We start from the raw sequence: 144179 nt of genomic DNA on the forward strand, positions 1-144179 counted from the left end.
TGTTATTGATGGTGCAAATTTTAGAATAGAAAGAATAATCAAATAAAGGAATTTATGAAATGATTTGATAGCAGTAGCTAAGTTCCAACTTAAGTAATGATTAGGACAAAGTAGGGTAGCTCAATACATAATATTTCTTCAAGAAGTGGTTAAAAAAATGATATCTTTATCATTTTCTAAAAATTTATCTTAAAATGTTAGTAAAATAGGGTTAGTTGTGGATAGTCATTTTTTTACTAAATATAATAACAAAACCTAGCTAAATTAATGCAAAATCAAGCTAAAATTCAAAGAAAAAAAATTGTTGATTCTATGAGTCTAATCCCATTTTGATTATGACAAAACCAATGTTTCTCACCTATCCACTGAGTCTCTTGAACAGGTTCATCCTAAGCATGCATTGTTGGTGGGAACTCAAGCAAGCCATACAAACTATGAAGATCAAGGTTCATTTATGGCTTCTGAAGAATCGAAAGAATGATAACCTATTTTCTATTGTATTTTCATTCATTTTTAATTGGTTTGTAATATAATATGGTTTGTAATAAACTGCATCACATGCATGGTAGGACTAAATGATCAAGACCATAGAGTGACCTTAGGGTTCGGTCGACCGACGCCGAATTTTTTCGGTGTCCTCAAAATACCTTAGAAATATGCTAGGTCCTTGCACAACACTTAGGAAAGTCCCCATTATCACATATATTATTTGGGGAATCTTATGTTTTGAAATTGGGCTTAATATGCAAAATCTTGTGACTTTGGGCTACCGAACTTGGCAATGTATTTTGCCTCCGTCAACCGAATGTTGGATCAGTCAAAAAGTTGACCTAAGTTCGGCAAACCAAACAAAAATGAACGTATCTTCCTCGGTTAACCGAAAGTCTATTCTGACTTTTCCCAACAACTCGGGCGCCTGAACTCTTACGTTCAAAATACCCTCAGGTGATTGAATTGACAAGTTCGGGCTACCGAACTTGAGACCGAGTGACCGAACCTCAGACATAATGAAAATCGCCTTTTGTTCAACAAACCAACCCTTTTCTTAGGCACTTGAATGTTTAAAAAACACTTTTCTTCATGTGTCTATTCGGTCGATCAAACCAAGGGTCAGGCACCCAAATCTCTCGGGTTGCTTTATTTTTACTGCGGCAATTAAGGTTAATTGGGGTTAAGATTCAAATTAAACATTTCTAATTTTCCCCATTGTGTCCCAACGGTTACTTTTTAAGTCCCACCTATATATAGCACTTCATTTGGCTTAATTAGTAACAAGATTAGTAAAAGTGAGTAAGATTTTTTCTCTTGAAATTTTCATACTCTTTTGCTATATTCTTTTCATTTCAAGCTCGTATTTTGAAATCTCTCATTCATACTTTCTTATAAACATATTTTTGAAAGTGAGAGTAAGTGTTAGTTGTTCCCATCTCTTGCAAATCAATTGCAAGATTGAAGGGAAGTGATTGTGGTTAGTGCATACACTCTTACATATCATTTCCTTGGCAAATACTCTCACATAAGCATACGATTTCGAAAATCCATTTTGAGAGTTATTGCTTATTTGATCTTTCCCATAGTATTTTATTTCATAAATATTCAATGGGGAAGTTCTTAATTTTTGCTTGCTAGTCTTGACACTCATATTGCAAGACTTGAAAGTTTGCATATAATCTTTGATATTGTTTTTGCAAGTTTCAATCCAAAATATCTATTGTGCTTTACATTTAGAATATCTTTGAGATATTTGATTTGGATTGTGTTAAACGTCCTTTGATTATTTGTGTGTTGAATATCTTATCTTGAATCAAAGGTTGAACTCTCACATGTACATACACTCACACATCTTAGAGAGTTTACATATTGGATATCACGTGAACATTAAATCCATATCATCTATGAGTGCATATTTATCTGAACTTTATTGTAGTACATATATGCTTGTGTAGAAGCGCTTAAAATTGTACGTGAAATTTCATATTCATTGATTGTATTTCAGGCGTGACCTGAGGGGGCAGTAATCCAGCCCAGAAGGATTGTTTGTAAAGGTTGAGGTTAGCCCTGTGCTAATTGACCTAGTTATATTTAGGTGCCGCTCCACCCATTAGGTGAGCTCATAGTGTAATCCTTGTGCTGATGAGTCAAGACGGGGACGTAGGCTGGATTGGCCGAACCCCGATATCATATTCGGTGTCACTTTTACATTTCCTGCATTATATTCTGCTTTGTGCTCAATTTAATTTCTTTACTGAATATACTGCATATCTGATTGACACTACATTGCATCTGGTTGAGAAATACTAAAATTGTGGTGCATGTACTGAAAATTGTTTAATATATCGTATCTACAATTTCATATATACTTGGACTGCTCCTAGGTTGCATTATATTATTGATAGATTAGTTTAACCTAGGAATAAATTTTTAAATCTCCAATTCACCCCCCCTTCTTGGGATTGCACCAAAGCTAACAAAAATATTGCAGCATAGGGTAGTTGGCCAACCACTTATTGGTAGTTGACTAGCCCTACTTCCTTTCTCAAGTTTTGGCACCACCCAATAGTGGTCGATTGGGCTAATGAATTTTCAAAATTTTGAGTTGTTTTTGTTTGATTACTGATGGATCTGGGCATGCCAAGTGTCCTGAAAATTGCTAGGTGTCAGACAACGACTGGTAGTCGGTAGTTGTTGATTGGTGATTGTTAGTTTGAATTTGAATTATTGAAATTCAAATTCAAGTGGTTTCTTCTCTCCCTCTCTTGGGTGGTTTATAAAGAAACCCCTTTGGGGAAATTTTGAGGCATGCCTAGGTTAGGATAAGGGAGAGATTTGCTGAGATATGCAATAGGAATTCGAAGGGTCTCTAAAGGTTTGAGAAAAAGTTTGTGTTTTGGAGTTTGAAGAGAACTTCATCTTGGTTCTTCTTGTTTGTGAAATATTTGGGGTGTGTGGGTATTCTGGAGTGTATCCTCACTCGATCTACACTTTTTGTAACAACATAATGTGAATTCATTCATTCATTATTATATTTTGCGTGTCTTTTGGTTTTTGTTTGAAATCATGAATATGGTAATGTTGATGGTTTAAATGGTTGTTCTTGTATGAAAGTTTGAGTTTAATGAGGAAAGATGTCATCTAGGATGTGTCTTGTGTGAAATCATAGTTTAATTTATGAAAAAAATTGCATTAGACTTCATCAGAATTGCATTTTTCATGGAAGGGACATGCAGATAGTCGACCGACCCCCTGTGTATTTATTATAGTTTAATTGATGAAAAAATTGCATTAGATATCATCATAATTGCATTTTTCATGGAAGAGACATGCAGATGGTCAACTGACCCCTTGTGGATTTAAAAAGTAGCCACTGGCTACAAGTCAACAGTTAATCGACCTTTATAGGTTGGTAATTTGCTTGTTTAGAGGTTGATTATTTAGCCACTTCCTTTGGATTTTCTTGGATATTTTTTTTGGGTAATATTTATGGGTATAAATACTCTTTGGAGTATATGGTTGAATTTGAATGCTAATCTTATGATATGGTTTCATGTTGTTTCCATAAAAACTAAGATTTCATCTTAAAAAAAAATTTCAAAAGATTTCATGTGTCTTCAAGTTTTAAATCAAAATCCTAGAGTAAATGCCCTTGATGTGCCTTTTGGGCATCCTTCAAAGTCTTCAAGTTTTCTAAAAATCAAGTTTTTGTGCTTTACTTAAACTTAATTTTAAATCTTTATTTTCTACAGAATTCATTGGAAAGATAGAGTTTTAAAGTAAAAACGAAGAATTTTCTAATTAAAACTTCAAGTGTATTCAAGTGGTTTCAAGGATTCCGTCAAAATGTTTTCTAAACTCAAATTTGAAAATGTTTTGATGAACTATAGATGACTTGATTCCTCTTTAAAGGATTTGTAGACAATCTAGACATAAAGATTTAGACATAACAACCAAAAAACATAAAGTTCTTTTCCTTTCTTTTCCCTTTTTTTTTTTTTTTTCCATTTCATTTCTTTTCTTGTGCATGAATGCACGTTTTATTTTGAAATGGTGTAAAGCAATAGATTTTTTGTTAGCCTTAGTGGCTAAAGTATCCCAATTTAGTTAGTTTTGATGATAACAACCCATTAGTGACCCTTAGGTTAACTTATCTATATAATCAAGTTCAGTACAGGTAAATAGGACATTACCAAGGCAAGTATAAGGATCATACGAACCATTGATGAAGCAATGAGCAAAAGTCATGTCCAAAGTCTAAACTTGGAATACCCAAAGCACAACCAACCGGAGCTTATATGAATACTTGTTTGTGTTTACATGTATGTTGGGTTGTGTGTGAGGTAGGAAATGTCTTGTAACTCTTGTGCATGTGATGTGTGTAAGAATATCCACCAATTCCAAGAGAATACCTTGCAAGAGCTGAGAAAATGCACGTGCATATAGTTTATGTTAGTATAGAACATTAAAACTAAATTTTCACATGCATACCGAGTCATGCTAGTGTATAAGATGTCCAAACAAGCTTTCAAACTTGGTTTCTTAAAAAAGACATCTTATAATTAGTTTGAACCTCATTAGGACACACTTAAATTATCATAAGAATCAATATATCTTATTTACACTTATCCTAGCATGGGCTACTTCATTTAGAGACTTATTAGTGTGAAAAATAGGGGATTAGTTGACTAATGGGTTGCATTCGTTGACTAAAAATTCCAGTAGCCTAAGTTGAGGATCTACCTAGGCGAGTCGTCGACAAATGGGAGCGATTCATCAACTACTGAGGCTGACTTGTCAACGAACATGATTGGCTCATCGACAAAAAATTTTAGTAGCTAAATAATGTCTTTCAGATCAAATGACTCGTCGATGAAATAGGGCGACCCGTTGACGACTAAGGGAGACTCGTCGACGAATCCATGGAATTGGTCGACGATTAACAGCGAGCAGACTTGTAATAAATGAGCTTGAAATGACTATTTTTTGCCTTTTCTTGCATCAATAAATGCCCAATGGCTAGCTCATCCTCTTGCTCATAAATACTAGCCATTTGAATTTAGTAAGAACTTTGATTGAATATTGGTTATTGATCAAATTAGTTAGTGCATTCATTCTCGGTTTATTGTTGCTCAAAGCTCTCTTGCTCTTCATTCTTGTTATACATCACTTGTTGAAAGAGAGTAGTTTGAGGTTTTATTTGTATTATTAGCTCAAGAAGGATCATCTCTTGTGATCTCTACATTTGCTTTTGACTCATTGTGGATTTGAAGGTTCTTGGTGAGCCACTTGTGAGGAGGTTCTTGGTGAACTCCTTGGTTTTAGCTTTTGGTGAGCAGTTGGGTTTGGTACCCGATTTGTGCAGGTTTCTTCGTCTTGAAAGGAGATTGTTTAGTGGATTTAGCAATACTTGAGTTGGTCTTAAGGCATGGACGTAGGCTGGGTGTCGAACCATGTTAATATCTTGATGTCAAGCTTTTCCTTCTCTCTCTCTTTTATTTTATTTGCTTGTGATTATTTACCTTGAAATTTATTGTGATAAAATTCACTTGTATCTTGCCAAGGTATTTTGTTTTTGTATAAAAATTTATTATCCATGAAAAATGTCTATTCACCCCCCCTCTAGACGCACTCTTGGGTCGCCAATTGGTATTAGAGCTAGTTGCTTAACTTTCGGAGTAATTTCTAGAGTGCAAAGATCAAATGGTGGATGCGATTGAGGCACCTCTCACCCAGGGTCAATCTGTTGATCATCCACCAAAATTCAGTTGGGGCAACTACCCGGTATGGAAAAATAGGCCATTTTCATCCAATCTTACGATCTTAAAATGTGGCGAGTTATCACAAAGGGAGACTACAAATTCAAAGATGACAAGGGCGTACCTAAACACTTTGAGGAATTTTCAGACAACGAATCGAGGTTAGTTCAACTTAATTTCATGACTAAGAACTTCCTTTATTGTGCTATGGGTGATGAAGAATACAACTGCATTTGTGGATGTGACACCACAAACGAAATTTGGGACAAGCTTTAGGTAACGAATGAAGGTACGTCACAAGTTAAGAAATTTAAAATTTATATGTTAGTTAAAGAATATGAAATGTTTAAAATAGAAGAAGAGGAATCAATTACTTCCATGTTTACCCATTTAACATATATAAAAAATGGTTTAAAAGCACTTGGTACGGATTATTCCATGGAAGATGATGTGCAAAAAGTCCTTCATTCATTATCGGAATCATGGCATGCAAAGTCAGCGACCATTGAAGAAGCAAAAAATTTCTCAAAAGTCACACTTAATGAGCTCATCGGATCACTCATGACTTATGAGATAAAAAAAAATAAAAATAAAAAATAAAAAAGTGCAACAATCGAAGCTGAAACGCCCAAAAGACACCGGGGATCGCCTTAAAGGCAACAAGTGAAAAGGAAGTAGTGGAGGAAGAAGAGAGTGACAATGAAGATGAAGTGGCTCTCCTTATAAGAAGATTTAGAAAATTCTTATTGGACAAGAGGCCTGGTAAGCAAAAGGAAAAAGGAGAATCGACCATGAGGTGCTATAATTGCAAGAAAACCGGTCATAGGATGGCTGATTGTCCACAATTAAAAAACAAAGGCAACAATCATCAAGAAGATAAAAAAAAGTACAAAGCCATGAATGCAACTAGATGGGACAAACTCAACGGGCTTTCCACCGATGGAGAAAATGAAGAGGAAGTTACAAAATTCTATTTCATGTCAGATGAGCAATATGAGGTGAGTTCTGATGATGAATACTTTCCTTCTTATGATGAATTGAAAGAAAATTGCAAAAAACTTTATGATGAGTTAATTGTAACTAAAAGAAAAATAGACATCTTGAAGAAGCACACTCAAAACGCAAGCAAAAAGAAATATGTTTGTGTTCTACTTTAAAGAAGAAAATGCATCTCTTAAAATGAAAAATGAAGAGCTTAAAGACTCTCAAAATGATCATGAATTTATTCAAAAGGAAGTTGAAGATTTGAAAAATCAAATTGGTGAGACTCTTAAAGAAAACATGAATTTGAAAAAGAAAATTGAGGATCAAAGTAACATCATTCCTAAGTTTACCAATGGAAAGGAAAATTTTGATAAATTACTTGGACTTCAAAGAATTGGAATTTTCAAAAAAGGTTTAGGTTTGGGTTTATCCTTATCTAAATCCATTGGTTTTGCAAATCTTTGTGTCAAGAGAAGTTCTTTACCAAGTAAAAACACAGCACCTAAACCAAACCCTTTGCATGTAAATAAAATTTGTTTGTACTGTGAGAGAAAGGGTCATGTACGCTGCACTTGTCCTTTTAGAGGAAATAGAGGAAAAGAAAAGAAGTATGCATGGGTGATCAAGAACACTAACCCTCTAGGACCCAAGAAAAAATGGGTACAAAACAAATCACCTAACTCCATTTGCAGGTTTGCTTAAAGACCTCTTCGATGAAGAACAAGTGGTTCCTTGACAGCAGTTGTTCAAGGAACATGACAGGAGACACCGAAAAATTCGTCTCTCTCACCTACAAGAAAGAAGGGTTCATGACTTTCAGGGAAAACACCAAGGGTATAATCATCGGTAAAGGTAAAATAGGTAACACATCTCTTTTAATTGATAATGTTGCACTTGTTAACACACTTAAGTACAACTTGTTAAGTATCAGTTAGTTATGTGATAAGGGACTCAATGTTATATTTCAGTTGACTCAATGCCTGATAAATGATTTGAATGGAAATACCATCTTAGTCGGACAACGTGAATCTAATATCTATACTATTGAGTTTGATGACATTAAATCTTATGATATTAGATGTTTGACTGCAACAAATGAAACTAGTTGGTTATGGCATAAGAGGCTTGGTCACGCTAGCATGGATTTATTGCATAGATGATCTTCTAAGGATCTGGTTAATGGCTTACCAAAGGATAACTATGTCAAGGATAAAATTTGTGATGCATGTTAGTATGGAAAACAAATCAAGTCACCATTCAAAACCAAAAAGATAGTTTGCACTGTTGACTTTTTGAGTCCGATCCCTATTTTGATGCTGACAAACCACTTGTATCTTATGTGTGTATTGAGTGCTTGAACATGTTATAATTTAACACTCACATATGGGGTCTGTAGATCGAAGTTAGACGGAACTCAAAGAACACATCATCTAGCATATTCCATGAAGATGGAAGAGCAAAATAAGAAGAAGAAGAAGACATGTTTTTAATTTGTATATGCATTTTAGTTTTTATATTTTGGTTTATAATAATGCATACATCTTGCATGATATGATTTGAATGCTCAGACAGAACCGTAGACTGACCGTAGGGAATCAGATGATCATAGACAAACCCTAGGGACCAACACTTTTCACACGAAAACCTTTTCTTAATAACTAATTGGTTAGGGTCAAAATTAGGACTAAAATGAATTTGACAAAGACTTTGATCAACCTTTGGTTGACCTACATTACATTTTTAGGCTTAATTAAGAAGCCTCAGACAACTGAACCCTTCCAGTTTAAAACTGCTTGATCGACCGAACAAAGTCAAAAGTCGTACTTTAACATGGTTCGGTCAACCGACCGTTTTTTAACGTAGTGCCCTTAATCGACTGACCGTGCACTTTTGGTCTGACTTCTGTCCCTCGACTGACCAACATTGTAGGTCAAAAAGGCTCCGGGCGACCGACCCAGAAGAACCGGAAGAGTGGCCTTAAGATCGGGTGACCAAACCTACAAAGGCTTGGAAAATCGCCTTTCTCATCCAAGCAGTTATTCCCATAGCCAACCGAACCTAATTCAAAACTCAAAATAGCTATGTGTGTTCAGTCGACTGAACCTGTAGGTCAGTCAACTGAACCTATCGGGTTGGAAATTTTTTAAGCGCTAAAAAGTAATTAATTTCATAATTAAACATTTCCATAATATCAAGAGTGTCCCTAACGGTCATATTTTTCCTAAACTCTATATATACTCTCTCTATAACTCAGATTAGTAACTTTGATTAATGTTAAAATCCTCTCAAAATATTTTGTTAATTAAAGTTCCCTCAAACTATTTTTCATTGCAAAAATCTTTCCTTGGGGCAAATTTTTTATATACTCTCTCCAACTCTCTTTCCTTTCATTATTTTCAAAATTATTTTGAAAGAGAGCATATTTGTTTAGCATTTTTTTTTTTAAATTTTCATAGCACTTACTCTCACTTGCTCATATATCTTAGAAAATCATTTTGAGCGTAAGCTTTGAATTTCTTTCATTTGTTTTGTTGATAACAATTCTTGGCGAAAAGTTTTGAAAGATTTAAGCACACATTTTTTTTTTCACTCTTATTTCCTTGTGCTTGGAAAAGTATTCTTGCATTTATGCTTTGATAGATAATTTTTTTTTTGTCTTGTAAGAATCATTGGAAAACCCAAAACCCTAGGTTCTCTGGTTGTGCTATGAAAAATATTTTTGGGAGAATATTTTAATTAGGGTCCAAATCTTTAAAGTACTTTATCATATACATCTTTTTCAAAGATTATGAAAATATTTTGAGAAAAATACCCTTACTTTATTGAGCATATTTTCATATCATACTAAAGTGCATTGAGTTTCAACATGTACATCCCTGCTTTTATTTAGAAGCATTTTCATATGTACAAAAACTATTTTTATGTACTGGTTGGGTTCAGCCCGTTAATTGAATTGGGGAGTCTCTACCTCATAAGAGAGATCGGTTCGGTTCAACCCAAAAATTGAGTTGGGGTGTCTCCGGCCCGTAAGGGAGACCAGTTCGCCTCAGTTTGGTAATTGAGTTGAGGTATTCCTCGCTCCATAAGGAGAGGTGGTATGGTTATGGCTTAACGTTGTAGTTGAGCTGGAGTTTACCTTGCCCCGTAAGGAAAGGTTGTAAACGGTTTCTGCTCCACCTATAAGTAAGCAGGGTTACTGGAATCCTTGGAGGCTATGCCCAAGGCAAGGACGTAGGCTAGTTTGGCCGAACCTCGATAACAAATATCGTGCATCTCTCTTTCTCTCCTAATCTCATTTAATTTCTGCACTTTAAATTCAACATGTGTATGCTTGGTCATTTATGGTTATGACTAATTGCATGCACACATTTATTTTAAATGAGATACATGTGTATGTCTGCACACATTACTTATTCATTTTTACATACACGGCCATGATCAAAATGGGATATGATATGTGGTGAATTAGTGTAAATCTTTAAATTAGTCAAAAAGCTTTTAAAACCCAATTCACCCCCCTCTTGGGATCACACCAATTCTAACTTCCACAACTAGACTCGTGGATTTAATAAATCTTGATTTATTTGGGCCTAATGACATTGCAAGCATTGGTGGAAAATTGTATGCTTTTGTGATTGTTGATGATTTCTCTAGATTTTCTTGGGGTATCTTTCTTGCAAACAAAAGTGACACTTGCATTCAAAACAAAAAAGGTGTGCCCATTGTTCACATTAGGAGTGATAGGGGAAGAGAATTTAGAAACAGAGAATTAGAAGATTTTTGTAATGAAAATGGTTATCCACACAACTTCTTCGCACAAAAAACTCCACAGCAAAATAGAGTAGTTGAAAGAAAGAATCGAATACTCTAGGAAATGGCTAGAACAATGCTAAATGAGCATAGTCTTCCAAAATACTTTTGGATTGAAGCCGTAAGCATAACATGCTATGTTAGCATTTCTATAATCATCAGATCCAAAATAGGAAAAACTCCCTATGAATTATGGAAAGGTAGGAAACCAAATATTTCACACTTTAAGGTCTTTGGATGTAAATTGTTGGTCTAACATGGCTTTCGAATCTTATTTTGATGATAACAAATAAAGGTAAATTTAACTTGTTGTGGTTTAAGTGATGATGTTTTAGGAAACAAAGTATATGAAGCTCAAAAGTTCAAGTATTATGAGTTTAAGATCACAAGTTTCATTAAAAGTTCGTACTTCAAACAACAAGTGATCAAAAGGAAGCTTAAAGGGTTAAAGAAAGACAAACCTTATGAAAGCTTAAAGGATATTGAAGCTCAAGACAAAATGGACTCAAAGCAAAGATATACATGAAGACTTAAAGTGTAGAAAAGTTTAAAATCTTAAGGAAGTCTTGTGTAAGTACTTCAACTAAATATCAAAATGAATGCTTTGAAACTCATTAGGGTTAATTATAGACTTAGAGACTTTATTTTGAAAACTTTGAAAAGTATCTTTCAAAAGCATTAAAACAAGTTGGCAAGAGTTTTTGGAAACAAAGTTTTAAAAACTATGTTTTAACTACTCAGGCTACTGATAATTTTGTTGAATTAAATTTGGAAGATAGTATAGGATCAGGCAAATGACCCTTATGAGTTCAGGCGACTGACCCTGTTATGACCTTGAAAATACACAGATTTTCAAAGATCAGGCGACTGACCCCGATGAGTTCAGGCGACTGACCTTCGTAACAACTAGTTTAAAATAGTGTTTTAAAAGGTTCCAAATTGTGTTGCTTGTGCCCCCAAACTTTGTCAAACCTTGGAAAACACTCGAAGTAACTTGGGCAACACGGAAAGATGACTTTTTAAGCCTATAAGTACATGATTCCTCAAATCAAATTGAATACCAAGAATTGAAAATATGGTTTCAAGCCTATATTTCTCATACTTTCTTAAAGCCTTTTTGCACACATCTACTTGCTGAGATTTTCTGATAATTACTGAATTATTGTTCACCGATCTCTGAGCATAACTTCCGAGTTTTGAATAAATCCAAGAAAGATTCGGGTGATATACTCTTTGAGCTTCAACTTTATTCTTCATTGATATTTACATTGAAGTATTAATTAGCTATGCTCTATCTTGTACTAATATGCTCTGTTTGAGAGTAATTTTTGTACCCAAGAAATTGTTCTTGTTTTCTTGTTAACTTGATGGTTCAGGGTTGTTGAATCGTTGTACCGAGTGTGGGGTATCACTTGGAGTGCAGCACACCAACCTATTGAAGGAATGTTGTAACAGTTTACTCTGCCCGTAAAGGAGTGTTGTAGTGGATTCCTTAGGTGGTGTGCCTAAGGCGAGGACGTAGGCGGGTATAGCCGAACCTCGTAAAAACTCAGTCTCACTCTTTTTCCCTAAACTCTCTTTAATTTTCTGCACATATGTCAACTGTGTGGATTGAATGCTAAGTTGCTGAAAATTAATTTTTTTCTTGGAATTTGCGAAAACTAAAGAGGGAGTATGTTGGTTAATCAATATATTGTAGAAACCATAAGGGAGTACATTGATTGATTAATACCCAAGACTCATTAAATTTGATAGCAATTTATTTAATTTCTGAGTTTTTGGATGCTTGGTTGGAATCTTTATTTCTTTTCATCAAACTTATTTTGTTGAGTGAGTTGAAATATGTTATATTTGGTGTATTCCCAGGAGGGGGGGGGGTGAATTGGGTATTTAAAAATTTATCTTTTAGGTCTAATTAACTAGCAGCAATATTACGCAAACCTAGGGTCTTTCTATTATAGTCATAAACCCAATCAACACATGTACAACATATAATGAATTAAACATAAAACATACATGTGCTAAAAATGAAAGTGCGGGAAATAAATTGCAAAAATATAAAGTACAAGCATGATATGTTATCGGGGTTCGGCTAATACTGCCTACGTCCCCGCCTTGGCTACACCAACACAAGGATTCCACTATGACTCACTTAAATGGGTGGAGCGGCACCGATTACAATTAGGTCAATTCAAGGAGCTGACCTTAACCAACATGCCTTACCAAGATAGCGCACCTAGCTTTCCTAATCAGGTCTAAGCCAGTCGGGGACTATTCAACAAGGCTAGTCTCCCTCTTTAGGCCCGTGCCTGAAATACAAAAAATGTGTCTAAAATATTGTGTACATGAAAATGCTTCTTACACTAAGCAGATTATGTACCACTAAGCACAGTATAATCAATGCACCTTAAGTATTTATGAACTATAAGTTCAGTGCTCTACGTGTGCAATCAACACTCAATATTATGGATAATCTCAAATATGCACAAGAGTGTATAAATAAGGTTTTCTTTGAAACACAATATAAAATATCTCAATGCAAGCTTAGGGTTTCAAAGATGCTAATCAGAGTATTCAAACAACCTCAAAAATATTTTCTCAAATGTATCTAGCACAAGAGTTGTTTGAAATTTAGTTCTGTAAAATATTTTTGCACACAAAAGAACAAACCCAAATGAAATGAGTATATGCAATGATACAAATAGCAATATAAAAGTAATAAAACTCACTTAGACTAGTAGAAGAAAATAGGATTTAGAATTTTTTAGAGAATTTTGACTTAATCCTATTTGCTAATCTTGCCTTAATTTTACAAATGAAGAGATATATGTAGGCAAAGGCAAAATTATGATCGTTGGGGATACCAAGCGTATTATTAATTTTTTTAAAAAATTATTAAGAAAATTAACCCTATTTACTTAATTTTAACCCCAGTAAAAATTAATTTAACTCGAGAGATACGGGTGCCCGACTCAAGGTTCGGTTGCCCGAATAGTCTCAACCAAAAAAGTGCTTTTTCGAAGTTCGGGTACCCAAGTCTGGGATCGGTTGGCTGAAAAAAAGATAAAATGTTTATGTCTGCGATTCGGGTGCCCGAAGCTAAGTTCGGTAGCCCAAACTTGTCAATTCGGTCGCCTGAGGCATATTTGAACGTAATGTTTGGGCGCCTGGGTTGGTGAAAAGGTGTCAGGTTAGGGATTCGGTCGCCCGTGGACGATGCAGTCAAATATGTTCGGGCGCCCGAATCCAAGTCAACATGTTGACTTGTCCATGGTTTGGATGCTCGCGGCGTTTTGAACGCCACAGGTTCGGGCACCTGACCTCTCTCAAGATTTTCAATTAAGTCCAATTTTTGTTTCAATTAATTTCCCTAATATTATAAGTGATATTGGGGACTGTTAGTGCATTTGTTTAGGGACTTAAGGTCATTCTATCCTACTAGAAAAATCTGGTGTCGGTTGACCGAAGGGTGTTCCCTAAGGTCTCTCTAAGGTCTTGAGCTTATAAGTTCCTACATGCATGCAATGCAGATTATTACAGACCTTTGCCCTATGTTACTATTATAGACCCGAATAAGGCAATAATATAAAGTACAATAATGAGAGAGCTTCAGAGTCTTTGTTTTCTTCAAGTTTACATGTGCTATCAATTGATTTCACCAATATGAACCTGCACACAAACTTGGAAAACATTAAATACTAAGAGTATTTGTCATTATCAAAATTGGGACTGACCCATAGGGTCAACAAAATATTCAAAAGGCTGAAATCTTGGAAGCACTACATTTAATTGATCAACTTGTGGATTGTGATTGGCTTATTAATTGAGTACTGAAAATCAAAATAGTCTTGTGTGATTGCTAAACTTACATTAAGTTGGGAATTTATAAAAAGTGTTCAAAGAAACTTTTAAAACCCAATTCACCCTCCCTCTTGGGACTACACCTTACTTTTCGTAAATGTTTCATTTTAAATGATAGAGACCATTTGGCAAAATTTGATCCAAAATCTGATGATGGGAATTTCTTTAGGTACACTATGAACAATAGAGCTTATAGAGTATTTTACAAAAGAACCCAAACTGTTCAGGAGTCAACACACGTAGTTTTTGATGAATCAAACCCTTTTGCACCCAAAGCAATAGTTGATTTAGAAGAAAGTGATCAAGTAACTACTATTAGAATCAAAAAGGAACTTGAGCAACTTAGAATAAATGATGAGCAAGAAGAAAGTTCCAAAGATAACAAAATTGATCATCAAGAGTCATAACCTTAGGAAGAAATCGTTAAACCAGATGAAGCAAATTAGGAACACCCTCAAGCCTGGAAATTTGTCAAAAATCATTCAACTGATCTTATCATAGGAAGCCCGTCTAAGGGAGTCAGTACTAGATCACACCTAAGAAGTGGATGCAATCACATAACCTTCGTGTCTTAAACTAAGCCTAAAAATTTTGAAAAGGCTAAAAATGATGGAAATTGGATCGTGGCTATGCAATAAGAGCTAAATCAATTTGAAAGAAACAAAGTATGGGAGTTTGTTCCTAAACCCAAGAACACATCAATTATTAGCACAAAATGAGTGTTTAGGAATAAGAAAGACGAAAACGGTATCATAGTTAGAAATAAAGCAAGACTAGTTGCACAAGGGTATAACCAACAAAAAGGTATTGAATATGATGAAACTTATGCCCTTGTAGCAAGACTAGAAGCAATTAGAATGTTACTTACCTTCGCTTGTTACAAAGACTTCAAGTTGTTTCAAATGGATGTTAAAAGTGCCTTTCTTAATGGTTACATCAACAAAGAAGTATCAAACAACCCACCCCCCCTAGGATTTGAGGGTCATGCACACCTTGAATACGTATTTAAACTCTCAAAAGCTCTTTATGGACTTAAGCAAGCACTGAGAGCATGGTATGGACCATTGAGTTAGTTTCTCTTGGAAGATGGTTTCACAAAAGGACAATTTGATACTACCTTTTTCGTGAAACAAAAAGGAGATGATATGCTTATTGTGCAAATCTATGTAGAAGATATCATTTTTGGCACCACAAATGAAATCATGTGTAAATAGATTGGTTGGTCTATGCAAGAGACCTTTGAAATGAGTATGATGGGTGAATTGACATTCTTCCTTGTCTTGCAAATCAAACAAATGAAAAATGGAATATCTATTAATCAAGCTAAGTACGTAAAGGACATGCTCAAGAAGTTTGGTCTAGAAATCAGAAAAAAAAAAAAAAATCAACTCCAATGAGCATGGCAATAAAGCTTGATAGTGATGAAAATGGCAAAAAAGGTTGACTAGAATTTGTAAAGTAGACTGCCAATCATTCCTATATATAGCAGGAAAGCTTGCGTGCTAGGTTCCAATCATGTCCCAATGAATCACACCTCAATGCTGTAAAAAGGATTTTCAAGTATCTAGCAGGAACACATGACTTATGACTTTTTTATCCTAAGAATGCTCCATTTGACCTTAGCTGCTATTCAGATGTTAACTATGGGGGATACAAAACCGATAGAAAAGGCACTAGTGGTACGTGTCACTTTCTGGGACACTCGTTTCATGGTTTTGTAGGAAGCAAACCTCAGTTACACTCTCAACCATAGAAACCGAATACATTGTCATTGGTAGTTCATTGAGCTTAGGCTCTGTATATGAAATAGCAACTCGAGGACTTTAAAATTTTAGTAAAAGGAGCCTCAATTCACTGTGACAACACCAGCACTATCAGTGTCTCAAAAAACCAGTGCCTACATTCTATGACCAAACTCATTGGGATCCGACACTATTTTATTTGAGACCACATGTAGAAGGGGGATATTGAATTAGTGTTCTTTAACATAGAAAATCAATTGGCCGATATATTGGCAAAATCCCTTAATGAGGAGAGATTTAGAAAAATTAAACATGAAATGGGTATGTGCACTCCCAAGGATTTGCATTAAAAACACCCCAATCATCTATGGTATTTGTTGGCTTTAAATTGAAATTTCATTACTACAGCTTAGCTGCGCTTGTTGACGAATGAGAGGCATTCGTCACCGATGGAGGGCCTAAGCACTCATCGATGAGTCCTGTCAAGATATTTCAAAAACCAACATGTAAAACACCTTCATTTCAAGTGCTAAATCGAGAACCTCTCTAGTTTTTTCCTCCTCTCGGTCCCTAAACATCAAATCTCACATTCCTCTAATTTTCTAAGCCTTGAACAACCACAATGGCGTCAAGATAAAAGTGAAAGGCCAAAACTTCTTCATGAAATTCTAATCTTGGAAAGGGGTCTTCATAAAACCCTCCTCTTGAACACGTTTGGAAGGCTTCAGCTGAGGGAAGGGTTTGGTTCATCTCACCAGAGGCTTAGTTTTGCTAGAACGATGATATATCTAAACGGAGCATCATTTTTGGTAAGATTGTTCCAATAAAGTTCCTTGAAGATAATTTTTGTGTTCTTCTAGACAAGATAAGGGCTATTGGTTGGGAAACTTTGCTAACATTAAATGGGTCTGTTTATATTGATCTAGTTAGAGGGTTTTATGCAAATTTTGTGCCGTCATCATCAGGATGCACGAACTACTCCACTATGAGAGGAAAAATAATTTTATTAAATAAGAGAACATTTTCTGAAGTACTATCATGTCAGCAATACCCTATTCAGAACCTTCCTAAGGCCACGTGGCCTACTGATTATCCATGGTTTAACTCACATGAGGCACTTAAACTAGTAACATGAAACCCCAATATCTTGGAAATTGCCAAACCAAAATCAAAAGAGTTGATTGTGGAATTTAGAGTCCTGCATCACATAATCACCCATAATATCCCGCTAAGATAGGGTGGGCAAGATACGGTGACGCTTGGAGATATTTTTGCCATGTTCTGTTTATGGCATGGACACAGGATTTATTTGCCCTCTGTCATCATCTAACACATGGAAGAAAATTTGAAATGTCGAAAAGGGTGCCTACCATTTGCTCGAATGCTCATGAAATTCTTTCCACACTTTGACATTCTTAGACCTAGTATACCAAGTTCAACACGTACAAAGGACGACATATATATCGAGGCAACCCTACATTGTATGCATTTTGTTTGGGACGATCGTGCATTGATCTGGAGGAAACCTGACTAGCAAGTTGGGGGGCCTGTAGACGAGGTGGAGGAAGCTATGGAGGAAGAAGCAGCTGCTGGAGAACAACATTTCCATGAGATTCACATGGATGCTCCTGAGGTTGGGGCATATTTAGCAAATCCCATCTTACAGCGCTTGAATAGGCTTGAGCTAGGAATGATGGCGCATATGGATGCTTTGGAGGAAAGCACACACACACGCTTTGACTCCATGCAACAAGCACAAGAGGCTCAAATGACCCATGTTAACTCTAGTCTCACACTTATTCTTGAACACCTTCACTGCAACCAGTAGGATTCCTCCTTTCTTTTTGATAAAGGCAAAAATGGGATAAAAAATTTGTTTTGATGTTGTTCATTGCCTTTTACTGATTGACACTTGACACTTGGTTTTGATATATGTTGTTTCTTTTTTATATATGACTACGTTAAATGAATGATTATGTTGTTGTAATGATTGTTGAGCATAGTACATGGTCTTGGAAACAACAATTTTTGAGATGAATATGTGTTTGTTGGATGAGACAACTATACTATTATATATTTATTCATGACATATGCTTACATTGCTTAACTCTTATATCCTAGTATAGTTTGAGTACTACTGACTGATCTTACAAGATCATGGCTTTGAAGTTCTTCACTGCCATATAGTTAATATAACTGATTTTTATTGTTAACATGTTGGTTCTACTGTTTATATAGTTAACAACTATTGGACATTATGCTTGTGTTGGACATATTGATTGTCATTTGGGAAATAATGTTGATTTAATGGGTATTCTGAACTTTCTGAAATTATGCATGATCATGAAACTCAAGGTTGAATATTCTACCATGTGTAAATTGCATACAGTAAGGGAGAGGAATGCTTTGTTAATTTTAATATATATATATATATATATATATATATATATATATGCATATTTTGAGGGGGTGCTTTTTAGGAAAAATCTTACAAAGAACACCAATGGTTTGCCATCATCAAAAAGGGGGAGAATGTTAGCCTTAGTGGCTAAAGTATCCCAATTCTGTTAGTTTTGATGATAACAATCCATTAGTGACCCTCAGGTTAACTTATCTATATACTCAAGTTTAGTACAAGTAAACAGGACATTACCAAAGCAAGCATAAGGATCAGATGAACCATTGATGAAGCAATGAGCACATGTCATGGCCAAAGTATAAACCTGGAATACCCAAAGCACAACCAACCGAAGCTACTAAAGCTGAACCTGTGAAGCACTAAGCTGATTTCCTAACCTCCTATGAAGTAGGGCCTATGCTAACCAAACATTTCCCACCAACTCATACCCCATTTGCTTTATTGTGGTGGAGGAGAAAATATCCGTGGTATTGTGTCTTACCAGTAATGACTGCCCCTTTGTGACTTCCAATTTTACAAAAATTCTATTAAGAATTCCTTCGTATGACATTATGATCCTATGCGCAATGGTCTTCATAAACATCCAATTTATGATCAAGCTGGGCAAATCAACCTTCTTTCCCATCATTAAACACCACATTATGAAACAATCCAAGTAGGAGACATATACCTTAGATCCACTCTTAGGCAAGATGTTGTATGAAATTAGATGATGGATTATCTTAGCCTCAGGGGTAAATGATTTGTATTTTTGTGGGTGGTTGAGGTTTACAATGGGGTATTCCATGACCCTGTTAACAAAGGCTTCAACTATGAAGCCTTGCTCATTTATCCATGAAAACTTGGGGTCAGGACAGGTAAAATCATCTTTCTCAATTTCAAAGGTTTTTTCTATAAACTCAGCATTAAACCTATAAGGGTGCTCTAGAACTTTAGTATAATACCCAATTTCATCTGAATGTAAATTCACATAGAATAAGTGAACAAGGTTCGGGTATACTCCCCTAGGTTGAAAGGATATAAATTGGTACTAACCTAGGAATATGAACATTTCTAGTATATTTTTGAAGTAAAGCTCCATAAAAGAAAGGTCTAGGACCTCACCAATAATCACTTCTTTGGACCAAAAGTTCATTTTACCGTATCCTTTCATTTGGGGAGATAAACCATTTCCTCAAAGATTCTCCTACCTCTTGAACCGATTTCCATTTCTCCACTCTAGGCATGGTGAGATATGGATTTTAAATGGACTGATTTAGGGGGAGAGAAAGCAAGGGTTTGAGAGAGAGTGTTGAAAATGTGGAAATGAGGGGTTTTGTGTGAGAGAAGGATTGAAAAATGAAGCAAATCGTGCATGCAAAATATTTATACCCTGACGATTCAGTCTGTTGGCCTAACAAGGCTTAATCTCATTTTGATGAAAACAAATTAAGATTACTTACACATGTTTGTTTAAGTTTAAGTTTCAGGGCTTAACTATTTTTGTGAAATCATGTGAGCATACTTGAAGAGCTTGAATGATATTTAAAATTAAAGCTATGAATATTGAAGGATATAAAGTTTCAAGTCATGTGGGACATGAAGTTCATTGAAGCAGTGAAAAATGCTCAGAAGAATCTTGGAAGCTTCATAACATGAAGACTTAGGAACTTAGATAGATTTATCGTGTGAAAGTCTCATGTAAGTACTTCAAATTAAAATATTGATGATTGAAGATCCTAGGATATATCATGGACTCAAAGACTTGTTTTACACATGGAAAATATTTTTTCTAAGTCCAAATTACGTTTTCCAAGTTATGAATTTAAGTTTGAAACCAAAACATTGAAAAACAAAGCGTGGCTGAATAGTCAGGCAACTGAAGTGCTACTGACTTTGAAAATAAGCAAATAGAATAGGGATAGGTGACTGACCTATCGGGACTAGTTGATTGACTCAATATTGAATTTTAAAACACGCTAATTTTAAAGGAGCACAGGTGACTGACCCAATGGCACAGTCGACTAATGTCTACGTTTAAACCGTTAACAACGTTGATATTGTTTCCAAAATTTGCATGATTGGTTTCCAAATTCAGAGAAAACTTGAGGGAAATTTTTTGAAACCCTAGTGCACTATTTATACATAATATTATCGCACATTAGGGTACAAAACGGAATGAAACAGCACACATTCAACTAAAACTTTTTGGTTATATTGCTGAAATACTCTTCTGAAGAGGCTGCTATGTTCTTGCTAAAAAACTTATGAAAATCTGATTTGTTCTTTTGAAACTCACACTATGTAATCATATTTCTAGTGATATACTTTTGAGCTTCAACTTCTATATTGATTTATTTGATGTATTGTGATTCTAACGTGTACTAATTTTCTATATTGAGGAGTATTCTTTTGTACAAGCAATCTTGGTTTGTTTATGTTGTTTTTGATGATTTAGGTATTTTTAATTGTTGCCTAGAGAAAAGATTATTCTCGTTAGATAGGTGAACTCCACATTCAACAGAGAGAGGCTTACTTCACCTGGTAATAGAGTGGAAAGGAAATCCTCAAAATAGGTTGCTTGAGGCAAGGACGTAGGCTGTGGTCAAACCTTGTAAAAATCCAGCGTTTAACTCTTCTTCCCTTACTCTTTTAATTTTTGTGTGTGTATGATTTTTCCCCACTTAGAAGCAAAGTTAGAATTCAAAAAAACTAAGTAAACTTAGTTCATTTTAAGCACTCAGGTGTCCAAGTTGGGCATATGAGGTCCAAACCAAGTGTGGTCAATCTCAACATGTTTGTGACAATTAGTTCGATGTGCTGGAGCTGATGGTGCTAAAAATCTCCATGCTAATTGAAAATTATGATCTTAGAGGTAAACTTAGTAAACTTAGTTTAATTTAACCATTCAAGTGTCTAATTTAGGCATATATGGTTCAAACTGAGTTAGGTCAGTCTCAACATGTCCGTCACATCGAACTAGACGTGTCAGATCTAACGGTGCCCAAAACTCCTCCTCGGAAGCTTTTTTCCCACTTAGAAGTAAAGTTAGAATACAAACAAACTTAGTAAACTTAGTTTATTTTAACCACTTAGGTGTCCAAGACGGGGATTTGAGGTCTAAACCAAGTGCGGTCAATCTCGACACATCCGTTACATTGACCTGGATATGCCGGAGCTAACGGTGCCCAAAAAATCCTCCCCAGGAGCTTTTTCCTCACTTAGAAGTAAAGTTAGAATACAAACATAGCTATTAAACTTAGTTCATTTTAAGCACCGAGGTGTCCAATTCGGGCATACGAGGTCCAAACTGAATTACGTCAGACTCGACACATCCTTCACATCAAACTAGATGTGCTGGATCTAACGGTGCCCAAAAACTCCTCCCCGGGAGCTTTTTCCCTACTTAGAAGTAAGGTTAGAATACAAACAATGTTGATCTTATAGGTCACGCCCGGTTTTGATAAGGACAAATACTTGTTGGATTTGATGGGTGTTTGAGGATATCTGTAGGTATATAGTTGGCATATCAATATGATGGCACAAGAAGTTGAAGTTAAAGGCACCTGAAGACTTTATTAGTGTTGTATTTAAATGCTTTATTCATTATGGGTCTGTAATAGTAAGTAGGGTCTGGCTTGTAATAATCATACGCATCACCTATATGATTTGATAAGTAAGGTCAAAATTAAAAAGACCTCGAATGACCATAGGACACTCACACATGCACATATATGTATGGCTAAATGAATAGGGTGATCACATAAGTAAAAAGAACCGAAATGCACTAAATATGCATGTTTGATCGACCGTACTGCTCAAGTACAACTCCACTCAGTCGACTTAACTAGGATCGGGTCAATAGTTTGACCACAGCCCAGTCGATCGAGCCATGACCAGTATATTCCTCCCAATCGACTGAACTCCCTTAGAGTCAACAAATTGACCATACGGTCGATCGAGCCTAAAATGCATGCCAACCATCTGGTCGACCGAGTTCCCACGTGTGATAACTCAACCGTTTGGTCGACCAAACTAGTTAGTTCAAAAGGTTCCCGATCGACCGAGCTACGCAAAAAAGAAAAATCACCTTGGAATCTCCATGTCCGGTTAACCGAACTTGTAGTTCAATTTATTCCCGATCGACGAAACTTGCACAAACTTGATCAATCGAACTTCCTTCGGTTGACCGGTGCTCTCGGGTTGCCCCATTATTTTTATCATGGTTAAAATATTTAAACGGGGTTAATTGTATTACAATGTATTAAATTTAAACACGGGCCTGAAGAGGGAGACTAGCCTTGTTTCCCAGTTTGGAAAGTTAGGTGTGCCATCCTTGTAAGGCGTGTTGGTTGAGGTCAGCCCCTTGAATTGACCTAAGTGTAATCGGTGCCGCTCCACCCATTAAGTGAGCCATTAGTGGAATCCTCGGGCTTGCGAGCTAGAGGCGGGGACGTAGGCACAGTTGGCTAAACCCCAATAACATTTCATGCGTGTTTTTTATATTTCCGCAATTTACATTTCTACACGTGTATGTTATGGTTTGAATGAAGCGCATGATTTAATTTACGTTTCTTATATCTATCTGCGCATTTGGGATTATATAGAAAGACCCTATGTTGTCAAATCATACTGACTTCTGACTTAACTTAGGAGAAAAGTTTAAAATTCCAATTTGCCCCCCTCTTAGGGATACACCAATTCTAACAAACATAGTAAATTTAGTTCATTTTAAGCACTCGGGTATCTAAGTTGGGCATACGAAGTCCAACCGAGTGGGGTCAGTCCCAACATGTCCGTGACATTGACTTGGATGTGCTAGAGCTGACGGTGCCTAAAAACAGCTCCCCGAGAGTTTTTTTCGCACTTAGAAGTAAAGTAAAAATACAAACAAACTTAACAAACATATTTAGTCGATTACATCACTCAGGTGTCCAAGTCGGGCATATGAGTTTGAAACCGAGTGTGGTGAATTCTGACTGATAAACTTAACTATTTAAAATTGTATCATTTTTTTAGTTATGTCTGAATGTCTGATCTTTTTTCTATCAAATCATTTATACTTATAGTACGTATACATATATGTTCAAAAATCGTATAGTGTAGGGTTTGCGACTGTCACAACATTAGGATGATGCCAGACACTACAGTTAGATGCAACTTTTGACTTTTTCTGTATTTTTTTTTATCTGAATAGAATGAATTTTTGTGTTTTAATTTGAAGTTGTATAATGTATTTGTATTTGAATTTGAATTTTGAATAATTTATAAATTTTTTAGTAATTCGGGTTTAATATTATGTATGCTAAAATGTAATTACAAGATTTTACAGGACTTAATGAATGAAATAAAATAATTATTAATTTTAAATTATTTGTGATGGTTCTGAAACCGTCACTAATAGTTAATATTTTAAAATAATTGTGACGGTTTTAAAATCGTCACTAATACTCCATTATTAGTGATAGTTGGAGATTCCGTCACTAAAATCCTAAAATCGTCACTAAAAAGTTTATATTTTCTCGGCTCAAAATCATTACTAATAGTCTATTATTAGTGATGATTTTAAAACCTTCACTAATAGTCAATTATTAAAGACGATTTTAAAACCGTCACTAATGCTCATTGGAGCAGTTATTAGTAACGGTTTTTGAATCGTCACTAATAATTGACTATTAGTGACAATTTTGAGCTGAGATAATGTAGAATTTATAGTGAGGGTTTTAGGATTTCAGTGACAGAATAAAGTCGTCACTAGTACTCCATTATTAGTGACGGTTTTAAAATTCGTCACTAATAAATAGTAGTAACTGCAGATATAGTGAAAAATTTAAAACCGTCACTAATATTGATAGAATCATGATTGATACTATTAGTGACGGCTTTTTGGTTATTAGTAACAGTTTTAAACCATCACTAATAACCTTATTTTTTGTAGCGTAATTCTGCAGCAGTCTTTTTCTCCAAGAACGACAAATATTCTAATGGCGCTAAGCACATGGAGTTCAAATATTTGGCCGTTAAGGAGGAAGTTTAGATACAAATAGTGTTTATAAAACACATTAAGACTGAGCTCATGACCGTAGATCCGTTGACTAAAGGGTTAGCACCAAAGACATTTAAGGAACATATTGATTGTAAGGGCCTTTGTTGCAATTCCTGAGGTATGTTTGTGGATCTTTATGTTTTTCTTTATATAACATCTATAGAGATATCACCAATTGTGTTTCTAATATTTTTCCTATTTAACATCAATTATGTAATTATGAAAATGGATTATTGATGACAGGAATCGTCTTTGACAAAGACATTATAGGGACATTACAGTTACTTCCTGTTATGGATTTATAATTAAGTGATTTGTTAGCATTGTAGTGCATGGAAGGGAAGATGTCACTTTATTGATATTTACCGCCATGACTCATGTTGGTAAGTTATTTAATTATGATATTATTGTAATTTCACTAAAGTGTGAATAAGCTAATATTATACGCATATTATGTTTACCTTGTCAATCCAAATAAGTATCATTCATATGGTTCAAGTGGGAGAATATTAAAATATATCCCATATGAAAGTGTAAAACGGACATTATTTGGAATTAATGAAATCAGGTGGTTATTGGCTTTGGAAAAGAGATGCGCGGTTACTTAATCAATGAGAAATAATAGGGAAAGTTATTTTTCTATTTACCTACTTTTATAGGGAGTAGGATAACTGTTTATTTAAAAAATGTAGAAATTATTCTCTCTCTAACCACAACTTCCTTTTCATCATATTTTTGCATAGGTTCTAGTGAAACAAAGAAAAGGGGTTAAGTGAGAAAAATAATTTCTACAAGCTTTCTTTAAGAAGGAGATTTCATTATGGCTAATTTCAGTTTGTGAAACTTTTATTTCTGCTTAAAAGATGATTATGTCATGATAATTGAAGATTCCTATTTCGATAAATTAAATTTTACATATTCTTCACATGTATAAATTTTGAATTTTTTTTTGAGTGGGACATGTCTGTAGTAGCTTCCGAAAGATTAGTGCAAAGATATTAAGAAGGAATGATAAATATTTCATTTATTAATCTTGAGAAGTTGCTATTTTTTTTTTCTGTTATTATTGATTTATATGAAAATGTTGATGAACACTCAAATTACATCAAGGGACTGTTAGGAATTAACAACAAATTCTCGAAACCTATGAGAAACAAAATAGAGAAAGAATACACGCCAAAGAAAAATCAATCACACGTACAAGATAATATTTACGTGGTTCAGCAATTTTTCCTATGTCCACAGAGTTGCAAGGATTTCACTGTAATCAGGAAAAAAAATACAGAGAGTGCGGCAGTACAATACTCTCTCTCTCTCGCTCTCTCGCGAAGTGTGACGGCTAATCAACCTTAGTCACCATAACGACGGTTTTATATCTTGCGCGCAGCAATGGGCTACAAAACAGGCCCAAGCCTTCACTCCATTGACTAAACCTTAGGATAGAAATTTCTCATTAAAGAAATGTTCGGTCATCATCCAGATCAAACGCAACTAGGCTCCACAAAGCCCAATAGGGACATATATAATTCAGGTTCCCAAATGCCATTTTACACATCATCTTCATTACTTTTCCCTATTTTCCTTTTCTTTGGGTTATATACCTAGTTCTGCATAGAGTGGAAAAAAGGGGGGGGGGGGGGAAGGGGTGAATATATCGATATTTAACACACTAGATGTGAAAAAATTTTAAAGTCTGTTGTCAGTCGACCGAAGGGTAACCCCAAGGTCTTTCTAAGGTCATTTGCACTATGAGCTTACGTTTTATGACCATGCATGTGGGGTGTGTGATTATTACATACAAAAAATAACTAATTACTATTATAGACCAATTACAAACTGAATATATATTACAATTGAAAACATGAATTGGTCTTTAAACTTTATTTGCTTTACGTGCACCTTGATCTTGACAATTGAGGTTCCTGCACATAATCTCAAATACCCATTAGATATTATGAGTATTTGTCATAATCAAAATCGGGCGTGACCTATAAGGTCAACATTCATAATCTTAAATTTTGGTATGGTTGAATTCGAACAAAATGCAATCAAATATTATATTTAATTTTTTTTTAAATCATAGAAATACAAATATAAGACTTAAAATCAAATTCCAAAATATTAAAATAATTGTGCTTTGAAACATGATTTTAAATTTCAAATTTGAATTCGTACGAATTTAGATGAAGCTTAGTAGATTATTTTTGTCTGAGAGTACTATTTTAAACTTTGAATTTTGATTTGCTTACATTTAGATAAAATCTAATGTAATTTTATCTAATTCTAAATTTAAACTTTAATTTTCTAAACATAAAATATAGGAAATACTTAAATAGCCTCCCCATGCTTTGGCTGTGCATGCTTTGGGTTACTGGCCTATACCTAGTGCCATTGTTCATACCTTCTTTATTCAAGATCATGAATAATACAATTTTAATGGTTTTTCTTGCATTGAGACAGTAAGTAGGAGGAGCCTTCTTTTACATACTTACACTAAGTTTATGTGAAAAAAATAAAATAAAATTGGACGTTTCTGTGGCCAATACCAACATGACTTGTGTCCTATGTTATATCAATTTGAGGGCGGGGTTCATATAGGGTACCAATTGTATGTCTTGGGGTTTTTTATTATATGAATGGTGAGACATTCATGCTTAGTCTAATCCTACCCTTAATTTAACTAATATTGGTATAAATTGGGAATCTTTCTTTGTCAATTGATGATGCCAAGAAATGGTGTGAGGTGCAATGAACTTTTAATTATATAAGTTGAATGGTACCAATAAAATGGTGCTTGCCAATTTATAGCTTCACAACAAACATCAATATCAACGGTTGATTATAATTAATCATACCACTACCTTAATAAGATATAAGATTTCTGCTAGATGTTTTAATCATGTAGTTTTAATAATGTACACTAACAGGTTTAGTGATTTATACAAGCAATTTTAAATATGTATGCCAACGGTTTGAAAGATGTATACATGCGGTTTTGATGACTTATACTAGAGATTTCTTTACTTTTAGCCTTGGTCTTCTTTTTTTTTTGGGTATGTCCCGGGTGTCCACCTACCGTCAACGACGTCCGTTTTATGGTCCGTCGCACCGGCCAGTGACTAATCCCACGCCCTGTAGCATGGCCCCACACACCACAGAGGGGTAAATTTCAGGCGCCCAGCCGCAGGATTCGAACCCGGGATGCCAGGATTAGGCTCACCTCGTGAAAGGAAATCCCGGAGCCCGCCCTGCCAACTGAGCTCAGCCCTGGGGGCAGCCCTGGTCTTCTTGAGTATATGATGGAATGACCCTTAAATCTTTCACCAAAAGTTCTCAAAACTACTGGTATAACTACCCTTTAAAAGGTTTTAGTGACAAATTTATGCCAACTGTTGTTTCATTTATACGATTAGCTATTAAAAGGTTTATAAGCTTTTACCAATGATTTTAATTACTGGTAAAATTTGAATTTCTTGTAGTGATTAGAACTACACAAATTATCTCAAGATCCCCTTATAATTATTCATAATTATTCTTAAATGTCGTTATAATTTTTAACAAACTTTTGTAATAAATATAAAATATTAAAAAATAAAATATTTTCTAATTATTAATTATTTTTTTAAAAGATTATATATATATATATATATATATATATATATATTCATAGAGCCCACATCAATATAATAGTAAGGTAAATTGTAAACATTTGTAATTTATTTTTACTATTTGTTATTCTATTTACTCATCAATTTGATTACTTAATATGCTATCTTTATCGAAACTTTTACAAATATAATATCGCTAATCAAACACTATACTTTTTTTGGTTTCTATTTTTAAAAAAATAGTGAAACCAAAAAAAGTAGTACTATATTTACCGTCCAAATATTACACTTTGACTTTTACACTATTTATTTATTTATTTATTTTGGATAATTTAGGGACTCCAGTTACGATCACGTACCACTTTGGACATTATGGTATAACACCAAACTCAGGAGTTGAAATCTGTCATTTCATTGATGAATATCTAGTAATTTATTGGATTAAACTCTAAAAGATGAATCGTACCCATAATTTTAGGATCATCAAAGTTACAACTCGCCCACAGAAGAAGAGATCATATATGACCTCGGAGAAATTGTAAGAGGAAGAGAATCTGCTTTAGCTTGTAACATATTATTCTTAAAGATTTCTAGGGGCATCTGCTGGTGGAGGGAGAGATCATATATGACCTCAGAGGAGAGATTGGATTCCTGAGGATTAATATTATATGCTGACCTAATTAATTAATCAATGCCACCAAAGCCATCCAGCGCCTGTTCTCACACGTATATAAAACACAAATTTAGTTGATCCAAAAGAAAAAGGACATAACTATTCATCACATGATTATTGAACAATATCATGGCAGAATTTGCGACGACTTCTCACTTATGACGCAGTAGAGCATTACAACACGAAACTAGATAGAAAAGGAAAGGCAAAACACATGCTGTTGTCCACCTCGCCGCTGACTCTCCCATGACACTTGTCCCCAACGAATAGCTCTGTCACATGCATGACCATATAACCTTTGGTCTTTCACTCTCATCTATTCAAAAATCAAATTAATCATGTGTTATTATTCTTCTAGATAAAGAATTAAAATAATAATAATAAAATAACAAAATGGTGTGCGGAATACTAAATTATTTAAACCTAACTACCTCCTTATTATATATAACGCACGTTTTTCATTACACTTACATTGAAAGTATTTTCAGAATGTGATATTTACATGTAATAATTTTAACTACAATCAAGACGACTTCTTATATAATGAATATATTAGTTTGATCTTTTATTTCAAAAAAGAAATTTTGAAAATAGATCGGATGAAAAGAAAATGAATAAACTTATTGTTAAAATTGTTTGACTTTCTATGCAAAAAAAAAAAAAAAAAGTTGGTGGGAAAAAAATGGTTCAAAGTGTGTAAAACAATTATAAAGTTCCTGGAATTATTTGGAATAAATATATCTTCTTAAAAAATATAATGATTGTATATGAAAATATTCAAGGAATATCTTTTAAAAATATGAATGTACATCAATAATTTTGTAATTAAAAAAAATCTAAGAATACTCATTGAGCATAACATTTGTTGAAAAAAAAAAAAAAAACCTTGCGACCTTAAAAAAAATAATAAAAGATAGTAATTTTTTAAGGCTTAATTTTCTGTCCTTGTTACTTAAAAAAAATGATGAAAATGAGTTAATTGAGATTGTTGCAAATATTATTTGATCTGTATGTGAAAATAAAATTTATTAGAATGAAAAAAAATAAATTATGAATGTTTGGTTAAAAATAAAGTTGTAAAGTGCTTGATGCTGAATTTGGGAGCATGGATTTTTAGACCTTAAATTTGGTTTTTTGGTTAAATTTGGAAAAATTTCAATTCAATTTTGTATTACATTTTATTCAAATCTAATACAAAAATCTAAATCTAAAGGCTATCCAAACATAGGGTGAAAGTATTTGAAATGACTAAAATAGATATATATTTTAGAAAATGTGATTAATGCATTGATAATTTTGTCAAATTTGAAAAAAAAAAATTATAAAATAGAATAATTTGTAAAAAAGCCTAACTTTTACTTCTTAAAAGTTTCAAGTCCAAAGATTTCAAATAGATGTGTCAGATTGGTTGTAGGGGGGCACAATCAGTTGGAGGTCCGCTATTCCTTCTACATGTCTAGGCATGGGAGCGGATGCCCTTCATTCCTCCCATTAGACTTGGCCTACCATATCTTCCTGTCAATGTCAGTAGTGAACCGTACCCACTTGTCGCCAGGTTAGTATGTGTTTTACTTTTCATACATTGAAAAATTTAAGTATCTTTTTGTATTGTTAAATAACGATAAGCTTTAATTAACTTTATGTGAATATAATATATTACAGTTGGAAGCTTCATTTCTTGCTTCGTATGTCCCTATGCATACTTTATGGTCATACCGATATGACATTGATATGATGCGTGAGCATCAGGTTTACATCTTTATTATCATTGAAATTGTAAAATGTCATAACTTAATATTCAGTATTGTTCTTACATATATTGTTTGTAAGAAGTTTATATTGATGTCGTACATAGCTGATATCTACGCAGGACTACCGTGTATTTGCTTTAGTGGAGTACAAGTTTGGCTTGTTCAAACTCCCTTAATATGCTTTCAGATTATGGAGTGGAACCTGCTGGACCAAGTCCTACAGCAGTTTGGGCTGAGGTAGCAGATCCCCCATCCACCTCAGACAGGGTATAACCTAAATGATCATTATGGGGATCTACACGAGACTATGACCAATGCAGGAATTATCATATTGAAAGGCGTACGCACTACAGTCATACCCTCTAGACATGGCAACGACGACTTAACTATGTTGTACACATATTGACTGAGATCCTACTCCCAAGGCCTACACCTCTATGGGTAGAAGATGGATCAATATAGTTAGTGGTTGTTGCGATGTCTCGGGAGCGAGGTGCCCCAGGGAGGCAAAAGGATTTAAAATAATTCAATTTCCTTAATCAAATCTTGATGTCATACACAGTTGATATCTACGCAATACTGCCGCGTATCGGCTTTAATGGAGTACAAGTTTGGCTTATTCAAACTCTCTTGATCTTCTTTAATTTCAGATTATGGAGTGGAACCTACGAGACCAAGTCCCGTGGAAATTTGGGCTGAGGCAACAGATTCCCCGTCCACCTTAGACAAGGTAAGTATATGTATATATAAGGATACTTATGGTTTATATTAGTATAAAATTAACATATTTTTATAATAAATATTTGTTATCCTTTAAAATTTTTTCAAATAGTTATATGTATATGTGTACCTATTTAATATATTGGTGAATATAATATATTATAAGTAGCAAGCTTCATTTCTTGCTGCACATGTCTCGATGCATACCTTACAATCATATCAATATGACATTGATATGATGCGTGACGATTAGGTAATACCTCTTATTATCATTGGAATCGTAAAATGTTATTACTTAATATTCAGTATTGTTCTTACATATATTGTTTGATAACAGTTTATATTGATGTCGTACACAACAGATTTCTATGCAAGACCATCGCGTATTTGCTTTAGTGGAGTACAAGTTTGGCTTTTTCAAACTCCCTTGCTCTGCTTTCAAATTATGGAGTGGAACCTGCAGGACCAAGTCCTGCAGAAATTTAGGCTAAGGCAGTAGATCTCTCATCCACCTCAGACAGGGTATGATCCAAACGATCATTATGGGGATTTACACGACTTTGACTAGCACGGGAATTATAATACCTAAAGGCTTGGATTCTACAATCATACCCTTCAAACATGCAAACGACGACTGAACTATGTTGTACACATACTATGTAAGAATCTGACCCGAGATAAGTGTATTAAATAAATAAAAAAAGAGAAAGGAAATTAAAAAGGTATAAATAAGAGAGGCTCGTCAATGAGGCTTCTTTTATCGTCGATGAAGTCTCTTGTGCAACTTGGCGATGAGATTTAGTAGCCCGTTGACGAGAAGATACCGAGGAATTTTGGGAAATCATGAAATCTCAAGCTTGTCGATGAGTCTACCTTGGCGTCGACTAACTTCCTTCTGCGGCCCGTCAACGAGGATGTCGTCTCGTCAATGAGTCTAGCTGAGTCAACTAAGTTATAAATATCTAAATCACTAGCTTAATGAAGAAGAAACCAAAATCCTCTCTCTTTCTCTAGAACTCGAACACTCTTTGTCTCTCTCTAGGATTTCGAGCCATCTGTTGTAGAAATCAACGATCCAACGTTGCTACGTGGATCAAGAGGAGAATCTCTTCGAGGAGAGCGAATCAGATCTTTGTTTTGAAGATTTTCGGGTTTTGACCCAAAGTCGAGGTAAGGCTTTGAATCTGTTTTCGTTTTAGTAGATAGGTAGGGAATAGGATTTTAAGGAAGTATTGTTCTTTGTTGTTTAAGTTTTGCGAACTCGGTTCATAGTTTTGGAGTCGTAGAGTTCATGTTTTGGTTTTTGGGAAAGGTAAGGGAATTCTGTTTATATCAGTTATTTTTGAAATCGGAATCGGTAAACATGTAGTTTGCGATTGTATGCATGATTTGGCTACTTATTTGGGAAAAACTATTGGGTCAAAATACGAGATTTTCAGGTTACTTTTTTGGAAAAATTTGGGGGTTTCGAGTATCATCTCTATTTTTGTTGGAAAATTGTATGTTGTATAAAACTGTGATATTGAGATGACCGTAGCTATATTTGTATTAAACTGTATTCTTGAACTGAAAATGATATGATTTGTTGTATACCAAATAAGTGCAGAATGAACTGTTGTATGCAAAATGTTTCAGGTGTGTGAAAACAGCCGTGATGGTTAAATACCATAAGCTGAGAGGTATAAGAACATGAGTTCCAAAATTGTTCCAATTTTTGTGAAAATTTGCCACATCTCGAGTAAATATCATGGGCAAACGTCATGTATCTGCTAAATACCATGGGCGAGAGTGTCCAACTCTATATCTGAGGGTGTGAAATATCACCTGTTTGTTCTAGTTGGTCACCGATAGGTGTGAGTTGACACCGTATTAGCAACGATATCGTTGTGGGGCTTTGGATAATGCCAAGTTATTGGGTGCTCGTATTAGCAATGATATCACTGCGGGGCTTTGGCTAATGCTAGGTTATTGGGTGTTCCATGTAATGTAGTTGGTTTTGGCCAAAGAGTGTGACGACACTGACCATATGTTTTGTATCGTATGTGTTGGAACTGGATTGAGAAAATACTAGAACTGTATCATGTTATGTTTTATGTCGAAATAACACTTGCATGCTACATACTGATATAACATGTTTCTTCCTTACTGAAAGGTGTCTCACCCCAATTATACAAATATTTTTTTCAAGTCTTTTGAGTAGACGTCACTAGCCTCCTAGCATAATGGGAGCGTGGTTGGTGGTTAGCTACGTATAGTTCTTTGTGTAAGTACGAATTTTGTAACTGAGTTGTCATTGTTGGGCTTTGTAGACAGCCGGGGTAGGTACTATATTTTGGAGCGTAGACTCTAGTTATGTATAGACTCTGGTATGGTACATTATATGTATTAGAAAGACCATTTCCGCTGCGTATGTGATGTGTATGTATGCGTATGTGAATGTATATAGGGTATACATGTACCCCATATGGTCGAACCCTCATTCAATGTAGTATCATGTATGTTTTAATTGATACAGAAACATGTTAGGTTACTAAATTCACACCTGGGGCCCATCCGTGGGTTCGGGGTGTGACTGCTTGGTATCAGAGCTAACCAGGTTATTAGGTCTTGTGGACTTGGTTAGGTGTGAATATATATACATACCAGAGTATAAGATGTAGGAAATGGGTAGAGCAGGTCTAGGGTTGTCTTGTAGCTAGATGGGGACTCACTAGCGGTATTCTGTGTTTTTCTTAGAATGACGATTTTAGTAAAATCATGGTAAACCATTGATGGTTTCATGTCGGTGTGGTAGGACAGACCTGGACCCATGAGAGTTGTAGTTAACTAAATTAGCTTTCAATGATTGCGTTAACTGTGTATGATATAGGAATTCTAACCGATTCCTATCTTACTTTCAGAATGGAGCCCAAGGATAACAACTTGGATAGTGGTTCCGAGGGGACTGTGAGTGACAAGTCTCCTTCTGTGCCTCGGGGGTTCGGCGAGGCAGGTCATGCTGGAGATCGAGCGAAGTGTTAGGAGATGTGAACATTCGTTTACTGCTATGAGTTGTACAATAGAGAGGTTCACCCGAATACACTCTCCGACATTTACGGGAGGACCCGATCCGATAGTAGCAGAAAATTAGGTGAAAAAGATAGAGAAGATATTGGAAGTTCTGCACTGCACTGACCAACAGAAGGTTCTCTATTCTACCTTTCAGTTGACATGAGAAGCTGAAAGATGGTGGACGGTCATGAGTCTGTTTGATAAGTAGAGAGTTGGTTCACCTGGTATGACATGGAGCCGCTTCAAGGAGGTATTTTTTGAGAGGTACTTCCCAGTTTCCACTCGTGATGCAAAGGCTGATGAATTTTTGAGCTTGACTCAAGGAACCCTGACGGTGTTGAGATATGCTGCTAGATATATTGAGCTATCTCGTTTCGCGTCGTGTTTGATCTCGAACGAGTATGAGAAGACTCAGAGGTTCGAGAAGGGTCTAAGGAAGGACATCCGCAGGCTTGTTAGTATGTTGCAGATTCGAGAGTTCTCTGTTCTGGTGGATAAAGCCACCATAGTTGAGGCTAACCTATAGGGGGATGAGGTGGTACAAGAAAAGAAGAAGAGGCCAGTATCTTCTAGTTCTCAGACTAGTTCTTGGCACGGACCATGGAAGAAGAAGAACTATGATTCGGGTTATCGCCAGAATATCGAACGGCAAGGTTCTCTGGGGGATCCATCTTTCGCACAATGCACCAAGTGTCATAAATGACATGATGATGAATGTTGGTCGTACGTGGGTAACTACTACAACTGTGGCAAACTAGGCCACATGTCCCAAAACTATCCTACATAGATGAGCAGTGCGCCTGTATCGAGCTAGAACCGGGGAAGAAATCAGGTGCCTCGAGAAAACTATTAGGCAAACACGACTTCGACGAGGGTGTACTCTTTTACTCCAGTAGATGCAGAACATGCTGGAAACGTTGTGACAGGTACCATGTTATTGCTTTCGAATAGAGTTGTTGTTTTATTTGATTCGAGAGCAACCTAATATTTTATATCTGCAAGTTTTTTGAAACTGTGAGGTTGAAACCCAAGTGATGGATGAGTGGTTATCTGTGGCTACACCGATTGGGAGTGTGACGATCTGTAGTAAGATGTTAGGAAACTACCTAGTGGTTATTCAGGGAAGGCTGCTACTGGTGAACTTAGTGGTGTGCGACATGTGTGGATTTGACGTCATACTGCGGATGGATTGGTTATTCTCTAGTTATGTGGTGATTAATTGTCATAGGAAGGTAGTAGTGTTCAGACCTTCTAAGGAGCAGGAGTATGAGTTCGTGGGATCATGTGTGCGTTCGACGCCATAGATTCTATCAGCTATATAGGCGAGAAGGTTACTTTTGGACGGTTGTCAGGGGTACCTAGCTTGTATGAAGGAACCACCATGGGATGATTTGAAACTTGAAGATATCTGAGTGGTTAACAAATTTTTGGTTGCATTCCCAAAAGACTTACCCGGTTTACCACCTAATTATGAGGTGGAGTTCGCTATTGGATTGTTGCCAGGAAAGGCATTGATTTCTAAAGCTCCATACCGGATGGCTCCATCTGAACTTAGAGAATTGAAGGAGCAGTTGCAGGAATTACTGAATAAGGGCTTTATCAGACCCAGTGTTTTGCCTCAGGGAGCTCCAGTATTGTTTGTGAGGAAGAAAGATGGGTTGATGTGAATGTGCATTGATTACCACGAGATCAACAAGGTAGCAGTGAAGAACCGATACCCGTTGCCTCATATAGATGATCTATTTGACCAGCTGCAGGGAACGCAGGTCTTTTTGAAGATCAATCTATGGTCAGCGTATCATTAGGTGAGAGTTAGGACAGAGGATGTTGCAAAGACTGCTTTCCGAACCCGATATGGTCACTACGAGTTTGTGGTCATGCCTTTTGGGTTGACTAACGCGTCGGCAGTATTTATGGACCTAATGACAGGGTTTTCCATGAATACCTAGATAAGTTTGTAGTAGTGTTTATCGACGATATTTTGGTATATTCTAAGAGTTCGGAAGAGCATGAAAACCATCTGAGGTTGGTGCTTCAAGTTCTACGGGAGAAGAAGTATTATGCCAAGCTAAAGAAATGTGAGTTTTAGTTGAAGAAGATCGCGTTTCTAGGTCATGTCATGTCGAAGGGTGGTATCTCAGTTAATCCTAGTAAGATAGAAGCAGTGGTTGACTAGGTGAAACCGAAGAGCGTGCAAGATGTTCAAAGTTTCCTAGAATTGGCTAGGTATTACCAGCTGTTCGTGGAGGGATTCTCTAAGTTATCTAGCCCTCTAATACGGTTGATGAGGAAGGGTGTGAGATTTGAATGGACCAACGAGTGTGAGAAGAGTTTCCAGGAGTTGAAATACTGACTAGTCACTGCTCCTCTTTTAACCATCCCATCTGGGGATGGTGGTTTTGTGATTTACAGTGACGCATTGCTAAAGGGTTTGGGATGTGTGCTGATGCAATATAGGAAAGTAATCACTTATGCTTCTCGGAAACTCAAGGAGTACGAGAAGAATTACCCCACGCATGATCTGGAGTTGGCGGTAGTAGTATATGCGTTGAAGATTTGGAGACACTACTTATATGGTGAGCAGTGTGAGATCTTTACAGACCACAAAAGCCTTAAATACTTTTTCACATAGAAGGAGTTGAACATGAGGCAGAGAAGGTAGCTGGAACTGATCAAGGACTACGATTGTACCATTAGCTATCATGTGGGGAAAGCTAATGTGGTAGCTGATGCGTTGAGTCGGAAGTCAGAGCACGCGTCAGTATTTGCAGTAGTTGGTCAGCATCATATCAAATGGGATTTGGAGAGTCTTGGTGTGGAGTTGGTGGATGGTAATCATTAGGCTTTCATTGCTAGCTTGGATCTAGCCAACGTTATTTGAGAGGATTAAAGTCGCGCATGCAAGTAATGTGGAGTTAGTTGAGATCGTGGAGAAAGTGCAGCAATGGTTGGCTGCATATTTTAACATCTCTGAGGGAGGTGTATTGTGATTTGGAAACAGACTATGCGTTCCAAACGACGAGTGGATAAGGAGGATGATTCTGGAGGAGGCGCATCGTTTTTTTTATACGGTACATCCTAGTAGTACGAAGAAGTATCGGAATTTGTGCGAGTCTTTCTGGTGGAGTGGCATGAAAAGAGAGATTTCTCGATTTGTAGAACAATGCCTAACATGTCAGTAGGTAAAGGTTGAACATCAAAGGCCAGCAGGGCCGTTGCAGCCATTGAGCATCCGGGAGTGGAAATGTGAGCATATCTCCATGGACTTTGTCACTGAGTTACCACCAGCAGTTCACAGGAAGAATGCAATATAGGTAATCGTGCATAGGTTGACTAAATCTGCTCACTTTGTACTGATGAAGATTAATCACTCCTTGAGTAGGCTAGTAGATCTATACGTGTAGGAGATAGTCAAAATGCATGGGGTACTAGTGTTCATAGTTTCAGATCGAGACTCGAGGTTCACTTCTCGATTTTGGAAGAGCTTACTGGAAGCACTGGGGACGAAACTTACTTTTAGTACAACGTTCCATCCCTAGACTGATGGACAGTCAGAGAGGACGATACAAATTTTGGAGGATATGTTACGAGCTTGTGTATTAGACTTCATTGGTTGTTGGATTCAGTTTCTACCATTAGTGGAGTTTGCTTATAACAACAGCTTCCAAGCTAGTATTGGTATGGCACCGTTCGAAGCATTGTATGGTCGGAGATGCAAGTCTCCTTTGTATTGGGATGAGGTCAGTGAACGTCATATATTGGGTCCCAAACTCGTACAATAGGCTTCTGAGAAGGTCAGATTGATCAGAGATAGGATTAAATCAGCTCAGAGTCGGCAGAAGAGTTATGCGGATGTTCATCGTTGTGAGTTGGAATTCGAGGTAGGGGGTAAGATATTCCTGAGGATCGTTCCAATGAAAGGAGTGATGAGGTTCGGGAAGAAGGGCAAGTTAAGCCTGAGGCATATTGGACCATTTAAGGTACTGAAACGAGTGGGTCTGGTGGCCTACAGGATTGCACTGCCTCTAGCGCTCTCTCTGATCCACGATGTGTTCCACTTATCCATATTAAGAAGGTATGTGCCAGATCCATCACATATGATTAGTTAAGAATCCTTAGAGATTGGGGATTTTTTGGTGTATGAGGAGATGCCCATTCAGATTCTGGACCAGAAAGTTCAGAAGTTGTGTACCAAGGAGATACCGTTAGTGAAGGTACTGTGGCGGAATCATACGATTGAGGAAGTTTCTTGGGAATTAGAGATGGAAATACGCCAGAAATATCCGTAGTTGTTCTGAGTAGTAGCTTTGGTAGCAGGATCGGTATGGATATATATGTAATATTCTCTTATCGTAGTAATGGAGTGTAGTTAGTCTCTGGGAGAGTTTTGTATTGTGAGCTCCCAAGATGGTATGTATGTAACCATGACATTCCTCCACCATAAGTGAGGGTATGTATGTATTTGGGATGGGGTTGCTATATGGGTGGCCTCCGGCTCTTTCTAGAATTAGGTATGCGTTTGGGTATGTTGTTGAGTTGGTAAATGAGATATTACAAATTTTGAGGACGAAATTTGTGTAAGGACGGGAGGTTGTAAGAACCCGACCTGAGATAAGTTTATTAAATAAATAAGAAAAGAGAAGAAAATTTAAATAGGTAAAAATCAGCAGGGCTCGTCGACAAAGCTTCTTTTCTTGTCAACGAAATCTCTTATGCAGCTTGGCGACTAGATTGGAATCGGTAAACATGTAGTTTATGATTGTATGTATGATTTGGCTACTTATTTGGGAAAATCTATCGGATGAAAATACGGGATTTTCGGGTTACTTTTTTGGGAAAATTTGGAGGTTTCAATTATCATCTCTATTTCTGTTGGAAAATCATATGTTGTATAAAACTGTGATATTGAGATGACCGTTCCAATATTTGTATTAAACTGTATTCTCAAACTGAAAATGATATGATTTGTTGTATACCAAATAAGTGTGGAATGAACTGTTGTATGTAAAATGTTCCAGGTGTGTGAAAACAGCCATGACGACTAAATTCCGTAAGCTAAGAGGTATAGGAACATAAGTTCCCAAATTGTTCCAATTTTTGTGAAATTTGCCACGTCTCAGCTAAATATCGTGGGCAAACGCCATGTCTCAGCTAAATATCATGGGCGAGAGTGTTTGACTCTATATATGAGGGTGTGAAATATCATCTGTTTGTTCTGGTTGGTCACCGATGGGTGTGATTTGACACCGTATTAGCAATGATATCACTAGGAGGTTTTGGATAATGTCAGGTTATCGGGTGCTTATATTAGCAATGATATCACTGTGGGGCTTCGACTAATGCCAAGTCATCGGGTGCTCCATGTAATGCGGCCAGCTTCGGCCGAAGAGTGTGACGACACTGACCGTATGTTTTGTATCGTATATACTGGAACTGGATTGTGAAAATACTGAAACTGTATCGTGTTATGTTTTATGTCGAAATAACACTTGTATTCCACACACTAATATAACATGTTTCTTTCTTACTGAGAGGTGTCTCACCTTGATTATACAAATATTTTTTTGAGGTCCTTCGAGTAGCTGTCACTAGCATCCTAACGTAACGGGAGCGTGGTTGTCGATTAGCTGTGTATAGTACTTGTATAAGTATAAATTTTGTAACTAGGTTGTCATTGTTGGGTTTTGTATACACCCGGGGTACGTACTATACTTTGGAGCATAGACTCTAGTTATGTGTAGACTCTGGTATGGTACATTGTATGAATTAGAAAGTGTATTTCCACTGCGTATGTGATGTGTATGTGAATGTGTATACGGTATATGTGTGCCCCATAGGGTCAAACCCTCATTCAGTGTAGTATCATGTATGTTTTAATTGATATAGAGACAGGTTAGGTTACTAAATTCACACTTAGGGCCCATCCGCGGGTTCGGGGCGTGACATACTGACTAAGATTTCACTCCTTAGGCCTACACCTGTATCGATGGAGGATGGATATAGTTAGTGGTATCCATCCATCAATGTTCATTGCATCAGCAAGACTGTCAATCTACATATGACAGTGGTGAGTGAATAAATTAATCGATGCTTATAGTAAGTATATAACTATTTTCAATAACTCATTAATATTTTTATAACATTTTGTTATAGGAGCATATGATGAGGGGAAATTCAATTATCTGACTACGTACTGACATATTTGGCTAGACTAATGGGAACGACTTGTATGCAGTTTGTGGCAGATGAAGCTTGCTGGTCAGTTCACAAGGCTGCCCTTATCGATGATGATGGTGCACATAATGTCACATCAAACGATGATGCTACAGCTGATGAGTAGGCGCCGCATAGGAGACGTTGTGTTGGAGCTAATCGAAGCCATGCATGGGGGGTCATGCTTTAAGTAATAGGGGAGCACTGGCCCAATCACCATAGTGCACGCACGGGTTTGATGATTATACAATACCATCAGGGCAGCAGTTGATACCTACACATACATCCCCTTGGCTTGTTGAGGCTTCTTCTTCCCATATACCATATACCTTCATACACGCATCTTAAGATCCATATAAGGCATCCAGAAATACACTGTATATGTTAGATCCACCATAGTCCAATCCATCCTACCCACCCCAATTTACTAGTGGCATCATCGAGCAATACCAACATTTCCAAATTTCATCACCGATCCCATTCAATCTATTCAGTGATATGTTGGAGCATGATGCTAGCTTGCTGCAACAAATCCAACAAATATCACATGTTAATAGGGATGCACATTAATCTGGGTGATGGCGACATGTGCAAGGTATCTCTACAAAGCAACATCAATCACATCAATGACTGCAGAGGTAAAGGAGACCGCGACACTGTAGGACTTGATTGTACTTTTTTGGTGCATTTAATGTATATTTTTTCAGGGCCTTATAGTATATTTATATGTTCTTTTTCTTTACAATATGCATGTATACTGATTTAATTATTATTTTCAATTAATCAATAAAAAGATCATATCTTACCTTCTTTATATGGAGAAATCATGCAAGTAAATTATTATTATTAATATTTATTATTGTTGTTGTTCTTATTCTTATTATTATTATTATAGTATACATGAGAAGGAAAATGCAAATGTACTAATTTTCTTTAGTAAATTATTCTTTAGAAAACAAATGTAGTGCCCATACAATGTTGAATTCAAAATAGACCTTTCTAAGAACATGACATTTTACTTGAGTGCATTTACCTTAGGTGTTTTGTCCACTATATACCTTTTGGATCTACTTTATGTTTTTCTGTAAATGCCATTTTTATGAAATTTTAACCTACTTTCATACTTAGCTTACATTGCAAAAAACTGTCACTAATAATATAAAATTCTCACTAATACTTATTAGTGACAATTTAGTGAGTATTAGTGACAGTTCTAAATTAGTCGCAAAATCTACAATTACTAATACTTATTAGTGAAAAATTTGAAAACCGCCACTACAAGCCTAAGATCGTCACTATAAATTCTACATTTTCACGACTCAAAATTGTCACTAAAGCCCAAGTATTAGTAACGGTTTGAAATCTATCACTAATAGTCTATCATAAGTAATAGTTTAATGCTCTCGGGACCAACTATTAGTGACAGTTCTCAAACTGTCACTAATGATAGACTATTAGTGACGATTTTGAGTCGTGACTAATACTTTGTCGTGGTGTTATTAGTGCCAATTCCAAACCATCACTAATACTTTAAAATAAATATTTTTTTTAGTATACATAAAATTAAACCAAGTTTTATTAAAACATTCATAAATTATTCAAAATTAAAATACAAATTGTTCAAAATTCAAGTATAAATTCAAATTAAAATATAAAAATTAATCATGTTCATATAACAAAAAATATAGGAAAAGTCCAAAGTCGCATCCGATTGCAGTGTCTGTTATCTGCTTTGGTGATCATCAAGAAAAAGAAGAATGTATGTAAATAGTAATGACGCAGAACAAAGCAACGGTTAGGTCCTAGGTAAATAGGGTGAGTTTGACATGGTCCAAAAGTTGAGACTGACTCACTCTTAAAATGAGCAGCTCAGAAGCTATCCCAAGTATAGGAGTTTAGTCATGTAATAATTAGCTCAAGGGTCAGATCGTCTACTCAGGGAATACAGTTTATTCAAAATTTTGTGCAAATCCAAAAGAAATTAAAAAAAGAAAAGTTTACTAAACACAATTCAGATTCAGGTTCTTGAATTTTTGAGATTTTTGTGATGTTATTGAAATGACACAAAAACTAAACTATAAACCTAACACACATAAAATAACAAGAAGTAATTAAATCCTACGCTAAATGTTCAGACTGAAAAAAACAGACCCAACGTAATTCTGGACAAAGGCCTAAAAATGAAAACTTTATTACTCAACTAAAGCATTCAACCACCAAATCCTCAATCAAACATTAACTCAATTAAAGAGTAATCCAGTACTTACTTAAACAAAGACTAACTAAATCCAATAATCCACTCACACAAAAACGAACTTGAGATTTTAAAAAGAGCAAACTGAGCTTACCAATGAAACATAACTCAACCCAAAATTCATTCTAAGGATAATATTAAATAAAAACTTAAACTTTAATGACAACCAAACAAAGATTTAAACTTTCAAGATTTTAACTAAAACACAAACCCAATATTAATTACTTAAACAATTTATGTAAGAGACAAGAGAGAATAAAGGGGAGAGAAGAGAGAGATAAAAGAAACTTACTGTTGCAAAAAGAAGAAATAAAAAATAACTTTTGCCAATACTTCAAAAGAGAGGGAAGAAAAAAAAAATCCTAAAACAAACTAAACTAGAGAGAGAGAGAGAGAGAGAGAGAGAGAGAGAGAAGCCGGAGAAGAGAGAAGCACTTCGGGACGGCCAGAGAAGATAACAGGAGACTAAGATGATGCCAGAGAAGATGAGAGAGTGTCAGAGAAGATGAGAGGACCGAGAGACCTGAGACACCCCTTCTGCTATGTGAAGACTCCCCTGCGGCGCTAGTTGCGAACTAGCGTAGACCGCTGACCTCTCACGGCGTTCTCTCCTCTTAAAACCCTATGAAACCCCTTTTTAAAAGTTGCCTCACGCACCCTAAAGCTGCCGCATGCTGCATGTGGCCCTCACGTGATCACATCAGCCCATGGATATGAAGCCCTTCATTCCTTTTCCAGTCCAGCGCATGTTTCCCCCCATCCACTTTCTTCCTTTGCACGACCCAGCTAGCTTTGTGCCATCCGAGCCCCTCTTGCATGGCTGTGTCAAATCAGCCCATTCATGTTATTTTGTCAAGCCCAGTACTCACATACAGCTCCACGCGAACCCAACCCTCCTCACGTCAAAGCCTAGCACGCCTCACGTCCACACGCGGCTGCATACATACATCCCATCAAGGCTGGGTGAGGCCCAGCCCTCCTTAATGTGCAACTTTCCTTTTTTTTTTTTTGGATTACGTCCGGGTGTCCACCTACCGTCAACGACGTCCGTTTTACGGTCCGTCGCACCGGCCAGTGACTATTCCCACGCCCTGTAGAATGGCCCCACACACCACAGGGAGGTTAAATCAGGAGCTCAGGCGCTGAATCGAACCCGGGTGGGGAGGAAACCCTGACGCCATGAAGCGCACACCCGAAATCCGCTCAACCACCTGAGCTGCGCCCTGGGGGCAATGTGCAACTTTCCTTTAATCCTCATGTGGTTGCTTCTTCACACACACACATGGCTCTCATCTTGATTGCATGGTTCGAATTTAATTTCCATAATTTTTCCTCTAAATGTCCAAGAAAACCCCGGATGCTCATGGTCTTGATTTGGACTTCGCCTCACGTACAAGACTCTCCATGAACACGGTTCGGCTTCCAAAAATTATCTTTGACGTGTAATCTCATTTAATGCTCATGTACACGACACCTCTTCTTACTCACGACCCGTGTACATTCTAATCTTGGATTTAATTTCCATAATTTTTTCTACAGTAATAGAATACAAAAATTCATAAATTATTTGAAATAAGATTAAATATTAAAAATTGGGTGCAATGCTAAAATATTGAACGTACTTAGGCATTTTATTAAAAATATAATCTCTAATATACAATTTTAAACGCCTAAATACGCAACTTTGACACGTAATGAGAGACTTTGACAACTACTAGTATTGCAAACATTTGCACACTCTAATCTTGTACACAAACTCATCAAATTTTAAAATCTTTCCTAAATATAATAGAGAATATTAACCACCATACTTACTTGTGGTTCAGATTCAAAACAAACATGGTGTTTCGAATATGAACCAAAAGTAAGTATGATGGTTTTAATCTTCTCCATTGTATTTAGGAAAGAGTTTAAAATTGGATGAGTTTGTGCACAAGATTGGAGTGTGCAAATGTTTGCAATACTAGCAGTTGTCAAAGTCCATACTTTTGGACCATGTCAAAGTTATCTTATTTCCCTAGAACCCTACCGCTGGTTTGTACTGCATCATTACCATTTACATGAGAACCATTGGTGCACAGAGTAATTTGTGATTTTCAAAATTATATTAACACTTGTATGGTAGGATAAACAGAGAATAACATAATACAAAGGTATTAAAATTAATATTTTATTCATTCTGCAAATATTTCTAAATATTTCATTATAATGAACTTTTAACTATATGTTTGAAAGAGATCTTGACAAAATCTTCTCAAATTCAAATTTAAAATTCAAAATTCATACACTCAATCGCAGTATAGATAAGCTCATTCTCATTTAATTACGTTGTTCCCTCAATTGACTCAGTTCGCAAACTCTAAAATTCCTCTAAAGAAAAAAAAAAAAAAAGACTCATCAAGTATTGAAGTTGGAATTGAATTCTCAAACTTATTTCCCTATAAGTAATAAGATGAATTCATTCTTGAATATGTACTTTTAACACCACAACTATGTTAGTATAGTAGTGACAACATTCAAAAATTCCTCTCATCAACTTGGTCTATTAAATTTCCCACAACTTTAGCATATGCTAATTAAAGGTAGTTGTAACAACCAGCCTATTTTCCATATATATATATATATATATATATATATATATATATATATATATATATATATATATATATTCCACATAACAACGTACATAATATCCAGCTAAACTGTCATCGTCATGGTCAACCTGGACCCATGGATACAGGGATATATCTGTCATAAAACTCAGATACCTAAGGAGCGGAAAACATAAAATCATATGCATGCCATAAATACCAGAAACCATACCAAATTTCTATATATATATACATACAATCATCCACAAAAGACCAAAAAGTACTCCTAGGGTCTCAACCCAAAAATCCATCTAACCCTAGCTCATCCACTTACCCTACAGTTAAGGTAGTCCAGTCATCTTCTACTGCTGTGGGGCCCTATCAACCCTCCTACCTGGATTTTTTGAAATGTTGTAATGGTGGGGTGAAACGCCTCTCAGTTGGGAAATAAATTAATACCGGGCAACATGAGTATTTTTCATGTTATACATAATATCGGTACATAAATCATATCTAGTAAAAACTATTTGTATCGTATCTGAATAAAACATGATACATTATAATATGATATAATGTACTAAATTTTTGTACATGAAAATCATCTTATATAATTGTATAATACATGAATAATACCCAGGATGGATAGTTAGTTGATGTCATGTATAACCCCCACATGACTGGGTTGTATGGGCCGAAGGCGGGACCTAGTAATGGTTGGGCCGACCATGCTAAGCTAGACATGAGTCTGTAAGTATGATGGGCCTGCCCAACCTGGTTTGAATTGCTAGGGGAGCGCCTGCACTACCATGAAACCACATCAATTGTCATCTCTCACACTCTACATAAGATATGTGGTAGCACTATCATGAACTCGCACTTGAACTTGAACTTCTAGCTATGGTACCATGCTCGTGAAATCTAAACTAAACCATCTGGATTCTGATAACATATAGTACGTTTCAAATACTAATACATGTCTGTTTCATATTCATTGTAATACTTGACATAATAATATTTTCATGAATTTAACATATCATACACGATTACGGTATCTGCGCCAATGTAATTCACGGCATCTGCGTCGGCATATCATAACATGTAAGTCACGGCATCTGCGCCGGCATATCATAACGTACTGAACATGAAATTATTGTACTATTTATTATAATATTCATAAAATCATAGTTCCAGTGTTGTTTCATGGTTTTCCTGAAAAATTGAGAAAAACGTGCTTATTATGGAAAAATCATAATATTTTGATATAACATAATTTCATGGAAATTATACTCATGCCATACAAATATGAATAATACTTTTAAGCATAAAACCTGATCTGAAATCATATTTCCTGATAATTAACATTAAATCCATTTTCCTATTTAACAGTAGTATTCCCAAACATTGTGATAATACATACTTAATTTCTGAAATAAATGCGGTAATATGCTAAATAATTTCATGAAAAATACTAACTTAGTTTATCCCCTTACCTATCTTACTGTGAAGCCCACACAATACTCCAAATTTACACCTGTGTGTTCCCTAGCACAACACCCTGAAATTGCATTTTTCCCAACCTAACTTTAGTAGAATACTACCTAAAGCATATTCCCTAGTCCAACAACACCAAATAACTTATAAAGCCTAAAATAACTAACTTACCCAGGTTTTGGGATGGTGCCCAAGTTGGCCTAACCAACGAACTACTCCAGCAGACTTGAAGAGAATCTCCCAGGAGTAGCGTGGTGGCTTCCGATAGTCAAACCGGCGAAGGACGGAACCGGAATCAAAGAGAGAAGGTGAGAGAGACGTAAGAGAGAGAGAAAGGGATGGTTTCCTAAAGATTTCTTCGCAGAAAATCCGAAGTTGGCATATTTATAAAATTCAGATTCGTCAACGAGACACACCACCTCGTCGACGAATCCATGAAGAAAGTTCATCGCCGAATACTTACTCCTTGTCGACGAGTTTCAGGCCCTAAAAACAGCCCTCTCTGTAATTTCTCGTCGATGGGACAAGTGTCGTGCGACGAATCCAATAGGGAGTTCATCGACGAACCTTACTTTTTCCCCTTTTTGAATTTCCTTTCTCCTCCTTTCCTTTATTATTTAATTACTATAATTCTTCGAGTCTCTACAGCAGTGATCATTAATTAATACTAAATCGTCTAGAAGTTGCAACCCAAACAACAAATTAAGTCAAATTCTAGATAATAGTTTTGGTATACAAACCGAATGATTAATTTTATTTTTGCACATCCAACATTACATTGAAGTTGCCTACAAAGATGTAGAGAGATTTTCGCTTTTATTATTTCAATTGATGCGTACTCTCCAAACATGTTGGAAGTGAATCGTGTTATGGGCAAAAAATTACGAGAAGAATCTTTCAAATGTAAGAAGATTGTAAGGTCCATCTAGTAGTACAATATTTGATTAGTTTATGCAAATTTAGCTAAAATTTTAATCTGAATATTAAAAAAAAACTGCCCCAAACTTGTGAAATAAAAAGACTAAAACATCCATATGTATATTCCACATGATCTTGCGTTTAACTATTGGATGATTGAAACTTATATTCACCATGAATAAAGCTAAATGAGGCATAGGCTCCATTCAAAAAACATTAAGAATGAAACTGTTCAATAACAAGCATGTATCTATTAAAAAAAAAAAAAATGATGGGCATACATATCATTATGAAATAATATCAAAACATTGATAGCGAACAATGCTAAATGATCATCAAACAAAAAAATTTAAAAGAGAACAAGAAAACCAAAGGATGAATATATTCAAAATATAGGTGTTTGTACCCTGCATTTGCAAACAAATTATAAAACAATAGCAAAATTTAGTAAAAAATGGTATAAATTAATTATAAAGTATAAACTTGCATTAAACTACCACATCAATTAGACATTACATAATATTAACTAAAAGGATTAATCCAAGTTAATATTATAAAAAGAAGTAGCGGGAATTGGAGAAGAAGAAGAAGAAGAAGAAGACGAGACGACTTACTAGTTTGAAAATCGAAGCACCCTGATGAATCATGCAGGCTCGAACCTTGACGACGAGGGGCTTCGATTGGTTTGAAGGCTTGAACCTCTGCATCAATATCATTATCAATTTGCATATCACACACACAGACACACAAAGACACACACACTCACAGACAGACAGATAGACACACACACAGACACACACACACACACACCCCCACACGCACACGCACTCACACACGCACACGTGAAGGCGGCGGTCGGAGTAGCTCACATAAATGGCGGTGACAGGAGGAGGAAAGAATGGCAGAAGGTTGCTGAAGACGACGTGTGCATGGAGGAGGAGGAGGAGGAAACGAGTCTTCGGTGCCAGCGGCTGGGGGTTGGGGGTTTGAAGAGTGTTAGCCGCGCATGGAGGAAGAGGGAAGAAGAGAGGAAGAGGGGAAATCCATGTGGGTTAGGGTTTTAACATTTTAGAGTATTAGTGACGGTTTTCGTATCTGTCACTAATAATGGCTCCAAATCATCACTAATAATTAAATAAATTTTCTATAAGTTCTTTTAATAAAGAAAATACTATTAGCCAAAGAAGCATGCGGCAAATGGTAAAACACCGTTGAACTTCGAAAAAAATATCAACAAACATGCCACAATTAAATTCACCTATAGAATATTAATATTTTGTGAGGTTTGTGCCCAGTTGATCTCCTAAATGCCATTTGTTGGCTTAACAAGGTGTAAAATCTCATTTTGATGATAAAAAATAAAGAGTGTACTTAACTTGGTCGTTTGAGTAAAGTTTCAGGGCTCAAATGCTTTTATAAAGATCAAAATCAAGTGCTTGAAGAGTTTTTAATAAAGCTTGTACTTAAAGCTATTAGGACTATTGAAGTTAAAGAATAATGATGATAGAAAGCTTCAAGTTGGATATAGAAAGAAAGCCAAAGCATGAAAACTTTGTTCTTAAGATAGAGTTATTATATATAAGTCTTATGTAAGTACTTCGCAAATACAAATATTGATGCATGAAACTCTTAGGAAAGTTCAAGTGGCTTAGAGACCTTATTTCAAAATCATAGAAAATGTTTTTAAAGTCTCACTTATGTTTTTCCAAGATCCAAGTAAAGTTTTAATACCAAAATTTGAAAAATCACTTAAGTTGAAAGCAAACAGAACCGAGACAGGTGAATGACCCTTAAAGCTCAGTTGACTGATCCAACACTGTGTTTTCAAAATACGTTAAACATAAAAGGCTTAGGTGACTGACCTCGGGCATAGTCGACTGAAGCTTGTGTTTTAACTTTTTAAACAATGTTTTAAAAGTTTCCAAATTTGATTTCTTGGGCTCCAAACTTAGAGATTACTTGGGAAATACTGTAAGTAACTTTAAGAAAACATCAAGTAACTTTATTACTCTATAAATACTTGTTATTTTCACAAATTACATACAAGCAATCAACCACATACGATTTATAATTTCAAAGTTCTCCCGCTGAAAGATTTTCTGAAGTATTACTATGTTTTTGCTGAAACAACCAACGGTTTTCTGATATTTTCTACTAAGAATTTCAATTCAAATCAAAAGCTTGGTGATATTACTCAGAGCTTCTATCTTCTATATTGATTATTGCTGAAGTATATTGTTTTTCAATTGTACAAATCTGCTCTAATTGAGAGTGTTTCTTGTACGACCAAAGTTGGTTGTTGTTTCTTATTTTCTTGATGATTCAGGGTTATTGGATCTTTGTTGTAACTTTGCCTGAAAGAAAGTTGGAAAGGAAAATCCTCACAACGTGTTGCTTAGGGCAAGGATGTAGGCTGCTGGCCGAACCTTTTAAAAAATCTAGTCTTCAGCTCTTCTTCCCTAATCTTTACTTCATTGCAAGTATAAAATTGTGTGTATGTTTATTTAACTGTTTAATACTTGTTGGATATTACGAGTTTGTTGGAATACAAATTTTAAGTAATACTTTGTTAGAATTGGTGTATTCCCAAGAGGGGGGGGGTGAATTGGAATTTTCAAATTTATCACCTAGGTTAAATAAAATACTCGTATAAAACAACCTAGGGTCGGTCTATATAATTCCAAATGCACGGATATAAAAGATATGTGGAAATTTAAATTAAGCGCATCATTCACATAATAACATACGCGTGCGGTAAATGTAAAGTACAGAAATGTAAATAAATACACGATATGTTATCAGGGTTCGGCCAACTGTGCTTACATCCCCGCCTCAAGTTCGCAAGCTAGAGGATTCCACTAACAGCTCACTTAAGGGTGGAGCGGAACCGTTTACAACTAGGTCAAATCAACACAGGGCTGACCTCAACCTTAACCAGGTCAATTAGCGGGGCTGACCTCAACCTACACGCCTTAACAGGACGACACACTTAGCTTTCCTAATCGGGTCTAAGCCAATCCGAGACTATTCCAGGGCTAGTCTCCTTCTTTAGGCCCATGCCTGGATATACAACAAATGTGTATATATTTAGATGGTACAGTGATTGTGCTTTCGTGTAAAGCAGATATGTACCCAAATGCACGCAATTAACATACACCACAATATGATTTAATATGTAAGCTCAGTGTGGTCTAAATAGTTCAACTCTTTAATGAATTTTCTATCAGTGTAATGCGTACGTGAGAGTGTCAACCAATATGATCTTTGTATCACAATATGTGCTCAATCTAATAGTTCACATGATTACGCGCCGAAACTGCGTAATTGGACGTTTAACCCAGGCTTTACGGTTTATATTTTTAATTAAATATCCAAAATTGTCCAATATTTTAATAAAGTGCCAAAATCATCATTCTTGAACTTTATTGCACTATTTACGAAGTTTTGGTAATTTTTTTGTCGTAGGAAAATTCCCGAGAACTAAAACCGATACCTGTTCGTATTTCATGTATAACTTTTTCGTCCGAGCTCCGATTGAAATGATTCAAATTTTTGGAGAAATAGGAAAGGATTATCTACAACTTTTGTGTTTTGAGTTTTGTGAGATACGGGCTCTAGAAGAGTCAGATTTGCAATGAACAGAGAATGAAAAAAATGAAAAAAATATAGCAATTCAGGTCAACTCCAATTGGGTCAAGTTGCCGGGTCGGGTCTCCTATCCGGGTCTAAAGCTTTCCCCCCTATCCTATTTAACCCTTCTCTTCCTCTTCCTATGGAGGCAGCCCCCAGGGCTCCCCATTCTCCTCTTCTCTTTCTTCTTCTTCTTCTTCTTTAGTTTGTTTTTTCTGTTCTTTTAAATTCTGCTTTGCTCTCTTCTCTTCCTCTCTTTCCTCTTCTCCTTCGCTTGTCTGCTTTTCCCTTTTCCTGTCTTTTCTCTCCTTCTCTTTACTGTTCCCTCTTGGTTAATCTCCCAGTCTTCCCAGCCATTGCACCAGCCTGCTAGCCACCCGAAGAAGCAGCAGCAGCCCGAGTACAGCAACACTAGCCAGCAACAGATCCTAATCTGCAACTTGCTGCAATTTTCCAGCAGCCAGAACAGCAGCCTAGTTGCGACTCTAGGACAGCAACCACCCTTCCAGTAGCAGGCCGAGAGCTCTTCCAGAACAGAGCCACACCCAAGCCACCATCAACGACTCCACAAACAGCCACCTCTTGCTCTGTTTTGTTCTTTTTCTCTCTCTCTTTTATCTTTTCTCTTTTAATATTGATATAGGATGGTATTGTTTTTTATTTATTGAAGGTATTTACAAAGTTTGGGTTTTGAAAATTTTACTATCTTTGCAATAGTTTATTGTTTAGTTTTTTGTTTTTTGTATTTTCTTTTATTGGTAGATTTAGTTGGAAGTTCATATTTAATTACGCTTGGGTTCATATTTAAATTAGTTATTTTTTTCTTTCCAAGATTTAATTTTTGTTTTGATGTTCGGTTTAGTTAGGACCAGTTTTATCAAAGTTCGTATTTTTATTTTCTATCATTGTTCTTTTTTTTTTTTTTTTGTGTTGCATTTTGGTTTGAGTTCTTGAATTGTTAAAGTTCCTATTTTTAGTGTGTGCTTGAATCTGATTGAGTTTTCATAGTGTGCTTTTAATTCAGTGTCCGAAGTTACCATCTTTAATTAGCACGTGCTTCGATATTTCCTCGAGTAGGTTAGGGTTTCCATTAGTGTTCTTTAATTCACTGCATGTTAGTTTTAGGACTTTAAATTGCGTGTCATTTAATTTGTTAAAAGTGAAATTGAACCATCCTGAAAATCCTGAATCTGAACCAAGTTCAGTGCAATTTAATTTTGATTGGAAGAACGTTAAATTTGAGATTAAACTCATTCCCTGAGGAGACGATCTATCCATTGGGCTTAATATTACATGAAAGAACTCCTATACTTGGGATAACTTCCGAGTTGCTCATTTTTCGAGTGAGTCAAGTTTTTGGCGCCGTTGCCGGGGAGTGTCAGTCTTAGTCTCAAATTTGCGTTTTTCCCGTCATCTTTGTTAGTTTTATGAAAAATAAAAAAATAGAAAATAAAAACAAAAAAAATTTTGAGTTTTGAAAAATGGCTGCACCTGCACCGTGCATGATAATAGATTTTTTGCAGCTTGAATATGCCACTGCATCATCTTCCACTATTTTGCCTTATGACGAGCTTAATTTCATGATGCAGCGTGGGAGGACGTCATTGCTACCCGAGTTTTACGGGACGGAATCTGAGTGCCCTTATCAGCACCTAGCAGAGTTTGAGTTAACCTGTAACATGTTTTTCTCTCATGCTAGAGCTGACGAATCTACTAGATTGAATTTATTTCTTACTACTTTGCAGGATAGGGCACTGATTTGGTTTCATTCCTTGAGACCGCACTCTATCATTAATTGGGTTGATATGGAGCGTGAATTCCTATATGCATTTTGTCCCTCACATAGAACTCAATTTTTGCAGGAACAGATTCTTAATTTTGTGCAGTAGGATGACGAGACATTTCGGGCTTGCTGGGAGCGATTCAAGGATCTACTAAGCACTTGTCCACATCATGGGTTCGACTCATGGAGGTTAGCTGATTATTTTTATAGTGCTTTTACCCCTGATTGTAAGTGTTTTGTCCAGACTCTATCTAATGGAGAGCCCGTCAGCGAGGATCCAGATCAGGTATTATCATTCTTTGATTACTTAGCTGACAATGTCCCACAGTGCAACACACGATACACTCAGGCACCCATAATTGCACACCCTATCAACACAATTAGTGGTGGAGATGTATACGAGCCACCAAACTGCCCAAACAACCCTCCGCCTCAATATCAGTTACAACAGATCCCTCCGAGCTGTACATCGTCAGACCTTTTTGAGGATAGCATAGCACAAATGGTGAACATGCTCCAACAATTCATGCAAACTCAAGTCGATCATAATAATGAATTGCAGGACACCATTAATGCGATAGGCACTCAGTTGGACATCTTAGAAAACGAAGAATTGCCCGTGGAACCTCAACCTAGTCCTTAAGAGTACTAGTAGCCACACCAACAAATACACGATGTTTCTCTTGAGACAGCAGAGACCACCACTACTTCGAGAAGCGAAAAAGAATTTTCCCAACCTGAGATGCTTATCGTTGAACAACCAGTTGTCCCAGCACTAGAAGTCATGACTGAACCAGAAGAGGTCAAAGAAAAATTAGAGGAAACGGGGTCACAGGCGGAGCAGTTAGTTGATGAGGAGACTGATACTCATACGGAGTACCAACCTGTGGTACCTCATACTCCGAGCTCAGAAATCGTGAAATCGTCACTCCTGCCTGAATCAGATGTTAAGGAGCCTAATGTGGGGCAAACTTTTGTAATGGTATGATGATATGTACACCCGATAAAAGGGTGACCAGTCTAGTGAGCATATAATTTTCAAAGAACCAGGTAAAACCTTTAATGTTAATGCTTCTAAAGAACTGTAGGTAATTATTTCGATAACTTCCTATTACACATTAGTTCGTAAAGAAGCAAATTTCCTGGAAACAATATTGAATAAAGACCCTTTCTTATCCACACACGAGGGTTGACTTGCACACAAATTGTTTGGTATTTTGACACGCATTAATTCATTTAAGGTTGATTTTTGTGCATGTATGATGACTGATCGATTGTGGCGGCTCAAATTTGGAGAACCGCCGATGCAATTTATAAACCTGCGGCCACCAGAAGAAATTCCTCCAGAGCCTCCGCCAAGACAATTGTGATGTTTTTCTTTCCCTTATTTTTCTTTTATTTTATCTTATTTTATTTTTAGTTAGTTTTCAGGACCATTTTCTCATAGTTTGATTTTTGTTATTTCGCCACTCAGGTACGCTTTACTTTTCCCATACATAGTCCTTTCTATTTCCCCTATGCTTTCACATTGAGGACAATGTTCCATTTTAGTTGGGGGGGGGGGGGTTGAGCATTCGCGTGTAACACTGTGCACGTACATGTACCGGGTTTTTAATTTAAAAAAAAAAACACAAAAATCAAAAATACAAAAAAAAAAAAAAAATCAAAAAGAAAGAGAGAAAGAAGGAGAAGCACTAAGGAATTACATTGCATTATGCCATGCTTAACACTGACTCATACCTTTCACATACTTGCGTATAACTTCAGAATGACATATTTGAGTCAATCATGCGTAGTTTCTCTTTATATGACTTTATGACTCTATGAAGAATTGATTGGTAGTACATTCGTGTTAATTTGGTTATATAATTTCTTGTATTTACACGGCATCTCATGAGGCTGAATAAACACATTCACGTGATTCATTGCACTTAGGGTTTCCTGTGAGCACTGAGAGAGTACCCGTGGCGACTATGACACCTTGTGAGATATCCTTGAGCTATTTATCGTCCTTTTGAGCGTTAATATCAAATTAGAGTTCATGGAACTCAATTCTCTTTTTCTGGATGATTCCTTTGTACACTAGTCTATGTTTTGATTTTCTAGCCTAGAAGTGACACCTAGTGGGGAGATAGAAACTTAGGTCTTTTAGTCTACTCAAAATGCGAAGGCTGAGCCACCCCTAGAGATAGACTTAATTCATGAACTCCTATTCGAGCTAAATTCCCATTGATGATATGAAGATTACAAAAGAAGTGTTATGATTGTCCTTATTACTCAAGAAAAGACAGAAAATAAAGAATGAGCAGAAAAAAAGAATAAGCAATACACATGCGCATGAAATGAAATGTCAATGCCGGCCCAAATACATATCACAAAGAATCAAGGACACGACACATATTTTTCGTGTATGAAGATTCTTCAATTGATTAATGCCTCAGATGTATTCACGACAAGGTGGCCTCAGTTGGATATGGCGAGTAGGTGAGAAGATGCTAGGGTGAAGGACTCGACACCTCATAGATAGGCTAGATCCTTTCTAGACTAGTCCATACCATATACTTAGCGTTGTTCCTTTTAATATGTGGGATGTTTGATCGCGACACTCCTCCTCACATATGATGAGTGAACCCATTTTCTTTGAGTGTTCTTGAGGGTATACCAGTTAGGCCGAGTCAAAGCGACCGTTCTGTAGGTGTCCACTAGTATCCTAGGTGTACTGAGTCACACACATCACACACACCTCGAGGGTTTACCTATTTATACTCGAACTTATATGATTGCATTAACTCTGAATGTGCCATTGATTAACTTCATGTGAGTATACTGCTCTTAAATGACATATAAATGATGAAACTTGCATAAGTGATGTGCTTTGGAGTCGTGTGCATTAAATATGAACGAGCTTGTGTGAAATTCAGTTATGTTCTTGTATGTGAAGTGGTATAATTATGTCGCATGTGCATTGATTTCATGATTACTGGAGTATGCAGTTGTAGACACCACCCTGAGATTCATTCATGTTATTTGCTAGAAACTAGCAAAATGTTAGTTGGGGGTGTGATTACGTGCCGAAACTGCGTAATTGGACGTTTAACCCAGGCTTTACGGTTTATATTTTTAATTAAATGTCCAAAATTTTTCAATATTTTAATAAAGTGCCAAAATCATCATTCTTGCACTATTTACGAAGTTTTGGTAATTTTTTTGTCATAGGAAAATTCTCGGGAACCAAAACTGACACCTGTTCGTATTTCGTGTATAACTTTTCCGTCCAAATTCCGATCGAGACGATTCAAATATTTGGAGAAAGAGGAAAGGATTATCTACAACTTTAATTTTTGAGTTTTGTGAGATACGGGCTCCAAAAGAATCAGATTTGCGATGAATAGAGAATGAAAAAAATGAAAAAAATATAGCAATTCGGGTCAGCTCCAATTGGGTCAAGTTGCCAGGTCGAGTCTCCTATCCGGGTCTAGGGCTTTCCCCCCTATCCTATTTAACCCTTCTCTTCCTCTTCCTACGGAGGCAGCCCCCAGGGCTCCCCATTCTCCTCTTCTCCTTCTTCTTCTTCTTCTTCTTTAGTTTGTTTTTTTTGTTCTTTTAAATTCTGCTTTGCTCTCTTCTCTTCCTCTCTTTCCTCTTCTCCTTCCTTTGTTTGCTTTTCCCTTTTCCTGTCCTTTCTCTCCTTTTCTTTACTATTCCCTCTTGGTTAATCTCCCAGTCTTCCCAGCCATTGCACCAGCCTGCTAGCCACCCGAAGAAGCAGCAGCAGCCCGAGTACAGCAACACCAGCCAGCAGCAGATACTCCTCTGCAACTTGCTGCAATTTTCTAGCAGCCAGAACAGCAGCCTAGTTGCGACTCCAGGACAGCAACCACCCTTCCAGAAATAGGCTGAGAGCTCTTCCAGAACAGAGCCACACCCGAGCCACCATCAGGGACTCCACAAACAGCCACCTCTTGCTCTGTTTTGTTCTTTTTCTCTCTCTCTTTTATCTTTTCTATTTTAATATTGATATAGGATGGTATTGCTTTTTATTTACTGAAGGTATTTACTAGGTTTGGGTTTTGAAAATTTTATTATCTTTGCAATAGTTTATTGTTTAGTTATTTTTTTTTTGTATTTTATTTTATTGGTAGATTTAGTTGGAAGTTCATATTTAATTACGCTTGGGTTCATATTTAAATTAGTTATTTTTTTCTTTCCAAGATTTAATTTTTGTTTCGATGTTCAGTTTAGTTAGGACCGGTTTTATCAAAGTTCGTATTTTTATTTTCTGTCATTGTTTTTTTTTTTGTGTTGCATTTTGGTTTGAGTTCTTGAATTGTTAAAGTTCCGATTTTTAGTGTGTGCTTGAATTTGATTGAGTTTCCATAGTGTGCTTTTAATTCCGTGTCCGAAGTTACCATCTTTAATTAGCACGTGCTTCGATATTTCCTCGAGTAGGTTAGGGTTTCCATTAGTGTTCTTTAATTCCCTGCATGTTAGTTTTAGGACTTTAAATTGCGTGTCATTTAATTTGTCAAAAGTGAAATTGAACCATCCTGAAAATCCTGAATCTGAACCAAGTTCAGTGCAATTTAATTTTGATTGGAAGAACATTAAATTTGAGATTAAACGCATTTCCTGAGGAGACGATCTAGCCCTTAGGCTTAATATTACACGAAAGAACTCCTATACTTGGGATAGCTTCCGAGCTGGTCATTTTTCGAGTGAGTCATCACACAAAGATACAAGCCAGACAATATATATGTATATTTCAATCAATAGATTTTCTTAGATGTATGATGCTCAAGTAATATATATGATTTGTTTGCAAAAAGAGTTTAATCTTTGTATTCAACGAATGATATAAATCAATGAATATTGCAACAAAGATTTTTGTCGCACAAAAAAATATTTCTTCAAAGATTTATCAAATGAAACACACTAGATATTTGAAAGTGATTTAGAAAGAGTTTTTGCAACCAAAATCAAATATAAACTTCTCAAGATATTGCAATGACGATGCAATACTTAAAAGTTCCAAAGAAGTTTTCTTAGGAAAGACTTATTGATAAAGTCACCTAAGAACACTTGAGTATGTGCTCTCAAATAAAATAAATTTCACACAAGCACAATCTTGAGAGAGCAATCCTTAAGGAACAACAACACTTAAATCACACTTACAAAAGTATTTGAGAAGTAAGATCTGGTAAGAATAAGTGTTGGAGGCTTAAAGATGAGTATTATAGGTTTTATGATTTTCAGAGAATTTCACCCTAATCAAAGTAGCTAATCCTTACTAATTTTCTCAAATGATCTCATATATATAGACATGGGAGAAAATATGATCATTGGGGACCTATTGGGTATTCTTAGGGAAGTTTAATGATGTTTAAAACATTTTAACCCTGTTTAAAAAATATTAATTGGGTAAAAAAATCAGGGCAACCCGAGAGGTCCGATCGACTAGAACAAATTCGGTCGACCAAGTCTCATATGGTTCGGTCGACCAGGGGAATTTTGAACTAAGGGCTCGGTCGACCAGGAGAGGGCAATTTCTCAATTTTCTGAGGTTCGGTCGACTAGGCCATTTTGAACTGACTGGTTTAGTCGACCAGACCGCTGGGATTTCTTTCAAGGACCCTCCGATCGACTAGGTAGTTGGAGAACAAAAGTGCTCGGTCGACCAGATGGTCAAAATGTTGACCAGGGAGGGTTTCGGTCGACCAGGAGTTTTGAACTACACTGGCTTGGTCGACCAGGTGGTCAAACTTTGACCAGAAAAGGTTTCGGTTGACCAGGAGTTTTAAACTGAAATGGTTAGATCGACCAGGACCTTGGTCAACAGTTGACCCAAGCCTGTTTCGGTCGACCAGGGCAAAATGAACTGCCTTGGCCAATCGACCGAAAGTGCACCAAGTGTGCATTTCGGTCCCGTTTCAAAACATATAAACCCTATTCAAGTGCCTAATACATGCAAGTGCAAAAGTGAGTGTCCTAAGGTCACTTGGGGTCCAATTTTGAATACACCAAAAAAGTCCGGTTTTGGTCGACCAAGGGAACGCCCTAAGGTCATTTCTAGGTCATTTTGCATTATGATTTGGTTTGAACTTACGTAGTAATCATACATTTGATGTGTGTGAGCTTATTACAAACCAAATACCTACTTACTATTACAGACCAATTAAGTATATTACAATATAAAATTTGGTATTCGGGCTTTACTTGTTTTGTGCACATCTTTATCTTAACATTCTTAGTTCCTGCACAAAAACTCAAACACTACTTAGATACAATGAGTATTTGTCATAATCAAAACCGGGTGTGACCAATAAGGTCAACATACTTGAATCAAGAAACTAATCGGTTGTATGGTGTAGAAAATTCTGAATACTGAGTTTTTGAAAACATAGCTAAGGTATATTTTGTAAAATTGATTATCTCATTAAATAATAAATTGCAAGGTATCTAAAATTAATTTTGTGAAAGTTTATATTGATATCATTATTGAAATCTGTTGAAAAAGAAAACTGATTTTGAATATTGTTTCAATTGGAATATTAAAAATTGGATCTTTTTGATAATCATATATTTACATACTTTCATATATTGAATTGTTAAGTTGGTGGCTGATAAAGATTACTAAATTTGTGTGATCATATCAATTTAATTTGAAAAGGGACAACATTCAACTAAAGAATTTACAAAGAAATTTTAAAACCCAATTCACCCTCCTCTTGGGAGTACACCTTACTCCTCACTATTAATAATTCCCTGGGAAAAAAAGTTGAAGTATAATTGAGGCAAAGGGTCAGGGGGTAAGAACAATACTAAGTAATTGACTTGATAAACCTTTTATATTCTTACCGAATCATATTTATTGGTTCAACAGGGTGCGGTGTTTGGCCCAACTCATCAGCTAGGTTAGTTTTTAAGTATTTTTCCAAGGCAAGGTCATTTTTATGTTTGCGTTCGCTAATTGCACTTGATGGTCATTTTCTTTGCTCCACTAGCTTATATAAGGCTATTAGTGACAGTCTTTCTCTTCAAGCATTCTATGTAAGGACATGCTCTATCTTCTTATTGTATTTTATCTTCAACTCATCTAGATTCTCATTTTTTGTGTCAAGTTGCTTACTGGACAATATAAACAACTATTTTTATCTGTCCACTGCTATGAAGCTAGTCTCTGACTAGCCGACCCTTCCAAATTTTAATCATCTTCACGAGCAACCTACCCATAAATATCGATATTTGAACCAAGCGCACTATTTCTTTTTCGTGCATATCCCATTCCTTTTTACTGCGATGAACAACTTCAAAAGATCTCTCAAACTCTATTGTATTTAAACAATCATTCCAAACACTACAGAACTTCACCACAGATATAAGGCTCACACAAGATTATTAGTGACAATTTAGAAAAATCGTCGCTAATAATAAACTACTAGTGACAGTTCCAAAAAATCATTGCTAATAATTGGCTATTAGTAATAGTTCTTATAAACCGTCACTAATATTACTGACCTTTTCCTCCAATCAACAAATGCATTATTAGTGATGGTTTGTAAAACTGTTACTAATACAATATCATTAGTGATGGTTTATAACAACCATTACTATTGATAGACTAATATTGACGGTTTTGGAGAGCCTTCACTAATAATGTTGACCTTCTCCCAGTCAAAAATGCATTATTAGTTGTGATTTTTTTATACCGTTACTAATAATGAACTATTAGTGATGGTTCATAAACCGTCACTACTAAGGGCTTTTTAGTGACGATTTAAAAACGTCACTAATATTTCAAAAATGTCACTATTATTTTCCTAGGATATTTTAAGTGTGAAAAGTTGTCTCTTGCGATAGTTTGAGCAGGAAAACTTGTTTTTTGTGACGAAAGTATTAGTGACTATTGGTGACGGTTTGAGCAAATTGTCACTAATATTATACTTTTAGTGACGAAATTCAAATCGTCACTAATACTTTCGTCACTAAAAATAAGTTTTTTTTTTTTTTTTATAGTGTTTGGAATTTTATATTATTTTGCTTATTTTCATTTTGTACTTTAATTTTTTCAATAGTTAACTTTTCACTATTGCAAAATTCATAAAAAAAATAAAAACAATTAAAAATTTTGACACTATTGGTTTGTTCAAATAAATTTATTTTCTCTTTTTTTAATAATTACAAAACTGCCACTTTATTTTGCAAATATATCATTTATTTAAGGGCAATGAATTCAAAAATTTTGTATTTAGAACTGTATCATTTGCACACCTCAAAAATCTCTTATTTTAAAAAGTCTTACATCATCCAACTTCGTATAATTTTAAAAAAAAAAAAATCAAAAGAAGGCAAAAAAATAATACATAATACACAACAATTTATGTGGTTTGGCTATAAAGCCTACGCCCATAGGATGGGGTTATTGTTCCAATTTTAAGAAAATAGTACATCACGGAGATAAATACATCACATTTACAATAAGTACAAATCATAGACAAACAATATGCTAATAACATGTACAAAGATAAATATGAAAAATCATACACACTATACACATTATGTACACATCAATGTGATGGTTCAACTCCATCATGATCTCCAGTCCTCCTTGGATACCGAATGAGGTTGTGACCTTCTTTGTGGCAGAAACCGCACCTCATCTTCCTACTACCCTCTTGTATGTCCATTTCATTACATAGTCTAGAACTTTTCGATCGACCTTTTTGCCTAACCAACTATCAATTTCCATATAATGTTAGCGTAACTAGATCTGTCCAATACTCTTCATGGAGGACATGGATGAAAACTATTGCATATGTAGCATAATGCTTGGTCGCCATGAAACAAGGGTCAACATATCGATTGTGCGCCAATCTCCTCGACCCACACACAGCTAACAAGTATGAATAAGGGTAGTGTAGATTTTGTCATTTCCCATATATACACTAACGTCCCTTTATGTCAAAAATTTGATCATTCCGACCCTTATTTGGCTAGCATGGTGCGGTTTGAACACCAAACAATCTCCTTTAAATATTAAAGTTTATAAGCTCTTCTCTAGCATACGTCATTTCCCTACTTTGTATTTGCAACATCAATTGTGGGGTGTAACCATTCCCTAACTTCATTGTTTGGTGAGATGCCTCCCGTCAAGAATAGAAGTACTATGCAACGTGATAAAACGTCATCGATACAATAACCATTATTGGTAAATAGTGAGTTCCTTTTAGGATGATATTAAAACATTCAACCAAATGTGTGGTTATATTTCGACACATGTGACCACCCTCATGGCATTGCCCACATGTGAAGAGGGATCTCTTTAAAAAAAAAAAAAAATTTCACAAATGGCCCACCTTCTCCTAGCCTGGGGATTGGCAGATTGTCTTTGGTAGATTTAACTTCCTCTTGGGAAGCCTTGGTGCCTTTTGGGCTTGGCAGGTTACCTTTGGCAGCCTTGGCCTCCTATTGGGAGGAATTGGTGCCTCTTAAGCTTTGGAAAGTTGCCTTTAGTAGATATGGCCTTCTCTTGGGAGGTCTTGGTGCCTTTTAGGCTTAGCAAGTTGCTTTTGGCATACCTAGCCTCCTCTTAGGAGCTCTTTGTGCCTCGTGAGCATATTAGCTTGCCTTTGGTAGACCTAACCTCCTCTTAGGAGTTTTTTGTGCCTCTTAGGCTATTTAGATTGCCTTTGGTAAGCCTAGCATCCTCTTGGAAGATCTTGGTACCTCTTGGGTTAATGGCTTGCCTTTGCTAGACTTGATCTCCTCTTGGGAGGTTTTTGTGCCTTTTGGGCTAATCAGGTTGCCTTTGGCACACCTAACCTTCTTTTGGGAGGGCTTAGTGCCTTTTGGGCCTAGTAGGTTGCCTTTGATAAAGTTGGCCTCCTCTTGGGAGGTCCTAGTGCCTCTCAAGCTTGTTGTTCACTATCACAAGTACTCATAAGTATGGAGCATTGGTGTTCATAATTAGATATACACCGCTAATATTTACAATAACATATGTAGCATTGAAATTTTCAATGATATATACAACATTGAAATAATGATGATATACAACACTGATATTTACAACATCATATGTAGCACTAATATCTACAACAACATATGCAATATTGATATTGACAAAGTTATATATTCACAAAGGTAAAGACCATTCAACTTTAATAATAGTACCTTTTTAGGAGGTTTGTGTTTTAGGTTTTTATTTTTTTAGCAATAGGCCTTATTCATTCTTTAATATGTAAGTCCTCGGTTTTACTACTTCTGCAATTTTATATAGGTTATCCCATTTCACCCTCATCTTCTTATAAATTGGTTCTGCTATAGTGAAATTAAATTTGCATAGCACAAGGTCTCCCACGTCTAAGTGCCTTTGTTTGACATTGGCATTGTAGTATTATGATAACTTTTGCTTATAAGTTGCAACTCTTATTTGGGCTTATTCATGGACTTCTTCAAGCAGTCTAGGTCCATTCATCTCAACTCTCCATTTTCTCACTTGTTGAGGAATTTAATATAATGGCTTGGTACACCGATCTCTGCCAATACCATTGTTTCAATTTTGAAGGCTAGGTTGAAGGGTGTCTCCCTACTTGTCCTGGGGGATTGTGTGGTATGCCCAAAAAATAGGGTTGTCTCCTCTACCTATTTTCCATGAGGTTTTTTCCAAATGTGTTCTAAGGCATTTCAAAATGATCTTATTCATTTTCTCCACCTACCTATTGCTTTGAGGATATGCAATTGAGGAGAATCTTAACTTTATTCCCAGTTCTGTGTAGAATGTTATGAGATTTTCACAATCAAATTGCATATTATGGTTTGTGATGACAATTTTGGGTACCTTATTCAATGCAAACCATAGATTTCTAAAATATGGTGGTGGTGCTCTTTTCAATGATCTTGGCCACTGCTTGTACCTCTACCCATTTGGTGAAGTAGTCAACTTACCTTCCTCTTGTGGTTATTGCCAATGGTTTGAGCAAGTCCAATCCCCACTATCGTGACGTCTTGATGCATAGATTGAGGCAAATAAAAATATGTGATTTAAATTTTTTGGAAAAATAGGAATGAAGTGACCACTAACCTTTTAGTGTGATTAGAACACTTGATTACTACCCAATTAAGTGTAGAATCATCTGCATTACCAAAGCTAGGATCGGGAGTTCGGTTACACGAGAGGAAGGTACGAGCACCTCCTACACGCCCATTCTTACGAACAATACCGAATTAATCAAAAATTATCCCACCTATTAAATTTAATAAATCTTTAAAATTACTCCCTTTTTGGGAATTTGTGAAAGAAATTAGTCACACAATATATATATATATATATATATATATATATTCCCTTATAACTAGGGTACAGATAGCTTGAAAAGCTCATACCTTTGTGTTACAATCATAGGGATGAAAATCAAGCCCATACCCTTTTGTTACCATTGCCTCAAATGACTCGTCAAAAACTAGGAGACCCAAACTCAGGTTAAATTTCTAGTGAACTGACATTTAAGAAAAATTGGTTCAGCATTCAGGTTTAAATGGGTTAGCAAATGGTAAATCAATATCTGGTTCTTTTTAGGGATACTGATCGACCAAAGATGGTCACCCCTCATTTGATCAAAATATAATCATTATACTTTTAAGATACCAATCATAATTTAGATAATAAAGACATGAGATTTTGTTCATTGATTTCATTAAGCAAACATATGGCAAAGCTTGATAAGTCATTTCTTTCTACTTCTCCTATGACTCTTCATCATTTTGAAATCCACATCCCAACCAGGCTTCTTGACAACATCTTGAAGTGGGGTCCTTACTAAACTCTAGTTTGGAGGCTTTTCCTTCATCCTCTTTTTTTTTTTTTTTTTTGCTGCCACATTAAATAGATTCCCAAAACTAGCTACTAGTTCTGACTCTTTTGTATTGGAAAAACCATTTCCTATGTCACTTACACAAAATGCAAGCAAAAATAGACAAATTTTGGCAAAGGGTGATGATCCGAGGAGGATGGGATAAGATGAGACTCATATGCACTTTTATTTCATTCAAATTCAAAATAATTTAAACAAAAAAGATTTATGCATGTATTCCTCTCATTATTACCCTTAGGTAATCAAAGACATGATTGACTTTCCACCATCACTTCTGTATCATGTGAGCTTACTTCTGTAATTGAATATCGACCAATCTTCCAACCCGATGACATTTATTACATTCATATTGTGATCATGCAACAGGTTCCCATGATTCTAACCTTTCTCTTGGAATCACAAGGATGTAAAGAGATCGTCTTACTCTGCTTAATACTGGAATCCCAGATCTCAATTATACCACCTTGGCCCATGGTTTTACAAAAAATTGGGATGTGATTATAGACTTATTGGAGAGGACTATGCATGCAAGGCTACGTGTGAAACCATGTATGAATGCATGAGTGTAATGCAACCTAAATAACCACTTTCGCTAGAATTCTATAAAGAAACCTTATCAACTAATGATAGACTTCAAAGTTAAACAAACCCTTGATGGACATTTATTTCAATTCAATTCCTCCCTTAATTATTCTTTTCTCTAGTGGTGGCCTGTGTACCCTAGATCCTATACAAAATCAGGTTATGATTTGAGATTGGGATTAACTCGGACGAACCGACCCTTTGGGTTGGTTCAAATGTGGGTTTGTGGGCTTGAATGTGCACTCGGACCTCAAGTGCTTTAAAACATGGGTTTCATGCAATTTTACGATGGGATCAGACCCGAGTTTAAAAGGAGTTGGGCTTGGATTGCTTAAAAAATGTTGGCCTGGATTTTTAGCCTACTTTTGAAATCTAGGTTTGGCTTTTTTTTTTTTTTTTGAAAATATGTCCTGGGCCTAGTTGTTTGCTTAGAAAAAGGTTGGGCTTGAGTTTGTTTTAAAAAGAGTTAGGCCCGAGTTATTTGAAAAGGATTGGACCGACCCATCTTTTAAAATACTTACACCAAGGGTTTTTTTTTTTTTTTTTGAAAGAATAGTTCATGGTCTCACTGTCGGGCTCTTCCAAAATATTGGCTAAGTGGTATACATGCCTAAAATGGATGCAAAATGCATGACACAACACAAACTATTTCAAATGCATATACACAAAGGACTAGATTAAATCACGTGGAGAAGGATGTGGCTCATGTCCCAACCCAAGGTAGATGCACCTATTTTACAGGGTTTCCATGGCTCTATCCTAGGTAAGGGATTTTGGATAATTATGTGTGGCTAGGGTCTATTCCTTATTAATGAGAAGGTCCCCAGATTGAACTTCAATCCTCCCCCATAGGGGTCCGAATAAAGCCTACACTAAGCGGAGTGGTTCGTGGGTCCCATGAGTCTCTACCATGAAGGGACTGATGCTATTATACTCCTATCTAATCCTAATAGGTAAAGGTCGAGTACAGAGCACGTGGGAGTGTGTGATTTCACAAGCTCAACCTAATTCCTCTACCCCATATTCATCCACATGTTTATTCAAAATATTTACAATTGATCACATGTTTATTCAAACAATGAAAACAAAATATTTACAATTAACACGTTTATTCAAAAATTATGAAAATAAAATATTAACATGTTCATTCAAAAATTATGGAAATAAAATATCTACAACTAATATGTTTATTCAAAAACATTTGGAAATAAAATATTTACTATTAATATTTCTATTCAAAAAATTTGGAAACAAAATATTTGTGATTAGTAAAAAAAATATGGAAACAAAATATTTACAATTAATATGCTTATTCAAAAAATTTGGAAACAAAATATGTGCAATTAATATGCTTATTTCAAAAAAATTGGAAACAAAATATTTGCAATTAATAAAAAAAAAATATGGAAACAAAATATTTACAATTAATATGCTTATTCAAAAAAAATTTTGAAACAAAATATTTGCAATTAATATGCTTATTTCAAAAAATTTGGAAACAAAATATTAACTATTCACTATAAAAAGGAGTAAATAAAAAACTTCTTAAATTTGAATTTGGGATAATTCCTAATTAATTACTGGCTTGACTCTCTAACGTCCCCAGTAGAGTTGCCAAGCTGTCACGACGTCCTAGAGTGCGAAATGAGGCGAATAAAAATATGTAATTTAAATTTTTGGGAAAAAAAGGAATGGAGTCGCCACTAAACTTTTAGTGTGGTTAGAACACTTGATTACTATCCAATTAAGAGAAGAATCGGTTTGCATTACTAAAGTCGGGATCAGGAATTTGGTTATACGAGGGGATTGTACAAGCACTCTCTACGCGCCCGTTCTTACTAATAGTACCGAATTAATAAAAAATTATCTCACATATTAAATTTAATAAGTCTTTAAAATTACTCCCTTTTGGGAATTTGTGAAATACACATGCAAAGAAAGTAATCACACAAAAATATACATAATATATATATTCCCTCCAAATTGGGGTACGGGGAGTTTGAAAAGCTCATACCCTTTTGTTATAATCATAGGGATGAAAATCAGGAAAGTATTATATAAACAGAATAAAATAATAATTAAGTTAATAAAAATATATAATACTAAAAATAACACATGATATAAACCAAAATCATAAAATAGTTAATACTAAAAATAATTACTACGAAATATATTAAGATACTAAATATATTAATATACTAAAACAGTTAATACTAAATATATTAAGATACTAGAAATAAATAACGCTAGATATATTACTATACTAAGAATGGTTGATACTAAATATTTTAAGATACTAAATATATTAAGATACTAAAAATAGTTAATACTGAATATATTAAGATACTATAAATATGTTAATATACTAAAAATAGTTAATACCAAATATATTAAGATACTAGAAATAAATAATGCTAGATATATTAATATACTAAGAATGGTTTATAGTAAATATATTAAGATATTAAATATATTAATGTACTAGAAATAGTTAATACTAAGTATATTAAGATACTATAAATAAGTAACACTAGATATATTAATATACTAAGAATAATTAATAGTAAATATATTAAGATACTATGAATAAGTAACACTAGATATATTAATATACTAAGAATAATTAATACTAAATATATTAAGATACTAAATATATTAATGTACTAAAATTAGCTAATACCAAATATGTAAAAATAATTAATACTAAATATGTGACTAAAATACTAATATGTAATATACATATAACTAAAAATATTAATTACTAAATATATAGTATCAATAATACACTAAGTTATTAAATATGTAATACAATATTACCAAGATAATAAATATACAATGTTATTAAAATGTTAATACCAAAATACTATAATAAATATAAAATATCAATAAAAATTCTACAACCATAATATTACTCATTTAACATATATACAATTAAACAATAACAACAAAATTCAAACTTTAAATATTGAAACGAGTCCCAACAAAAAATCCTACAAAAATGAGAACAATCCAATTATTATTTATAGTAATAAAAAAAAAACTAAACAAGAGGATAATAAAAAAAAAAATCTGCACGGTGAAATAAAATAAATAAAACAAACGCAGTGCATGTGTGTGCATGGCCGAAGGTGAGAACCTCACCAGATGAACGTGGTCGTGGGGGAAGCAAGTGGCCGGAGCTGGGTCGTTGCCGGAGTTGGGAGGCCTGCCGGCGCTAGTTCAGCCTGGTGTGACTGGGTGTTGCTGCGAGTGGCCGAGAGGCTGTTGGAAGGAGTGGTTCTTGGCTGACCGGTTGTGGCCGGGGACAATGGGGATGACCGGAGTTGAGGGAGGCTGTTGCTGCTGCTGTTGTGTGGGATATGGAGAAGGGGAGCGATGACCGTGGGTGTGGTCTCTATTGGTCGCTGGTGTGCGTGGGTTCTGTGGAGGAGCAGCTGGGTGAGAGGCCAGAGATGGATGGAGGAAGATGAGATGTAGAGGGGGAGTGAAGGAGATGAGTAGCAGAGAAACGAGAGAAAAAATAGAGAGTGAGGAAGGGAAGCTCTGCCCGTGAGGTTCTGCGTTTGCTGTGTGAGAAAGAGAAGGAGAGAAGAGAGGGGTGATGGCTGGTGTGTGTGTGTGTGAAGATGGAGAACCCCAGTGGCCGTGTAAGGAGGGAGATGAGATGGTGAGGCCCCCGCCCCCTTTGCTTTTATAAAAAAATTTCAACCCAAAGCTTCTGCCGCCCCTTATTTATTTATTTCTTTATTTTTTATTTTATTGCCAACATAAAGCCAAAAATAAAATAAAAACAAATACTCCATCTAAAAAAACTTCGGGACTCAATCAAAATTTCGAAAAATGAAAAACTCAAATTAAAAATATAGGGACTTTAAAAATAAAAGATTCAAATTTGAAAAATGTTGGGAATCAATTTAAAATACTCGGAAATCGATTTAAGAATAAGGACTCAATTTAAAAATAACTAGGACTTGGTTTAAAGACAGGGACTCAATTTAAAATGTTGGGACTCATTTTAATACACTTGAGATATAAAGTCAACTTTCAAGTACACTAGGGTTTTCTCACAAAGGTCTGGTTAAAATTGGGGTGTCTACACCCACTATGCAAATGGCTAAGGAATCTTGAACATTGACAACTTGATAACTGGTCTTCTTGGGATTTAGAACATATTTGCCACTTTTTGCACCGTTGTACAAATTACATGGTGTCATCTTGTATGATAGGCTAATAATAACTCTACCTCATAGATTTCTAAACTAAGACCTTGCCTCCTTGATGGCCACCACACACCCTTTCACGCATCTTCTAAAGCATATACTCAAGCTCGATTGGTTGAAGACACCTTAAGTATGGCATCGTGAAAGACTTGAGATATACCGTGTCATTTATTAGCACATACCTTGCAACTTTATTCATTAGTTTCAATGCCTCTTTTGGGTTTTTTGGGGCTCATCCCTCTTTTAAGAAGTTTATGATTAGGTCTTGCCAATTGGACTCTGCATCTACAAGGTTCACTCCCTCAGAAGTGAAGGTTGGGTGACTTAGATATTGGTGGTATATGGTTAATTTTTCTTCACCTGTCTAGATAGATGCTATCTTTGCTAGCATGTCTACCCCCTAATTATCACCTCAGTTTACCTTATGTAGCTTAAACATATTAAAGTGTTTTGCTAGTTTCTTTACTTCTCGAACATAAAAGGCTACTCTCTCTCTCTCTCTCTCTATTTACTTGTGCAGCCACTAGCTATGAATCGCTAAAGACTTTGAGGTACCTTGCTTCCATCTCTATATCCAATTTCAACCCAGCTATTAGTGCTTCATATTTAACTTCATTTTTGCTTCAAACTCTATTTTCATTACACACATAATCTTTTCTCCTTTAGGTGAAATAAGCGCAAGACCAGCTTCATTACCTTGAGAACTAGACAATCCATCCACATGAAATATCCACATGCTCTGGTCATCATCTTCTACTTTACAAAGGTAAACTCTACGATGAAATTGACTAAGATTTGGGCCTTTATAGTGGGGTGTGGTTGATAATGAAGGTCAAACTTGATGAAATCTATCTACCATTTCATCAACTGATTCAGAATGGTGGAGAATCTATTCAAGTTGTTGATTAGTTAGAACCACTACTTTGTGTGCTTAAAAATAAGGTTGTAAGTTCCGAATAATGGAGATCATCATGCATACTATCTTATTCATGAATGGATAATTGAGTTTAGCTTCTCAAAGGACTATATGTTGGACTAATAAGGTTTAATCTCTGTTTTGATAATGGCAAACAAAGAACTTTAATTGTGCATTCAAGGGAAGTTTCAGGTTTTATATCTTTCAAGCACACTAGAAGCAAAATGGTTTACAATTAAAGCTTAAAAGCTATGAAGAATAAAAGTTAAATGAAGATTGGCTAAAGCTTGGATGAAGTTAAAACTTCAAGACACGAGGACTTAGTTTTTATTTGATATGTAATGTATTAGAAGTCTCATGTAAGTACTTTTCAATTTTAAGTTAGTTTATGAAGCTCATAGGATTAATTAGACTTGGAGACCTATTTTAATAACTTAAAAAATATTCTTTCAAAGTCCAAAGATTTTTTCAAAAGAATAGAAATGAATTTTGAAATTAAAAATAAAAGGAAAACTAAATTTCAGAGAGTTCGGGCGACCGAGGTTCTAGCTCAGTCGACCGAATGTGGTTAACTGAACAATCTGTTCTAGCAATAGTGAGTTCGGGTGATAAAACAGGTTCAGGCGACCAAAGTTGAAACTTGGGTGACTGAAAGGCTACTGCTTGTTCGAAATTAACGTCTTTTAAATGGTTTGGGCAACCGAGCTATCAGTTCAGACGACCAAAGTTTGTGATTTAAAGTTGCGAACAACGCAATTTCTTTCCATTTTCAAAATATATTGTTTCCAAACTTTGGGAAAAAGGCCAAATTTCAAAACCTACCTATTTAAGGGTAACCCTAATCACATTAGGACAACCAATCGCATAAAAATACTCTTTGATTTCAACCTTCATACGCTATTGTGTGCATTCTTCATTGTTGCAAATCAAATTATGGTTTTTACTCTTGATTTCTCATTTTTAAATCTAGAAAACCCTAGAAAACTTGCTTCTTATTGTTGGGATTATATTAGTGATTTTTATCTGTACAAATCCACTCTTCTGAGAGAGTTTTATCTTGTACAAAAATTTGTAGCTGTAATTGTTTTGAACAATCGATTTGGGGATAGAATCGGCCTCGCAAGAGGGGTCTTCTTGCTAGAGAGGAATTTCCACCTACTGAACAAGGAGAGGTGCTCTACCTACTAAAATGAGAGAGGGAACTCCACCTATTGAACTGGGAGAGTAGAGGAAATCTTCACAGCGTGTTGCTTGAGGTAAGGACGTAGGCACATTGTCGAACCTTGTAAAAAATCTTGGTGTTCTTCTTTCTCGTAATCTCTTTACTTTCTTGTATTTTATATATTGATAATCATCTGTTGTGATTGATATATTCTGATTTGGGAATGTTGTGAATGCTTAGTCAAATTTTTGAATGTATTGAATGATTCTAATATACATTGAGATCAAATACTGTTGTAGCTTCAAATTGAGAAGTGATTTAAATCTGCTGGGATTGCGTGATATAGACCACTTAATTGTTCAAATTCATGATTGATATTTGTATGGTTAAATAACTTGTTATCTATATTAATACGCTGGGAATATAATAAGTCTTAAGATATGATTTTGTATTTAGTACTGTTCATTGGTATAATTGTTCGCTACTTAGTTTTTTGTGGTGATTGAAATAGTGAGGGCACTTATGTGAATGGTGTATTCCCAAGACGGGGGTGAATTGGATATTAAAAATTGTTTCCTAGGTCAATTATATTCTAATTCTGGACCACAAACAATATTGCACAACCTAAGGTCTTCCTAAGCAATGACAATATCCCATAAATATTTAAAGCATGTATTTAAAGCAATTAATACAATAAATAATCAGACATACATGTGCGGAAATTAAATGGCATAGGGAAAGAGAGAGACACGATATTTTTATCAAGGTTTGACCAATACTACCTACGTCCTCGCCTCAAGCCGTAGTTTAAGGATTTCACTATTTGCTCACTTAATAAGGCGAAACGATGACGTTTACATTACTCTTTACAAGACAGAGTCTCCTCGGCTCACTTACGGGCGAAGCCAAACCTTGACACCTTACAAGTCGGTGCCTACCTAGCTCAATTATCTAGACTAAGCCAAACTGGTTTCTCCTTACGAGGCAGAGTCTCCTTGGTTCACTTTCCGAGCAGAACCACACCAATTCTCCTTAATGAGGTGGAGTCTCTTCAGCTCACCTAACCGGGCTAGAGCCAAATCGGTATACCTTACAGGACAATGTATTCCTCTTCAAGCCATGCTTGGAGTACAAGGATATAAAAATTTGCATAGAAACAAAAATGCTTTTACAACAGTAGATGTGTACAAATTGAAGCTCTAGATGCACTTTCCTATGATATGAGTTTAAGCTCAGTAGAGAATGGTCGTGTTTATCAATAATATTTTTGCAATCTTTGAATAAAAATATATATGATGAATACTCAAATATTTAAACCCAAATAAATTTCTCCAAAATATTTTTTCAATGAAAAGTGTAGGAGAACCTAGGGTTTTACTTTCAAATGGATTTTGCCCAAGGAGATGTAAATGATCTTTGATAAAAATTTAAAAGCACAATAAAAGCTTTCAAAGATCTTGAAATCCCAAGTGCTTTCTTATAAAAAATAATATTCAAAAAATATTTTTTCAAGAAAGCTAGGGTTTTTGCTCAAAAGGATTTTTGCAGTAAAAGCACAATGAGCTTTCGAATCTTTCAATGAATTTGGAAAGATTCACAAGGTATAACAAGTTTCCCCAAAGATATTTATTAAGAAAGTATATGGGAGAAACTCAAAGATTACTCTCAAAATGATTTTCAAAAGTATAAGCTTAAGTGAGAGTAAACACTTTAAAATCAATAAATAAATGCCCAAATGATTATTCCTTTCAATCAACCCTTAAATGCAATCAATGTGCAAATGAAAGAAGTAAAAGGAAAAGATTAAAGCTCTCTTAAAAATGGTTTTTCAAAGGAAAACAAAGAGAGTATGAAAAATAAGCCACAAAATATTTAAGAGAATTTTTGGGCTAATCTCATTACTAATTATGCTTACAAAAGGGGTATTTATAGATTTTCTAAAAATATGACCATTTGGTGACGCGGAGGGTATTTTAAATTTGTTTAATTAAAAATAAAACACGTTTTAGTGCTAAAAGAAATAGCCAAACCCGAGAGGGTCAGTTGACTAACGACTTCGTCGGTTGGCTGACCTAAGCGTATTTTCAAAAAGTCAATGGGGTTCGATCGACTAAGGGAATCACTGGTCGGCTGACCTAGGGCGATTTTCCACCCTTCGTAGCTTCGGTTGGCTGGTCACAAGAGTCGATCAGCCGGGTTAACAGTTGTTGGCCTAACAAGGCTTACGAATATTATTTTGATGATAAAAAATCAAGAAAACTTAACTTGTTTGGTTAAGTGATGATGTTTCAGGTAACTCAAGTATCAAGTTCGAGTGACCCAAGTGACAAATATCAAAATGCTTGACAAAAAATTGAACTCAATGACACAAGATATTATGAATTTAATGATGAAGCTTAAAATCAAGCTAAATGTGAAGAATGGAAGCTATACATGAAGACTTGGTGATTAGAAGAGTCATCGTTTTTAAGAAGTCTCATGTAAGTACTTCAAACATTTCAATATGAATGAATGAATCTCTTAGGAATCTTTTATTGACTTAGAGACCAATTTTTGAAAATCCCAAAAAATACTTATTTAAGTTATATTGAAGTTTTTCAAAAATTGAAGGATCAAAGTCTTGAAAATTAAACATTATCTGCTAGTTCAGTCGATTGACCAAATAGATAAGTCAACTGACATTTTTATGCTGAATTGAGCAGATAGAATAGGCCCAACCGATTGACCCTCTGACCCCATTCTAACTTTGAAATTTCACTGATTTTTAAAAGATCAGGTGACTGACCCTGATAGTCTAGTTGACTGACCTTCTTAAAATTCAAATTTAAACAGTGAAGAAAAGTTTCAAAATTAGATTACTTGACCCCCAAACTTTATGAAAACTTGGGAAACACTCCAACTAACTTGGGGAATACGAAAATTACACCTTTTCCATCTATAAATACATATTATATCACAGGATTAAAGATACCAATACATGTAATCAGCATTCAAGCTAAATACTTTCTACTTTTCAAATGCCATCTTTGCTAAAATACTATTGCTGAAGTTTTCTATTGAGAATTTGCTGATTAAAGCCTAAGGTTCTTTGATTTTTCTACTGAGTTTCTCAATCTAAGAAGGAACCTCGATGATATATTCTTAAGCTTCCTCTATTCTATATTGATTTTGATTTAAGTATATACTAATCTACCCTAACTGGGAGTGCTTCTTGTACACAAGAATTGTTCTCGTTTCTCTTTTTGTTTTTGACGATTCAGGATTATTGAATCGTTGGACTACCGATCATGGGGTATCACTTGGAGAGGAGGGCTCCATCCTACTTGAAGGAGTGTGTAAATGGTTTGCTCCGCCCGGTTAAGGGAGTGATATAGTGAAATCCTTGGGTAGTTTGCCTAAGGCGAGGACGTAGGCGGGTATTGTCAAACCTCGTAAAATCTTGGTGTCTCTCTCTTCCCTACTCTCTTTAATTTTCTACATATACAAATTGCATGGATGTTTACTTAATTGCTGGAAATTAAATAATCATTGGGAATTGAGGAAACCTTGATTAAAGAAAGTACGTTGATTGCTGAAATGTTAATTAAAGGAAGTACATTGATAAATATCAAATTTTCATTAAGTAACTCAAGTAACTTATTTGATATCAAAGTCTGAATTTTGGAAGCTTCTTGATATTTCTATTTTATTTCATATTGAGAAATCAAGCTTACCTTATTGATTGTATTGATATATTGAAAGGCTGAATTCTAAATATTGAAGTTTTGATCTTTATCATCATTTATTGATAAATATTAAATCTTGGATTGAGTGTTGGTGATTACAAACAAATTACTTGTGTGATTTTAATTAAGTGAATCTAAAGAGGGTTATACTAGATTAAAGTTTCCAAAGAAATTTTACAATCCCAATTCACCCCCCTCTCTTGGAAGTACACCTTACTTCTCAATTGGTATAAGAGCTTTAGGTCGTAGTAAATCTTAAACTAGAAGCTACATAAAATCCCTATGGCACACCTAAGTGTATCCCCCTTTACTAAGGGTTAATCCTCATCTAAACCACCTATTTTTTGCGGTGTAAACTACACCTTTTGGAAACAAAGAATGAGAATTTATTTACAAACTATAGATTGTAAAGCATGGAAAGTTGTCACACATGGTGACCTTATCCCCACTAAAATCGTGGATGGTAAAGAAATACATAAAGAAGAAAAAGAGATGACCGACAATGATCATAAGATGTTGCAAGTAAATTCAAGTGCTATAAATGTATTATATTGTGCTTTTGATGTGAATTAATTCAATAGGATAACGGCATGTAAATCAGCTAAAGAAACATGGGAGTAACTTGAAGTAACCTATGAAGGTACGATTGATGTAAGAGATAATAGAATCAATACGCTCACTAGTGAGTATGAAGCTTTTAGGATGAATCCTGATGAGACCATTACTAGTATGTACACTAGATTCACCCATATAATAAATTATCTCAATGCTTTAGGAAAGAATTACTCAACTTATGAAATGATACGGAAAATCCTTAGAGGACTTCCACCAATTTGGAAACCTAAGGCAACTGCAAAAATAAAAGGAAGAAATTTGAAAAATACTTCTCTAGATGAATTAATAGGATCGCTCCTCACTTATGAGATGCCAATAAATGAAAGTAATTCTTAGAATAATAAAAACAAGAAATCAATAGCTCTCAAGGCTGCTAAAGATAGCTTTAGTGAAGAAGAAGGAGAAAACGAATTAGACGATGATGATATAGCCTTCATCACTAGAAGACTTGGAAAGTTTTCAACAAAGAATAAGAAGTTCACTCAAATATTAAAGGCTCAAAATCTGACGAAGGAGAAACAAGTAAAAAGGAAACAAAGGATGAACCCCCTACTTGTTATAATTGCAAAAAGGTTGGGCATATTAAACTTGATTGTCCATAGCTTAAGAAGGACACTAAGAAGAAGAAAAAGAAGGCTATGAAAGCTACATGGGATGACTCAAGCTCAAGTGAATCAGAGGATGAATCAAACAATCAAGAAATAGCAAACATCTACTTCATGGCAAAAAGACAATGAGGTAAACTCCTATCCTAGCTTATCTAAAGAAATTAGTGATGAGTCAAGTAGTGATTCGTGTGATAGTATGCCCTCATATAGAGAAATGCAAGCTGAGTTATTTTCTTTGCATAATAGGTTTATAAGAGTATCTAAAAGAAATATAGCCTTGAAAGAACAAAATGAAATACTTAAAAATCAACTAGAAACTTCGAAATTAGCTGAAAAAGAAAAAGACTCACATTAATGATCTCATTAATAAAATAAATGAGATGTCTCAAGACCTAGTAAAGTTACAAGTAAATGGTAAAAGAAAGAAGGATTTAGAAATAAGTGCCCTTAAAAGTAAAATTGAGGATAAAGACAAAATCATCTACAATTTTACAAAAGGAAAGGAAAAAATTTGAAAAGTTGATAGGTACTCAAAGAATGTCACTAGACAAAGAAGGAATTGGATTCAATTGAGTTGAAAACAAAAGGAAAACGAATCTTTATATGGGTTACTTTGTAAAGGAATCAAAATACTATGCAAGCACATCCTCCACTAATGCTTATGAACACACTACTTGTTTCTTATGCAAGAAAAAGTGACACATGAAGTTTGAATGTCCATTTCAAAGAAAAAATAAAGTCAAGAAAGTATGGAGAGTAAAAGCTGAAACAAAACCTGAAACCAAAAAGCCTAAGAAGGTTTGGAAAACAAAGAGTAACACCTTGAAACCCTCTTGTAGGTATGCTTTAGGACCACTCCATCAAAAGACAAATGGTACTTGGACAGTGGGTGTTCAAGACACATGATCGGAGACAAGTCCAAGTTCACCACATGAATGCTTAAGGATGGTGGATATGTCACCTTCAAAGACAATGCCAAAGGTAAGATAATCTGTAACACCCTGAACCCTCACACCCGGTTTGGTGCGTTATACCTAATCAAATCCTGATAATCCATAAATACATTCAAACATACGCAGTGGAAAACATAACTATGATCGTCAATCATAATAATAAATACCAGAGTTTACTAATTCTATCCATAATCCACAATAATCATTCATCACCTGTATTTCATATATACACATATCTCCAAAAACATTGTTACTCACAAACACCAGTATATTCCACAACCATCTTAAAAATCCAGATGACTTAAAACATAAACCATAAAACATAACTTATATACATCTCAAAATATCATCAAAATTTATTTATACCTTTTTCTCTATCTATAACTCAAAAATGCTAATAGCCTCGAGCTTCTCTTAACTCGTTTACGTGGTGGTCTTGAAAAGATAAATCTGTAATCGGGTGAGACACATCTTAGTAAGGAAAAGAAACAATATATATTAAAACAGCGTGTGGTCCACATGAGATTATAATCAACATTTTAATATCATTTGCAAAACCAATAACATATATTCTGAAATCATTTTCTAAACCCTATCAAACACATGCAAAACATTCACCCACGAGACTACCCAAGGATAAGAGTGATTAGCTGCCCATACAAGTAGCACCCATCTGCTCTTATACAATAGGGAACCCAAAGGTCACAACTGAAGCATACCAGAGCACTCACCTTACTCAGTAAGCCCTCGAGTGTCATATTAATCTCATACTCACACGGTTCATACAAAATTTTACTAGCGAAGGCTCCCAAGAATAAGGAAATCTACCTGCCTATACAAGTAGTTTCCCTCTGCCCTAGTGCGTTATGCAGCCTACTACTACATCTGATACTACTAGTGCACTCGCCTTTCTTAGCAAGCTCTTAGGCGAGGAGTTTGCCCTGCCCTAACATGACTTGTTCTACTAGCATAAATACTTGGTAATACTATAATACATTATTTTGTCTGTCATTATTCACCCATATGTATTTGTTCATGTTCATAGCTTTAGTATTATTTTTTGGCATTTCACTTTACGTAACCTTTAACATTTTACATCATTCACATTTCATATTTCATATCCATTTCATTCACATTTCCATTTCATTTATTTTCATTTCATTCATTCGTACTACAACTCCTTTTAGCTGTACATCAGTTAGTCCACATAAATATGTGCTAGAATCTGCTAACACGGCTCCTTTTAGCTGTCATTGCATACATGGTTGCATTATCAAAGACAATCATTATCAATGCATTTCTTACATAGCCTGCATCTCATACATACAACATATGTTTATACTACATTATTATCTACTCATGCCACACAATTTTAACACTAAAATTCATACATTGCCTGTGAAATAAGCCAACCAACATTTAACGTTTATATACTGAAAATACTTTTCATTTCTTAAATAATTGTCTTGAAAATACTTTCCACTTTCATCAATTCATTTTCACATATGCATAGCTAAATAAGCAGCCCTAAGCTCAGAAAACATAATTCACATGGTTGGCATTTTATACCCACATGAAAATATATATATATATATATATATATATATATATAACATATTCCATTTCATTTATTTCATGAAAACCTGATTTAATATATAAATTTCCCCCTTACCTAAATCCTCGAACTACACCAACAAGTATCCCAATCTGATGCCTATGATGCTCACTCGGTCCCTGATTCAAAAACCCTAGTTTAATTAAATAAACCCCAAATGAACTACTATTTCTGCATTTTCTCAACCTAATAACCTTAAATAACCTATTAAAACCCCAAAATTGAGAATCTAGACCCTTACCTCAACTTAGGAGCGTTTCTCAAAAAGCCCAGTTTAAGAAATTGATCCGCTAGATGTGTAGAGAATCTTCCCTAGAATATCGTAGCGACCTCCGTTCGTCGAGTCAGGCTGAATTCAGGCCGGATTCTTAGAGAAAAGGGAGAAGAATTGTTTGGAGAGAGAAAAACTAAAGGAAAATTATTTTCCTTGGTAGAAAAGCTACCCCAAACCTTCTTATACTCAACCTTGCCACGTGGACTCGTCGACGAGAAGATACGACTCATCGACAAACCACTGAAGAAGACTTGTCAACAAGGCTGTGAGCTCATAGACGAGTTTCAGAACAGCCCAAACCCTCTCGGCTAATCCTCGTCGATGAGACATTCATAGTCGGCGACAAGTTTCTAAAGATCTCTCATCGACGAGAAAATCCTGCTCAATGATGAGCACCTATTTGTGCCCTTTTATAATTTCTTTCCCCCTTTTTTCCTTTATTCCTTATTTATATTTTTCATCTATTATTTATTTTTTTCTAATTATTTTATCATTTAAATTTTTCGGGTCATTACATAATCGGTATCCAAAAAGTAGGTAAAGTCCTATACTTGACTATTAATGAAGTCTTACTAGCAGATGGATTAAAGCATAATCTACTCAGCATAAGTCAACTAAGTGATCAAGGATTTGAAATAATCTTTAAAAAATACAAATTCATAGTTGAAAACAAAGATAAGAACAAAATCTTATTCATTGCAAAACGAGTTGATAATGTGTACTGCATAAACTTTGAAAACTTGATCTCTCAAGAAGTCACTTGCTTAACAGCTATGAATGAAACAAGTTGGTTATGGCATAGGAGACTTGGATATGCAAGCGTGGATTTACTTTCTAAACTAGCTAATAAAAACTTAGTTAAAGGTCTACCTAGTACCAAGTTTGTAAAAGACATTCTGCGATGCATGCCAACTTGAAAAGCAAACTAAGACTAGCTTTAAAAGAAAGAAACATATTTCCACTAGTAGGCCCCTAGAGCTTATTCACTTAGATTTATTTGGCCCTACTAGAACTCAGAGTCTAGAAGGAAAGCATCATGCTTTTGTCATTGTTGATGACTACTCCAGGTTTACCTAGGTACTATTCTTAGCCTCTAAAGATGAAGCTTGCAAGATGCTAATTAACTTGTGCAAAAGACTTCAAAATGAAAAATGATATGGTGTTTTAAATATAAAGAGTGATCAAGGAAGATAATTTAACAATAAAAAGTTTAAGAATTTTGTGATGAATGCAGAATAAATCACAATTTTTCAGTATCTCAAACTCCTCAACAAAATGGAGTTATTGAAAGAAAGAATAGATATCTTCAAGAAATGATTAGGACCATGCTCAATGAACATATGATACCTCAATATTTTTGGGCTAAAGGGATAAATGTCGCATGCTATGTAATGAATAGAGTTTCCATAAGATCAAGCCTAGATAAGACCCCCTATGAATTATGGAAAGGAAAAAGTGTTGACCTTATAGGTCACGCCCTAGTTTTGATAATGACAAATACGATTGTATTTAATAAATATCTAGTTTATGTGCAGGTTCATACTAACATATCATCAATGGCACGTGAAAGCTCAAAGCTTGAAGACAAACTCATGCTCTTAATTGTAATAATTTTAGTGAAATTTGTCTGTAATAGTAATTAGGGTAATCGGTTTGTAATAAGCACACACATCACATGCATGATTTATTTTGTAAGCTTAAACAAACCACGAATAAGAAAATAACCATAGAAAGACCTTAGGGTGTACCCTTCGATCGATCTTCAGTCGACCGACACCGGACTTTTTCAGTGTTTTCAAATTGGACCCCAAGTGCCTCTAGAATACTCACACTTTCACATATATTTGCTAGGCACTTGAATAGGGCTTGTTTGTTTCAAAACAGGACCGAAATGCACACACGATGCACTTTCGGTCGACCAGCCAAGCCAGTTCATTTTGGCTTGGTCAACCGAAGACATCCTGGGTCAAAGTTTTACCACTCGGTCGACCAGCAAACGTAGTTCAAAAGGCCCTGGTCGACCGAAGCTCCTTTGGGTCAAAGATTGACCCCTCGGTCGACCGAAACTTGTAGTTCAAAAGGCCCTAGTCAACCGAAACCCTTCTGGGTCAACAGTTGACCATCTGGTCGACTGAGAACTTTTGTACTACAACTACTTGGTCGACCGGAGGGTTCTCGGGAGAATTCCCAGCGGTCTGGTTGACCGAACCAGGCAGTTCAAAATGCCCTGATCAATTGAAACTCAAAAAATTGGGGAATTGCCCTCTCCGATCGACCGAGCCTTTCAGTTCAAAAGTCCCCTGGTCGACCGAGTCATTTGAGTCCTGGTCGACCAGACCTCTCGGGTTGCTCCTATTTTTTTACCGTGGTTAAATGTTTTAAACAGAGTTAAATTAATGTAAATGTCATTAATCTTTTCTAACAATCCTTAATAGGTCCCCAACGGTCAAAATTTTCAGTATGTCTATATATACTCTTTCATTTGGTCGATTAAGCATTGATTAGCAAAAAGGATTAAAAAAATCTCTCTCAAGAAAAAATACTTTCTTTTGATTCCCGTTTGCTCATACCTTTCCTAAAAACACTCTAACTTACTTCTTCAAGTTCAAAATCATTTGTAAGTGCTTTGAGTGTATATTCTAATAGGTTTTACTCTCATTGTTCGAAGTGGTTGAATCGATTTTTCTCTCTAGAGAATAACCTAAGTTCTCTTAGGAGGCTTTGCTAATAAGCCTACCCTAAGAAGACTTGTGGTAAACTTCTGAGTGTTGCATTATCATTGCAATATCTTTGGAAGTTTATATTTGTTTTTGGTTTGCAAAAACATATTTCAAGCTTACTGAAATATCTTGCGAAATTTATTGAACTATTTGTGAAAACATATTTGTGCTTGTTGCACTAATCTTTGTGGTAATATTTATACAAGTATTTATATCATTTGCCGAAAACAAAGATTATCTATTTTGCAATCCAAGCATATACACATTTGTGTGATTGAGATATTCTCTGATTGATATTCTTGAGGCTTGCTTGGTGGTATGTGTAAACATGTTTGATTGAATATTTTGAGATACACAGATTATTATTGATACTCTCACGTACTCACTACATTGATAGAAAACATCTTTGAGAGTTAAACTGCTTAGACCACATTGAGCTTACATTATTAAATCATCTGTGGTGTATGTGTTTGTGCGCATTTGTGGTACAAATCTGCTTTACGTGAAAGCACTCATATATTGTACCGTTTGATTATATACTTAAGAGATTCCAGGCGTGGCCTGAGGGGGCGGTAATCCAGCCCGGTAAGGATTGGTGTAGAGGTTGAGGTTAGCCCTGTGGTAATTTGACCTAGTTTGTATAGGTGCCGCTCCACCCATTTAAGTGAGCAAGTTATTGTGATAATCCTTGTACTGGTTAGCCAAGGCGGGGACGTAGGCAATTGGCCAAACCTCGATAACATATCTGCGTGTCCTCCTTTCTTTACCTGCTTTCTGGTGCTTGTGTGATTGTTTAAACTGCTTTATTTAATTTCTGGTATATTTACATTATTTGCACTAGATTGACCATAGGCTTGTGAACATACTGCTGTTAGGAGGAATACCTAGGAGATAAATTTTAAAAATACCAATTCACCCCCCCCCCCTCTTGGGATCACGGTAAAGCTAACAAGAAGGCCTAACATTTCTTATTTTCATGTATTTGGGTGCAAGTCTTTTGTATTGAATGATAAAGATGACTTAGGAAAATTCGATGCAAAATCAGATGAATGAATATTCTTAGGATATGCATTAAAAAGCAAGGCATTTAGAAATCTACAATAAAATAGCACTCACAATTATAGAATTTGTTCATGTAGCATCTGATGAAGCAAATCCATTTACAAAATCATTTTATATTGAGGAAGCTGAAACAACACAAAAGTTAGAAGACTTAGAAATAAAAGAAGTCAAGGATGAGACAAATGAACCAACTTCCAATGATGAATCTTTAGAAAATTCTGAACTACCTAGAGAATGGAAATTTGTAAGGAATCATCCAAAAGATCAAATTATAGGAGAAACTTCACGTGGTGTATCCACTAGATCTTCATTGAAAAATATATGCAATCATTATGCATTCCTATCTCAAGAAGAACCTAAGAACATTGAAGAAGCCTTAAGTGATGATTCATGGATAGTTGCTATGCAAGAAGAGTTAAATAAATTTGAAAGAAATAAAGTATGTAAATTAGTTCCTAGACCCAATGATCATTCAATAATTGGAACAAAATGGGTATTTAGGAATAAAAAGGATGAAAATGGTGTTGTAGTAAGAAATAAAGCTAGACTAGTGGCTCAAGGACGCCGACTTTGAGATGATCAGCTATTCGGATGCTGATTATATTGGATGTAAGATTGATAGAAAAAGTACAAGTGGGGCTTGTCACTTTCTAGGACGGTCTATTGTCTTTTGGTTCTCTAAGAAACAAAATTTTATAACTTTGTCTATTGCTAAAGTTGCGTATGTGGCAGCAAGAAGTTGTTGTGCACAAACATTCTATATGAAACAACAATTAAAAGATTTTAATTTAGAGTATTCAGCAATTCCTATAAAGTGTGATAGTACAAGTGCACTAAACATCTCTAAAAACCCTATATCACACTCAAAAACCAAGCATATAGATATAAGACATCATTTTTTAAGAGATCATGTACAAAAAGAAGATGTCATACTTGAATTTGTTAATACAAGTGATCAATGGGAACATATTTTTACCAAACCTCTTCTAGACGATAGATTTATATCCATAAAAAGAGAACTTGGCTTAGTAGACAGTAGGGAAGTTGCTTAGAAGGATACATAATAAGTACTGAGAGAAAACTTGAAAGATAGGCGAGGTCAGGCGACTGAGCGTTAAGCCCAGTTAACTGAACTCTTTATCAATTTTTCAAGATGAGCAAGCTCAGGTGACTAACCCTGAATCCTTAGCTGATTGACATGCAACTACTTGAGAAAAATTAAAAATTCGCAGAAGGTCAGGTGACTGACCTCAAGTTCAGTCAACTAACTGACAAAGTTTTACATACGAATAGTTTGTAAACCCTAAAATTTCAAGCCTCTAGACAACTAACCCTATTTTTCTCCTCTCCTCCCTTCGTTCACCTTTGATCCTCGGTGCACCTACACTTTAGAAATTGTTGACTTTTTTAGTCCATCTCCTGTTTTGATTATGACAAACCACAGTATCTCATATGTGTGTTAAGTGTATGAACTATTTTATTTTTCTAAGTATGGTTGACAGATGAGAAATGGAGGCTGAAAAGCACTTGAACAAGCACATATTTTGGTGTAATCCATGAAATTGTCAAGGAGCTTAGCATGAAGCCTTTGTGTATTTTAAGTTGCATTTTTAATTTTTATTTTATTTATTTGGGTCTATAATTTTAATCCAAGTTCTGTAATAATTAATGTATGTCATGCATAATAGGATTATAAACTCAATAAAGACCATAGGAAAAGTCAAGGCCATAGAAAAACTTTAGGGTTGACTTTGGTCGTCTGCCGTCAAGTTGTTAGACTAAATTAAAAAGGCCTAGACCATAGATGGACCCTAGGTTCTTGCACAGAAATTATGCTCAAAATCAGGACCAAATATTGAAAATTGTAAGGGCTTAGGGTGACTGAACATGTGCATTGAAAATGCCTCGGTCAACTAAACGTGTGAAAAGTAAAAATGTTGACCGAGGGTCGGGTGATCAAACCAAAATGAACTTAACATTCTTGGTCAACCGAACCTTTACTAACTAACTATTTCACCTGCCCCAGGAGCCCGAACTTCACGTTCATTTCACCTTGGGCGACCGAATTGACTAGTTTGGAAAACCGAACTATGTGTCAGGTGACTGAACCTCGAGTAGTTTGGAAATCGCCTCGACCAGCCACCCGAACCTGCTATTGGGCACTTGAACTTCAAAAATGCACTTTTCTTCATGTGTCTATTTGGGCAACCGAACCCAAGGTTCAGGCGACCGAAACTCATAGGTTGACCTATTTTTACTGTGGGTTATTAAGGTTAAAATGGAGTTATTAAGGTTAAACACGTTTTAAAACAATTTTTAAAATGTCTTCTATGTCCCAACGGTTAAAATTTTAAGGGTGTCTATATATATATGAGTTCATTTGCACAAATTAAGCTAGAATTTGGGAGTTTGATTAAGAAAATATCCTTTGAATTTTTTAGAGCTCCTTCTTCATACTCAAAGCCAAATACTCATCCTTTGATCATTCTTTTGCAAAATCTATTTGAGTGAAAGTATTTTAAAATCATCCTACATTGTTTGCAAAAGCTATAACTCTCATTGCTTTGATTGTTTGATTGCTTTTCTATTGAGAGTTGAACAAAGCCCCCCCCCCCCACCCCACAAGTTTAATTAATAATTATTGTGTGGGAAAAACATTGTAGCTTTTGAGTCTTGGCACTTGTGTTGCAAGACTTGTAAGTTTGTATTGTGATTGTGCAAAAATATTTTTCATAAGCTTATTTTTCAAATATCTCTTATCTTAGAATTTTGAGAAAATCATTTTAGAGATATTTTGATTACATTTGTTGGAAATCTTTGAAACTCCACTTTTGATTGATATATATTGATAAAGTGTTTCGAAGTTTGATTGAGAATACACTCTTGCTCTTGATTGAATATTGATATTAGATTGAGTGTTATTGCACATGTATTATACTGAGCTTATTGTTCCTATTCGCTTGAGGTGCATTGATTATTGCATGTGTGTATTGGTACAAATCTGCTTGTGTTTAGAAGCATTAGAATTTTACAATTTGGTATTCATTGTTATACTCTAGGCGTGGCCTGAGGGGGCGTTGATCTAGCTTGTAAGGATCGATTGTTAGGGCCTTCTCCACCCTGCAAGGAGAGTGTATAAAGGTTGAGGTCATTCCTGGTGTAATTTCACCTGGTTGTAAATAATGCCACTCTACCCATTAAGGGAGCAATAGTGGTAATCCTCGGGCTTGCGAGCTGAGATGGGGATGTAGGCAGTTTTGGCCAAACCTCGATAACATTTCCTGTGCCTGCTTTTTAATTTCCCCAATTTAAATTTCAACACTTGAATGTTTATGATTTATTATTGTGAATGATTGGGTTTATAATTGCATAGATAGACTCTAAGTTGTGTTATACTACTATTGGACGTTGAACCTAGGTATAAATTTTTAGATACCCAATTCACCCCCCGTCTTGGGAATACACCAATTCCAACAAAAACGTCCGATTAACCTTCAAAACTCATCACCCTACATTATTCCCTCATAAAAATATAGGGTTTTACCATTTAGTTTGAACTCACGATGCCTAGAATGAAGACATTTGGGCATAAGACTTCAACACAAGCTGACGATGACTCCTCAATCGAGCAATGCTCATCACTCCTCATGCTAAGTGTTTATACAAAGATCATATTCGTTCAACGAAACCAATTCTCGGTAAAATTCTTGATATTTCATTTTTTGAAGAAGATTTTCCCAAAATCCTAGCCATGTTTAGGAACCTTGGTTGGAAAATTTTCATTACCTACCAAGCAAAAGGCTATTATCCTAAACTTGTAAAAATTTTCTACGCCAGTTTGGTCAAGGGGACTCGATAACCACTACTGAAGTCTTGGGTAAATCCATCGCACTTACACCATAAACCATGGCTACTATCTTCAATATACGCCAAGGCGAATTCGAATGTTCTCCCTTTAGACAAACATGGTTCATGGAGCAAGTATTTACTCCCTAAGAATTTCTACCTCTAATTATGGATGAAGCACCTATTTATTTTGTACATCCTCCAATGTACAAGTAGCTGAATCTCCAAGCCCAAATCCTTCAAAAGATCATCACATATAATGTCCTCCCTCGGGTTGATTCTCATGACTCTATGACATATCTGGACTGTTTTGTTATGTGGTGTTTGCTAAAAGGAAAAAAGCTGGATGTTGACTTAAACGAGCACATCATTCGGCGCATTCCATGGAAATGTAGACGAGCAGAGCATAAAGTCCTTGTTTATTTCAAGTTGTATTATATTGTTTCATATTTATCATTCAGGTCTATAATTATAATTCAAGAACTATAATAATTAATGCATGGCATGTATAATAGGACTATAAGCTCAGTAATGACCGTAGATAGACTTTAGTGCTGACTACGGTCGATCGACGCCAAGTTTTTTAGGCTAAATTAAAAAGCCTTGACCTTAGATAGATCCTAGGTTCCTGCACGTAACTTTAAACTCAAATTAGGACTTAAAGGCACACTTTAAGTGTGTTCAGTCGACCGAACCCGAACCTACATAGAAGCTTCAATTGACCGAATCTAACAGAGTCAACTTGTTGACTACTCAGTCGACCATTTTGAAACGAACTTGCACTGTACGGTCGACCAAACTGGCACATGGGTGATTCCCAACAACCTAGTCGATGAAACCACTAGTTAAAATCTGACCTGGTCAACCGAACCTCAGAATTTGGTCAATCGAACATGCGTTGGTCGACCGAACCTCAGAGGGTTCAAAATCGCCTTAATATGGTTGACCAAAACCTCAATTCAAAAATGCCATGGTCGATCGAACTTAGTGATATGGTTGACCAAACCTCAAATATGGTCGACCGAAACACTCGGGTTGGCCAAAATTTTACCGCGGGTAATTAAGGATAAATCGAGATTATTTTGATTAAACATGTTTAAAATAATTTTCATAATTTCCCTTATGTCCCCAATGGTCAAAATATTTGGCATGTCTATATATATGGCTTCTTTTACAAGATTAAGCTAGGATTAGGGAGTTTGATTAAGAAAATATCCTCTGAATTTTTGAGAGCTCCTTCTTCATACTCAAAGCCAAATATGCATCCTTTGATCATTATTTTGCAAAACCTATTTGAGTGAGAGTATTTTAAATCATCATACACAGCTTAAATTCTCATTGTTGTGTTGATTGTTGTGAGTCTTTGCATTTTGATTGCAAGATTCTTAAGCTTGTCTTGTGTTGTGAAGCAAATATTTTTTGACAAGCTTGGTTTATAAAATATCTCTTGTGCTTAAAGTTTTGCAAATCATTTTGATATATTTGATCTTTCTCTTAAAAATCTTTGAAACTTTATTTGTGATTGATATATTGATTGAAAATAGGAATAGCTTCCCAAGAGGGGCGGTGAATTGGCTTTTAAAAATTTCTTTTAATTCCTTTTTAGAATTTTTAAACTTATTTTATTTCTTTTAACCAATTCGTGACTTATTTGTTTAATTTGTTAAGCGCTCAAGAACCTAGTTTCCTTATTTAATCCTTAACCATACAAATATCCAATCATTCAACCAAACCAATCAACTATAATTAGAAAGCAAACAAACAAGCCAATACACAATACTTATGTAATATAAAAACTCAAAATGGTTGTTTGTTGATATTAGCCAAATTTGAACCAAGCCCTGTAGTGAATGAGAATTTATGCTTGCCGATGTAAAGCCCTGTATAAATTGAATCCAATCACTCTTTCCAAATATTTAGAATTCAAATAAACTCTTGGTAAATTTATTTTTGGGATGTTAACCAAGTAATGTACTCCCGTATGGTTTCCACAAGATATGGTGTAACCAACGTACTCCCTTTTGGTTTCCACAACCCAAATCAAAATTGGACTTTAAGTTTACTTGATTTCCAAATATACGTATGTAAAATTTAGACATTTAAAACATCCACGCAGTTGTATATGAACTGAAAATAAAAAATAGGGAAAGAGAGAGTGAGACGGGGATTTTTACGAGCTTCGACTTATACCCAGCCTACATCCTCTCCTTTGGAAAACCACCAAAGGATTCACTAAACCTGTTCTGTTGACGGTTGGAAAAAACCTTTACAACACTCCTTGAGTAAGGCTAGAGCCCGCCTTCTCCAAACAATATCCTCTCGTCTAGTCACCCCTTAACTAGGCTAGAGCTCGCCTCTCTAAGCAATATCTCCTTGCTTAGCCAACGATCCAAACAACCTTTGGAATCTTCCATCTACAAGAAATAATTTAAATAGATGCGTACAAATAATGCTCACACAAAGGGCTGATTAGTACACTTTAGAAACTAATATACTTCAAATTCAAAATATTAAAAGAATGAAGTAAGAAACTCTATGTAAATATCACCAGATTACTTCTCTTTGATGAGGAACAAGAACTTAAATCAGATTCTTTAGAGAAGTTGTAAAAGCTCAGAGATTTCTCAGAATTTTTGCAGCAATTCAAAACTTTTAAAACAAATAGCAAGAGGCTTTGAGTGAAAGATATCTTGAAGGAATTTTCAATGCTTGGTATATTTTGATTCTCATAAACCATGTATATATAGGCTTCAAAAACACTTTCGTTCATTCTCCCCAAGTTTACTTGGAGTGCCCTCAAAGTTTCCAAAAATATTAGGGCGCAAGTCAATTAGATTTGAAAAAGAGAAGTTTTAAAAATTTGCCCATTGCTGTACTTCGGTTGCCTGAAGTGCAACCTGAGTAGCCTGAGGTACGTTCAAGAGCCTGAAGACACAGGGTCAGGCGCTGAAGGTACACTGCTTGTTTGATTTTCTTCAGCAAAAATCTTCGGTTGCCTGAGGATTTAACCTCAGTCGCCTGGACAGTATAAAAGCACTTTCCTTCTTTCTTTTTCAAAGATATTTAGTTTCTTTGCTTTCTTAATTTTGAAAAACATTTTCCAAGTTATTAAAATAAAGTCTCTTAGTCCATATTTATCCCCTAATGAGCTTAATTTCATTCATAATGACATTTTTAACTTTAAAGTACTTACATGAAGATTTCCTAACAACATGAACATTTCTTGTTCTTTGAAACCTCATGATCATCTTGAAGCTTTAGGCTCATTTCATCTTCAGATGTCTTCGTGCTTCCCGGTTTGATCACTTCTTGACACACCATACACCTTTAAGCTTGATAGTGATCTTTTGAAGCTTTGTTGAGCTTGACTTTTTCAGATTCCTGAAAACATCATTACTTGAACATATAATATCATTAACCTTTTCTTCATTTGTTATCATCAAAACAAGAGGTGAAAGCCTTATTAGGCTAACATTGATATACATTGTTTCAAAGATATTGTTGCAGCACACTCTCATACTTTGATTGCATATTGACAATATCTTAAGAGTAGGTTCACATATCTTCACTAAGCTTATAGATCTATCATTTGGAAGTGCACTAGTTATTGCATGTGCGTATTGGTACATAATCTACTTGTGATAGAAGCACTGTGAATTGTACATAAATTTGTATTTCATTGTTGTAGTCTAGGCATGGCCTGAAGGGGTTTGATCTAGCTTATAAGGATCAGTTGTTAAGGCCTTCTCCACCATGTAAGGAGAGTGTGTAAAATTTTAGGTCAACCCTGGTAATTTGATCTAGTTGTAATCGGTGCCGCTCCACCCGTTAAGTGAGCAACAGTGATAATTCTTGAGCTTGTGAGTTGAGGCGGGGATGTTAGCAGTGTTGGCCAAACCCCAATAACATTTCTTGTGCCTGCTTTTAATTTTCGCAAATTAAATTTCAGCACTTGAATGTTTATGATTTATTATTGTATATGATTGAGTTTATAATTGCATAGACAGACCCTAGGTTGTGTTATATTGTTGCTGGACGTTAAACCTAAGAGGAAATTTTTTAATACCCAATCCACCCCCCTCTTAGGAATACACCAATTCCAACAATTGGTATCAGAGTCTGGTTGCATAGACTAAAACGTTTTTGCAAAAGATCGCTATTGCTCGGGTTGGTGTATCCCCATTTAGAGAGGGACGATCACCTTCCAGTCCTCCATTATTTTGTGGTGTTGATTACACCGTCTAGAAATTTAGAATGAGTATTTTTGTAAAATCAAAAGATTGGAGGATGTGGAAAGCGATTGCTAATGGGAATTTTGTGCCTATGAAATTTGTTGATAATATTGAAGTTCCCAAACTTGAAAATGAACTAAATGAGTATGATATTTGTATGATACATGCAAACTCAAATGCCATGGATTTATTATATTTTCCTTTAGACTATAATATTTTCCTTGAGATCATGGCATGTACAAGTGCACAGGAGATCTGGGTTGAGCTGGAAAAGAGATATGGAGAAACCCAAGAAAAGGAGATTCCCATTCCAAATGCTCCAAGCCTAAGTGATCAAGTAATGGCTAATTATGAGCAGGTTGCATTAGTAGACGATGAGGCATATGACTCTTACTCTACCTCATTTATTGATTCGTGCAATGAAGCATGTGATGATTCTTATGCTAAATTCCTTAATATATAACATGCTGAATCATCTATTGAACGTAATGATAGTTTTATTAATAATGCATGTGATGATTCTTATGAAAAATTCTGTGATATATCTTATGATGAATCATCTATTATTTCTGATGATGATGCTCTATGCCAATATTCATATGATAGTTATAGAGATAAATCTCGTTTTCTAGTTAGAATGTCTTATCATAAAACTTTTCTGAAAAATCAAAACAAAAGGTTGGCTAAACAATTAGACAAATTAAAAGAGTATCATGTCATCCTTGAAAAGAAAAAAATGGAAAAGATATTGAAAATAATTTGCCATGAGGGAGAAGTGGGAGATGATAAATACTTAGGAATTACAAAGAAAAAGTTTTGTAAAAGGATTCAGGGTCATCATATAAATCCCATAATCATGCCTCATCATGGAAACATAAGATTAGTAACCATAGCCTTCCACGAAAATCCAAAACCTGCTTATTTCGAAAAATGAAATGGCACATTCAATCTACTTGTCCATCTAGAAGTGCCAGAAGTTTTGACAAAGAAATGATGTGGGTAATCATGAAGGCAAACCCCATAGGACTTAGGGAAAAACAGATTCAAACTAAAATTATCTTCTAGTTAATCTTTCCTTAGTTTCTAGGTTTAGAGGTTGTGATGACTGTAGGTTTAGGGAGTGGTTCAGGGTTAAAATATATAAACCTAGTATCTACATCCACTTCCAATTGGACATGACATCTTTTCCAGGTAATTAATTTCAAATGCTTAACCCATTTTTGAATATGAAAAGCCTAAATCAAAATCAAGTCATCACTCTAGGCTTAAAGCACTATGGATCATAAATGATTAATGTATATTAAAAGAGCTTTTCATAAGACATCTTACTATAATCAAGATTAGAGGCAACCACTAAGGGATTCAAGTTTTATTGATTAAATCAAAATATTCCCTTTGAACTTAAAATATAAAAATCCTTTATTTTGGTTCACCATCCCATCCATATGACTCTTTACTAAACCATGATAATATTCGATAAGGTTTCTCCCATTCCTTGGTTCGTATCCTTCCTCTAAATTATGATTATATCTAAAGAATACTTTCCATCCTCCAAAGAGCACTTTTCCATAAATGATAGTATACTCCTAGTTGCTCCTAGTCTAACTGTTAGAACATATTAGCTTGCACGGATACATTTTGAACAATATCCTACCCCTCCTAAATACTCTTCTAAACTTATTAGAAATTTAACTGTTAAAAGTATTTATTCTTTACTTCCCTCACAAGCTCTCAAATTGTAAAGTCATATCCTTTAAACCTTCATATCCTTAGAGATGAGTTGAATGACTAAGTTGGTTGCACTAGGTCTTAATCTAGATGAATGCATAAAATTCAATTAGACCTATGCATGAACATTTTTAAATTGGAAACCATCCAAACTTGTGCCTCTCACATATTTTAAATTCATAAGAAAAGAGGCAAACATAGGCTTATTACCTAAATGAATACTCATTGTGACTTTTTGGTCTGATAAGCCTAATGCATCAATCGCCAAGTTTAAACCATTGAAAATCTTAAGCACCATGGCTAAAATATTTTGAAATGAAAAAGTCATAAAATGAGTCGAGTGCATAACTTAGGGGGAGAATTTATCTTTCATGGTTATAAATTGAAATGCTCCCTCGATATCATATTTTTTTATGCTCACATGTCATAATAAATAGCATTCCAAACTGATATCCATAATGCATCAAATGATTGAATCTATTTTATGGATGATTTATATGTTATGTGAATTGTAAATTGTACTATCTGATTGCATGTGTAGTCTAGAATGCCTTCTGCATAGCGGATGCAGTGGATGTGCACTGCATGCTAGTAGTTGAATTTAAGTTGTTTCATGCTATATATGATCTATTTTTTGAGAACAACCATCTATCAGGTACATGTTTTATGGGAAAATTTCCTATATACAAACGGCATGCTACCAAAATTTTTCTAGGATTTTACCAAAAATAAAACCTTATACAATGATTATGATAGAATAAATGTTAAAATATTTTTGAAAGGATGAGTGAAAATTGATTGAATATTATATTTCATCTTGGCATAATCATGAAGAACATTCAGAGGAGCTAAGCTCTATCCCAATAAAAAGAGCAAAAATGATCATCATGCATCACTTTCATCTATCGAAATTTTGAGGCTCTTCTGATATTGAACATTATATCCTGAATTTGATATGAAATGTTATAAGGGCATGAACTACATAGCATGCCTTAATATATATTCTCAGATGCATCTATGGCATATAGGGATGACTTTACTTATTAGAGATGAATATTGTTAATAAATATTTAGTATAGTTATTGAAGAATTGTTTGAGTGCTAGCTTATACTTTGGCGTATCTAATGAAATCAATTCCTTGTAAAGTATAAGAAATTTAATTTCATCTAAGCTATAATTCAAATTGATAGGGGGAGCATCGAAATAAAATTCCATCTTGATATGCTCACAAACTTTTGAGGCTTAGATCTTTGTTGTGACTCTCTATGGTATGTGCTAAAATGTATTGGCTTGAATGAAATTTTTTTAAGTTGGAATATGTTGTTTTGCCACAGTCATTTGATTTGCCATATGATATTGTATGTGATTATTAAATCTTTAGGATCATTATGGTTGTGGTTTTCCGGTTATATTTTAGTATATGCTTAATCGACAAGCCAGAAAATTTGTACTTGCTTGATCTTTAAAATTTCTTTTTCAGCAAGCACACCCCCTGTATCTCTTGAAAACATTCTAAGTATATATATTTACATATATTTTTATTATTTGGCAAGCAATTCTTTCAAATCAAAAATCCTTTATGTCTTGCCTTATTATTAGTCATATATATGCTTTTAAATTGCATGATTGGTTCAAAATGCAAACTACTTAGATCATGCTTATGCTCAAACCTATTTTTTATATATGTCGCATGTCTTCAAATTCTAATTTTCTGTGGGTCTTATGAAATGCTTAAATTGTAGTTGTTTGAGGATATTTCTGATTTGACTATGCTTTTCATGACATTTAAATCTTTTAATAACTAGTTATACTATTTTGTGTACTCAATCGTCATATTTTTCAAAAGCAGCTATATTTTTTATATGCCCTTTTCCTGATGACAAAAGGGGGAGATGTTTTATAAGAGCAAAATTAGTCATTCTCCTTGAATTTTCGGTAAATGATAACTAAACTCTAATGCATCACTTGAAAAATTCTGAAGCCTTCATGCTTGTATGTGAACCTTATTGAATATCATTTTGTTTTTGGGCTTATTGTTAAGGGGAGTCTAGTTAGGCAAACCAGCATTTTGCTCATGTGTTTGCCATCATTAAAAAAGGAGAGATTGTTGACTTTTTTACCAGATCCCTGTTTTGATTATCGCAAATCACAGTATCACATCTGTGTGCTTTGAGCATTTGAGCAGGTTTATGTTTTAATTAGCTCATATGATGATGCAATTTGGAAGCTGAGAAGCACTTAAACAAGCACATCATTCGGCGCATTCCATGGAAATGTAAAGGAGTAGAGCATAAATTCCTTGTTTATTTCAAGTTGTATTATATGGTTTCATATTTATCATTCAGATCTGTAACTCTAATCCAAGGTCTGTAATAATTAATGCATGACATGCATAATAGGACTATAAGCTCATTCATGATCGTAGACAGACTTTAGGGGTAACTTCGATCGACCAACACTAGGTTTTTTAGGCTAAATTAAAGAGCCTTGACCTTAGATAGACCTTAGGTCCCTACATGTAACTTTAAACTCAAATCAGGACTTAAATGCACACCTTATGTGTGTTTGGTCAACCAAACCTGAACCTACATAGAAGCTTTGGTCAACCGAATCTAACAGAGTCAACTTGTTGACTATTTAGTCAACCATTTTGAAATGTACTTGCATTGCATAGTCGACCAAACTGACACGTGAGTGATTCCCAACAACCTGATCGACCGAACCACTAGTTAAAATCTGACCTATTCAACCGAACCTCAAAATTTGGTCAGCCGAACATGCCTTGGTCAACCAAACCTCAAAGGGTTTAAAATCGAATTAATACGGTCAACCAAAACCTTAGTTCAAAGATTCCACAGTCGATCGAACTTAGTGATATGGTTGACTGAACCTCAATAATGATTGACCGAAACTCTTGGGTTGGCCAAAATTTTACTGCAGGTAATTAAGGGTAAATCAGGGTTATTTTGATTAAACATGTTTAAAATAATTTTAGTAATTTCCCTGATATCCCCAACGGTCAAAATATTTGGCATGTCTATATATATGGCTTGATTTGCAAGTTTAAGCTAAGATTAGGGAGTTTGATTAAGAAAATATCCTCTGAAATTTTGAGAGCTCCTTCTTCATACTCAAAGCCAAATACTCATCCTTTGATCATCATTTTGTAAAACCTATTTGAGTGAGAGTATTTTAAATCATCATACACTGCCTAAACTCTCATTGTTGTGTTGATTTTTGATTTTATAAAAGAGAGTTAAGCCAAAAAATTTCCCTATAGATTTAGTTCATAAATTTATTATGTGGGAAAAATCTTGCTAGCTTGTGAGTCTTTGCATTTTGATTACAATATTCTTAAGCTTGTCTTGTGTTGTGAAGCAAATATTTTTTGACAAGCTTGGTTTATAAAATATCTCTTGTACTTAAAGTTTTTGAAAATCATTTTGAGATATTTGATCTTTCTCTTGAGATTCTTTGAAACTTTATTTGTGATTGATATATTGATATACATTGTTTCAAAGATATTGTTGCAGCACACTCTCATACTTTGATTGCATATTGACAATATCTTGAGAGTAGGTTCACATATCTTCACTAACCTTATAAATCTATCATTTGGAAGTGAACTAGTCATTGCATGTGCATATCGGTACATAATCTGCTTGTGATGGAAGCACTTTGAATTGTACACAAATTTGTATTTCATTGTTGTATTCCAAGCATGGCCTGAGGGGGGTTTGATCTAACTCGTAAGGATCAATTGTTAAGGCCTTCTCTACCCCGCAAGGAGAGTGTGTAAAGGTTAAGGTCAGCCCTAGTAATTTGACCCAGTTGTAATCGGTGCCGCTCCACCCATTAAGTGAGCAATAGTGATAATCATCGGGCTTGCGAGCTGAGGCGGGGACGTAGGCAGTATTGGCTGAACCCTGATAACATTTCTTGTGCCTGCTCTTAATTTTCGCAATTTAAATTTTAGCACTGGAATGTTTGTGATTTAATATTGTGAATGATTGGGTTTATATTTGCATAGATAGACCTAGGTTATGTTATACAGTTGTTGGACATTTAACCTAGGAGAAAATTTTTCAAATACCTAATTCACCCCTCTCTTGGGAAAACACAAATTCCAACACTGGACTTATCGAGCTTAGACCTTAAATGGATGATTTCTTGTATTGAAGCTCGCCATGTAACTCCACTGAAAGTTGAGATGTAGTCCCAAGAGCGGGGGTGAATTGGGTTATTCAAAATTTTCTTTTAATTCTTTTCAAGAATTCTTTTACCACTTGTTACTTTAACAAACACACAGTAAAGCTTTTTAATCACTTAATCAATCCACAAACCAATTACCATTAAATTAAAAACTCAATTCCTCAAAACTCAAAGTAATCAATCACAAATTACCAAATCAAGATATAATATGCAATTCATTGGCAACTTCAGCTTTTGCAAGAATTCAGGATATTTGCTTGTTTATAGCCCTGTGAATATACGTAAGCCCTGTATTGATGAATTTGATTTCTTAATATGATACACTCCTTCCATGAACTTGGACTTTAGATAAACTTTTAGTTAATAAGTTTGGGGTGTTAACCAATCAACGACCTCCCTTACGGTTTTCGAAATTTGTATTGAGCAACCAACGTACTTCCTTTCGGTTTCTGCAAATCCCAAAATCAAATTAATCTTCAATTTATTTAATATCCAATCCACGTAGTGTATGTGATCAAAAATTAAATTCAACCACACAGTTAATATATGTTGGAATTTAAAGAAAGAAAGGAAAGAGAGTGATACCATGTTTTTTATGAGGTTCGGCTTATCCCTAGCTTATGTCCTCGCCTTAGGCCAATACCACCAAAGGATTCCACTATACCGTTCTATTGGCCTTATAAGGCTTAACATCCTATTTTGATGCTAACAAACAAGAGAAACTTAACATATTTGGTTGAGTAATATTTTAGGACTCACAAGGATCAAACATGTAAATACAAGGTCAAGGATCCATTGCAAGTTTATACTTCAAAGAAGGATGATCATATGAAGCTTAAAGCATGGATTTCAAGATGATATTTCAAAGCTTGAAGAATATGAGAGAAATCTTAAAAGTATATCAAAGCTTGAAGAAAAGCAAGAGAGACAAAAGAAAGTAGAGCAAGAGAGTCAAAGAAAAACAAAGAGAGAGAGCTCAAGAGACAAGCATGAAGACTCAAGCACCAAGAATGTTCAAAGTCCTAGAAGTCTTTATGTAAGAGCTCATATTTTAAATATCTTTTGAAATATTTTTGAAGCTTTTTAGGGTTGAATATGGGCTTAGAGACAAAAATTTTAAAACCCTGGAAAATGTGTTTGACAAGTTATATTTTAGTCTTTCAAATAACAAAAGAGCTTTAAAATAAAAAAATGAGAGTTTTTAAGAAAATGAAACTAGTTAGCCGATTGACTAGAAAATATTACGATTAGCCGACCGACTAACAAACAGCAGTAATGAATAACTGTCCAGCCGACTGACAAGTTGAACTGAGATCAGTCAGCCAACTAACACGGCCAACCGACTAATCATTTTGAATGTGGTTAAGCCAGCCGACTAACAAATTTATGGAACTTATTTCTGGCAAAAAGAATGCTATCAACTGCCTATCCAACCGACAGACTTTATGAAATGAATTATCCAGTTGCCTATCTAGCCGACTGACTAGACGGGAATTTGAATTTTAAATTTCAACGGGAAAATTCTAAAAATTAGTTTTTCAAATGTGAACATTATAAAAACTTTGTGCACACTCCAAGTGTCTTGGGGAATAAGGAAACTAACCTTAATAAGTCTATAAATAATGCTTTAATCCCAAGAAATTAATAACCAAGCAATCACACAACATTCTTGTATTCAAACTCTCAATTTCTCTCAAAGTTCTCTATTGCTCATACTCTTACTAGGGGAATTCAACTAAATTGCTGCTGAAACATCAACCTACGGTTCTAATACTGAATTTTTCTCAATCACTAAAGAACCCTTGGTGTGCTCTTTACTTGAGCTTCAATTCTATTTCATATTGATATTTAAATTCTTGAAGTACATAGTGCTGAATCTGTACTAATCTGCTCTGTTTGGAGAGTGTTCTTGTACACAGTGTTTACTTCATATTTTTTGTAGTTCTTGGATGATTCGAGGTGTTCAGATCGTTGACCAAGCGTGGGGTATCTCTTGGAGAGATGCAGCTCTAGCCTAATTGAAGGAGTGATCGAGTGAGGGGTATCACTTGGAGAGGCGGACTTTAGTCTACTGAAGGAGTGTGTAGCAGTGTTGTTCTGCCCAGAAAGGAACTGGTTTAGTGGAATCCTTTGGTGATTTGCCAAAGGCAAGGACATAGGCTGGGGATAAGTCGAACCTCGTAAAAATCCGATCTCAGTCTCTTTTCCTTTTACTCTCTTTAATTTCTAGCATATGTATAAACTGCGTGGATGTTTTAAATTCTTAATCATATATACTACATAATTTGGAAATTAAGTAAACCTAAGTTGAATTTTGATTTGGGATTGTGGAAATCAAAAGGGAGTACGTCGGTTGATTAATACTTTGCAAAAACCTCAAAAAGAGTACGTTGATTGATTAACACCCAAAGAAAAATTAGCTAAGAGTTTATTTAAATTCTGAGTTATTGGGAATTTGAGTTGTGGTTTACATTGAAGAAATAATTTTCAGTACTACAGGGCTTGAATCAAACTTTCATATATACAAGGCTGCAAACAAACAAAAGCTGAATTCTTGTAAAAAAAAAAAAAAACTCAATCTTATATCTTGGTTTGGATATTGTGGTTGATTGCAAAGTTGATTGGTTGGTTACTTGATTGATTAAATAATTGTGTGGTTGTGAATTGATTTAAGTATTTGTTATGTATTGAATAAATCAACAAGAAGTCAAAAATTCATTAAAAGAAGTAAAGCAGGCTAACGATTCTTAAAAAGAATTAAAAGAAAATTTTAATAACCCAATTCACCCCCCCTTCCTCTTGGAACTACACCTTTTTTTTCAATTGGTATCAGAGCGGGGTTATAACAAATCCTAACAAGTAGTTATATAAAGATCTAGATGGCACACTTAGGCGTAGCTCCCTTTGGAGAGGGACAATCCTCAACTAGGCCTCCTATCTTTTGTAGTTTAAACTACACATTTTAGAAACAACGCATGAGAATCTACCTACAAACAATGGATTGGAAAGCATGGAAGGTTGTCACACATGGTGACCTAATCCCTACTAAACTTGTAGATGGTATAGAAGTACCTAAAGAAGAAATAAAATGGACCGACAATGACCATAGGATGCTACAAGCAAATTCAAGTGCCATGAATGCATTATTTTGTGCTCTTGATATGAATGAATTCAATAGATTCATGGCTTGCAAATTAGCCAAAAAAATATGAGATAAATTAGAAGTTACCTATGAAGGTACTATTGATGTAAGGGACAATCGAATTGATATGCTCACTAGCGAGTGTGAAGCTTTTAGGATGAAACTGCATGAATCCATCAGTAGTATGTACACTAGGTTCACCCACATAATAAACTCCCTAAATGCATTAGGAAAAACTTACACCACTTATGAAATGATCCGAAAAAAACTTAGAGGGCTGCCACCTATATGGGAACCAAAAGCCACTGCAATAACCAAAGGAAGAAATTTGAAAAATACCTCCTTAGATGAACTTATAGGTTCTCTTCTCACATATGAAATGGTAATGGATGAAAGAATTTGAAAAACTAAAGCCCAAGAAACTATAGCCTTCAAAACTTCAAACAAAAACTCTAGTGATGAGGATAAAGATGAAATGGATGAAGATGAATTAGCCTATATATCCAAGAAGCTAGCGAGAATTCTTAGAAGAAAGAACAAATTCAAAAGAAGAATTCAAAACTCAGAATCAGATAAAGAAGAAACTAATACAAAGAAATAAAATAATAAAATCCCCACATGTTATAATTGTAAGAAAGATGGACATATAAAACCGTAATGTCCACTACTTAAGAAAGATTATAAGAAGAAAAAGAAAAAGGCAATGAAAGCCACTATTTGGGATAATTTGAGTACAAGTAGTTCCGATAATGAATCAAGTGACCAAGAGGTTGCTTGCTATATGGCTTGGGATGATGAGGAAAGCTCCTCATCCAAATCGGTTAATGGTTAGTTCATCTAATGAATCCAATGATGCAAGCATGTCATCTTATGAAGAGTTACAAAATGATTTATTCAAAGTGCATAAGATGTAAGTCAAAGTAACTAAACAATACACATCATTGAAAAACAAGAATGGAGGAGTGATTAAAGAGTTAGAATCTCTCAAACTTGTTGAAAAAGAAAAAGACTCAAAAATCAAGAAAATAGAAAATAAGAATGAAGTTGTGATAAAAGAGTTAGAAGCTAAAAATCTTATTGAAAAGGAAAAAGATTTGAAAATCAAGAAATTAGAAAGCAAGAATGAAAAAATGATGAAAAAAATTGAATATCTAAAATTCCAAACTTCTATGGAGAATGAGAAAGATCTATATATTTATGAATTAGAGAATAAAATTAGCAAAATTATCTCAAAATCAAGAAAAGGGCAAAAGAATGCAAAATTCAGAAATTTATGATCTTAAGAAAGAAATTGAGGATCAAGACAAAATCATTTACAATTTCACTAAATGAAAAGAAAATTTTGAAAAAATGATTGACTCACAAAGAATGTCTTTAAATAAAGAAGGCATGAGATTCAATGGAATTGAAAATAAAAGGAAAAAGAGTCTTTACATGAGATACTTTACAAAAGAATCTAAAGATTATGCTAGCACCTCCTCAAACGCCTACACACATACCACATGTTTTCTATGTAAGAAAAAGGGGCATGTTAAGTTCGAATGTCCATTAAAGAGGAAAGATGTGAAAACAAAACAAGTTTGGAAAATTAAAGAAGCATCCCTTGTTAAACCATCCGGACCCAAGAAAGTATAGGTACCAAGATGAAATACTAAATCCTTCAACTTCAATTGATATCGAATCTATGGAAAATCATACAAAGATATTGAAAAAAATAGAGAATAAGGATAAAATTATTCAAGTTTATTAATGCTTATTGAAGCTAATGAAAATTATTGGCCTCAAACCAATGAATGAATCATACAACACCTAATTAGAAAGTTTTAAGATATATGAAGTTTGAATGTTCATATGAAATCAAAAGAAAAGAAAATCAGAAGCAAATTAATATTATTGCATGAGTATTTTAAAGAAGAGAGCTTGACAGAGAAGTGATGAAAGAAAACAAAGGTTAGCCGACTAAGCATAAGATCAGCCAGCTGACTGAACAACACCTTTGAGGAGAAAGGATAGGTCAGCCGACTGGGCATAAGCTTAGCCGACTGACTAAAGGTAAAATTTTTAAACAAGTTTAAAATGAAATATATTTGAGTAATATAAGAACAATATAACCAAAAGTCCAGTACAATGCACATGATAATGATATATTCCATGCTTATATGATATGCTATATGCTATATGTGTATATCTTGAAATTGGTATCTTAAAATCATTAAAGACAATGAAAATATTGATGATTTATGGCTCACTATATTTTGAAAATCCGAGCATAAAGTTATTAAGCATGATTTAGAAACATGAATTTTGATGACTTGATTAAATCTTGACCATGTATGCTTATGATGGATCACATGGATAAATGAAAAATTTGCATCTAAATTATTTAGTATGCATAAGCTATGCATAATGTGACATCAGCATTATTAATTATAAAGTATATTGGTATCCATGAATATATAAATTAGTATTTGAGCATGTCAAGCACAATTATAAGCATGTTGTGACATTGACATGATATTGGTATTTGATATTTGCATCCATGAGCATATACATGATATGAATCAAATTTTGAAATATGGATGATAAATTTATAAAGCATAATTGGTATCAAATCTGAATGTATTCAGGGGGAGTATTATGACTCATTGCTTGTATTATGATTTTTCCCTAATTTTTAATTGATATCATGAATTATTTTTTAATTGATATCTTAAATTTTCAATTAGAATTATTCTTTAATGTTTAAATTGGTATCACAAATTCAAAAGTTCAATTGGTATTAGAATTAATGAAAATCTCAATTGGTATCATATGCTTGATATGCATGTTTTATATTGATATGCTCAAAATATGATTTTATTTGAACTTAATCATTTTTTATATCTTACTCTTTTTGATTGATGTCAAAAGGGGAAGAAGTTTTGAGCAAAAATTGAACATGGTATTAAAAACACGATATTGAAATTGGTATTGATATAAAAAGGGGAAGAAGTATTTAATATTGAATGATCTTAAACTTGACCATTATGATGAGCATGATATTGTATGATATTGAAATTGGTATTGATATTGATCTTGAAATTACAAATATTGTTAAGTTTGTTGAGATGATGTAATTGTAAGGGGAGTCCTTTTAAGGCTTACACAAATTTTTGCTCCTCATTTGTCATCATAAAAAAGGGTGAGATTGTTGGCCTTACAAGGCTTAACATCCTATTTTGATGCTAACAAACAAGAGAAACTTAACATATGTGGTTGAGTAATGATATTTCAGGACTCACAAGGATCAAGCATGTAAATGCAAGGTCAAAGATCCATTGCAAGCTTATACTTCAAAGAATGATGATTATATGAAGCTTAAAGCATGGATTTCAAGATGATATTTTAAAGCTTGAAGAAAATGAGAGAAAGCTTAAAAGTATATCAAAGCTTAAAGAATAGCAAGAGAGACAAAAGAAAGCAGAGCAAGAGAGTCAAATAAAAACAAAGAGAGAGAGAGCTCAAAAGACAAGTATGAAGACTCAAGCACCAAGAATGTTCAAAGTCCTAGAAGTCTTTACGTAATAGCTTCATATTTTAAATATCTTTTGAAATATTTTTGAAACTCTTTAGGGTTGAATATGGACTTAGAGACCAGATTTTTAAAACCTTGGAAAATGTGTTTGAAAAGTTATATTTAAGTCTTTCAAATAACAAAAGAGCTTAAAAATAAAAAATGAAAGTTTTTTAGAAAATGAAACTGGTCAGCCGATTGACCAGAACACACTAAGATTGGCCAGCTGACTGACAAATAGCAAGAATGAATAACTGCCCAGCTAACTGACAAATTGAACTGAGATCAATCAACCGACTAACACGGCCAGCCAACTAACCATTTTGAACGTGGTTGAGCCAGTCAACTGACAAATTAATGGAACTTATTTCTAGCAAACAGAATGCTGTTAGCTGCCTGTCCAGCCGACTGACTTTATGAAATGAACTATCCAGTCACCTGTCCAGCCGACTGACTACATAGGAATTTGAATTTTAAATTTCAATGAGAAAATTCTAAAAATTAGTTTTTCAAATGTGGACGATATAAAAACTTGGTGGACACTCCAAGTGACTTGGGGAACAAGGAAACTAACCCTAATAAGTCTATAAATAATCCCTTAATCCCAAGAAATTAATAACCAAGCAATCACATAACATTATTGTATTCAAACTCTCAATCTCTCTCAAAGTTCTCTATTGCTCATACTCTTGTTGGAGGAATTCATCTCAATTGTTGCTGAAAGATCAACCTACGGTTCAAATACTGAAAGTTTTCTCAATCACTAAAGAACCCTTTGGTGATCTCTTTACTTGTTCTTCAATTCTATTTCATATTGATATTTAAATTCTTGAAGTACATAGTGCTGAATATGTACTAATTTGCTCTATTTTGAGAGTGTTATTATACGCAGTGTTTACTTCATATTTTTTTTCAGTGCTTGGATGATTTGAGGTGTTTGGATCATGGACCAAGCGTGAGGTATCTCTTGGAGAGGTGCAGCTCTAGCCTAATTGAAGGAGTGACCAAGTGAGGGGTATCACCTGGAAAAGCGGGCTCTAGCCTACTGAAGGAGTGTATAACGGTGTTGTTCTGCCCATAAAGGAACTGGTTTAGTGGAATCCTTTGGTGGTTTGCCAAAGGCGAGGATGTAGGCTGGGGATAAGTCGAACCTCGTAAAAACCCAGTCTCACTCTCATTTCCCTTTACTCTATTTAATTTCCATCATATATATAAATTGCGTGGATGTTTTAAATTCTTAATCATATATACTGCGTAATTTGGAAATTAAGTAAACATAAGTTTAATTTTGATTTGGGATTGCAGAAACCGAAAGGGAGTACGTTGGTTGATCAATACTTTGCGAAAACCTCAAAAGGAGTACGTTGATTGGTTAAAACCCAAAGAAAAATTAACTAAGAGCGTATTTAAATTCTGAGTTATTGGGAATTTGAACTTTGGTTTGCATTGAAGAAATAATTTTCATTATGACAGGGCTTGAATAAAACTTTCATATATACAGAGCTGCAAACAAACAAATGTTGAATTCCTGTAAAAAGCTAAATCTTATATCTTGGTTGGGATATTGTGGTTGATTGGAAAGTTGATTGGTTGGTTACTTGATTGATTAAATAATTGTGTGGTTGTGAATTGATTTAAGTATTTGTTATGTATTGAATAAATCAACAAGAATTAAAAAATTCATTAAAAGAAATAAAGGAGGTTAAGGATTTTTAAAAAGAATTAAAATAAAATTTTAATAACCCAATTCACCCCACCTCTTGAGATTACACCTTGTTTTTCACATTCCTTTCCGAGCGGAACCAACGTTACAAGCGATACCTCGCACTCAAACACTCCCTCAATAGGGCTAGAGCAACACCTCTCCAAGTGATACCCCTTGCTCGGTCACTCCTTCAATAGGCTAGAACAATGCCTCTCCAAGTGATACCCCACACTCCAACAACCTAGAATCGTCCAAGAACTACAAAAGACAAGAAATAACTTCTGCAAATACTCTCACATACAAAAGATTAGTACAATTTCAAACACTAGATACTTCAATATTCAAATATAAAATTGAAATAAGATTGAAGCTCAAGTAAGATTTCACCAATATCCTTCTCTAGATGAGGATTAGTAGTAGACATGAGAGTATGATGGATCAGCACTTCAGTACTCTCAGCTAATCAAATTTTGTAATGAGTGAGCAAGAGAAAGCTTTGAAAGAACAAGTGTGCTTTCAGGTTTGAAACAGATTTTTCAATTCTTGGTGTATAATTTGATTTACAAAACCATGTATTTATAGGCTTAGAAAAGTAATTTCGTGTTTCCTAAGATTACTTGGAGTGTCTTCCAAGTTTTTCGAAAATTTGGGGCAAGAGAAACCTTTATTTGAAATTTTAAACATTTAAAATTTCTAACCGTTAATAGTATTCAAACAACTAAAATATCGGGTTCAGTCTTCTGATGTTCCTTAACACACTGAAAAATTTGAATTGGACACGGGGTCAGATGATTGAACTAAGGGTTCAGTCTTCTGAAGTCCCAGATCAAACGACTGAACTGAGGGTTCAGTCTTCTAAGGGTGCACTGCCTCTTCTGTATTCCTTCAGAAAAATCTTCAGTAGACTGAACTAATTCTTCAGTAGACTGAAGTAAAACTTTCGTCCTCTGAAGTACATCTTCAGTCTTCTGAGGGGGCACCTCAATCGTCTAGGCGAACCAAATTCAGATTTTTCATTTTAGTTTTCAAAAATCCTTTTTACTCTTTTACTTTTATTTCTTATAAAACATATTTTGTAAAGACCTAGAGAATTATAACAATTAAATAATAAAAGAAAGGAGAGGAAAAAGAAATTGTAAAGTCGCATTCGTCGACGAAGTGGCTTATTGGGATCGTCAACAGGGACATGTGTCTCGTCGACGAGGAATTACTGAGAGGGCTATTTCAGAGCTTGAAATTCATCGACGAAGGTTTTGAGTTTTTCAACAAACTCCCTTCTTGACCTCATCGACGAAGTGACATGTCTCTTTTCGACAAAGGCCAGTGTATAAGTATGCCAAATTCGGATTTCGGTGCAGAAATTTTGCAAACAGCCTTTTTTCTCTTTCTAGATTTTCATCCCCTCTACCTTCTCTCTAAGTTTCTGGCTCGGGTTTTCACCGGTTCAACGATCTGAAGCCGCCACGCTAGTCTTGGGAAGATTCTCTTCACATCTACTAAAGTAGATCGTTGGTTAGGCTAACTTGGAAACCATCTCAAAATTTGGGTAAGTTAGTTAATTTTAGTATTATTGGGTATTTGGAGTTTCTGTTCTGAGGAGAATATGTCAGGAAAGTAAATACTGAAGTTTTTTTAAGAAAAATGTTAATTTCAGGGTGTTGTAGTGGGAACACTACAAGTGTAGGAATTGGGTATTTTGTGAGCTTCTCAGTAAGCCAAGTAAGGGGATAAACTAAGTTAGGATTTTCCATGAAATTATTTATTATTTTACAGAATTAAATTTTAAGAAAATATGTATATTATATAATTATTTTTGGGAAATACTGTTATGAACAGGAACATGATTTAAATGTGTTTATTCAGAAAAATATGATTTTGGAACATATTTTACATTCAGGAGGTTACTCTAATTCTGTGTGGCATGAGTTTAATTTCCATATAATTGTGTATATCAGAATAGAATATTTTTCCCAGATCAAGCATGATATGATGGTTTTCATGGCAATTATAAAACAACGTAGGAAATATGATTTTACATATTAAACGGTATAGAAAAATTATGTTCAGCATATTATGCTATGCCGGCACAGATGTTGTGCTTCACGTTATGTTATGCCGGCGCAGATGTCGTGATTCATGTTATGTTATGTCGGCGCAGATGCTATGATTTATGTTATGATATGCCGGCGCAAATACTGAGGTTCATGTTGGCGCAGATGTCATAACAAGTATGATAAAACATAATTTATGAAATATGTACATGACATTTATTATTATGCAATATGAAACAGCAATGTTCAGTATATGGAACTTATTATATGATATCAAAACCCGGATGGCATGGTTTAGTACAATTTCAGGAGCACAATACCGTAGCTATATGTTCAAAATTATGATAGTGCTACCACACGACCAGTAGTGTGGGAGATGACAGACAATGTGGCGTCAGTGTAGAGTGGAGTAGTCCCCTGGCAGTTCGCGACCAGGTGGGGCGAGCCCATTGTACTTACAGACTCATGTTTGATCTAGCATGGTCGGCCAACCATTGCTAGGTCCTGCCTTCGAGCTGCACAACCTAGTAATGTGGGGATAAGACATGACATCAGCTAACTATCCATCCTGGGTGTATTTCAGTATTGTACAATTATATAAAATGATTTTCATGTTAGTAATCTAGTACGTTATATTATGTTATGAGGAATCATGTTTTATTCAAATATGATATCAACAGTTTTACCAGTTATGATGTATGTACTGATATTATGTATAACACGAAAACACTCATGTTGCCACACACTGATATTAGTTTATTTTCCTTACTGAGAGGTGTCTCACCCCAGATATATAAACGTTTTATGAAATCCAGGTAGAGGAGTGGATAGAGCTCCAAAACAATAGCGATCGGTGGGGCTACCCTGTCTGAAAAGTGAGTTGCTGAGTTAGGGTCAGGTTTATTTTTGGGTTATGACCCTAGGGTACAATTGGCCTTTTTGGTGGACGACTGTATGCATATAATAGTTTTAGTAAGACTCTGGTATTGTGATTGGTTGTATGGTATGTTGTAATTTATGTTTCCTGCTGCTTAGGTACTTGAATTGTATTTTGGGTATATCCCTGGTACCCATGGGTCCAAGTTGATTCTGTTATATAGTTGTACAAGATTTTTATATTGAATGTTATTGTGGGAAAAAAAATATGGTAAATTAAGCAGGTCGTTACATTTTTTGGGGTTTTAAATAAGGTCTCTAAGTCCATAATTAACCCTAAAAGAGCTTTCAACATATTTCATAAGATATTTAAACACGAAGTACTTACATTAAGACTTCTTAGGACTTTGGACATTCTAAGCACTTAAGTCTTCATGCTTGTCTTCCATCTTGTCTTCAAGCTTCAATATACATTAAGTTTTTGGCAAGTTCTCTTTCACATTCATGCTCTCATAATCTTCAAGCTTTATTAGATCATCTTTGAATCCATGCCCTTTATTCTTTAATCTTCATTTGATCATCTTTCTTTGGAGTGTAAGCTTTCATTGATCTTTGTGAGCACTTGACCTCGTATATTATTTCTTGAGTCGTGTCACATCATCACTTAACCAAATATGTTAAGTTCCTTTTATTTGTTATCATCAAAACAAGGTTTTAAGCTTTGTAAGGCCAACAATCTCTCCCTTTTTGATGATGACAAATAAGGGGTAAAAATTTGAGTAAGTCTTAAAAATACTTCCCTTTACAATAAGCATCAACTTAACAACATTTGCAATATTAAGATCCAGTTTAATATTAATTTCAATATCATGTTCTTATATAAAAAACACATCAATCAAATTCAAGTACTTTCATAGTTGAGTCAATCCAATATATCAACTTAAGTATGCAGTATCATGCTTAATTTTTGCCCAAAATTTCTCCCCCTTTTGACATCAATCAAAAAAGTAAGATATCAAGAAAAACGTATAAATACTAAGGCAATGAGCAACCATAAGCAAAAATTTTCATTCATTATGCATAAAAAAATAGACAACAAGTTCCAAAGTAGCATGAGAAAATACAAAGGATTGTATATCATAATTTTCAATGATTTTTAGTAATGAACATAAATCATGATATCATTATTTATCAAGTCTAACTCCCCTTGAATGAAATGTATCTTATATTCAATAAATTCAAACTTTCATTTGTGAATTGTAAACTATGTCTTCATAAAGATACCAATTATGCTTTTAAATTTTATCATGCCATGCTTCAAATATTAATTTATTTAATGTAAGTGCTCATGGATACCAATATCAAGAATAATGCCAATATTATATCAATATCATCAATATCATAGCATGCTTATGAATACAAATATGATGTCATGCTCAAGTATCAATTAACATATTCATGGATACCAATATATTTTATAGCTACCAATACTATCATATCATACCAAGATTCATGCTTCATAATCATGCTCAATAATTTCAATGTATATGTTAAGTCATTAAGATATCATACATGTCAACATTTTAGCTTAGTCATAGCTCAGTATTTAGTTCATCATATCATTAGTATCTCACTAAATATGTATATGAGAATATCAGCATTTAACATGTAAGAATGCAGCATATCAACATATCATATACGCATAGAGCATATTATTATCATTTGTGTATTGTGCTACAACTTTGCTCAAATTGTTCTCATGTTTGCTCAACTGTCTCTCATTCTCAAATATCTCTCATTTTTCTTAAAAATCTTTTCTTAATCAAAATACTCATGAAATAAGTTCAATGTGCTTCAAATTTTCCTTCTTTGAATTCATATGATTTCCCAAAATTCATATTGCTTTCCAAATCTTAATATTTTCTAAGTTAAGCCTTGTACATATCATCCTATGATTTTGGCCAACAATACCATTTTTGTTTGTATTTGTTTCAATGTTATAGTCGTCAATAAGCTCTTAAGCTCTTCTTTGAGATTTTCCATTTCTGAAGATAGGGTTTTAAAGTATTAAATATATAGTCCCTGTGACCTCAAAATACTGCAAAGTTACTTTAGTCTTTTAAAGATTTTTAGAATCAGGAAACTGAACAGACAGTAGATCCTCAGTCATCTGACGTTCAAGCTCAGTCATCTAAGCCTTCACTGCTACAATGCTCAGTCGTATGAAGTCCTCATCTTCTTAAATATTCTCTTTTCTCTCAAGCATAAATTCTTCCCTCTTTTGCTTTATCAATTTATTAGGCTTCAAGCATCTTGTTAGCATTGCCTTTTGAGACATATAGCTTCCTTGTTCTTTGAAGATAAGCCATGTTCAATTATGATTCTCTTGATTTGAGGCTATCAACGACATTTTGTGATTTGTCAATAATCTCATAAGCTTTTATTTATTTCAACTAGTTCATTGAATTGGATTAAGTAGCTTTCTTGATTTCTAAATGGGAATACCTAAAATCTATGGAGTCATTGGTTTATGAACTAGTCTTTCATCTTGGTACCCATACTTTCTTGGGTTTGGATGGTTTACCAAGAGATATTTCTTTTACTTTCCAAACTTATTTAATTTTCACATTTTTCCTCTTTAATGGACATTCAAACTTTATATGTCCCTTCTTCTTACATAGGAAGCATATAGTGTGAGGATGAGCATTAGATAAGGTGCTAGCATAGTCTTTGGAAGCTTTCGTAAAGTACCCCATATAGAGGTTCTTTTTCCTTGTATTCTTAATTCCAACTAACCTCATGCCTTCTTTATTCAAAGACATTCTTTGTGCACTAATCATTCTATCAAAGTTTTCTTTTCCTTTAGTGAGGTTGTAGATGATTTTGTTTTGATCCTCAATTTTTCTCTTAAGATCATAGATTTCTGAATTTTGTATATCTTTACTCTTTTTCTTGATTTTGAGACATTTTACTGATTTTATTTTCTAGTTCAAATATATATAAGAATTTTTCATCATCTATAGAAGCTTTGGACTTTAGATCTTCTAGTTCTTTTCTCGCCTTCTCATTCTTGCTTTCTAGTTAATTGATTTTTGAATCTTTTTCTCTTTCAGCAAATCTTAAAGATTCCAATTCTTTTATTGCACCTTCATTCTTATTTTTCGATGATGTATATCTTTTAGTCACATTAACTAAGATCTTATGTAACTGGAATAGTTCATTTTGAAGTTCTTCATAAGATGCTACACTTTCATCATTGGATTCGTCAAATGAATCATTGCAAGAATCATTAATTGATTTGGATGAGGAGTTTTCCTTATCGTCTCATGCCATATAGCAAGCAACCACTTGGTCACTTGATTCATTATCTGAACTACTTATACTTATATTATCCCAAGTAGTTTCTTTCATTGCCTTTTTCCTTTTCTTTTTGGAATCTTTCATAAGTTGTGGACAATCTAATTTTATATGTCCAACTTTCTTACAATTATAGCATGTTGGAGGTTCAACTTTGGCTTTCCTTTTACTAATTTCCTTTTTTTCTTCTTCATTTAATTTTGAGTTCTAAATTTTTCTTGTAAATTTATTGTTTCTTCTAAGAACTTTTGCAAGTTTCTTGGATATAAAGGCTATTTCATTTTCATCCATCTCTTCTTCATCTTCATCACTAGAGTTTTTGTTTGTTGCTTTAAAAGCAATGGATTCTTAAGCTTTTGATTTTCCACTTCTTTCATTCATAGCCATCTCATACATGAGAAGGGATCCTATGAGTTCATCTAGGGATGTATTTTTTAGATTTCTTCCTTTCGTAATTGTTGTAACTTTAGGTTCCCATATTGGAGGAAGTCTTCTAAGGATTTTCCGGATCATTTCATAAGTTGAGTATGCTTTTCCTAAAGCGTTTAAGTAATTTATGATATGTGTAAACCTAGTATACATATTTGTTATGGTTTCATCTAGGTTCATCTTGAAAGCCTCATACTCGCTTGTGAGCATGTCAATTCTACTATCTCTAACATCTATAGTTCCATCATAGGTTACTTCTAGCTTGTCTCAAATTTCTTTGGCTGATTTACATGTCATAACCCTATTAAACTCATTAACATCTAAAGCACAATGTAGTGCATTCGTGGCACTAAAGTTTACTTGCATCATTTTGTAATCATTGTCGGTCAAGTCTTTTTCTTCTTTAGGAGCTTCTTTGCCATCTAAGGTTTTAATAGGAATGTAGTCACCATGTGTGACAACCTTCCATGCTTTCCAATCCATGTAAAATTAAAGATAGGAGGCCTAGTTGAGGATTGACGCTCTCCAAAGGGAGCTACTCCTTGGTGTGCCATATAGATATTTAAGTAGCTACTAGTTAGCATTTGCTACAACCCCGCTCTAATACCAATTGAAAGTTGAGATGTAATCCAAGAGGGGGGGGGGTGAATTGGGTTATTTAAAATTTTCTTTTAATTCTTTTCAAGAATTCTTTAACAACTTGTTACTTTAACAAACACATAGCAAAATTTTTTAATCACTTAATCAATCCACAAACCAATTACAATTAAACAAAAAACTCAACCACTCAACTTAATGTAATCAATCACAAATTACCAAATCAAGATATAATATGCAATTCTTTGGCAATTTCAACTTTTGCAAGAATTCAAGATATTTGCTTGTTTACAGCCCTATGAATATATATATATATATATAAGCCTTGTTTTGATGAATTTGATTTCTCAATATGATACACTCCTTCCAAGAACTTGGACTTTAGATAAACTTTCAGCTAATAAGTCTTGGGTGTTAACCAGTCAACATACTCCCTTACGATTTCCGCAATTTGTAATGATCAATCAACGTCCTTCATTTCGATTTCCACAAATCCCAAAATCAAATTAATCTTTAATTTATTTAATGTCCAATCCATGTAGTGCATATGATCAAAAATTAAATTCAACCACGTAGTTAATATATGCTGAAATTTAAAGAGAGTAAGGAAAAAGAGTGACACAACGTTTTTTACGAGGTTCGACTTATATCTAGCCTATGTCCTTGCCTTAGGCCAATACCACCTAAGGATTCCACTATATCGTTCCTTTCTAGGTGGAACAAACTGTTACAAGTGATACCCCACACTCAAACACTCCTTGAATAGGCTAGAGCAATGTCTCTCCAAGTGATACCCCACGCTCGGTCACTACTTCAATAAGTTAGAGCAACGCCTCTCCAAGTGATATCCCACACTTGGTCAACTATCCAACAAGCTGGAATTGTCCAAGAACTACAAGAGACAAGAAATAAATTCTGTGTACAAGAATACTCTTACATAGAGCAGATTAATAAATTCCAAACATTGGATACTTCAATATTCAAATATCAAATTAAAATAAGATTGAAGCTCAAGTAAGACTTCACCAATATCCTTCTCTAGATGAGGATCAGTAGTAGACATGAGAGTAGGATGGATCAGCACTTCAGTATTCTCAGCTAATCAGATTTTGCAATGAGTGAGCAAGATAATGCTTTGAAAGAACAAGTGTGCTTTCAGGTTTGAAACAGAATTTTCAATTCTTGGTGTATAATTTGATTTGCAAAACCATGTATTTATAGGCTTAGAAAAGTAATTTCGTGTTGCCCAAGATTACTTGGAGTGTCTTCCATGTTTTCAAAAAATTTGGGGCACAAGAAACCTTTATTTGAAATTTAAAATATTTAAAATTTCAAACCATTAACAGTGTTCAGACGATTGAAGTATCGAGTTCAGTCTTCTGATGTTCCTTAACACACTAAAAAATTTGAACTGGACACAAGGTCAGACGACTGAATTGAGGGTTCAATCTTCTGAAGTCCCAGATCAAATGACTAAACTAAGGGTTCAGTCTTCTGAGGGTGTACTGCCTCTTTTGTATTCCTTCAAAAAAATCTTCAATAAACTGAACTAATTCTTCATTCTTTTGAAGTACATCTTTAGTCTTCTGAGGGTGCACCTTAGTTGTCTGGGCAAACCAAATTCAGATTTTTCATTTTAGTTTTCAAAAACACTTTTTTCTCTCTTACTTTAATTTCTTATAAAACATTTTTCGAGGTTTTAAATAAGGTTTCTAAGTCCATAATTAACCCTAAAAAAGTTTTCAACATATATCATAAGATATTTAAACACGAAGTACTTACATAAAGACTTTTTAAGACTTTTGGCATTCTAAGCACTTATGTCTTCATGCTTGTCTTCCATCTTGTCTTCAAGTTTCAACATACTTTAAGCTTTTGGCAAGTTCCCTTTAACATTCATGCTCTCATAATCTTCAAGCTTTATTAGATCATCTTTGAATCCATGCCTTTTATTCTTTAAGCTTCATTTGATCATCTTTATTTGGAGTGTAAGCTTTCATTGATCTTTGTGAGCACTTGACCTTGTATTTTCTTTCTTGAGTCCTATCACATCATCACTTAACCAAATATGTTAAGTTCCTCTGATTTTTTGTCATCAAAACAAGGTTTTAAGCCTTGTAAGGCCAATATCTATCTCGTGAAGGAATTTTGAACCTCCTCTTTGCTCATCGTCATCTTTCATCTCGAAATGAGTTGTTTGTTAAATGCACCCATTATGATTGTTTCTCTTCTACTACACTTAAATAAATGGGGTATGAGAAACATAGGCAAGGCTGGTTTCCTAAAGGTGGAAAACGTCAAAGACAAGCTTTTAAACCACAACCTCAAGACCAGAAACCTGCTCCTCCGATTGATGTTGCACCATCATGGTTCTTGGCATATCACCAACAGTTTACTACTTTTAGTAGAGAAATGAGATTAGGACTTTGCTCACTTTAAGATAATTTATTATCTCTTCAAGTCAATTACTCTTCACTAGATCAACGACTTAGTCGGACTGAACATCACATGGCTGGTTCATCCTCTTCATATGGCAAAGCTCCAATGGATATAAGCTTAGTTTATGATGATGAAAACGGAGATGATGAAGAAGAAGAAAATGAAGATGGTGATGATGATGATGATGCAAATGCTGGAACTGCATAACTCTTTTTTACTTTATGGTTGTATAAACACATATTTATGTGTTTGCCTTTTGGATTTCGTGCTTATGCATGCTTATATCATATGCTTATGGTTGCTTATTGCTTTACTTTTTGTCTAAATTTCCTAATGCCTATCTCTTTTTGATTGATTTCAAAAGGGGGAGAAAGATTTTTTAGCAAACTTGAGGAATGAGATATGATCTTGATATGAAATAAAATAATATACAAGATAAGATAGATATAAGATATGCTAGAAGAATTGTAAAACTAAGATATGAGACATGATTCAAATTAACACATATACATTGTTGACATTTATGAACACTTATACATAGTTGATATATTGATCTTGATATATGAACTTAAACTGATTCTAAAAACATCTAATATTTCATTTTTCAAATATTGGTAAGAGTATGCATATTGTCAGGGGGAGCCTTATTAAGGTTCAATCACTTTTACGCCTTTTTTGTCATCATCAAAAACGGGGAAATTGTTGGCCTAACAAGGCTTACAAATCTTATTTTGATGAAAACAAATCAAGGAAACTTAACATGTTTGGTTAAGTGATAATGTTTCAGGTAACTCAAGTATCAAGCTCAAGTGATCCAAGTGACAAATATCAAAGTGCTTGACAAAAATATTGAACTTAATGACACAAGACATTATGAAGTTAATGATGAAACTTAAAGCCAAGCTAAATGTGAAGAATGGAAGCTATACACAAAGACATAGTGATTAGAAGAGTCATAGTTTTTAAGAAGTCTTATGTAAGTACTTCAAACATTTCAATATGAATGAATGAAGCTCTTAGGAATCTTTTATTGACTTAGAGACCAATTTTTGAAAATTTTGGAAAATATTTTTTTAAGTTTTATTGAAGTTTTTCAAAAATTAAAGGGTCAAACTTTTGAAAATTAAACATTGTGGAACTTTGCTAGTTCAGTCGACTAGACAAATAGATCAGTCAACTGACATTTTTATGCTGAATTGACAGAACAGACCCAGTTGACTGACCCTCTGAGATCAGGTGACTGACCCCATTTTGACTTTGAAATTTCACTGATTTTTAAAAGATCAGGAGATTGACCCCGATAGTCCAGTCGACTGACCTTCGTAAAATTCAAATTTAAATAGCGAAGAAATGTTTCCAAATTAGATTGCTTAACCCCCAAACTTTATGAAAACTTGGGAAACACTCCAAGTAACTTGGGAAATACAAAATTTAAACTTTTTCCATCTATAAATACATGTTATATCACTGGATTAAAGACACCAATACATACAATCAACATTCAAGCTAAATATTTTCTACTCTTCAAAAGCCATCTTGCTAAAATACTATTACGGAAGTTTTCTACTAAGAATTTGCTAATTAAAGCCTATGATTCTTTGAGTTTTCTACTAAATTTCTCAATCTAAAAAAGAACCCCAATGATATATTTTGAGCTTCATCTATTCTATATTGATTTTTATTGAAGAATATTGTGATATTCACTTGTACTAATCTACTCTAGCTGATAGTGCTCCTTGTACACAATAATTGTTCTTATTTCTCTCGTTGTTTTTTATGGTTCAGGATTGTTGAATCGTTGGACTAAAAAGCATGGGGTATCACTTGGAGAGAAGGGCTTCATCCTACTTGAAGGAGTGTGTAAACAGTTTGCTCCACCTGGTTAAGTGAGTAGTATAGTGAAATCCTTGGGTGGTTCACCTAAGGTGAGGACGTAGGCAGGTATAGTCGAACCTCGTAAAATCTTGGTGTCTCTCTCTTCCTTACTCTCTTTAATTTTTTGCGTAGACAAATTGTGTGGATGTTTACTTAATTGTTGGAAATTAAATAATCATTGGGAATTGCAGAAACCTTTATTAAAGAAAGTACATTGATTGCAGAAATCTTGATTAAAGGAAATATGTTGAAAAATATCAAAAATTCATTAAGTAACTCAAGTAACTTGTTTGATATTAAAGTCTGGAAGCTTATTGAGATTTCTATTTTATTTCATATTGAGAAATCAAGCTCGCCTTATTGATCTGATTGATATATTGAAAGGCTGAATTCTAAATATTGAAGTTTTGATCTTTATCATCATTCATTGATAAATATTAAATCTTGGATTGAGTGTTGGTCATTACAAACAAATTGTACTTGTGTGATTGTAATTAAGTTAATCTAAAGAGGGTTATACTAGATTAATGTTTCCAAAGAAATTTTAAAATCCCAATTCACCCCCCTCTTAGGCGTACACCTTACTTCTCAACAGTGTCTGTCAACTAGGGCTATTTTGGTATAACTTGGTCGGTCAACTGAGACCTAAGAAACTCGGCCTAGGTTAAGGATGATCGGTTAGGCATTTTAAGAAAATCATGGCCGGTCGGCGAGCTGGTTGGTTAACTGAGTCATTTAAAGATCTAGAAGGCCGTTCGACCGAGGCCTTTACAAAACATGAATTTTAGCCCCATTATTCCGCAAGATAATTTTCAAAAACCTTTGTGTGAGTTTAGCTTTTATGAAAAGAAAGGTTTTTTATGAAATCATGTGTCTTCTTTTCCTTTTGCTTTTCACATTTCCATAGAATACACCAAGTGTGTATGAGCTTTTGGATCCTCATGGCTTCCATTGTACCTCTTATTTGTGTGTGTGCTGATTTATAATCCTGCTTATGCACAAAATACACATATGAGATACAAGTGTTTTGTCAGCATCAAAACAGGGATTGGACTCAAAAGGTCAACAATCTCCCCCTTTTTTATGATAACAAACACATACGAGCAAAATGGGTGCAGCCCTAAAAATCTCCCTCTAACAATATGCATAATCTTTAAAAGATAAGCAGTATAGTTTAGGCATATCAAGAAAGAAGACATTTCAAACTAATTATGCATTTTTTTTTTAGCATTAAAGCTCATTAAAGCTTAGATATTTACCCTATTTAAAAAATTTTCCCCATTAAAGATTCTCCCCCTATCAAAATTTTTTCCCTTTTTGGCATAAAGTCATTTATCATTTTGCTCATAAAATTCTCCCCCTTTTGGCATCAGCAAAAGGGCTAAGCTAAGTATAAAAATAATTTGAGCATAAAAAAATAGCTTAAAATAGAACTCCCCCTATTAAATACAAATACTGGGCATAGAATTTTACATATAAAAACATTATAACTGGTTATTAAAATATTAAAAAGACATGTTAAACATGGTCAGACCAGAGATATCTTCAAACCATTTCAATTTAAACACTACATAAAACATGTAAAAGATTTGAGTTTAAAACATACGACATATGATAGCAAGTGTAGGTTTGATCATAAGACCAGTCTAACTAGTTAGCATGCATTTTTATATAGATGATCAATGTCCTAGTCGTGCAATTCCCTTTTTAAAGAAAATTTCATACAAAATTTTAAACTTCATGACAAGCATATGAATTTCATAAATGAAGAACTACATGTCATGAATTCTTTGAGGCAAAAGAAAGAGAATTTCAAATTAAAATCATTTCTTGCCATAAAACAAAAAAAAAAAAAAATTCCCCCTTTGATATTTTCAAAAAGTATTGGGGACAATGCTTGCTGAAAAAGACACTTTAATATAAAGAACGAGCAAGCAAAAGTTTTTTGGTTTAGCATTAAGGAACATTTCAACTTGTAATGACCGGAAAAATCAACCACATAGATCCAAAGACATCATCAAAATTAAAATAGGGATCGTATGGCAATCTAAGGATGGTTGTGGCTAAGAAATATATTTTTATTTAAAATATTCTATAAAATCAATAGAGTTAAGAACATGCCACAATGAAGTAAAACACATATCTAAGCCATAGAGTAGGTGAGCACAACCAAACAGAAAGTTAGGTTCAAAGGCTCCCCCTATGAAGTTGAATACAAGCTTAGATGTTATGAACTTAAGAATTAATGTGGGTAGAAAGAAATTTATTATTCTAGACATAAGGGCCATAGTAAGCTATAGATCTAAGCTGAAAGTAAGGTGAGCACAAGAATTGGAATTTTATAAAATCTCCCCCTTTAGATTTGAATTTAAGCTTAGTTGAAATTACTACTTATACTTAATAAAGACTTATTTCACTTAGAATGCCAAGCAGTATAAGTAATCATTTTTGAAACTTATTTAAACAAATATATAAGTTATTTATTAACCAATTTTATCACCTAACCAGTATAGTCTTTTTATTGAACACAAATGCATCAGAAAACAGATTTCAATGCATGATATAATGATCATAAACTAAGAACAATCCATATCAAATCATAAAGTCATAAAAGTTGGATATGATGTTCAGGGTTATTAGAAGAGCCTCAATATTCAAAAAGCTAAACATGTGTGATGCAAATGAGTCCTTTAAGCTCTTTCTTTAAGAATGAAGCTCAGCTCCCCTATAAGCTCTCATGCATGCAATTTCTAATTAAGGATGAAGTTCAGTTATCTATTCCTTTATCATTCACTCATCCTTTCAAAAATACATAAGCATGCATTTTATCATAATCATCTTAGTGCATGTTTTATGGACTTTGAATATTTTGGTAAAAATCTAACGAAATTTCGGTAGCATGTCGTCTATAAATAGAGCATTTCCCCATCCTGCATATCACAAAACCATACACTAGATATCTTAGGAGTTCCTACAACATGCAATTCACAAGTCACAACATTAGCCATGCAGGTGACATTTAGTTCAATCAGCATGCAACTCCTAGATTCACTACCAACATGCGATACACAATACTACATGAGCCATGTAGTTGGTGTTCCAGATAAAGCATGCAATCAGGCAGCTCATATAATAGATTATATAGGAATAAAACCAACCATCAAGGAAATTTAATCATTCAATGCATTATGAATGGAAATCTGCAATGCTATTTTCATAAAAGCATATGAACATAAGATTATGATTATGAGAGCATTTAACAGAGTCATGAATTTATAAAGAGAAATGCTCCCCCTGAGTTATGCACTTATCAATCATATGCTTTTTCCTATTTTTCAAGTTCTTTAACCAAGTGCTCTAAATTTTCAATAATTTATACTTGGCTCTGAATGCTTTGGCTTAGAGGATCAAAAAGTCACAATGAATAATTCTTTTAGGTGTACTAAGCCTATTTTGCCTCTTATTTTATGAATCTTAACGCATGAGAGGCACCAGCTTGAATGGCTTTTAATTTTTAACTGCTCATGCATAGGTCTCCTTGAAATTTATGTATTAGTCTAGTCTAGATTGAGACTTAATGCAACCATCTTAGCCATTCATCTTTACTATCAAGATATGAAGCCCTAAAGGATTTGATTAATATTTGAGAGCTTATGAGAGAAGTAGGATAAATACTCTTAAAGATTGAATTTTTGTTAAGTTCAGAAGAGTATTTAGGAGTGAGCACAAGTGGACAATATTCAAAAATATTTTCATGCTAGCGAATATGTCCAAACTTTTTAGGTGAAGAGCATTTGGGAGTATATGAATATTTTGAACAATACTCTTTGGTGATTTCAGATATTCAACAATTGGAGAGTATCCTTTGAATATGATCACAAAGTAGAGCAAGGATACAACCTAATGAATGGATGATACTTTACCAGATATGACCGTGGAGTGGTAAAGTTTTCCTATGGAGGAGAGGTGAACCAAAATAAGAGAGTTTTGCATTTTAAGCACAAAGGGAATACTTTAATATGACAATATGATAAAACTTGAATCCCTTGGAGGATGTCTCTAGTTTTGATTACGGAAGGATCTCCTATGATAAGCACTCGAAATATTAGGAATCTATGATCCTTAGTTTTTAAGCCTAAAGTGATGACTAATTTTTGTTAGGCATTTAAGGCTTTCGAGATGAGTTTAGGATAAGATGTCTAGATAGTAAGATTCATTTCCTAAAACTCAAACTTGTGCAATGGAAAGAATATGCTTAACTTTAGATATTCATATTTGAGCATGAGTTAAGCATGCATTGGGAATTATTTCCCAGGTAAAGATACTTTTGTCCATTTGGAATTAGATTTTACTTGAGCATGCTTCTGAGATTTTATTTTAAGATACGATTTATGGTTTTTCATCTTAGAAATATAAGGTTCCAAGTATTTTATCCAGTTAAGCCCTCAAACTTTACTTTGAACCAATCAAATGAATGATGTGGATTATGTGGAGACTGATGTCTCACTCAAGCAAAGATTACCACATCCCTTTTTAGTTCAAATCTTGCATGTTTTAGCCAATTATTTCATATTTAAACCAATCATTATGATATATATGTATTAGGTTTAGATTGGGTATATTGCTTGAATTTTTCACATTGGCTTGCAACTCTAAAGATTCTTAGTATGATAATAGTCATATACTAAGATTTTTCATTTTAAGCACATACCACTTCCCAAGCCTTTAGTCATCATTACCCCTTTTAATTTAAATAATTAAGCCAAATATCAAAGGAAGAATTTAAACATTTATATTATTCCGAGTGGTGGCCTTCTTCAATTTGGTTCCTCCATATTTCTTTTCCAACTCTTCCCAAATGTCTCTTGCACATTTACATGCTATAATTTCATGAAAAATATAAGTATCTGAAGCGCAATATAGTAAATCCATGGCATTAGAATTTGCACGCACTAAACTAATATCATTTTCATTCAAAGCCATACAAATTCCTTTAACAATCACCTGGCAGGCTCTCTAATCCATTGATTTTAAAAATATGCTCATCCTTTATTTATAGGTGGTGTAATCGACACCATACAATAATGGAGGCCTGACACATGATTGTCCCTCACCGAATGGGGATACATTAGTATGAGCCATTGCGATCTTTAACACAAGTTTTTAAACTTTTTTCAATGGGGCTCTAATGCCAATTGATGTGAATGGTGTATTCCCAAGAGGGGGTTGAATTTGTTGACTCTATGAGTCCAATCCTGTTTTGATAATGACAAATCACTTGGTATTTTATGTGACGCCCCAAACCTAGCTAGTAGGGCCCGGGTGCCACGTGTTCCAGTCACCTGTGTCTGATACCATAATTATCATGCACGCAACAGAATATAAATAAATAACCTCAAATAAATACCAGAATTCTATATAACAACCCAAAAACGAACACTACAACATCCAGATATCCGTATCCACAACCAGTATTTAAACATAACTCAGTACAAATATATATCTGTATATATACCAGTATATCACAATACCCCCAAAAAAACCACCAAATACAATTTCAGCCTAGCCCTTCAAACTCGGTCTCCAAAAGAACCTGAAAAGTTGTTAATCCACTAGGGTGAGACACTTCTCAATAAGGGTGGAATAAATTATAACAGTGTGTGACAAATGAGTTTTAATACTTACATATCAAAATAAACTGCTTCTCACATAATATCATTAACAACTGAGAAAATGTACCATTAATAACATCCCCGACTAATATTATACACACATCTAATATGCACAAGTACATAATTTTTATGTAGGCAAAAGCCCCCGAGGATAGGGAAGATTACCCGCCCATACAAGTAGCTTCCCTTTGCTGTGGTACTAAAAACTACCTATCAGAGCATTCACCTTACTCAGTAAGCCCTTAGGTGAAGAACTATTACCTCGCTGATAGTACACACATCTTTATTATTTTAAAGGCGAAGGTTTCTAAGGATCGAGATGTCTATGCGCCCATACAAGTAGTATCCCTTTGCACTGATATCAAGAAACTACCTAGCAGAGCACTCGCCTTTCTCAGCAAGCCCTTAGTGATATGTTTACCTCGCTGCATGCACACACATGCATTCACAATATGCTATACCATTACTATTGTGTTTTAATTAAATTCACATGCACAACACATCCACAATAAGAATCATGCAACTCATACTTCATCTTCCAATGTCCTCAGTGCGTGGCCCACACAGAGCAACTGCGTACATGTCAGTACGTGGCCCACACAAGCACCAACGTAACTCTTATCTACATGTGGCCCACACAAGCACCACTACCCATGCATGGTACATAACATGGCCCACACAGGTGCCACCATCCACACAAGATGCATAACTTGGCCCACACAGGCACCATTATCCACACAGGATATAATGTGGCCCACACAAGCACCACTCCAGCTTCCGCTACACGTGACCCACACAGGCACCACTATTCACCAGTATCCAATCCCCATGACCTACCCGTCGTACATCAGTAGAATAAGCTCCTCGACCTGCCAATGTTCTACCCCATATAAATGACAATATGATGAGCTCTTCGACCTGCCAACGTCATATCATGATTCATATCTAGGCAATATAACAACCTCCCCATGCCAATGTTATATTAAGATGTATACGAATAACAACACAAGTTAATTCACATAGACGCATCAATGCATTTCCACACAGGAATCCAACATATCAATTCATTCATCATGTCATAATCATTCCAAACATCCCCACATGCAAACCCAAATACCACAGTAATTCATACTCAATTTATTAGGAAAATTGTTCCCATGTCACACGAATTTAATATCATATGCAATTATCCCACATATAAACTCTAAACAAAATCATCATTTTCCAGTACTCAAGTTGTTCTAAAAAAAATCATATAGATAAATAATAAATTTCATATGCTCGTAAATAACTGGTTCACCTTAATAAAATACTGATATAATTTTATTCCCCCTTACCTGATTCCCTGAATCATGCCTGCAGGGCTCCCAAAATTATACCCACGACACTCACCCGAACCCTGATTCAATCAAATCAACTCCAATTAAATAATATTTTAATCTTTCCTAATTTACAATAATTAAATGCCAATTAATTTCTAAATAACCTATTTATCCTAGTTTTGGGGCTATTTCCACAACGACCCCACGAGAAATCTGCTTCACTAGACTTGTAGAGAATCATCCCTAGATTCTTGTGATGATGTCCAATCACTCATTTGGCTTAAAATTTAAGAAAAATTGAGCTAATAATGAGAATTTGCCTTACTCCAGGAGATATGCCCACATTACTTTTACAACAAATCCATTTCAGTAGATATGTCAATGGCAGAGAATGGAGTCTAGTGGTATTTTCAGATTTTCAATTTGACGAGAATCCGCCGCAAAATCGTAGAGAGAGGAGGAGTAGAAAGCGTAAGCTGAGAGAATTTTTTTTTTCTTTTCTTTTCTTTTTCCTTTCTGTTCCTCTGTTGTGAACCTTTTTTTTTTTCTTAACTTCTTTTGCCTTCTCCAAGGAAGGATAGGCACTAAGATTCCTTTTTTTTTTTTTTTTTCTTTCCTTTATCATTTACTTTAAACTTGATTATATAATAACTTTATATATACTTTTATGTACATACATACGTACATATATATATATATATATATATATATATAATTTATCCTTATATGTAATTAAATATACATACATATATATACCCACAATCCTCAAATTTCTTAATTTAATTAATTTTCTTAATAACAATTAATTAATAATAATAATAAATCTTTTTAATTATTTTTTTTTTTTGGTCGTTACATTTTACCTGTGCATTGAGATTTTAAACAGGATCATAACGTAGCATGCATGGAGGGTAAATACAATATGGAAGCCATGAGGAACGCGAAGTACATGCCACTTGGCTCAATCCATGGAAGCAAAAGAGCGGAAGGATAAAGACAATCTAGTTTTTCAGTTGTAATTTGCATTAGGTTTGATTGTATCTACATAGCTCATAAGAAATGATGTGAAGCTCAAAATGACATGTAGACTAACTTTAGAATGCATATTTTTCATGACATATTCATATGCATTTGACCAAGGATGGCTTTGACTAAAAATCAAGGCACTCGTCGACTAGTCCCCTGACCTCATCGATGAATACGTGAAGGCCACTCGTCGACTAATGCTTAGTCTCATCGACGACAAAATATCGAGACCATATAAATCTCAAACAACCCAATCGTTGACGAATCCCATGGTCTCATTGATGAACGAATGAAGGACACTCAGTGAAGAATGTATCCACCTGTTGACGAGTTCGTGGTGCAGAACGGCGCTTTAGCGCAGACACGAATGGAAAGTTTTTTAATTAAATGATCCAACAGCCAAAAAAATGATCAAATGCCAAGAAAACTTATTTAAACCAACCCTAAACCCTAGGGAAACACTAAGAAACGAGAAGGAATACGTTAGAGAAACTTTTGCATAGCTTTTGCTAACTTTTCCTGCATTCCACTACATTCACATCAAGTTTGGGCATTCGTCAATATTATCTTCAAGGTCCAAGTGCTTACACTCAAATCATCTTGTGAAAAACTAATTTGATCTTGAGGTTTGATTAAGTTTATTATTAAGCATTCAATCTTACTTTTATAAGCTTATCTACTCCCGTATTTTTTATTTAAAATATTTTTGGGAGCAAGAACCCTAGTGTTCCATATATTTGTTTGACAAAATCTTTTGGGAAAAACTTTTTCTAGGGCATATATCTTTGTAATATTCAAGCGTATTGTTTTACTCAAATATTTAATATTATCTCTATACAAAATACTTGAAATCAAGAACTTATATCTGTGTGATATTCAAACATAATTTTATTATTGAAAAAAACTCATATTTTATTCTTGCAAAAGTTATTTGAAAGCAAACCCTAGTATCTTCAACGCTCATATCTTTACGAAATTATTTTTGGGGAAATATTGAATAAGCATTAGATCTTTGAAGCATCTTACACATATATACTTTTTTCATACAAAAATCATATTTTCTATACATCAGTGGAAAAACCACATATTGTGTTGACTCTATGAGTCCAATCCTATTTTGATAATGACAAATCACTTGATATTTGACTTGTGCAATTGAGTTTGTGAACAGGATCATGATTTAGAATGCACACACGGTAAGCTTGATATGGAACCCACGAGGAACCTAAAGTATATATCACTTGACTCAATCCATGGAACTAGAAGAATAAAAGGATGAAGAAGCAAGCTTTAAGTTCAAGATCTTCAATGGGAATGGGTATTTAGAACTGAATGCATTTATATATTTCAATGATGTAATTCGAAGCACAAATATACCCTAGACTGACCTTAGGACTCATGCATTTCATGAAACTTTCATTTACATTAGTTCTAAATTGAATAAATTTTTCGAGGCAAATTTTAAAGGCCTCATTGATGAACCCCATGGCCTCGTCGACGAATGTATGAAGGCCACTCGGCGATGAACAGTGTTGTCTCGTCGATGAAAAAATACCGAGAGAACAACAAGTTCATAAAGTGCTCTCATCGATGAACTCATGGCCTTGTCGACGAATGAGTGTTGTACACTCATCGATGAATGTACCCATTCGTCAACGAAGGTCGCGGCGCAGAAACACATTTCAACGCCGATTCGGACATAAAACCTTTATTTTTAAATGATTCGATGGCCAGCATTTAATCTGAGAGTGAGAACACTATTTAAACACACTCTAAACCCTAGAGACACAAGAAGAACACTTTAGAGGGACTAATTTTGTGATCTTATGCTAAGTGTGCCTCCACTTTAAAGAATTTGTCAATATTCTACCGCATCTATACTCTTTGGGCAAATCATCTCAGCTTTTCAAAGGAATTTCATCTACACATCTTGCAAGCATTCCTTGGTGATTGAGGTTTGATAAATAAGTGGTTGGTTTGTGATTCCAATATATATATACCTCAAAGTTGTTTTTTTCATACTCATATATCTACAATTTTTATTGAGAAGAAAAATCCGTGTGTTATTACTTGAAAAATTTATTTGAGAAAGGATTTTGCTAAAGGTTGAATATTTGTGATATTCAAGTTTTTATTTTCATTCAAAGATTACTAATTTTGTTATTGAATAAATATTTGATTAAATTTTTAGAGCTTCTAAATACATAGTTTTGAGGAGTATCTTTTAAGTAGTTTTTTTAAATATTTGCATGATTCAAAGTTATATTTTTATTCAAAAATTTAAGTCTACTAATTATTTGATAGCAAGAACATAGATCTGCGTATTATTCAAGATTATTTTTAAAAGAATCTTAGTTTATATTCCTGTATAAAGTACTTTAAAATCAAACACTAAGTTTCTCCAAAGCATTTATTTATAAAAATCATTTTTGGGAGATATTGATTAATGTGAAGCATCTCATTCTTCATATAAAAATCATATTGATACATGCATATTGAGCTTCAACTTTTATCATATGAGTTCGGGCTGTGAACTGGGGTTGAGGAGGAAGCTATGCCTCTTGTAGGTAGCCGATTATAAGGGAAGCTTCATCCCAGTTAAAGGAACGGATTTTTAGTGGAATCCTAGAGTGGGTTGCTCAAGGCAAGGATGTAGGCTGGGGTAGGCTGAACCTCGTAAAAATCATGTTTTTCTTCTCTCTTCCCTTAACTCCTGTTAATTTACGTTTACATTTAAACTATATGTTTACTGTGTATGAGTTGAGCATTTGATAAGTTTGTGTGTAATTGGGTAAAATTGTTTGTTTGATAAAGACACACATTAAATTGATTAGTTGTGAAACATTAAGCTAGGTATTAAGTAGATTGTAAGTTTGTAATTGATAGTTTTCAAAATTAGAACTTAGAGGACTTAATTTTTTGAACATACCCAATTCACTCCCCTCCCCCCCCCCCCCTCTTGGGATAACACTGTAATTCACTTTTGGTATCAGAGAAAGTTTGCATAGACTTAACCGTTATTTTTGTAAAAGATCAAAACGGCACACACCGGTGTAACCCCATTCGGTAAGGGACACTCGTCCACTATACCACCAATTTTTTGTGGTGTAAATTACACCTAGTGGAAACAAGAGATGAGTATATATCTTTTAAATGTTGATTGGAAAGTGTAGATAATAGTTTCTAAAGGAAACAATGTGCCTATGAAAGTAGTTGATAAAGTAAATGTACCTAGGACTGAAGATGATTATAATGATGATGATTGGAAATTTGTTCAAATAAATGCTACTGCTATAACCCTCCTATACTGTGCACTAGAAGTTAATGAGTTTAACAGGGTAATGGCCTGTAAAACTGCTAAAGAGATATGGGAAAAATTAGAAGTAACATATGAAGGCACTAAGGAAGTAAAAGATAGTAGGATAGATATGCTTACTAGTGAATATGAGGCATTTAAAATGATTGCTGATGAGTCTACTCAATCCATGTTCACTAAATTCACACACATCATGAATTCATTAAATGCTCTTGGTAAATCTTACCCTACTTATGAGTTGATCAGGAAAATCCCTAAGGGAGTACTACTAGTATGGGAAGCTAAAGCTACTGCTATAGCCAAAGGAAAGGAATCTGAAGGAGATGTTAGTTGATGAACTGATCAGATCGCTCATCACTTATGAGCTAGCGATAAATGAGAGAAAAAAATAAGTAGAATAAATCAAAGAGAGTTATAGCTCTTAAGGCATCGTCTTGCAGCTCTAGTGAAGGTAGTGACTTAGAGTTAGAAGATGACATGGCTTTGCTAACAAGGAAGTTTGGAAAGTTCCCGAAGAAGAATAAGAAGTTTAACAGAAAATTCTAAAACTTGAAATCAGAAAGAGTAGAGTCTAGCAAAAGGAGACAGAAGGAAAATCCGCCAACTTGCAACAACTGCAAAGAGGTTGGACACATCAAGCCTGATTGTCCTAAACTAATGAAAACCTCTAAGAAAAAGAAGAAGGTTCTAAAATTCAGTTGGGACATGCACAGCACAAGCAGTTTAGACACAGAGTCTAGTGATGACCTGGTAGCAAATCTGTGTCTAAAGGCACATGATGACGTTGAGGTAAAATCATCTTTCTCAGCATCTTCTTATTATTCTAGTCATTCTGAAAACGAAAATAGCATGTTTTCTTATAATGAATTGCAACAAGAATATTTGTACAATCTTAAAATGCTTGAGAAGAAAACTAAGAAAATTTCTGATTTGAAATGTAAAATAAAACAACTCTCAAAGCTTTTTAAAAAATTGAATAAGTCCTATGCATCTATGATAAAAGAAAAGGATTTAGAAATCGAAGAATAGGAGAGAAATTTGAAAGACAATTCTAAAATCATTCATAAATTCACAGAGGACCAGAGTAACTTTGAAAGACTTCTTGGAGCACAAAGAAATTCCCTAGATAAAGAAGGACTTGATTTTAATGGGAAGAAAAATTTGAAACAAAAACATCTTTACATGGGTTATTTTGTACGAGAATCAAAAGCTTATGCTCCATCAAAAGACTCTTATAAATATATTACGTGTTTTAAATGTAAAAGGGTGGATCATATAAAATTTGATTGTCCTTTTAAGAATAAAGATGTTAAAATGAAAAAGGTATAGAGAGTTAAAGGAGAGTCAAGCACTAACCCCCCTAGACCCAAGAAAAAATGGGTACCAAAAATTATTACTTAAATGTCTATTGCATGTGTGCTTGAGATCATCCTCCTTAAAAGATCGATGGTATATGGACAATGGATGTTTGCGTCATATGACTGGGGATAAAGCTAAATTTGCATCAATCACACCAAAGGACGGAGGATTTGTCACTTTTGGGGACAATGCAAAAGGAAGGATTGTAGGTGTAGGAAAAGTTGGTAACGATTCATCACTCTTTATAAATGGTGTTTTACTAGTTAATGGTTTAAAACAGAACTTATTAAGCATAAGTCCACTGTGTGATAAAGGTTATAAAGTATCTTTTGAACATGACAAGTGCATTGTTGGACATAAAACTGATAAAAAAATTCTATTCACTATTAAGCATCATGAAAATGTTTATACCACCAGCTTTCATAACTTAACTTCTCGACGTGTGACATGTTTCTCTACTATGAATGAAATTAGTTGGATTTGGCATAAGAGACTAGGACATGCAAACATGGACTTAATAACTAAACTAGCTAAGGGAGACTTAGTTAAGGGATTGCCTAAGACAAAATTTGTGAAAGACAAAATATGTGATGCATGTCAACTAGAAAAACAAGCAAGATCTAATTTTAAGAAGAAGAAAGTAATCTCTACTACTAGGCCACGCCAAATGCTACACTTAGATTTATTTTGTCCAAACCCAATTCAAAGTTTAGGAGGAAAATCATATGCATTTGTTATCGTTGATGATTATTCTAGATTTACGTGGGGTACTATTTTTAGATCACAAAGATGAAGCATGTGAACAATTAATTAAACTGTGCAAGAAAATTCAAGATGAAAAAGGATACACTATCACTAAAATCAGAAGTGATAGGGGTAGAGAATTTAAAAATCAAGGTATGGAAGAATACAGTGATTCATTAGGAATATCTCATAATTTGTTAGCTCCTAAAACACCACAACAGAATGGTGTAGTTGAGAGAAAGAATAGGTCTATACAAAAAAAAATGGCTAGAACTGTAATAACCCCAAAAATGACTATACAAAAATTAGTGGGGTGATTCCCAAAAAAATAAAAAATAAAAAATAAAAAATTAAATAATTAAATAATTAAATTAAATTAAAATAATAAAAATAATAAAATATAATATAATAACTAAAATTTATTTTAATTTTTATTAGTAAAATATATTATTATTATTATTATTATTATTATTATTATTATTATTATATCATGCTATTCTCCTGAAGCTTCAAAGAAGCTTCAAGAGTAGCTTTTTTAGAAGGAAGCTACGCCAGCCCCCCCCCCCCACTATACTCTCTCTCTCTCCTCTCCTTCTCTCACCCTCTCTCCTCAGTTCCGTGATGGATTCTCTCCTGATTGGAAATCGGAACATAACGCTGGACTCCATTCTCCGCTGTCGTCTTGGAGCGGATTGGTGGTAGGAGTGGCGTAGGCATATCGCCTAGGGTAAGCTAATTTCCTATTTTTCCTTAATTTCTTGCAAATTATAAGCCCAATTGATGATCGAACATTACCATGGGAATCTAGGGATGATTCTCTACAAGTCTAGCTAAACAAAATTCTCGTGAGGTCATCATAGGCATAACCCCAAATTTGGGATAAGGGGGTTATTAAGGGGATTATTATCATTTAATTAGTATTAATTTAGAAATGCTAAAATATTGAGCATCTGAAGCTGAAGTAGCATTTTCGGAATTTAGGGCCCTGGTGAGCGCCGCAGGTGTAATTTTGGGACACGCAGGCATAATTCAGAAAATTAAGTGACGGTGTTGAATAATAGTTTAAATATTAATTTGGAGTATATGGAACCTATGGAAGGTTAGATGGGTGTTATTTTGGGGAAATGCGTTAATTAATCTGGGAAAAATGCAAATTGTAGGATTGGAGTTTCAAGTGCCAAGGGCGTAGGATTTGGGTTCTAAAGAGACTCTCAATAAGTCAGGTAAGGGGAATAAATTATAGCAAAATTTTTAGGATAAGTAGAAATAAAACAGAATATATGAAATGTAATTTTAGTAATGATAGGAGGAATATTGGAGACAAAGTTAAACTTGATGATGAAGAAATAAATAGCACTTGTAGACTTCAATACCTTGGATCTATTATGCAAGCTGAAGGAGAAATTGAAGATAATGTAATGCATAGAGTTAAAGCAGGTTTAGTAAAATGGAGAAGTGCTTCATGTGTGCTATGTGATCATACAATACCTTTAAAATTGAAAGGGAAGTTTTATAGGACAGCTATAAGACCAGCTATGATATATGGATCAGAATGTTGGGCGACGAAGAAGCATAATATCCAAAAAGTAAAAGTTGCCGAGATAAGGATGATTAGATGGATGAGTGGTATAACATTGAAAGATAAATTAAGGAATGAACATATTCGTGGTAAGTTAGGTATAGCTCCTATAGAAGATAAGATAAGGGAGGGACGACTCAAATGGTATGGGCACTTGCAACGTAGGCCTTATAGTGCACTTGTGAGGAAGAGTGACTTAGTTACTGTGGGGGCAGTAGAAGGGGTAGGGGTAGACCTAAAATAACTTGGGAGGAGATAGTGAGTAAGGATTTAATATCCTTGAATCTATTAAAAGAAATGGTCCATGATCACATAAATTGGTGGAAAGGGATTCATATAGCCAACCCCACTTAGTGGGACTAAGGCTTGGTTTTGTTGTTGTTGTTGTTTTAAAATTATTGTTTAAGTTAATATGTGAAAATGAGCATATGGTATTTTGTCTGGAATTATTATGATATAAATATCAGATAAATTGTGTGGCATTGGAGTAATATTTAATTATAATATTTTGGAGTGTGAAATTAATATATTATGAATATTAGATGAAAACTGTGAGGCATATGACGTATAATGAAAAATGTGAAATATAACGATAAGTAATTTCTAAGAAAATATTGAAATGGGAATTATTGTTGTGATTAGTGGAAAATAATGAAATATGGTATTTATATGTGTGTAAGAATGATTTGCATGAAAAATGAGATTTTGTGAATTACTAAAATGAGTATTTGAAGAAATATTGAAATACGTGAAACAGGATATATACTATTATGAAATGATGAAATGTGCATAGAAAACGATGAGAACATTTATATTGAGATGAATTGAGATATATTGATATGAGAATAATAATTTATATTGATATGGAAATACTGAAATGGGAAAATGGGAAATATGAATACTGCAATATGGAATTGAAATATGATTGATGAAATGTCTATACCGCATAATGATTGTGGGTATGTGGTAGTGAACCCTAATGGATGGTTGTGATATTGAGCACGGTACCATTGCTAGTGGTGTAGTGCAACCACATGGACTCTTGGAGCATGTGGTATAATAGTCGACTTAACCATTTTGTAGAGTTGTTGGGCCCCCTGAGTCCGGATCAGGGCTATAGGCCGGCCAGTCGTACTACAGACGTAATATGTGATATGATATTTTGATTTAACCGAGTCAGCCAACCGCGGTTAGATCCAGCCTTTAAGCCGCACAACCTTGACCATGGGGGGAAGCAAGGTATGAAAAGAAAGATCCTCAGGGTAGCCATGAGTTATAGACGCGATGTTGGTAGTAGGTACCAAGGATACTCATGAGCTGGATGGTAAAATAGAAATGGAAAGTGAAAGAATGATAAAATTGGCTAAATTGAGAAATGAAAGAAATAATGAAAATTGAGAAATAGAGAATGATAAAATTGATAAATGGATTAATTGAGTTGAAGTGAAACTCTCCGCCTAAGGACTTACTGAGTAAGGTGAGTGCCCTGATAGGTATTGGTTGTGGTCATACCTGGCTGCATAACATGTTAGGGCAGAGGGAAGCTACCTGTATGGGTGGGTAATCTTCTCCATTCTCAGGAACTTCATAGGTAAATATGTGTTGGAAATAATTGAATTTGAGAAATGATTTTAAAGCTTTGAAAAGCTTGTGTTGCATATCCATATGATTATGAGAATATATTTATCAGTGTATTTTTCTCAGATGAAATGTTGAATTGAAAAGTAAATTGTGTTATTACTGAACTCATATGGCCATACACTATAAATAATTTATTCCTTCTTACTGAGATGTGTCTCGCCTAAATTATCTAAATTTTTTAGGGAATAGGGATAGGCCAAGTGACAGAACTTCGAGACCTTAAGGAGCTAAGATCCTAACACACAAGGTGAGTTTTTGGACTAGGGGAGGTATAATTCTCCTAGAATTGAGTTGTTTTTGAGTATGGGGTGGTGATGTTTATATATATATGTATGTTGATATTCTGGGTATTGTATTCTGACTGATATGTATAATGTCTTCCGCTGTTAGGTTGTATAATGACATAACTTTTAACTCGGTACCCCATGCGGGTCGGGTCATATGAATGGTAATAGGGTTATTGACGTAGCCGATTTGTGATTGTTGTGGATGACGAGTGAGTATTTAATTATTATTTATTATTTATTATTTATAAAAAAATTGTACAAAAATCGGGGCATCACAAGAACTATGCTCAACGAACATAAACTACCTAAGTACTTCTAGGATGAAGCAATAAATACGACCTATTATGTTCTAAATAGAGTCCTAATTAGACCATATCTAAATAAGACTACATATGAATTATAGAATGGTCATAGACCATACATCTCATATTTCCATGTTTTTGGTTGCAAGTGCTTTGTACTTAGAGACAATGAACATTTAGGAAAGTTTGATGTGAAATCTAATGAGGGTATTTTTCTAGGATATGACTTAGATAGTAAAGCCTACAGGATATATAATAAACGAACATTAACCGTTTTAGAATCCATTCATGTTGTATTCGATGAATTCAATCCATTTGCTCAAAATACTGATAAGGATGAAATTGAGATTAATAAGGAATTTGAAAAAATTTCTATTGAAAATAATTCAGAGAAGAACACTGAAGTTAAAGAAACATCTTCTGAAGATAATCAAGAAGAAAAAGAGATTAATGAACCACTTGGAGAATGGAAGTACATAAAGAATCATCCCATAGATCAAATTATAGGAAAACTATCACGTGGAGTAACTACACGATCCTCACTTAGAAATATGATTAGTCATTTTACTTTCTTATCACAAGAAGAACCTAAGAATGTGAGTGAAGCAATTGAGGATGAATAATGGGTAATATCTATGCAAGAAGAACTAAATCAGTTTGAGAGAAATAAAGTACGAATATTATTTCCTAGACCTGAGGATAAGATAGTTATTGGAACAAAATGGATATATAAGAACAAGAAAGATGAACATGGAATAGTTGTTTGAAATAAGGCAAGACTAATATCTCCGGGATATAACTAGGAAGAAGGAATAGATTTTAAGGAAACCTTTGCACCTGTAGTTAGAATGGAATTCATTCGAATGTTGTTAGCATATACAGCTTTTAATGATTTCAAGTTGTATCAAATGGATATCAAAAGCGCATTTTTAAATGGCTAAATAAGTGAAGAAGTATATGCAGAACAACCTCCAAGTTTTGAAAACCATAAGCATCCAAATCACGTTTATAGACTAACTAAAGCCTTGTATGGTTTAAAGCAAGCTCCTAGAGCTTGGTATGAAAGGCTAAGCGGTTTTCTAGTGGATAATAGATTTACTAGAGGAAAGATTGATACAACATTCTTCATAAAAGCTAAAGATGAAAATCTGCTCCTAGTACAAATATACGTAGATGATATCATATTTTGAGCAACAAATGAAGAGTTGTGCAATGAGTTTGCAAGTTATTTGCAAAATGAATTTGAGATGAGCATGATGGAATAACTCAACTTCTTTCTAGGACTTCAAATCAAACAAGAAAAACATGGAATCTTTATAAATCAATCGAAGTATATTAGAGACTTGCTCAAAAGGTTTAATATGAATGATGGTAAAACTCCAGGAACACCAATAAGCTCTTCTTTAAAATTAGACAAAGACGAACAAGGTATACTAGTAGATGTTAAACTCTATCGTGGGATGACTGGCAGCTTACTGTATCTCATTGCCAGCAGGTCTAACATAATGTTTAGCGTATGTTTGTGCGCAAGATTTCAAACTACTCTTAAAGAGTCCCATTTATTAGCTGTCGAAAGAATACTTAGATACCTTATTAGAACCATTGAACTTGGATTATGGTATCCTAAGTATTCCTCTTTTGAGATTATCAGCTATTCAAATGCAGATTTTGCTAGTAGCAAAGTAGATAGAAAAAGTATGAGCAGCACTTGTCATTTCTTAGGACATTCTTTAGTATCTTCATTTTCAAAGAAGCAAAATCCAGTTGCTCTGTCCACAACCAAGGCAGAATATATAGTGGTTGGAAGTTATTGTGCTCAAACGCTTTATATGAAACAACAACTTATGGATTTTGGATTACTCTATGACACAATTCCTATAAGATGTGACAGTATGAGTGCAATAAACATCTCAAAAAATCCTATATCACATTCACGAACTAAACACATAGAAATTAGACATCATTTTCTTTGTGACCATATGCAAAAAGGAGATGTGAAACTTGAATTTGTATGCAAAGATGAATAATGGGCAGACATATTCACGAAACTACTTCTGTAGGATAGGTTTATCCAAATTATATGTGAATTAAGCCTGATGAATAGTCAAGAAGTTGCCTAGAGTTACATTAGACTTCATAATTAAGGAGGAGAAATTTAAATTAAAATTCACATTTAGTTAAAAATTCTTTCACATTTGACTAATTTGTTTTACATTTGGTATAAAACTTAACAAATGGTTACTGCATGCTAAATTTTTATAGGTACAGGACACATGTTGATGCTCACATAAACTTTTGGATTTTAATGGACTGATTTGCTTATCTATGTCTATGTATATTGCAATATTGTGTATGTTCACATTGAAATTTGATTCAACAACACAAATATACATTAGAAAGGGGGAGAAGTAAATTGAGTAATATTGAGAGAGATATTCCGTAGTACAATCTTGAAACATAGAGGTTGAAATGCATTTTGATTGCAAAGATAAGATAAAATTATATTAGCACATTTTTTTATACCTTTTTGTTGATGTCAAAAGGGAGAGAAGTAGCAAGCAAAATTTTTTTCTCCTCTGAAATAAAGAGGGGACAAGTATATAGAAGTATATACTAGCAAAAATATTACATATTCTATAATGTGTATGAACTTCATTATGTGTAAATCATATCGCTATACTACTAAATTCTAAATTATGCATTATCTTAGGGGGAGCCTTGTTAAGCATAACCCATTTTTGCTCGTGTGTTTGTCATCATCAAAAAGGGGGAGATTGTTGACTCTATGAGTCAAATCCTGTTTTGATAATGACAAATCACTTGGTATTTGACTTGTGCAATTGAGTTTGTGAACATGAACATGATTGAGAATGCACACAAGGTAAGCTTGATATGGAAACCACGAGGAACTTAAGGTACATATCACTTGACTCAATCCATGGAACTAGAAGAATAAAAGGATGAAGAAGCAAACTTCAAGTTCAAGATCTTCAATGGGAATGGGTATTTAGAACTGAATGTATTTTCATATTTCATATAATTTAATTCGAAGCTTAAATATACCCTAGACCGGCCTTAGGACTCATTCATTTCAAAAAACTTTCACATTAGTTCTTGGTTGAATAAATTTTTCGAGACAAATTTTAGAGGCCTCGTCGACAAACTGCACGGCCTCGTCGACGAACGTATGAAGGCCACTAGATGATGAACAGTGTTGTCTCATCGACGAAAAAATACCGAGAGCCCAAAAAGTTTAGACAGTGCTCTTGTCCATGAACTCATGGCCTCGTCGACGAATGAGTGTTGTACACTTGTCGACGAACATACCCATTTGTCGACAAAGATCGCGGCGCAGAATCACATTTCAAAGTGGATACAAATGTAAAATATTTATTTTTAAATGATCCAATGGCCAAGATTTAATCTGAGAGTAAGAACACTATTTAAACACACCCTAAACCCTAGAGACACAAGAAGAACACTTTCGAGAGACTAATTTTGTAATCTTGTGCTAAGTGTGCCTCCACTCTAAAGAATTTGCCTATAATCTACTGCATCTATACTCTTTGGGAAAATCATCTCAACTTTTTGAAGGAATTTCATCTACACATCTTGCAAGCATTCCTTGGTGATTGAGGTTTGATAAATAAGTGGTTGGTTTGTAATTCCAATATATATATATACTTCAAAGTTGTTTTTTTCATACTCATATATCTACTATTTTTATTAAGAAGAAAAATTCGTGTGTTATTACTTGAAAAATTAATTTGAGAAAGAATTTTGCCAAAGGTTGAATGTCTGTGATATTCAAGTTTTTATTTTCATTCAAAGATTTGTTATTTTGTTATTGCATAAACTATTTGATTAAATTTTTAGAGCTTCTAAATATATATTTTTTAGGAGTATCTTTTAAGTAGTTTTTTAAAAATCTTTGCAAGATTCAAAGTTATATTTTTATTCAAAGATTTAAGTCTACTAATTATTTGATAGCAAGAACATAGATCTACATATTATTCAAGATTATTTTTAAAAGGATCTTAGTTTATATTCTTGCATAAAATACTTTAAAATCAAACACTAAGTTTCTCCAAAGCATTTATTTATAAAAATCATTTTTGGTAGATATTGATTAAAGGGTAGATTTGTGAAACATCTCATTCTTCATATAAAGATCATTTTGATACATACATATTGGGCTTCAACTTTTATCATACGAGTATGTATTAGGTTTCTATTGTACTCACTAACTTTGTGTAGAAGCATTTGAGTTTTTGTAGAAATTGTAATTTTTTATTGTATTCACGATTCGGGCTGTGAATTAGGGTTGAGGAGGAATCTACGCCTCTTGTAAGCAGTAGATTATAAGGGAAGCTCCGTTCCAGTTAAAGGAGCGGATTTTTAGTGGAATCCTTGGGTGTGTTGCTCAAGGCGAGGACATAGGTTGGGGTAGGCCGAACCTCGTAAAAATTGTGTTTTGTCTTAGGCAATCCCTTAACTAAGTGTCCCTTAACTAGTTTAGTTATTAAGTCCATGTTTGCGCGTCCTAGTCTCCTATGCCAAATCCAACTAATTTCATTCATAGCTGAGAAACATGTCACACGTTGAGAAGTTAAGTTATCAAAGTTGCTGGTATATACATTTTCATGATGATTAGCAATGAATAGAATTTTATTATCAGTTTTATATTCAACAATGGACTTGTCATGTTCAAAAGATACTTTATAACCTTTATCACACAGTTGACTTATACTTAATAAGTTATGTTTTAAAACCCTTAACCAATAAAACATCATCTATAATAAGTGATGGATCGTTACCAACTTTACCTACTCCTATGATCTTCCCGTTTGCATTATCCCTAAAAGTGACAAATCCTCCGTCCTTTGGTGTGATGGATACGAATTTAGCTTTATCCCCAATCATATGACCTGAACATCCACTGTCTACATACCATCTATCTTTTGAGGAGGATGATCTCAAGCACACCAGCAATAGACTTTTAAGTCATTTTTTTTGGTACCCATTTTTTCTTGGGTCCATGAGGGGTAGTGCTTGAATCTCCTTTAACTCTTAATACCTTTTTCATTTTAACATCTTTGTTCTTAAAAGGACAATCAAATTGTATGTGACCCATCCTTTTACATTTAAAGCATGCAGTATATTTATAAGAGTCTTTTAATGGAGCATAAGCTTTTGATTCTTTTACAAAATAACCCATATAAAGATGTTTTTGTTTCAAATTTTCCTTTCCATTAAAACCAAGTCCTTCTTTATCTAGGGAATTTCTTTGTGCCCTAAGAAGTCTTTCAATGTTACTCAAGCCCTCTATGAATTTATGAATAATTTACAATTATCATTCAAATTTCTTTCCAATTCCTTAATTTCTAAATCCTTTTCTTTTATCACAGATGCATGGGACTCATTCTATTTTTCAATAATTTTTTAGAGTTCTTTTACTTTACATCTCAAATCAGAAATTTTCTTAGTTTTCTTCTCAAGCATTTTAAGAGTGTACAAATGTTTTTGTTGCAATTCATTATAAGAAAGCATGTTATTTTCATTTTCAGAATCACTGGAATAATAAGAAGATGCTGAAAAAGATGATTGTACCTCAAGGTCATCATGTGCCATTAAACAAAGATTGACTACCAGATCATCCCTAGACTTAGTGTTTGAACTTCTTGTGTTGTGCGTGTCCCAACTGACTTTTAAAGCCTTCTTCTTTTTTTTGGAGGCTTTCATTAGTTTAGGACATTCAACCTTGATGTGTCCAACCTCTCTGTAATTGTAGCAAGTTGGCGAATCTTCCTTCTATTTCCTCTTACTAGACTCTTCTTTTTTAGATTTCAAGTTCCAAAATTTTCTGTTAAACTTCTTATTCTTCTTCAAGAACTTTCCGAACTTCTTTGTTAACAAGGCCATGTCATCTTCTGATTCTGATTCACTTCCTTCACTAGAGTTACTATACGATGCCGTAAGAGCTATAACTCACTTTGCTTTATTCTGCTCATTTTTCCTCTCATTTATTGCTAGCTCATACGTGATGAGTGAACCAATCAATTCATCAACCGACATTTCTTTCAGAGTGCTTCCTTGATATAACAGTAGCTTTGGCTTCCCAAGCTATCGGTAGTCCCCTAAGGATTTTCCTGATCATCTTATAAGTAGGGTAAGATTTACTAAGTGCATTTAATGAATTCATGATGTGTGTGAATCTAGTGTACATGGACTGAATAGACTCATCAACAGTCATTTTAAATGTTTCATATTCACTAGTGGGCATATCTATCCTACTATCTTTTACTTCATTAGTCCCTTCATATGTTACTTATAATTTTTCCCATATCTCTTTAGCAGTTTTACAGGCCATTACCCTATTAAACTCATTAACGTCTAGTGCACAGTATAGAAGGTTTATTGCAGTAGCATTTATTTGAACAGATTTCAAATTATCATCAGTATACTCATCTGCAGTCCTAGGTACATTTACTTTATCTACTACTTTCATAGGAACATGGTTTCCTTTGGAAACTATTCTCCACACTTTCCAATCAACATTTAAAATATATATACTCATCCTTCATTTCCAGTAGGTGTAATTTACACTGCAAAAAATTGGTGGTCTAGTGGATGAGTGTCCCTCACCGAATGGGGTTACACCGATGTGTGTCATTGTGATCTTTTACAAAAATAATGGTTAAGTCTATGTAACCTCACTTTGATACCAAATGTGAAATTTGGTGTTATCCCAAGATGGGGGTGAATTGGGTATTTTAAAAATTAAGACTTTCAATTTCTAATTTTTAAAACAATCAATTACAAAATTACAAGCTACTTACAACTACCTCAATGTTTTCAATTATTCAACCTAATGAGTGATTTGATCAATCAACCTAATTTACCCAATTACTTTGATGACCTACTATATATTTAAAATATTCACAATATTCACCCAAATAAGAATATGCGGAAAGTAAATAGAGGTAAGGGTAAGAGACATGCAAATTTGATTTTTACGAGATTTGGCCTACCCCAGCCTACTTCCTTGCCTAGAGCAACCCACTCAAAGATTCCACTAAAAATGGTCTCCTTTAACTGGGACGGAGCTTCCCTTACAATCTGTTGCTTACAAGAGGCGTAGCTTCCTCCTCAACCCCAGTTCACAACTCGAACTATGAATACAAAATAATGAATACAATTTCTGCAAAACTCAAAATGTTTCTAACCAAACTAGTGAGTACAATAGAATTCCTAACACATAATCATATGATAAAACATGAAGTTCAATATGTATGTAACGCTAAGATCGTTATATGAGTAATGAGATGCTTCCCAAATTTACTTTCTAATCAATATCTCCTAAAAATAATTTCTTAAAAATGAGTGCTTTGGAGATCTTAGGGTTTGATGTCAGATCACTTTATGCAAGAATAGAAAATAGAATCCTTTTAAAAATAATCTTGAATGAAACGCGGATCTATGTTCTTACCATCAAATAATTTGAAAAATTAAATCTTTGAATAAAAATATGACTTTGAATATTGCAAAGATTTAAACAATATTTTTCAAAAGATATCCCTCAAGATTATGTATCCAGAAGCTCTTAGAATTTGCAATCAGATGGTTTTTGCAATAACCAAATACCAAATCTTTGAATGAAAATATAGATTTGAATATCTCAAAGATTTTAGTTTTAGAAAAAATTTTCTCAAGTATTTTATTCAATCAATGAATATAAAATACACAAATTATGATTTTGCTCCCAAGAAATATGTAAAATATAATGAGTGTGGGAAACAAAAAGATAATATTTAAATGCTCAAAATACTCAAACCTCAATACCAACATCGATTGCAAAATATGTGCGTGAATGCCTTTTGATCAATGTAACTAATGCCCAAAACTGGATGTAAAATGCTTTGGAGTGCAGGCACAAGTTCAGCAGTATGTTCAAGGCTCTCAGAATGTGGGCAAAAAGTTCAAGGCTCTCAATAATATGCCAAACAATGATGCTCTAGGGTTTAGAGATTAGGTTTATAAGTGTTCTTGACAGTTGATCAAATCCTGGCCATTAGATCATTTAAAAATAAAAATTTTCGTCGGTATTTGCACTAAGAATGTCATTCTATGCCGCAACCTTCGTCGATGAATGGGTATATTCGTCGATGAGTATACAAAATTCGTTCGTCGATGAGGCCATGAGTTCATCAACGAGAGCACTGTATGAAATTTTTAGGCTCTCAATATTTTTTCGTCAATGAGAAGAAACTGTTCATCGTCGAGTGGCCTTCATGCATTCGTCAACGAGGCCATGGGGTTCATCGATGAGGCCTCTAAAATTTGCCTCTAAAAATTCTTTCAACCTAGAACTAATATAAATGAATCTTTCATGGAATGCATGAGTCCTAAGGTCAGTCTAGAGAATGTTTGAACTTCGAATTATATCATATGACATATGTAAATACACTCAATTCTAAATACCCATTCCCATTGAAGATCTTGAACTTGAAGCTTGCTTTTTCATCCTCTTACCTCTAGTTCCATGGATTGAGCCAAGTGATATGTACTTTAGGTTCCTCATGGCTTCTATACGAAATTTACTATTCATGCATTCTAAATCATGATCTTGTTCATGAACTCAATTGCATGGGTCAAATACCAAGTGATTTTTCATTATCAAAATAGGATTGGACTCATAGAGTCAACGGTATGCTTTCCAATGTATATTATAAGGTCTTCTTTTGTACTTCTTGGCATTAGTGATAGACGTGATGAATGGAAAGGGATGATATTCTTACAAGCTTTCATTTTTACTTGCTTTCAATTTACTGCTTTCTTTACTTTCTTTCGATTTATTGTTGTGTGTGTGATGAAAGGTTGCAGATAAGGATAAGCACTACTACATTTTCGTCAGGGGGAAATAGTTGGCTATGGATTCCCCAAAGGTGTATGTGATCGTTGAGACAGGGCATACTCTGGTTCTTGACCATGCTCCGAATGGTTGGTGCACCCTTGCTACCTTGTGTCCTCGTATGTCCCTTTCCCGCTTTGGCCTGAGATTCTTGGGTTAGTACTTCTATCGAAGCCTAAAGGAGCATAGTCAAAGGCATGGCGTTCAACGTCTAATTCAACCATCAACATCGCTTTGTAGGAGTAGGGTAACATAGAAATTTACTTGCTTTCCAATAGTCATTAATTTATATGCTTTCATTTAAATGCATTTCAGTAGGTGGATAGAAAACAGCATCAAAAATCTCATCTTTTTACTTCTTTTCATAACAAGGCTTTAGTA

This window comes from Malania oleifera, chromosome 11 (assembly GCF_029873635.1).
Source record: "Malania oleifera isolate guangnan ecotype guangnan chromosome 11, ASM2987363v1, whole genome shotgun sequence".
NCBI classification, from domain to species: domain Eukaryota; kingdom Viridiplantae; phylum Streptophyta; class Magnoliopsida; order Santalales; family Ximeniaceae; genus Malania; species Malania oleifera.